The 141,720-nt window shown below is 45.2% G+C and overlaps 4 protein-coding genes across 6 annotated transcripts; all 4 read left to right on the forward strand.

Moving 5' to 3' along the window:
- Window positions 1-6,462: 6,462 nt before the first annotated feature.
- Window positions 6,463-67,314, forward strand: PPP1R16B (protein phosphatase 1 regulatory subunit 16B; the record flags this gene model as incomplete). Its single annotated transcript, XM_082325567.1, has 11 exons — window positions 6,463-6,530; window positions 26,279-26,681; window positions 56,083-56,153; window positions 58,205-58,350; window positions 60,600-60,703; window positions 61,019-61,143; window positions 63,206-63,331; window positions 63,676-63,751; window positions 64,790-64,919; window positions 65,438-65,606; window positions 66,793-67,314. The coding sequence occupies exons 2-11, from the start codon at window positions 26,435-26,437 to the stop codon at window positions 67,312-67,314; spliced, it is 1,716 nt and encodes a 571-aa protein (XP_082181693.1). The 5' UTR covers window positions 6,463-6,530; window positions 26,279-26,434.
- Window positions 67,315-73,822: 6,508 nt separating this feature from the next.
- Window positions 73,823-79,828, forward strand: LOC309596820 (protein FAM83D-like; the record flags this gene model as incomplete). The annotated part of the gene is made up of 4 exons (XM_082325536.1): window positions 73,823-74,275; window positions 77,166-77,333; window positions 78,230-78,354; window positions 78,714-79,828. The coding sequence occupies 4 exons, from the start codon at window positions 73,823-73,825 to the stop codon at window positions 79,666-79,668; spliced, it is 1,701 nt and encodes a 566-aa protein (XP_082181662.1). The 3' UTR covers window positions 79,669-79,828.
- Window positions 79,829-82,390: 2,562 nt separating this feature from the next.
- Window positions 82,391-86,595, forward strand: LOC309596847 (protein FAM83D-B-like; the record flags this gene model as incomplete). Its single annotated transcript, XM_082325586.1, has 4 exons — window positions 82,391-82,843; window positions 83,399-83,566; window positions 84,160-84,284; window positions 84,532-86,595. The coding sequence occupies 4 exons, from the start codon at window positions 82,391-82,393 to the stop codon at window positions 84,920-84,922; spliced, it is 1,137 nt and encodes a 378-aa protein (XP_082181712.1). The 3' UTR covers window positions 84,923-86,595.
- A 1,137-nt stretch (window positions 86,596-87,732) lies between these two features.
- On the forward strand, window positions 87,733-120,692 carry DHX35 (DEAH-box helicase 35). 3 transcript variants are annotated; one of them, XR_014229635.1, is made up of 23 exons: window positions 87,737-87,796; window positions 90,061-90,194; window positions 90,569-90,661; window positions 91,494-91,571; window positions 93,871-93,975; window positions 95,230-95,291; window positions 95,907-95,976; window positions 96,540-96,599; window positions 98,639-98,751; window positions 99,102-99,198; window positions 100,290-100,448; window positions 101,747-101,957; window positions 103,721-103,845; window positions 104,611-104,665; window positions 109,769-109,864; window positions 110,276-110,370; window positions 110,997-111,074; window positions 112,253-112,382; window positions 113,085-113,166; window positions 113,711-113,782; window positions 116,188-116,326; window positions 118,862-120,397; window positions 120,539-120,692. XR_014229635.1 is itself a non-coding variant. In XM_082325645.1 (22 exons), the coding sequence occupies exons 1-22, from the start codon at window positions 87,757-87,759 to the stop codon at window positions 118,904-118,906; spliced, it is 2,139 nt and encodes a 712-aa protein (XP_082181771.1). In that variant the 5' UTR covers window positions 87,733-87,756; the 3' UTR covers window positions 118,907-120,692. The 3 variants fall into 3 exon arrangements, 2 of the variants coding, with proteins under 2 accessions (XP_082181771.1, XP_082181770.1); XM_082325645.1 differs by having other exon boundaries at window positions 87,733-87,796; window positions 118,862-120,692; XM_082325644.1 differs by having other exon boundaries at window positions 116,188-116,299; window positions 118,862-120,692.
- Window positions 120,693-141,720: the final 21,028 nt, after the last annotated feature.

Here is a 141,720-nt window from a genome sequence, read left to right on the forward strand (position 1 = left end):
TGTATATCTAAACAGAAATGCCAGGCACACCCTTAAACACTTCAGCTTGTCAAATACCTGAATGCCACAGGGGATTTTATGGCTAAACATTCTGTGCACTTAGCGTAAATCAGATTATCATACAATATTTGCTTAAACTGGGGAGAAAGCTCACAAATGATGACAAAGCACTGATGAGTTTCAAGTGCAGTGCACAGGAGATATTTGAATTAATTGTCAGTCAGTGGGTGTCCAATAGAAGGTGGAAGGCCCTTTAATGGGACCAGTATGTGATAGTTGGGTAGAAAATGTCGCGTTTCTCCTCTGGTAGTGTTCTGACCTTTCCTCCAACCACCACAATCCTCTGCAAAATTGACATTTGCTTTCAAAATCAGTGTTGCTCTCTGTATTTATCACCAGACTTCACAATGTTCTTGTGATCTAGGGGTATATTTTGGATCTGGACTATCTCCATGCATTTATTGCTTTTAACAGATGAAAGAAGCCAGAGGTTAGGGAAATGTATAGTGCTGCAGGTGTTTCTTAGGAAGGTGTAGACCCCATTTCGCTGATGTACCAAACTTGCTAGCATGGCTCCACTCTGGCTTTCTGTGCAAGTCCCTGCTTTCTCTATGTGTAGCCCTCAGGCTGGAGTGCAGGCTGGAGAGTGGGAGCATGGCAATTATTTTCCAAATTTCTATCAGCTTTGTGAAATACAGGTGAAGGATCACCCCTGTTCCACAAATGAATTATAGGCTGGATGAGTTCTTCAAGGCCAGAAGCTGAGAAATTCAAGGACACTATCAGGAGTGATGGCTTATTTCAAGTCAAGGGAAGGGAGTGGACATGGCTGCAAATAAAATAGCATTGTTTTATCTAAAAGCTAAACCGTCCTTCAGTAAAGTCCAGCACTGAGATGTTTTAGGAGCATCTTGCTTTGCCTAATGTGATCTTTTCTTTCTAAAAGCCTTCAGCACTGACCCTAGGGCTATCCAGAAATGCCTGTTTTCAGGTAGCCAGAGGGTCTTGCTTCTGATTCAAAGTCCCTTTTGGAGGGTGTTTTTGAGGTTCCCCTCCTCATGAGTTGCTGTCACTTTTAAACTCCCTAAGACAGCATCTATTGCTAATATGTTAGTCCAAGGAGCTTGTGCAGTACCAGAAGTGTGCCATGGTTTTATGTCTTGACTGTAAGTTGTCTCTAGCCCTTAAAACCTCTTCTCCCTCAAAGCTTCTCACAGGCACAGCGATACCGGGTTAAACCAGCTTATTTCTGACCTTCAAAATTTCCAGTCAGATGCAAAGTTTGCACCTTGAGACAATCTTTCTAATTAATCTTCCCAACCTGCTGTGAAGAAGGTAAGTAACAGGCATTAACTGCAGCCTGAGGATTGGCGGAAAGAAACAAGATGCAGAGCTATGATAATGTAAAAGGTTTGCAGCCCCCAAACCATAGGCAGAAAGAAATGCTGTGCTGCCCAGGTGGTCTTCCCCCAGAAACTGCGGGAGAGGGCACCTACCCCACACGTTCCTCTGCCCTGCTGCAGCAGGAGGGAGGCTACAGCAGGGGACTTTAAGCATTAGAAAAGATGTAGGGATTAACTGTGAGATTAAAGCCACCGTTACTGAAGGTCTGCCGCTGCTCCGGTGGGCTCTGCTCCGCTGCAGCGTAATTCTGGCTTGCTGCCGCAGCGTCTATGCAGGGTTGGGAGGAGGAAACCACCACCAAAGCAAACCTCCCCTTCCCTCTACCCCTCCCAAAAGCAAGCCCCTGTAGGATTTCATGCCAAGCACTCAAGTGACCCTATGGGCATGCTCACCTGACGCAAGGGCACTGGAAGTGCCTCTAATGAAAGCTCAGTGCAGGCACCAGTGATGAGGTGGGGCAGGAGGTGCCCATTCCTTCAGCCGAAGGTGGAGGGCGAGGAGGAGCATGCCGTTAATAACGGGAACACAGTTTCACACTCGGCACTGGGCAGGCAGCCAGCTCCTAACCACAGGGATTTTAACTCGTAACCTTGCAAGCCGTGGATCTTTGCCCACCAGTCTGTAATATTTCTTTCCTGTCAAGGCATGAAATCTTCCATAGGTCAACCTGGTCCTGGCTCTTTATGCGTTTGGAGAGGTTTACTTTCCAAACCTGCTCCTGGCTTTTGTGTTTGCAAATGGCCCTTCTTCTGGGGAAGTCCTGGATGCTGACATTGCAGCATTGCTTTGGGTCAGTGCTGCTGCTGGAGCTGGTACTGAACGCTCTGCTTGTAGAGAGTTGGCCTTTGTGCCTACAGAAAAGAGGAGAAATGAGTGCCAGCCTTTGATAAGGATGAATTGTACAAATATTGGGGGTTGATCAATTGCTGTTTTTTCTTCTTTTGGTATAATTACAAGGTAGAAACTGCCATTGGTGCCATCCCAAGTCTTAATTTTTCTGTAGCAGTGAGGATGCACTTGGATAACTTGTTGGACTGTTTGGAAGTCATTGTGCCAGTTTACTGGCTGGTGCCCAGTTTGGCATAGGCTTTCCTAGTGCGGATGGAGTAATGGTCCCCAAGTTGGGGCCCCTCCTGCCAGCCTTCACAAAGCTGTTTTTTACTGCTTTGATGCTCAAATATGAAAGACGAGTTACTTTTGACTTCTCTTGCTACAGCGCTTGTTCTTGCTACTGTACCACCTTGGGGTCAGATCTGTGCACCCTCTCTTCTTGCCCCCTGGTTGCCCCCTTCATCTAATCTTTGATTTCCTCTCACGGCCTTTTACTGAAATCAGCATGAATATCTACCCCTCTATCTCTTTATTAGTCCACCATTTCTGCTGCCACTTTCAGCTTTCCCTCGGTGTCCTCCTGTGTCCTCTCTTTTACTGATTTCCTACTCTATTTTTGCTTTCTCAGCCAGCCCCTGGTTATTCCATGTGCCCTTCTGTAAGACATTTGAGAGCCTTCCCTTGACTTCAGCACTTTCCAAGCCGTTGAATCTGTTGTTTGTTTGCTTGTTGTTTGATTTTTACAGAGAATAACTAATGTCAGTGGTTTTGCTCATGTATCTTTCTCTAAGATAGTGTTTCACCACGGGCAACCCCCTGGTTTGAGCATCGTTTCCTTTTCTTGTCCCTCGTTGCTTCCTTCTAGACAACCCCCACCCCACAGCCGAATCGCTCCTCCCCTGCCACCACCCCATGATTCCCCTTGCGCTGCACCACTGATCTCCTCCCGCTATCTGTGTTTGAGACCTCTTGCCCTCACCACTAACACTGCGAGACTGCCCATTTCCTTCTGTTTCCCCACCTCCCGCACCCTCCCGGTGCTTTCCGTGCCTCCCCTGCCCAGCTGGCTTTACCTCCTGCACTGGGCAAGCCCCAGTGCTCGAAGTAGCCCATGTTCACTGACCATGACCAACTTCTGCCTTCACTTCTTGTCTCACAGCTTGTTTCTTCTCCCCAGCCTTTACTGTGCTGCCAGATGTTGCCTGTGAGCATTGCCCAGCTGTGCTTTGCCCTACAGACACCGGAGAGTAGGTTGCTCCTCCGCTTTGCAGAGGGTCATGCTCATTTGCAGTAGGTTTAAGTACGGACATGGTCTACTTGCCATCAGCCTTGCTTCTTAGTGACAACAACTCTTCGCTGGAATAAAGTACATCAGGAGACCTTGAAAGATCCTGAAAAGAAAACTTTGCCAGGGAATTAAAACTGCAGAGATGGAAGTGGAAATTGAAGAGGAGAGAGGAAAAACGGGGCAGCACCTTCAGCTCGTGCACGGGGCTGCTGGCACAGCTCCTCCTACGGCACTCGGCTCCCGCTGCAGCCTACCTACGCTCAGCCGGTTTCTGTTTTGACAAGCTGTCACCACGCGAGCGTACGATGAAGCAGCAATCACAAGCACACGCGCTCTGTACGCCTGCAGAACAAGGGCGTGATTTTTACTGTCCCCTCGCTTCTACATTTTTAAATTCCCAGCACAGCCCAAGACTGGCAGCTCCTTCTGTGCATCCGAGTTACGGGGTCTGCTCAGTGTCCTTCAATCACTGCAGCTTTCTACCTATTTTTTAATCCAGAAGACTCAGTTTGTTGCCAGCATCTAGTCTGACCGCTGAGTAACTTATGTATTATAAAAGCACAAGAGAAAAATCCTGGTCTTAGGCCTGGGTGAAATCTTTCCAGCAAGTAATGAACTTGCTTAGGAAAGGAATTTGAGGGCCCAAAACCTGTGAAATTGGATCAAACACTGGATGAAGGAGACGCTAGGAAATGGGTCTTTGAAAATGCTGACTGTTTTAGTAGTGCTTTTTATGAAACTTTACTTTTGAAATATCTTTTTTCTTAACCTAGGTCTTTGTAATATTTTTAATTTTTACCCCTCCCCCCCCAAAAAAAAAGAAACTTGATGCAGTGAATTTTGACTATATGAGAAAACAAATTGTATTTCTATTCTAGCTCCAACTCTTTGTATTGGCAACCAAAGCAAGAGCTTTGATTTGCCAACAAAAATGAGGATGATGCAGGTGCCTGCAGGCGCTCTCTGATGTGCTCACCCCTCCTTCTGCCCTGCAGATCTCCACCTTCTCCATTCCTGGGCTCTGGGCACCGCAAAAGCCTGCTGACGTGGTAGCTGTCCTTATCTTCCCAATCGCAATGCTCATACCCAAATTTGAACAGAAGATGAGGGGTTTTTTTTGATCCTTTAACTGTTAAGATGCATTTCAGCTCTTTATGCTGACTCACTGGTCTGGCGAGGAGCCAGTTTGTTTATGTGACTCCCCCCATCATTACCATATGTGTCTCAGAAAGCGCCTGTGCTTACAACACATTTTAAATAAACAGACAACTGAATTATGGACTTCAGAGACTGGTCTGAAGTTGCTCAGCTCTCCAGTGCCCTGGGCTAAGGCTCCAGCTGCCAGACTCGCGCAGTGGAAAGCCTCCTCCACCCTGCACAGCCCAGGGCTGCCAAAGCCTCTGGCTGGTGAGGGTCTGAGTCTAGTCCCAGATCCGTAACTAACCTTTAACTTGGCTGAAAATGTTCCCATTCCTCCCATCCCACACCTACACCTCTGTGGATCCAGTGAGGAGGAGGACATGGCTCTACTTTCTTCCCATCAGCTTTGTTTTCCAGATTTTTGCATGTACAAATGCAGCAATAAGACAAGTTTGTATAGTTAAGGCAAGTCTCCATGTGTCACTTGGTGACTCTTAAAACATGGTTCTGCCACATTGCAGCAGTAATATGTGAATTCTGGACAGAGCTCCCAGACAGTCGTCAGAGTAAACTCCCAGCTTAATCAGACTTTCACACTCTGGATGCTCTCTCACACTCATGTACAATTGCAAAGGTCCAGGTTTATTACCCGTAAACCCTTACCCACACATTGTCCTGTTCAAAGGAGCGAGTCACATTTCAAACCAAAAGGCATTTGTTGAGCTAGAACATTTTAATGAAACCCCACAGCTCGATGGTCAGACCTGTCTCCCTCTTGATCTGTTAGGTCTGGGCGGAGGCCCTTTCCCAAGGAGAAAGAGGGCCGATGATGATTAATCCTCCAAACCTTCCGAAACCTATTTCACCCTGGAAAAGGCAACCGATCCCAGACACAATATCTGACAGCAGCATGAGGAATCCTCTCTGCTCCACTCCCAGCCCAGGCAGGGGTGAGTGTGGGCTCCCGAGTGCCGCTCCCTGGCCCAGGAGGCTTCTTGGCTTCTCTCCCGGCTGTGGTGACTGGCTTTGACTCCTGGCAAAGACTCTTATCTGCCTCTCCTTGTCCGTCTATAAAATGGGCATGAGGCATACTTCAGGAATGACATTTGTTTTTGGCATCAGTCGCTGTGCTTTAAAAGCCTGAATGTTACATTGCGTTGAGGGTGGCTTTTAGTTTCTCCTAAAAAATGCTCTGGGACCCCATCCCTAGCATCAGCTCGCTCTGTGGCAAACAGGAACCTGCTGCCGGGCTTGGCTATTTATGCTGAAAAAAGGGCAAAACGGTTTCTAACCCGGATATCCTCCCCAGACTTCTAACTTCAGCGCAGGCAGCGGCAGCCCACATCTCGCGCCCAGCCAAAAGTCAGGGCAAATCTTGTCTACGGCCGCCGCGCTCGGCAGCCTCGGGAAGGCCGAGGCGCGACTGCAACCTTCCACCAAAACTTCAAGACCTTTTTTTTTTTTTTTTAATATTATTTATTTTTATTACCCCCCAGCCACACAAACAGCCCCACCCGCCCGCATGCGGACGAGCCCTCGTTTCCCGCAGGCCCTCCCCGCACCGCGGGAGGGAGGACGCTCCGCACCAGCCGCTCCCGCAGCATCCCCGGGGATGCTCCTCGGCTCCGCGCCTTCCACCTGCCGGGGCGGCGGGGCGGGCTGCGGCGCGCCGGCTCCGCGCCTCCTCCGCGGCCGCGGCTCCACCTCGGGGCGGAGCTGCGGCCGCAGCCGGAGCCGGAGGCGGGCGGGGGCCGGGGCCGGGGCTGCGCGGCGCCGCTGCCTGCCTGCCTGCCTGCCTGCCTGCCTGCCTGCCGGGGCGGCGGGAGCGCGGCGGCCGGGCCCGCTGCGCCGGGCGGAGCTGCCGCGGGTGAGTGCGGGGCCGGGGGCGCGGGGCCGGGTGGGCGGCGGAGCGGGGAGCGGGGCCGGCGGGGGCAGCGGCCGGCAGGGAGGGAGGCAGGGAGGCAGGCAGGGAGGGAGGGATGCTGCGGGCGCGGCGCCGGGGCTCGCCGCTCGCCTCCCCCCGGAGCGGTGCGTGTCCTCCCCCGCGGGGTCCCCGCCGCGGCCGGGGCAGCGGCTGCAATCACGCCGCGGAGTTTCGGTAACTCCAGCCCTGTGCAATCCTAGACCGGGCTGGCGAGAGTCACTTAAATAACGTAGCCCGCTTCCTTCCCCGGGTAGCACCGGGCACCCGGCTAATCCCTCGATAAATTGGGCTAACCTTGTCTTGGACGCACCTAATGATGAGGACGTAATTACCCCTTTAAGGCAGCTTTTACTCCACTGAACGACTGGCGTTAGTGTTTAAGTACACATTCGTACGTGGGTCATCATGCAAAACCCAAGACACTGAAGATGTGAATTTCTTGCATTGTTTGTGGCTGGGTTTTGCTTATTGCGTTTAGAAATCCCATCCCTTTTGGCAGGATTTGGGTGGGGAAGAAATATACTGGAGGTAGCGTAAATATAAGCAACCGTAATTCCTGAAATGGCATCAGGATTGCAAGTGCTGGTTTTCGTGCGAGATGAAGGTCTTTCTCAGAGGAGTCTCCTTCAGATACAGGCAGACCAGGCGAACTTCGGCCCCTTCTCCAGCATCTGAGGTGTCGGTGGTAGCGGTGCTTTCGGTTGACTCTGTTGACAGGCCAACAAGTTCATGTTTATATCTTTGCTTACTTACTGTGAAAAGATCTCTTCTGCAATGTGATAACTGCTCAGGGAGGAGAAGTGTGCTTCAAGCTACAATGGAGTAGCAGAGAAAGTGGCTTCTCACAAATTGTCAAGGAAAGCAGAGGGCTCACAAACCTGGGGGGAAAAAAAAACCCAACCCTCTCGGTTTGAGCCCTCCCGTGTTCCCTAACAAATGCTCAGGGAACCCCGGGAGAAGCGGCTGCCCCAGCTTTCACCTTGACCCACGTGTCCCGAGCCCTGCCGTTACTGTTAAGTGCTTTTTCACAGGTGGACGGGCCAAGCGCTGTTATGGTAGAAAGCAGAAGGGGTTTTTCTGGCTGGAACTGAATTTAATCTGGCGGGGGATCGTGTTCGTTGTGAAAGACGTAATGTATTAAATCCTGAATGTGAAGAATACTTTTTCATTTATGTTTTTCCCTTCCTTGTTTAATCTCTACACTATGGGTTGGACGAAAAACTGTGGGTGATATTGAAAATACTCTTATTGCATTATTTTTATGGGTTTTGCTTCAGGTCCTGAGATCTCTCATGTGGTTAAAAGAAAAAAAAAGTACTTATTTTCCTTCTGACTGGAAAACATAAGTGACTATTTCATAAGAAAAATAAGGTTTGAAGTATTGAACTTCAGATATCTGTGGTGGATGTGATGAAACGCTGAGATACCGCGTCTTCTTTTTGCCATCAAGACCACGTGTCCAGGCTGCCCGTTTCTAACAATGTCTTGTTGTTGAGTCCGTCGTTGCAGGAAAAATGACTCTGTGTGAGTGTGCTGGTACCAATTGTACCAGCTCCTTGGTGCTTCTGCAGCCACTTTGTTGGAACCTTACTTTCCCTTGGTTTAATAATTTATAAAATGCCTGTTGCCTCTAGGCACATTTCATCCAGTAAGAAGAAAAACATCAACCAGTGTTTACTGGTTACGGAGCCTGAGGTTGACAAATAATGAAGCTTTTGAGGGGATGTCTCATTTTTATCTTATATAAACTCACGAAAATGCAGGGTTTGTGCTAAAAGTCTTCTGAGGATGTTACTCCTTTCTTATCCCCATCCTTAAAAAGGTCTCTTGCCTGCTAGTGGCCAAGTGGGTTTTAACTGTGACCTTCCTTAACCTGTTTTTGGGTCTGCTTCTCTTTTTCGCTTTTACCTATGTCTGAGTCAAGTTTGGCAGCTCTCGGGTATTTAGTGGTTGCGAATTAAGATAGCAAAATCAGGTCCTACATCTTCACGGGCTTGGTTTCTTTGGCATGAAAGAGGTCAATCTCTTTTTGGGCAATAAATTGCCCTCTCAAATCCTCTGCCAGATACTTATGAACCACTATCATTAACTGCATTTTGAATCACTCATTGAGCTGGAGGGGGAAAATTGGCCTGCAGTTCATCTTGTCTCCTTTGAAACTGCTAAATGATGATTCAGTGACCTTAGTGGGCAAATTATATCACCAGCTAATTGGCCTAAGAAGAAAAACTTGCCTGATATCAGACGGACTGGCTGCTGCTGTTCTTCACTCTGAAACTCTCTGCTGCCTCAGGTGATACCTCCAGTTTCAAATACTTATGGGGTTTTTTTTGAGGCGCTGGGAAGGAGACAGAAACTCTTTCTGGTAGCCATACCCTTGCATGGCATCCACTCCACCTCCAGCACGTTTTGAAGGTATCGCCCCTTAAAGTATAAAAATCTTAACATTTCAAGCTTGCCTGTGGATATCCCTGTGGATCGCCATCTCCTCTTCCTCCTCAGAGGGTGAAACTGCTCACTGGGGTGTAATGTTTTTGGAGGACTTGGGATCCCCAGCAGAGCTGAATTTAGGAAGGAGGTGAAATCATGATGCGGGGACCCCGCTCATCACCTTGCCGTCCCCCTCCCTCCTTTGGCAAAGCCCTTTTCAGGAGCGATGTGCCTCTCCCCAGACGTGCCTGGCAGCTTTGTGGGCCGACGCTGGGCACGCGGGTCAGGATTAGACCCCGCGTGGGCAACGAAATGTGCTGTACGGCTGGTCGGGGCCGGGGAGAGCGGGACGGTGTGCTCTGCCGGCGTTAATGGTCAGCCCGACCTCGCTGCTTGTTTGCTTGTTGAAAATAATTCAGGGCTGGCGGCTTCTCTGCAAGGAGGGCTGTAATTGCAGGCGAGTGCTGGTGTAGAAGCATCCAGGCACGGCACGTTCAGCCCTCCTTGCTTAAAGAGCTGCGGGAGTGAGCCGGGATGTGTGAAAGGGGTCAGCTGTTGGCTTTTTACAAGGCTGTTAGTCGAGTTACACCACCTCCTAGGATGGCCTTGCCAGCTGGCTCATCCTTTAGGGAAGTTTAGAGGCTTATCGCAATCTTACTAGAAATCTGTCGTCTTCTATTAATCTACTCGTCTCTCCTCATCTCCGTTCCACGTGCTCCCTCGCTCATTCATTTCGACAGCACCATTCTGCCTGCGCTGCTGCCGGTTGACACCAGCTGTGCTGCTCGCCAAAGTCTTGTTTAGGTCATGTTCATTTGTAGACTGTTGCTTTTTGCTGTCCAGCATGATTTTTCTTCATATGTATAAAAATATATCCTACTTTTTAATTTTTTTTTTTGAAAGTGGCGCTCCTGAAAGGGCAGCAGAGCCTGGGTGCTTTGCTGGCTGGTGTGGAGGTGCAGGGGAGCTGTTGTATCCAGCAGAAATCAGGCTCCAGCTCTGAGTAACCGAAAGCCCAGTCCTGCTCGGCGGCGGGCTCAGCGTGGAGCACAGCGTGCCTTGCCGCTGGCAGCAGTGTAAGGGGCTGGTAATTGTGGATGCGAACCACCAGCTGCTTGCCCCTTCCCCTCCGAAATCAGGGTAGTTCCCACTTCAGGGGGGTAGCGCTGCACTTTGCTTGCACAAAGAGCACAGATGAAGGGCAGTGGAAAAAACTGTCGGACTTTGGGAGGGAAGGAGGTGAGAGGGGTGAACACTGTGCCCTGCATTTCATAGCAAAGCGGGAAAGCACTCATCAGTGAGACCTGATGATACTGGACTGAGTCTGAACTTGGCGGCACCCCTCAGCACCTCTGCTACCTGGGCCAAATGGTACTTTCAGAGTAATGCTTTTCTTCCTAATGGACCTTTTCCTTGCAAGTCTCACAGAAGCATGTCGATATTGGGGTTAACAGCCACGTAGGCACCAAGAAAAAAAAAAAAAAGAATAGCTTGAGGAAGGCTAAGCCTTAATACCCATACAAAGCAAACAAATGGTATATCGTTTGACGTGGATCAGGTGAGCTGCGAGATCTCTGGCTCTAGAGGCCCAGGTAGGGAACACAAAGCCTTTGACAAAGGTGGCTTGGCCACCCCTGCTTCCAGAGACAGCATCCACGTGCTGATGCAGGTATCCGTGCTGCCGGGAGCCACGTATCTGCCTCTCCCCTCGCCTTTTACAGGGATGCTCTTTCTCCTGCACAACACGTTTGCTATCCTTGAATGTTGCTAGCTGGCAGGGAGAGAGATCAGTGTGTTTTTCCAGAATAGTCAGCTGATTTCGTCCCATGGGAAGTGGTTGAAAAGCAGGAGACAGGTGGGTTGGCATTCCTGCATTATGCCTTCCATAATTCCAGCAAGAGAAGGATAAACTGAGGAGTGCAGTTGCTGGGTACTTTTCTATGTTTGCATTTGAAAAGGCTTGATAGGCTCTGATTAATGAGGCTAAATGGAAGCTTGGTAAACTCAAATGAACATCAAACGAAAATGGCTTTATAAGAAGGCTTTTGGTTGTGTGCAAAGTGCAGATTGTGGGTTTCGTCTAGCGCTGTTTAGTTTCCGCATGGGCTGTCCCCCTGCCGAGGTGTGTGCCTGTCGCCTGCTGCAGGAGTAGCTGCTGTGCAGCAGCTCCTGCCCCAGCGGTGTCTGTGCGGACCCTCCTGCAAGCCGTTGTTTCTTTCCTGGTTTAGGTGAATATAATGTTTCCAAATTTGGACTATCACGGCTGCATCCTGGAGCCCCCCATGTCCCCGTACCCAGGCTCTAATTAAGGATGCTCTAAAAGTGGCAGGCCAGCTACCATGGCCTTGCAGATCAGAACCATTGGCCTAATCTATTTTTAAAGTGAATTAAACTAGAAAAAGGTACTGCCACTCTAGAATAAGAAGTCACCTGGGGAGTTAACCCAGAACAGTTGTTCTGCTTTGAATTCGCACCCTATCTCACTTCAGAATAACTTTTCTTTCCATACATGCAAGCTCCGTAAGTGCAAAATACAGGGCATGACTTAAGCAAGATCACCCAACAGAGCTAGGAAAACATCGTCTTTTTCCCGAGGTCTTCTCTGCATCGTCTCCCAGCGATCCGCACACGCTCCTTAACTTAGGCATCCTTTTCTATAATGAATCTGCCCTGTTTCTTGCTTGATCCCTTGCAGAGATCTGCGCTCCTTTCCCACCCTCACCTCTTTGGTTTGCTGTAACACCCTGACTGCCAGCTCCCTGCAACCACCTCTGCTCTCCTCCCCTGTCCTCTGGGCGGCTGTTGTGCTGGTTGCACACAGTGAAACGAGCGTCCCGCGTCCTCATCCCTGCAGAGGTCCCTGGCAAGATTGCGCAAAGATCTTTTCTTAGGCTGGATGGGACCTTATCACCTTTCTGGGTGAGTCAGTGTGAGCACTGGGTAAGAGGCAGCATCAGGTGCCTTTTTCTACGCTGGAGCTGATAACCTGAGCTGGGCAGAGGTGGCGGGCGTAAATTATTTGCAACGGCTGACCTAGGCGCTGCTCTCGTGCTGCTCTCATCTTGCGTTGGCTGGGAGGAGGAGTGGGATATTTGCATGTTTTGAGTTGTGCTGAGACACTCTGCTGTTACACTGCTCCTTCGGATTTGTCAAGCTGAAGTTAAATGTACATAATTTTAACATCTCATGATTCTTTGGGGGCTGACTCATGTTTTTTTGGCCTGAATGAATCATAGCTCTTGAACTCCACTGCTAAATTCATTATGCAACAATTACAGGGTTGGAAATGCCACTCTAAGTGCACACAAACAAGCTGGCAGCAATTTTCCCCTCCTTTTCTCTCACCCTGTATTGCCCAGAGACCTCCCTTGTGAGTTTACTCATTAGCTCTTGCTTCTGCTCCATAGGTGAGGGGCTGCTTGGCACCCTGTCCTGATGCTGGAAGGGGCAGGAGTTGCAGGTTGGGTATTTCTGGAAGAGAAGAGAAGGGACAGCCTAGGAAGGAAGGCTGGAGATGCACAGCTTCGCTCATCGGAGCCAGTTGCCTTAATTTTGTCCCAACTGCTCCATGTGACGTTATGGTATAGTCATGGCACCTCTAATGATCCATATGGGAAAACCCCAACTATGAGGCATTGCTCTACAGTGGCTCCGTGTGGCAATAGTGGATGTTGGCAGCATTTCACAGGCACAAATTCTGCTTGATTACTTGCTCGGCAGCTCAAAGGTCAAATACCCATCAGAGGAGAAAGACCAAGGAAGACGTGAGCTCCATGCTGGCTGTGAAAGTATCTAGTAATACCCACCATAATTTTCTCTACTTTATGGTGCTAAACTGAGATTTGGGGATTTGTGTAGGGCTTGGCTTTTTATTACTGAGGTCTTGAGCAAGAGTTCATCTGGTATGTGAAATTCAGAGGGGCTTTGTACTGGGTGGGCTTTGCTTGCTGACTTGCTTAACCCCCCAAAGCAGCTGGTGGGAGCTGTGCTGTAGATCTGTCAGCGGGATGCAGAAGGGCCATCTCCACCATCTGCAGGATCAGGTTTCTGGCTTTAAGATGCCCCTGCTACCTGAATTTGACTTTCACTACAAGACCACTGATTTTTCTGCCATCCAAATAAAACTGCTTCTCAGAACAAATATTCAGCCGAGGTACATACAGAATGGCAGGGTGGGTACCTGTGCCCAGGAAGCCATCCAGAAAGTCTTCCTTAGGAGCAGCCGATCTTCCCAGCTGAAGTTCTGGCCCTTAAATCTCTGTATCTTTGGGAAGAGTCTCTCCCCTGGGCAGGTCTGGCTGTTTGCACACCCGGGCATGGCTGCACATCGAGACAGCAGAGGATGGCTAAAGCTTGTGCTCATGGGTGGACAAGGAGAGGGACCTTGGTTCTCCTTGGCCTGTGGCAGCCAAGCAGATGACAAGCCCTAGTGGTTGTAATCCCAGAAATGGCAGAAGCAAAGTAAGAATTAGACTGATGAGGAGGAGAGCAGTACCAGCAATACTGGTACCATGTTCATAGTCAAGTTAATGTAAAGTATCCAAAATCATATTTTCAAACTAGGGAGTGGTAAATATTTGATGAAACTGAATGTCAGAGCAACTGCATTGTCAGAGCAGCAAGTCAAGCCAATGTACCATCTCTGACTGTGGCCAAGAGTAGATGCAGAAAACATAGAAAGTAGGGCATGTATGGTGACGTGTAGGTTGATAACTGCGCCTAAAAATAAGGTACTTTAGAAACATAAAATCTGCCTTGCAAGCAAGGCAGTGGCAAGCTGCTCTGAGTGTCTGATTTAAGACTGAAACTGGTGATGTTGGCACTGCAGAAGGCTGTGCTAACATTTTGTTAGCATTTTGCTAGCAAAACATTTTGTTTCAATCTGGTGGTTTGCATCTAAGATAAGGCAAGCTACTCTGGAGCTGCGCTTGGGCAGAGGTGGAAGCGAGGCGGTGGCGGGGCTGTTGGCGGAGATGCTTTTCCTCAGCCAGGCCCCGCCGGCAGCAGCCTGCTTCCCGTGCAGGCTTTCTGCTGATGCACATTTAAAGGAGCCTTTGTCCTCTTGAAGTATTATGGTTCAACTTTCGAGAAGATGCACTTATAGTATTCCTGCTGGCTTCGAGGGAAAACAGTCTCGATTGCCCTGCGGTAACAGTATCTGGTGGTGCTGATCTTTGCTGCCTTTGTGGTGAATGGGCTGATACTGGTACCCTATAGCAACTATATGATGCTGCTTGTCGGCATGCTGCAGGGAAGCCTGACACTGTGCTGGAGGTCTGTTAGTGTGAGATCAGCAGCCTCAGGACCCCCTTCTTGCATGCTGGTGGCTGACCTTGACCTGCAAAGGCGAGGTGGACAGGAGGATGAATTTTTTTGAGTGGAGGGGGGTGGCATGTCTGTGGTTTAGCAGTGGAATAAGTAAGTCATTACGGAGTTCACCAAGGGGTAAGGGCCGTGCCTTAGATAACAAATCCAGATGTTCAAAGTGTATGGAGCAAAACATCCCACACTGTAGTGTGGATAATTCATTTTTCCCAAAGTCTCACCTCTTTACTCTCCCAGCAGAGCCTGCCGGCACCCCGCTGGTCCCTGCACAGCAGAGGCAGGTGGGCAGCACCATCCTGAGTAGATGTATGGGCTCCCTGACGGATGCAGGATGGGTCAGAGGGCACCTTTTTGTGTTATTTGGTTAAGATCTTTTGAGGATTATTGGTATGGTTATAGATATGCTCAACAGTGTCCATAAGCATTAGAGTTGAAAGCATTTTGTTAGCAATAATTAAATACAACTGCTATTTAAAAAGGATGAATCAGATTGTTGGGAAAAGCATCCTCTCTTAAATCTCCCACAAAATCAATATTCCTGTTGTCAGGTGTGTAGCAGACACTTTCAAATCCTGCCAGTTATATCCAAGCCCACCACAAAGCACCACATCATCCTGGCAGCAGCGCTTCTTACCAGTCTCCCAAAACCTCTCTTCATGCCACGGTGAGCTGTTTGGCATGTTTGGCTCTGGCACCTGCATGCTCAGAGTCAAGTGGTGGTTGTGCCCAGCTGGTGACCTCTGTCCCATGGCCAGGGACAAATGCCTGGTGCTAGTGGGCTCCGGTGGTGTTTGCTCCCGTGGTCTTGCAGTCTGGGGACCTCTCCTACCTTCTGCACAAGCTAGTGCTTCCCGCTGGACCTGAGCGTGGGTCACTCTGTGCTACAGTCTAGATGTCCAGCTTGGAAGTAGGTATCTCTTGACGTCAATGTTGTTACAGCAAACTCTAGCATGGATGTGCAGGGACAAGTCTTCTCTTGCATACCAGCATCATCTCCCAGCGTGAACCGAACATGCGTTGTCCCTTCCTCCCATCTGATTGTTGTTGTGGTGGCTTTGTTGGCTGCTGGCATTGTCACCGCGGTGCCATAAAGCTGGCAGAATCATGCCTTTGCCTTGGAAAGAGAAGAGCAAGGCAGGACTCTCTTCTGGTGGCAAAGAAACCAGAAAAAAATTAAAAATAGAGGAACGTAGTCCCATCGGATGGTAACTCGCTGGGGGGATGCTGTGTCCCCCAGCCTGCTGCAGAAAGGCACAGCCATGGTGGGCTGCGTAGCTGTACGGGGGCAAGTGGGATGCCCGCTCTCGCTGTCACCTCTGTGCGATGCACCGAGAGCGGGTATCCCCTGGGAAAAGCACATCCCTGTCAATAGCCCAGAGCCTGCAAAAGCCCTGCTGCTGAAACGTCCCATGTTGGCACGGCTTGAGGTGCCTAGGAGCTGTAAATGGAAAATCCAGGCACTTATCTAGCTTATTGCTGGGCCAGAATAGGGCTGTTCCCAGGATTTTTTTTTTTTTCATGGGCCAAATTGTGTGTAAGTGGCTTTAAACAATGGAAGGATTTCTGTTAAAAAGACTGGGGTGCGGGCAAATAGGGCTTTAACTTGTATGTTAAGGGAAGGGTGTGGGCTCTTGCAATGATGTTTTTGAGATTCTGTTGGAAATTAGCTTTGTTTTTTTCCCATGCCTTATTTTAAAGCCTGTTTTGGGGAAAAAATTGTTGTTGTTTTTCAAATTACAGATCTCTAAATGTGTAGTTTAAAATGTCAGGAAGGGGGATGCAGTTTTGGAAGACTCCACACATCTGTCTGTTGCCGGGCTGATAAAAAATGGAAGCTTTAACCAGAAAAACAAATAAAAGGAGGTAATATCACTGTCACAGATGGGTCAGGCTGCTTTCCCTGCAGGTGTCTGAACTGCAACCCACACTCACATATAATGTGCTGTGGAAAAAATAAATGAAGAGCTGAATCGGAGACTTATGCCCTCAATTAATTTTCGTTCCACATAATCGGAGCCGCTGCATGCTTTTCCTTCAGTATTTAACCGCCTGGCTCAGGAGATGGGGCTGCTCTCGTGCGAGGGAAGTTGGGATTCGGTTCATGTTTGCAGAGAAATCCTGTTCTGATCTTTCTTTCTTTGCCTAAGGGCAGGGATCCTGCTGCTCCTCTGATGCTAGAGATAAATTTTGTTAGCAGATACTTTTCTTTGGGAGAGCAAAGGGGAGAGGGGAGTGGTATGTAATGAATTCTTGAAGGAATAGAATTTCCTTGTCTTCAAGCATCGTCTTCTCTACAGGCCTCTGTGCTGCCTTGAGCCCGTGTCTGTGCTGTCCCGGGTACCGTCAGTGGGGAGCAGAGGGGAGAGCTTTGCTCACGGTTTGATGTGTACAGTCCTCATCTGTGGTGGGGTGACCCTGGCTGGACGCCAGGTGCCCACCAAAGCCGCTCTGTCACTGCCCTTCCTCAGCTGGGCAAGGGAGAGAAAAATACAACGAAAAGCTCATGGGTTGAGATCACTCACCAATTACTGTCACTGGCAAAACAGACTCGGCTTGGGGAAAAAAATTAATTTAATTTATTACCAATCAAATCAGAGTAGGATAATGAGAAACAGAACCAAATCTTAAAACACCTACCCCCCAGCCTTCCCTTCTTCACTCCTGATTTTCTCCACCTCCTCCCCGCCAGCGGCGCAGGGGGACGGGGAATGGGGGTTGTGGTCAGTTCATCACACGCTGTCTCTGCCGCTCCTTCCTCCCCAGGGGAGGACTCCTCACGCTCTGCCCCTGCTCTAGCGTGGGTCCCTCCCATGGCAGACAGTCCTCCACGAACTGCTCCAACGTGGGTCCTTCCCACGGGCTGCAGTTCTTCACCACCTGCTCCAGCGTGGGTCCCTTCCATGGGGTGCAGCCCTTCAGGAACGACTGCTCCAGCCTGGGTCCCCTGCGGGGTCACGAGCCCTGCCAGCAAACCTGCTCCAGCCTGGGCTCCTCTCTCCACGGGGCCACAGGTCCTGCCAGGAGCCTGCTCCAGCGCGGGCTTCCCACGGGGTCACAGCCTCCTTCGGGCATCCCCCTGCTCCGGCGTGGGGTCCTCCCTGGGCTGCAGGTGGATCTCTGCTCCACCATGGACCCCCACGGGCTGCAGGGCACAGCCTGCCTCACCATGGGCTTCCCCAGGGGCTGCGGGGGAATCTCTGCTCCGGCGCCTGGAGCAGCTCCTCCCCTCCTTCTGCAGTGACCTGGGTGGCTGCAGGGCTGTTCCCCTCACATATTCTCATTCTTCTCTTCTGACTGCTACTGGTGTTGCACAGGGGTTTTTTCCCTCTTTTAAATGTGTCATCACAGAGGCGCTACCACCATTGCTGATGGGCTCAGCCTTGGCCAGCGGTGGGTCCGTCTTGCAGCCGGCTGGCATCGGCTCTGTCGGACATGGGGGAAGCTTCTGGCAGCTTCTCACAGAAGCCGCCCCTGTAGCCCCCCCTGCTACCAAAACCTTGCCAGGCAAACCCAATACATTATCTAAGGAAAAAAATGAATTAGTACAATTAGTGTGTGCTCTCTGCAGATTTACAGGCTGTTGAATAGCTTTCTCTATTGCACTAGGTTAACAGGGGATGGCTTGTTTTGGTGTGTAGTTTGAACTTGAGCCCCGAACTTAGTTTCTGACTTTTAACTCAATTCAAAATTGCAGTAAGATTTTCAAGTTCAAAGTAACAGAAATGTCCCTCTCCCTTCTCTGCAGCAAGCTGATGGCCAAGAGCCCAGGGTGTCTGTTTTTACTGATTGACCGATCGACCTGAAAGCAGGAGGCAAACCTGAGGTTTCACCCTCAGAAAGCACAAGGGGGCTGAGCAGGTTCTGTAGCTCCAATGCACCCTCGAAGGTGCACCCAGCGCCGGGTCTGGAGCTACGCCTCGCCCTGGGGGCTGGAAGAGCCCACTCTGCCGGTGGATGTGGAGGGAGAGCCAGCAAGAGTAGAGCTTGGCTGCCTCATCTCGGGAGCCTGGGTGATAAGTAGGATGCTAGGGAATAAAAATGGAGAGGGGGAGGAAGAACCGCAAACTTGTAGTGAACGTAAAAACTATCCACATAAAAGTTCTGGATTTGAAAATCTACCCAGGCAAGGACAGTTTAATGCAGAAAAGTGGCAGCCTTAAGAGAGCTGTGTGGAGCAGACATAGAAAAGAGCATTTGCTTTATGGAGCTTCTAGATAAAGGTTTTCTAGAACACCTCCAAGTCCTGCTGCCTCGCACTGGGAATTGGGCTTAAGGAGTAGCTTTGCACAAGAACCACGTGGAGGGAAGCAAGCGTTGGGCTGGTCTACCTCTAATACTCTGGCTTGCTCCGAAATCACGCGTGTAAGCTCTGCTTGGGCTTGTGTCCTACTAAAGCAAAGCCCTGTGTGGCTGCAGCCGTGTCCACTGAACCCAAACACCCAGCTCTTCAGCTTAATGCTAACGATAGGAGCTTAATGACCGGCGTGTATGCGTCTGGGGACCATCACCAGATTTGTTTTGCTCATCACTGGGGTGGCACTGGAAAGAGCAGCCTGTTTCTGAGCACGCTGATGTGGGGGAGGTCTGCTTGGCACAGAAGGTCTTTTTTTAAGGAAGCCCACGTTGAAATATTGATAGGAAAAAGAATGTATATTGTGCTGTGTTGAGTGTTTACAGGAAATAATATAGTGAAAATACTGAGGGGCTTTCCTCAAACAACTGCCAATATTGTTAGGAGTGGAACAGTTGGGAGGAGAAAAGAATGAGGCACTTAAAATTTTCTATTACCAGCATTGGCTCCAAAGACATTTTTTTTGACTTGCTGTTTTGCTTTGTTCTTCTTGCTTGTATTTCATTCCCACTGCTAGGAAGGAGCTCATTGAAGAGGGAGAGATTATCTGGAACTAGAGATAAAGCAGCCAAACCAAAATGATTTTAATTCTCTGGGGAAGAATTTAGCTTTAAATTTTGAGCTTTCCGTTAAACTAGAAAAATAACTTGTGTTGATGCACCTTCACCACCAAACTTACCTTTGCATCAAGCAGCAATGAAACTTCCTTTGCTGCAGATGGGTAAAACAATATCTTCACTTTAAAAAGGTAATTGGGGCACAGATTAAGTTACTGACTTTGCATACAAGAAACCTGTGGGAAAGCCAAGAATCTCTCCCGAAACTCCCAATTTCTGATGAGATCTCTCACCCAGAAGACTTCTGTACCTGCTCTTCCTCACCAGCACTCCAGGGCAGGCTGTAGGAGTTGTGTTCCCTAAGGAATCTTGGCTGAAATTTTTTTTTTTTTTTAATCTTTTTTTTTAAAGTCGTGTTTCCTGCCACTTTCCCCCTTCATTCCTTCAGGAGGAACCATTCATTTGGTGGTGCTGAGCATCTGCTGCTTAAAATGCTGCAGAAGCCCTGAGTGAAGAAAGGAGCTATTTGCTTCTAAGACACCAGTGAAATTAAATCATGCAGCAACAATTTTCATAATTTTCACTCCTCCGTGTGGTTAACCTGCGGGTGCTGTGGGGCTCGCAGCATGGTGCAGGGAGAAGCACGTGGTGTGTGCAGGAAGAATTTGGTACCAGAAGCAATAGCCAGAGCTGTTAGAGTAGTACCGAGGGACGAGCAGGGTTTCACCAGTACCTCACGGCTGGAGCACAGGACTAGAAATAATAATCCTGAGGTGGTGGTGTAGCTCTTGCAGTGAGTTTGCTGCCTGAAGTCAGGCAAGTGACCTTGTTCTATATTCATCTGTTCATCAGTGGATACTCTTGACCTCTGGAGAAGGCTTTGTTGCATATTATTTTGAAAGTACTGGCTGAGGTGTATGTCAGGCTGTGGTTTAATGTGCTGCCTTGGGCTGCATTCAGGGTGCGTGTGTTACCACTGACAGGTTTCTGACTTCAGCTTTGCTGTCAGCCCTGACATCCCAGAGGAGATGGTGGTCAGTGCCCACCTGCGTCGCAGTTGTTGCACAGAGATCCAGAGAAGGGAGATGGTACACCAGACAAGGGTGTGATATTAGAGAAATAAAAATTTCAGTTTCAGACAAGAACGGAATCCCTTCAGGAAGCTGGAAATGCTGCGTTTTGAATTGCTGACCACTGCAGCCTTTCACTGCGGGTGTTCTCCCCTCCTCCTCCTCCCCTGGGCTTTGTAGGAAACGTGGCTGTCCTGTAGCATTGCAGGCGAAAACAAGTGTTTGGGGGCCCGTGATTCCTCAGAGGGGCAGGTGTGTCTCTTGTGAGACCTTTTGTCCCTTTTCCCAGTTTGCTGTATGGTTGCTATTGGTATCTGACCCTCTGTCTGCCTTCATTTGGAAGACTCAGTGGCCGAGTCCCCTATTTTAGGTGTGTAAGGCTATAGTGGTTTGGGTAGTTGGGTGGTAGGGCTTGATGCAGTGTCCTTGTTGACAATGCTCTAGTGAAATGGTTTTCCAAAAGGCAGGAGGTGAGAGAAGCAGTGAAAGAAACCCTGGTTCTAGGCTATGGTCTTTTTAGCATGAAAGACCCTCTTGTCTTGATGCAGCCTGTACTAATTTAAAAAAAACCCCAACCCTACAAACCCCAAGAGCTCTTGATCCAGAACAGGGCTCACTGTTCCCATCAGCAGGCCAGAAGAGGGGTTTGGTTTCCCATCTTCTGGAAGGTGTTGCAGATTGCCGCAGGGAGCAGCTTGCGTGACGGTGGTGGGGTAGGGAGCGTCTTGGCAGAGCCGGCGCGGTTACGTGCTCGGCAGGGACACGGTTTAGGAAATGACTTGGAGCCTGTTCCTCTGGAGAGGGAGGAGGGGGACGCTGCTGCCCTTCTCACTGCCTGGTCTGGGCTGTGGGGAAGGAGGGAATCGACCTCAGCTCTGTGTGTGGTCAGCCCCATGCCACATCCACGCTTTGGGCAGCCCCCCGTGTCCCCCGCCTTGTTCTCCCTCAGGGACAGTTGAACTCCTGTGCATTTCTTTCCCTGCTGCTCCTGCCTGTCCCTCAGTCTGTCACCTCCTTCTCTCGGTGGCTTTCTGGCTGTCTCTGGATGGTGTTACGGCTGCTGGGCTGCCACTGAACTCTTCTCCCTCATCAGGCAGCAAGCAATGAAGAGCTGCTCTGCTGCTTCCTCCAGACCTTGGGGAGATCCTGGCCAACAGCAGAAACAGCAATACAGAACATGCGTCTTCGGCCGTTTTGTATCACCAAGCAGTGACAGGTGATGCCTGAAAGAGAAGCCTGTGAATTCTTCATTGGTGCTCGTTGCCGGAGGATGGGTTCAGCAAAAGGGCTGCGATAGGCAGCATCTAGCATTTCATGGGGCAGGAATAGCACAGATTGGCCTTGGCCCTCGTAGGAAGCAGAAGGGGTAAATTTGGCAAATCCTCACCTTGCCATGGTGCAGGAGTTGACTCTTGATGAAATAAATAAATCAGGCAGCTACCTCCTCCGCAGGCTGCTTGTGCTCTCAGGTCCCTGCTATAGGCTCTCATGCTTGGTCTCCGATTCCAGCTGAGAGAAGATTAGCTTGGGGTGGGGAGGAGAGGGCTATTTCTGTCGCTCTTCATGCCACTGACTTGACTTTATGCCGCAAACACAGATCCTTCACCTAATCGGCTGGGCCCAATCCTGCAGGTGCCTCCCCACAAGCAATCCAGTGAATGAGAACAAGTTCAGCAGTAGCTGCTCACATACCTGGGTCTTGAATTTTACCTTTGCTTGAAAGATGCACAACTTAGAAGAATCTCTAGTTGCTGAACTGTTTCATTTCAAGGTGTCCCATTCAAGGGTTGCTCTTCCATGGTTTGTGTTGATTTTTGTTTTAAGTGGAATAAAACCGAAGTCAATTGATGACACTTAAGTGAAGGGCTCTTGTAAGTGTTTGTGTTCTGCTTCAGTGTCATGCTGTGCTTTAAGTAGTGCCTTGAGGAGATGTGATGGAGGATTTGCAGCTCTTAGCTCCAGCTTCATCATCTCGTGGGGAGACGCGGATGCTCTCCAGCATCACTCAGCTACGTGGCTGTTTTAATGGATCCAGCTCCAACCTCAGCAATATTTTGGCAAGGTGTCTGTAAGTTGAATGGTTGGTAGGAAGGTTGAGGCGGGCAGCTCTGAGTGTGCTGGAAGAGGAAAATAAGCGCACTTGGTTTTCTCCTCTGTGGGATGCAAGTGCCACCCTCTATATGTGAAATGGGAAGAAGTGTGAGGAGACGAAGGACCCCCCCAGGCAGGGTTGGTGGTACGGGGTAGGCAGCTTGTTGCAACCAGTGACTCAGTAAACTCTCACTTCATAAATCACCGTCTCTTCTTTTATTGCAAGTGAGTAACCAGTGCCCTGAAAGTCCTTTTAAGCTTAGTGAGATGAATCTTGTACTAAGGCGAGACAAAATGTACAGGAAATGCAAACTTTTTTTAAAAAAACTACCGTGTTTGCCAACACTTGCATGCCCTTTCTGGGGACTGATCTTTGACACGGTTGGAGCAGGTCTTTCTCTGCCGCAGCACCGAGAGGACTGTGATGGCATGAGCACAATACAATAGCGAGCATCTCGCCTTCCTTTCGGCCCCTGAAATAGTCGCCCGTTGTCCCCATGGGGCGGGGGGCCACGTGTGTCTGGCAGTATGCTCTTGTCACGGTGGCAGATCTGCCGAGGTCATGGAAACTCAGCTTGGTTGAACATGAGGAACGACACTTTTTTTTTTTTTTCCTCTTCTTCTTTAAATAAAACAGAAACCAAAATGTGATGCCTTGCAAACCACAGACACCCACACAGCCGGCTTCTGTGTCTCTTTGCAGGTAAACAAATGCTGGGGCCTGAAACTGTGCTATAGTTAGACTGACCAGTTTGTGCAATGAGAAGTCAATGTGCCATTTTTTTGGTACAGGGAAGAAACTAGGTCATCGGAAAACAGGCAGCCGGAGTGATGGAACCAAAGTCTTTCTGAGGCTCTGGGGTCCCTGGGGGGTGCTAGGGGACTTTTATCTAAGTCTGGGAGAAGTTGAGCTGTGTCCCCTTCAGGAATACCTCTCAGGGTGACCTCTCTGCTCCTTTAGAGGTTCATTTGCTGGTTGGTTTGAGGAGACGCTGGTGTCTGGTACTTCCAGAAGATGTCTCTTGGTGTTTGTGGATCTCCCCTCTCCATTTCATTGCCCTCTGTAGGCCACTCAAATCTCCCTTCTGTTCTGTTGTGAGAGCAGAGGAGCTGTTGAACGACGAGGTGTGTGCAGGAAAGCTGAAACACGGGCAAGCAGAGCAAGCCATGCTTCTCCTCTCCTTATAAATCAATGTCCTGTTGCTCTTTCCGAGGTGCGGTCCTAATACCACCAAGAAAGCTTCTAGCTTTTTTTGGGTAAACAGGGAAATGCTGAAATAAGGTTTCTTTGCTTTAATAAACGTGCAGAATTAGGTCCTTGTTTCTACTTCAGGTGTGTTTTGGAAAATATTTGTTCATCTTTCAGCAAACAATGGCAGAAATGGCCTGGAAAAGGAGCAGGGTGGGAGTGCCGTGTGTGGTATGCCGAGAGGCATTTCCTGCCCTTATCTCCCCTCCTTCGAGGTATTGTAAACGGGGCTTCAGATCTGCAGCCTGTGTTACTGGAGCGGAGATTGCCAAAAAAGATACCTTCCCAGGAATGCCTGCAAGAGGCAGGAGCCGCGCTGTGCGGAGCCGAGTTCACAAGAGGTGGTGAAGAGCTTTCCAGCCAAGTGCCTGTGCTTGGAAAATGCGTCTGCCCCCAAATAAAAGCTTTTTGGAAAGTGGGCTGCGTTTACACCACTCTTGTTGGCAGGGTTTCTGGGGGCTGTGGTGAGTCCTGGCTCGTGGGGGCTGCGGGCAGGGGTCAGGCAGAGCTGCGCGGGGCTCTCATGCCATGGAGGAGCCGTGGCACGCTTCCCTCGCTTTCCAGTGTCATGCTAAAGTCATGAGTTGGCATTTTCCGTCTCAGGCAAGTGTTTGAATTTCTAGGTAGTATCTCTCTTATGAAAAACTTTGCAAGGATTTGGGCTTGTCCCTATGTGGAACTAAATCATTTTTTTGCAATCTTAAGTTCTTATGGGATGGAACAGGGTTTTTAGGGTTTCAGGATAGACCTGAACAAAAAAATAAGGTTTGCAGGTGCTGCTGAAGCTGCCCTTGGCCTTCTGTTGGCCATTTACTGGATAAAGCGACTGCCCAGGACCTGCCTGTGTGCTCAGGCTGAGTTTGTTTGCTTTCAGTTCTCAAACCAATTATCTCATGGAGGAAACGGCATGCTTCGCTGTCAGTCTGCTGAGATATTTATAGGTAAGGTCAAACCCCTGTGGAAGGTCTGTAGCAATGTTTGAAAGGAGTGGATGTCTCAACCTTGTGAAATTCACTGGGACGTGGTGGATGTGCTGCATGGCGTGGCCTCTTCCCTGCAGCTCCTCAGAGGAATGCCTCCCCGATTGGGCTGCTTTGCCCTCTGAGGAGGGATGAACGGTGGCTTTTCCTAGCTTGGCTGGATAGGGTAAGGTTTGGTATCCTCCCCACATCTCTCACCTGGGTCTAGCTACCTCTCTTCTGCTGCTATTTTTCCCATAGATGCTTTGCATCCATTGCTTATGAGACTGTTGCTTCTCTTTTGGAGCAGGAGAGTTGAGCAAGGAATAGTTTTAGCTGCCCTGTTGGGGCTTTCTCAGGTGCTTGTGAATACTTAAGCTCCGCACAGTCTCCTTTCCCCATCAACTTTTTTTTTTTTTTTTTTCTTTCTTTCTTTCTCCAAGCTGGTTGAACCATAAGAGCTCTCATCTCATACGTGTTTATTTGCAGCTTACCTCGATTTGGCATGCTCACCTTGCCATGCGATGTGTTTTGCACGGGTCTATTTGGAAAGGACTCATTCAGTTAGCTTGTGACGTTGGCTTTATTTCAAATGCACCTTTCCCTGTTGGACTGCACCTTAAATCTGGGACGTTTGTGTGCAATGGATGATTGGGCGGCTGCCCGTGGGTCCCCCCGGTTGGTGGCTCTGCGGGTAGCGCTGCTCAGAGGTCTCTGACGTGGTCATACTGAGAGTCTGGGACTGTGATTTAACTGCTCTCGTTGCTGTGCTTGTGCAGCCTGTACAGCAAAACCAGAATGAGCTAGTGTGTGGTGAACAAAAAACCTGAAGGAAGAGAGAAATGAACACAAAACCCCATGTTTTTAAGTAGCTGAAGTGGTTTAAGTGGTAGTAATACCTCCCTAAGAGCCACATCCTATCTGTCTGCCCTCGGCTAGGGCTGGGCTGAGAAGGGGCTGATGGATGAAGTAGAAGAGCACAGATAATGCTCCTGGTGGGTAGCGCTCCTCTGGGAAAACCTGCCTGGCCTCGGGGCACTGGACAGGTAGCCCCATGTATCTCCAGCCTCTGCCTTCTGGGTTATTTGTGCTGGGGTGGCCTCATCTGGTGTCTGTGGCTGCCCTGGGCTCTGCCACTACAGTCTTGGTCCCCTCTGCCCGTATTTTGCTGCTCAGACTGAAATGCTTCAGGGATGTGGCTGCTGGTGTGCACCAGTGCAGCGCGGTCCTGGCTGCAGTGCTGGGGACACCTGTAAGGGGGGGTGATGGACTGGAAGGGGCCAGCTGGAGGGAAGGATGTGTCGTGTACTTGCATCTCTCCTGAGTTGTCTGAGGAATGATATCAAATAATACGGAAGATCTTTGCTCATTAAGACTTTCTTCTGCTCCTAAGAGAGGGCTGCCTTGAACTATAGATGTGAACGAATTGCACACTAAAACTACGGCTTAATCAAGAGGGTTTTGCTTGGGTGTTTGGAGCGGGTGAAAGGTGGAATCATAAAGGCCAGTGAGAGCAACGAAGCAATTGAAGCGCAATTAAGTGAGCTGCCTTTTGAGATGGTAGGTGTTGCCTGTTGCGTTTTCTAATGGTCTGGTCTTGGTTGCTTGTCTGCACAGGATGATGAGACTTGATCCCTCACACTTTCTTCCTCGTTTCAGGTTTCCACCATATTCTCATCGGACACTGCGATGGGTCCTTCCCAGCTCGGCCTCAAGATGCTGGTATAGCAGCAGGCGGCTGCAATCCAGAGGACCTGTGGTGGGACATCGTTTCCCGCTGGGACATCCTTCACCCCCTCTCTCTCGGCAGAAGCAATGGATGCCCACGTGGACCTCCTGACAGAGCTGCAGCTGCTGGATAAGGTGCCCACGCTGGAGAGGCTGCGGGCAGCCCAGAAGCGGAGGGCTCAGCAGCTGAAGAAATGGGCGCAGTATGAGAAGGAGATGCAGCACAAGAAGCGAAAGCATGAAAAGAAGAGAAATGCTGTTAACCGAAAGAAAGTGTCTTTTGAAGCCAGTGTTGCTCTGCTGGAGGCTTCTCTGAGGAACGACTTGGAGGAAGGTATGGCACATGTATCTGGCAATTTCTTTGCGAGGTCTGTGGTGTGCAGAGGCATCTGTGTTGACGTCCATGGACTGGACTACCCTTGACGTGGTGTTGGTCTCTAGAGTGTTACTATCTCTGATATAGCTATAGGGACCTCAAAGCACTGTGTGACACCAGCGTCGCCTAGATTGAAATCAGGAGTGGGCGCACGAATGCCAGGATTGGGCAGGAGTTATGACCGAGATTTGGGGAAAGGGAGGCGGTTTTCGTCCCTGTTCACACTTTCTGCTTACAGAAGGTGTGAAACACTTTGCCTTCTGGGTGTGCCTCTTTTAGTGGTTTTATAAGTCTGTCACAGGGATTTACATGTCAGTGTAAATCTCTTCAGCTTCCTTGCTTGGGGGGATGGATTGAGAGCTACATGGATGTATGAATTTTTTCCCTATTCAAAATACTGAAAAGCACGGCTTTGCTTAATGCTTCCTATAGAAGAGAACTGCAAAGTCTTCAGAAATTGGTTTAATTGCACCATTTCAAAGTGGAAATGCTTTGCTTTTGCTTCAAAATCTGAAGGGAGGAAAAAAAAAATGTCTAAAAGTCAATGCCCATTAGCCTCAGCACAGTACGGGGGAAAACCTGTAAGCTCTGGGGAGCCAGAGCTTACTTCTCTGCAGAGAAGTAAAAACATTTCTTGGAGGAGACCTGGAGCAGCCTTTGGGGTTGCTGCTCTGCCAGGTAGCAAAATCGATGTGATCTTCTTCATCCCTTGGCATGGCAGAGACAAGGGAGATGCTTGGGAAACCTGGCCAGTTGAGCTGCATCTCTGCTAGTGAATGTTGCTCTAGTTTCCGGCATCTTTTGCAAGAAGCAGTATATACTTGCCTGGTATGTGGGTGGAAGGCAAGGACCTCATCTTGTCGTGTGAGGAATCTCCCCAAAGTCATGTCCCTCTTCCTGAGAAGGCCTTTTGTGCACCGTAACTTGTCCTCGTGTGTGTGTTTTGCACCTGTGTGGAAACGGAGCCCTTTGGTGGTGGACAGTGATGCCTGTCTGGGCGGTGCGTTACAAGCGTTTGCCAAGCCCTGCTGTGTGTCTGTGATTTTGTGTGCATTTGTAGCCTCTCTGTGAGAGAGCAGACCTGTGATAGTGCCCTGGAAACTGCAGGCTTTTATTTGTTTCTTCCTTGCTTTAAAGGTTTAACAGTTACTTCCAGCGCTTTGCTCCAGTGAACCTGTGTTTCTCTGAGCTGTTGTAGTCTTCTAAGAAAGCCCCAGCAGCGAAGCCAACTAGAACCCTACTGTGAAATTGTGTCTGTTGGCATTGCCTGAGATGACAGACCTATGACTTGTATTGCCTCTGCCTGTGCTGGCAGATACTTGGCAGGGTATGGCTTTGGGTTTTGTACCTGGCTGCCCACCTGTGACAGGTCACAGCGCTGGGGTGGATAACCAGCGTTTCATCGTCCTCCTCAGTGCAGCGACAGTGCCTCTGCTCAGTGCTTGGGCTGGAGGGGGCGATGGGGCCAATGAGTCTGTGAGAGGCCCAGCCCTGTAGTTTGGCTTTCTGCACTTTCTGGCTTTGGATCTGGGCAGTTTGGAAGGAGGAAAGCTCCTTCACTGTCTCCCTTACAAATACTTTCTTATTTTGTGAGAGATGCACAAATGGCGGAGGTGTTTGCAAACACGGCACTGGTGGAGGGTAGTTGTGCACCCTGATGGCAGCGAGCAGGCAGGGCTGGCGCGCGTTCATGCAGCGGCATTAGCGCACTGGTGTCAGAGGTCCTGTGGATGATGGTCTTGCACCACACGTGGACAGGGATATTTTGCTGTTGGGGGTGCAGGAGTTGAGCTTTCAGCTCACAGCTTCACTCTTTTCCTCCTGTAAAGGAAAATCCATTGCTGCAGGTCTCTTTTGGTACTACAGTCGTGTTGACCTCTTTCCGTAGGCGAGCCCAGGTAGCAGGCTTTAACCATCGGTTGCTCTTTCCAATGTGATGCTGGTTACACCCAGTGTGATAAAGGCACTTCCCTGCTTGGTGGAAAACCAACCTCTCCACTCACCGGAGAGGGCAGGGGCAGTATCCCCGGTGCCACAGGTGCTTGCCCTGTGTGGCTGCATTTTTCAGATGCCTCAAGTTTTTAAATTTGATTTGTTTTGTGGTCAATAAATTTAAGTCCTAAAAATAGTGTGTGGGCAGATTCTGTCCCTGCTCTGCCCCCTCTGTAATGTGGGACCAGTATAAAAGGCAGGAGGGGACAGTCAAACCCAGATGCCAAACTGGGAAACTTTCTTATCAAGTGCCCTATGCCAAAGTGAGGGAATTTGTGGGCTTTTGGAGGTCCCGAGTGATTATTTTGCTGTATGAATCATCTTTTGTTTCCATGTGGGAAGTGGAGGGGGAGGTGAAATACAAATGATCAAGAAGTTGAGAAGTTAGCATGAGGAAGGTTGGAGAGCTGGGGGTGCAGCTGGCATGCGTCACCTCTGAGCCACCTCTGAGCAGGCGTGCCATTTCCATTCTTTGTTACTTTTCTGTACTTTTGTATTTATTTTTAACGTTCTCACTCCTGAAGTGGGAGACGGGATGGCAGTAGGCACTGTGCAATGAAACTGGGGAAGAGAAAGCGGAGTTGGCTAGCAATTTGGCTCTTTGTCCGGAAGGTGTCTTGTGCTGTGGCGTAACCTCCTGATGGAGGCGGTGGGTCGAGCCCTGTAGGATGGAGGCTGGGGGTGCAAAACCCTGCCCTGCTCTTCAGGGAGCAGCCCTGTGTCCCTGAGGACCTGGATGTGCTGACTTCACTGTCCTTTGCCTGCACCTTGCCCAGGTGTAATTGAAAGAGCAGCGCTAGTTTTTCTCGGTTCCCGTGTGCCTGTGGGCATCCGCAGCACTTTCCCTTGTCCCCGTTTCCTTCTGCCATCGATGGCGTGGCCACCAGGCTGAGCCACCCCGGCTTCCCACCTAGCCTGTGACCTCTCTGGCTTTGCAAATGTGACAGCCTTGGAGAAGAGGACTTTTTTCCCATATAAGAAATCCAGGTTTGTCTATGGCTGATGAGTCCATGGGTGACTGGGCGTGTTGCAGAATTGCTGTATCTCAGCATGGTGGTGAAGCAGGACTGACGGCAAGGGCTCCTAGGGAGCGTCAGCCCCAGCGTGGGCAGGAGCTGCGAAAGGGTGACGGCTCCTGCTTGCTTGTTCCTTGCATCTTCTGCAACAGATCTGTCAAAATATCCCAGGTTTAACAAACAAGCTGCTATTAAAAGCTCCTTTGGATCTCTGCTGACAGAACCAGGGTAGGGAGCACACCGCAAACACGCTGGTGGCAGATGTGAGCAGACAGTCACGCTGGGGAGAAGTAGGTGATGGGCAGCGACCCCAGACCGAGGGCAGCGGTCCCCCTGGGCTGCCGTGCGCTGGCCGGGACCTTCGGTTTGGAGAGCTGAAATATCTACAGACAGTTCATGGGTGAGCTCCGAGGTGAGAGCAGAGCACTCCCAGTTGCCACACCGGACCCGCTCCGCTCTCCCCTGTGGAGGAGCTGGGAAGGGCCTGCTGTGGAGGGGCATCGCGCACAATCACTGTTTTAAGTGGAAACATGTTCAAGCCCTCGCCCAGCTCTAGGCACAATCTGAGCTGGTTGCAGGGGGACGGTGCAAAGGGGAGGAGACTTGGTTCGTGCAGAGCTTACAGGGAGCGGCAGTGTTGTGTACAACCTCTGGGCTGTTCTAATGGCTGCGAAGGAGAGTTGCTTTATAATACAATAAAGCAATGCTTTATAAGCTACCATACTAATTGCAAAGAAATTGTGAGGGCTGCTGAAGGCTGTGGCCCTTTGAGGCCGCCCTGCAAGGTGATGGACTGAACCGTGGGGACAAGGCTGGTCCCGCTGTTCCCAGGGCAGCCCCGTGTCCCTGAAAGCAGCCCCTGCTGCTGCAGGGCTGTCGTGTCCACGTCTTTCTACATCACTGAGCTCCTATAAAAGCAGCCCCAGAGCACGGGGAGAGGAGCTGGTGTTCTGTAAATCGAAAAAAAAGAGATCCCAGAGGTGAGTAAAGTGGCTGCCTGTACAGACGTGGCATTTGCTGCCTGGAAGTCGCTTTGCACACCCGGCCGGTTTGCAGGGGGAGCTTCCACTTGAATGACAGAAGCTGGAGGTGTTTGTGTTAGCTGGGGGGTGAGCTGTGTTCCCTTCAGCGAACCAACGGAGACATAAAGCCCCCGAAGGACCGATTCACCTTCCAGCAGTGCTGGAGGTGCCCTGGTTTCTCCTGCTCTTGGGTGAGAGCTGCCTCCCCGGCCATGGCTCTGAGAACCATCGCTGCAAAGTCATTCAGCTCCCACCTTCTGGCACTTGATCCTGCAAGCAAAACTTTGTCAGAGCCAGAGTGTTGCATAAACCAGCGTTTCTGCAGAAGTTTAACCATGCAGATCCTTATGGCTCGTGAGCCAGCAAGTGAATGAAAACTCAGGTTTGATGACCTTGGACTTGGCATCCAGCAAAACAGTTCCCATTAGCAGAGCAGCGGGTGCAAGCTTGGGGCTCGCTGGGTCCTGCGCCAGCATGGAGGAGATTTCCCCGAGGAGGGTATAAGTATTGCACAGCTCATTCATATAAATACATCCCCCACGTTTCCCTTCATGCCAACCCTTAAATCTCCTGTAAGTGTGCGGTAATGCTGAGCGTGATAAACCCTTTTAGGAGCCATCCCCAGGCAGCTCCTACTGCGCTCCCTTTGCACCTTTCTGGAATAAAACCAACCTTGTCATTTGCAAAGGCACTTTAAAAAGAGGCCCTAATTAGTGTCTATAAATTGCTTTCTTTAACCTTTCCAAGTTGATGTGATCTGTTCCCTTGTTACTAAAAACCTTTTATGAGGTGCCTTAATTTTCCACCCACATTATTAGTCTCCTGAAGCTTTTTACATGGGGTTCCTGTGTCCATGTCTATGAGCAAGTGCATTTATCTGTCTGAGAAGATTTTTCTCCTGGGTTTCGTGCCCTTTGAAGGGCTCTGAAAAAAAATCTCTTTTATTGCCAGCAGTCTGAGTGTATATCTGGGTACTTGGGGAATGACTCGAGTCAGAAATTATAAGTTTCTATTCAATAATAAAGGTGTTTCTTGAGTTTTAAACTCCATAGGTATGCAAATGAAAGCTGTCCTCTTCGGGAAGCTGGGCATGGGAGCTCTTGGCAATGATGGATTTTGTTAATTTTGTTAATGGTGATTGGTATGTCTTCCAAAAGCAGATTCACATATTTGGCCACATTTAACTTGGCTTTTTCATGCAATCTGGATGCGATGCCAATGCGGGGTGGCTTGCATATGGCAGCTAACTAGATGGCATCTGGGAGCACGAGCAATATTGAATATGCAACTTTCTCTGTTGTCATAACAAGTAAATAATCTTTTTTTTTCCTCTGACTTCCTGGAATTTCAGTCAAGTGGGAAAATTATTTCCATTTCCATAAGAGCTTGAAATGCCAAATTTCTGTTTGGAAATTAATGCTGAAAGTCCATCTCAGGTTTTCCTGGGATGAGGCCCTCTCCCTCCCCAAATCTGGAATCAACTTAAACATTTTGTTTCAAACCCTTTCTTTAAACAAGAAAGTTTCATCAAGAATACTTTTAAAAAAATTTTTTTTAAATAACAAAATGAGATATTTCCTTAACTTCAGAGTGTATTTTATAAAATGTGACACCAACTGTTGTAGAAGTGCTTTGGTTTCAGTGGGTCAAGCCTCCTCTTAATCCCTTTCAGAAGGATCGGGGTGTCTGTTCTTGGGGCGCTGGCTGGTGCATGCACTGAGCATCGCTGCTTGCTGTTTCAAGACGTATGAGTTGGGAAACAGACTCTTTCCATGCCTGCAGACCAGAAATTCTGCATCTTTTGAGTTTCTCGATTACAGCAAGGCTCACAGCACAAGCAGTCTCCCTCCTGCAACCCGCAGAGTGAGCAATTGCTTTTCTTGACTAAAACAAGAACTGAAAATGTGCACGCAAATGCGCTCTGACTGTCCTTGCTAAGAAATGGTGATGCAGGGATCCTGGCTGGAAGTGTTTTGATCAAAATTTAGACACCCCCCCAACCTCTTGCAGACCCGGCTGCCCGCCCCTGCTTCTGTGGCCACATCTTTCTGCTTGCACCGTGTTTCGGCAGAGCGCATGTTTTTGGCTTGTGTGATGGAAATGGGTTGGTTTCACATCGTTTCGGTTTCTGGCTTTTACACGTGTGCCAGCTTCCACCATTTCTGATACCACTGAAAATATTTCTTATGTATCTTGTAATAGTATTACAAGATAATGAATAAACATTGGATTCAAACTACTTGTCCCTCCAGTAAGGATGGTCTGTTTGGATTCAAGGTGTTTTAAATCAAACAGGGATTGGCCAATGACTGTTGCCAGTCCCAGATTTTGTTTCTTACTAGAAGTGGCTTAAATCACTTAATTGGCTTCTAAAGTTTGGCTACAATGTGTTTGGGAGGGGAAGCTCGGAACCGGTGTCTCCTTGGTTGCCTGTACCCCTAAATGCAAACTGGGCATTTCTTTGGTTTATTAGTATTGTTGATGGATGCTTCTTAATGCAACCGTGAGTAAGGAGTATTCCCTTTCGAAAGGAGATCTGGGCAATGGGGAGTAAAGGCTGAAACTCTTAGGGCTGTGCATGCAAGGTGCAGTAGGTAGGATATGTAAGGTCACCATCTGCTCCGCAAACCCTGCCCGGCCAAATCACAGCAGGGAGAGCTCAGGACGCAACGGCCGCCTTTGCTGAGAACGTCAGGACTTTTGTCAGCTGAAGGCAGATTATCGATGGGACCTTGATTCAACCAGGTACCTGGGGATGTTTGTGCTTACAACCAAGCACTAAGTCACTGGCATTCAACCTTTCCCTTCCCTGTCCTGGGTGCTCTGCTTCTAATGACGTGGAGGCAGCCTTGGATGGCTCCTTGTGTTCTGATACCTACAGGCTGCCAAATGTTGAAGCCAGAACTTCCCAATCTGAGCCTGATAATACTTGCTGATATATTGGTGGCTTTTTCTAGCCAGTAACTTCCCAGCTTGGTTGTCCTTGTGATTTCCCCGGGAGGACCAGTGCCTGCTACCTGCACAAGGGGGACGAAGGCGTGGAAGTGCAGCGATGGCCATGGATATGGGGCAGATCAAGCACTGAAAGCAGCACGCCTGGCTGCCTGCTCGGTGGGATAATGGCGTGGAAGGGCTGACGCTACAGCCCAGCCAGCTCCTCGCTCCGGGGGGCTGTGACATGGGGCTTCTTGCAGGCAATGTGTTTCTTGCCTGCCTGGCTGCCTTCCAGGTGTGTGCTGTTTCCTCTGCTCCGATTAACTGTGTGTTTTGTCCCACTCCAATAACAAGAACCCAGAGAGCATAAATAGCAGCTCGGTGGGGGACTTCTGGTATCTTCTGGCAATAAGCAGTGGCAACCTGAGTGAAATACCGTCTGTCTTCCCACCTTGGCTGTGATCTCCAATAGCCAAGCCTCTGCCTCGCTGCGGTGCTGTGTTGTGATATCTAATCCAGTTCTGCCAAAAGGACGTAAGATGTTAGCCTGATGACTCCCGAGAGCTCGCTGGTACCTAGAGTTTTGCAGCGTCATTGTGTTTTCGAGTGTATTTTGAAGAAAAAAAAAAAAACAAAAAAACAAAAAAAACCCAAACAAACAAAAAAAAAAACAAAACCCAACCCAAAACCCCTCTCTTCTTTGCAAATGAATATTGGTGGGGAAATTAATATTGTTGGAAGTGAAGCCTTCTTGCAGGGCTAAACCTCACGTGGCTGCTTTACCCTGATGCAGTTGAAAATGCAGTGCTTGGGTATAGTTTCCAGACAGGAAGAACTTGGCTGTAAGCTGTGGCTGCAGGCTCTGCTTTCTGCACCTTCTCCTGGTCAAGGAGAACTTGAAAAGTGGATTAAATCTATTTTTTTTTTTCCAGATTTAAATTCCTGCCTTTCTGGATTCGGGTCAGCTCAGCTGGTGTAGGTTTCTTCCTCCTAGAATCATGGAAAATAGAGGTTGAGCGGGCCTCGGGAGGTCATGTAATCGACCTCCTGCCCCACGGCAGGATCAACTGTATCTAAAATGCTTGCTAATGAGGTTGGAGTTAGGTATCTTAGTGTATTTATAGGCATCTATGCAACACGAGAGCAGATACCTGTGCAAGCGGCCCTGCTTCTCGTTCACTTCTGTGTATTTTTCCCGCTTGCTTATATTTATCCCCCTTTATTTTGCTTTGCGTCCCATCCTTACACTTACTGGCTGCGAGTTTTCCTACTTCCGTGAAGAATGCTCTGATTCTTTCTTTAACAGCAGTTGCTATGGCAGCTGGTTCAGGCAGTGCCTTATAACCTAGTGCAGAGCTGCTTTTACATACACTTTCACTGCTTGTTTTTTCCCTGGAGCCTGGCCAGATCTTTGGGAAACCTTATCACCTGCTGCAAATGTCTTGACAAAAAATTAAAAAAAAAAAAAAAATTAATCAGATTCTGGCACAACTGTTAAAAATGTCTCCTAAGCCTTGCCTACCCTCTAACCTGTCACCTAAAGGATGCTAAATAGGCCAGGAAGCAAACTGTTTAATTCTGTCTGCTGATGCCTTTGTAATCAAAAGCCAAGATGCAATCAAGCACCCTGTACTCCTTGTAATTCGGGGAACAAGAGCCCACGTGCAGCTACTAGCAAGCGGATGCAGTTTCCACTGAGGTCCCTGCAATTTGCAACTGCTTATTGCTGAATTTGGGCCCCGGATTCCCTAGATAGCATGAGGTAGACTGGCTATAAACGTTACTCATGTAGGAAACTGGCTTTAGTTGCTCAGTTGTGTTTCTCGTGCTCCGTATACATTTTGTAACAGTTTGCAGCATCTGTCAGTTTGGCCAAGGATTTCAAGCTACATCTCAGTTCCCTTTTTCCTGGTGGTCTCATCTGCTCTGCCTGGTTTTGATTTCGAGGTGGCATAGAGGAGTGGTCCCTGTCTAGAGTATAAGAGCACCAGGCTTTGAATTGCAATGGGAAACTTCCAAGGTCTCATTTCAATTTGTGCACCTTTACCTGGGCTGACAAGAGAGATCTTATTAGTAAAAAAAAAAACAAACCCAAAACCAAAACTAACCATGAAACAAAAAAAACCCCACTTTTTTTTCTCCTAAGGACTACTGCTATAGTGTCCACTTCTAAAAGGGAGACTAGAGCAGGAATTAACTTGAAAGTCACTCTCACACAGTTCTCATTGGCTGCACCAGCCCTGTTTTAACCCGGTTGGCAGCTGATGGTTTCCGTAGTAGAGAAGTGTTATCTGCACACAACTTATATTTTGTCCTGTGTTACACCTACATCTGTCTGAAAACATCCACATTTTGAGTGGGTGGGGAAGATTCTGGCACCCTCAAAGTATTTTCACTCTGGTCTGATTCAGAGCAGCAAAGGTTGGAGATCAAGTGCTGATACTTGCACGGTTCCGGTTGAAATGATAAGGCTTGAAAGCAGTGAGACACGATGGCTTGGCATATCCAAACAAAGCCTTTCAAATTACCCAATCTGAAGAATCCTCTGTGTAAAAAACCATCTATTGCAATAAAAGCAAAATTTTACCAGCAGAATATTCTTGAACGAAGCATGCAGTCCTTGCACAGGAATGGAGCAGCTCTGCTGCACCGAGGCTTCATTGCTGCAGGACATCTACGGTCTGCCCAGCGGCTGGGGAAAAGGAAGTCACCTGGAAATCCGTACCAGCTCTCAGCCTCTTGGAGCAGGGAAGGAGCAGTGCAGTAAGGACAGCCATTTCACTCACGTTAAGGACATGGAGAGAAGAGCACTTTCTGCATCTGTCTACCAATGTTGGGTTCAATTCTCATGTGTTGTCAGTGGAGACAGGTGAGATCCAAACTGGGGTGGCTGTGATTAACCCTCTGGAGAGTCCATCAGCTCTACAGAGACCAGGACCTAACTTAGAAACCTGGGGCTGGATGACACGTGGCACTCCTGCAGAGAGCGAGTTTCAACCTACTTAGGAGCTCAGACTCTTTCTGTGACTCGAACTTTTCAGACCTGGTTTATTTTTTTCACTTCAGATCCTGTCAGTTTGTCTTTGATTAGCAAGGCCAGAGCAGGGCTCCTCAGGAACTTAAATGGGACTCGGCTTTTAATTAAAATTTTGGTTTGGTAGCCTGAAATAGCAGGCATTAGAAAGAGCCAGAGCTCCAGCGAAGGAGGGCAGTCACCGTGGATCTCCAGTGACATCCTCCTGGCTGTCAGGCAGTTGATCACAGGGTTTTCTTTCCTCCTAAAGCTGATGCTGTCAAAACAATGATGCAAGTCCTGAACGTGATATGAAGCTTCAGTCTAGACTGTAACCAGTCAAGTTCCAACCTGCTTCTGGATGCTGTGCCAAAACCACAACATATCTGGGCTGGTGGGTGACAGCAGGTCATGGAGAGATGCTGGAAGTCCATTTTGCTTTTATTAGAAGGGCCAGTGAGTTTAAAATTTCATCTTAAAGGGCATCTAAGCAGGATTCCCTGTGTGCTTTCGTAGTAAATTTATTCTTCCATAACTTTAATCATGCAGTTGTGAAATAGCTATGAACAAGCTGCTGCTCTGCCCCCGACCCAAATTATTCTCATCGGTGGCAATTTTCCATCACTCTTCAGAGCAGGGAAAACTGTCATTTGAGTACTGGTCAGCATTGAATCTGTAGCATGGATTCAAGATTTGGGTCATCATTGCATTGTATCACTCAGTGCTCTGAGCTTCCCATGTGTTTAGTAGCAGGAATATTTGCAGCGTTGATCTGTCCAGTCACCCTAAGGGGAACAAGAGAACGGGAAATATTTCTTGCTTCACTTACATTCAAAGACTTGTCTTCTAGCTGAAGGGCAATATTTGTTGACCAATTTCCTCCTGTGAAGTGGGATTGACAGCTTGAATTGCAGCTAGAGGTGGAAGGAGCCGTGCCCGGAGCAGTGCAAGGGTGACGAGACAGAGGTCTGGCCATCTGGCTTTGCTTGATCCTTGTATTAGTCTCTCGGGTTTGAAAGCTTCTAGAAACACGTTGCTCGTTCAGCCTTCCTGGACCAAGCTCTGATAGGAGCACATTCAGCTACCATTAACTGGGGGCTTCTTGTGAATCCCTGAGGATTTTGGCACAAATCTGTAAAGATATTTGGGTATTTTAGCTTCTACTGAAGTCAGTTTGGTTTGGTCACGTAACGCATTTGTGCTCCCTAAGAATAGAGTCCATCTGAAAAATGCTGACCTCCTTTCTGTTGCATGCCAGTACAAAGACCACCCAGTTAAGCACTCCTACCCCACACTATTAAAATATACTGACATGGCATTTTGTCCCACTTGGGGATTGCCCGGATCAGCACCAGGAGTTCCCAGCAGCAGTGGAAACATCTCATCTCTTTGCTGTGGGGAGGAGTGGTTTCCTGTGGCAGCCATTACCCAGCGCTGGAAACAAACCCTGGTGCCCTGGGCTCTCCACCCTCCTCCTTCCCCTCCCAGAGGAAGGGGCTGTGGGTTTTCCAGCTGTGGAACAGGAAAGAAGCAGGGGATCCTGTTTACCTACCCACTGAGCTGCTTGCGTCTATTTAAAGCTCCTCCTTGCAACGCGCTGCTTATCGCTGGGGCACCTTGTTGGCCAGCTGTCCTGTCTGCTGTGCCCTCTGGAAGGAGCTCTGTGGAGGTCCTGAGATGCCACAGCTGGGATGCTGGAGAGCATTTTGAAACCCAGCAGGCTGATTTGAGGGGTTAAGACACCAACACTGATTGCTGTGTAACTGGGAGATGAAAGTAACAGCCTTGTCACCCACAGACCATGGGGTCTTGGCACTGGAGGGCAAGAGAAGGATGTTTATTCACACTGCAGTGGGCAAAGTTGGTCTTGCAGTTTTGCCCTGTCCCAAAGCAGTTTCTGTCTTAGATCCTAATAACATCCAACTCAATATCAGCTCCTTGGGAGGTGTCAGATAGTGTCTGACCTGTGCATGAACATGCAGTTTTGGTGAGACTCATGCAAAACCTTGGCTACATTTATTCTCTCTCTCTAAAATATGAGAGGACATTGGGCACTGGCCGTTTTGTTGTGGACATCCCTTTGCTCTTTTTGGGAGGTCTGAATTCTCCGCAGCTGCGGTAGAAGCCTGCAGCGTGGCAGACCTGCTGGGTGGGAGGCCACCTTTCCACAGCAGACAGGAGATGGCTTTGAAGCAGGAGAACCAGGAGTGCCTCCCGTGCACGGGACCTGGGAGCGCTCTGCATTTCTGCGTGCTCCTGATCCTACAGGAGGGTCTCGCTTCTGCACCGGAGCAATTTGTCTCATCGTTACAGCTCCAAGGACTTTAGCAAAGGCAAGCAGGGTGACAGAGCTGCGATCGGAGAGGGTTTGTTGGTGGAAATGCTTGTGCGGTAGGCGAAGGGAAGGCTGGAGGTCTCCTTGCCAGAGCAGGATGCACACAAGGCAGGAGGAGGGGGAGCGGTGCAGCCTGCCCCTGGCTCTGGGGCAGGCTCCTGGAGCAACAAAAACCTCATTAGGTTCGGCAGTTTGTGGTGTACAGAGTGATCATATAAAATGCTGAGTTGTGGGCTTAGGCATTTAACGTGAGCAGAAGTGTCGTGGGCTGAGGCGGGTATTTGCTTTGGAAAGAAAATGCGTACCTGTGCTTGTGCATCCCCTGGGATGCGCACAGCTCCAGAAAGCAGTGGGACTGGCAGGAGTGTGCGGGGCATGCGGCCAGGGCAGCCTTTACCGAGACTGCTGGTAGGGGAGATTTTTGTGCTATCATCAGCCCTGGACTGATCAGTGAGTCGTTCCCATGGGGTTTGGGGAGAGTGGGTGCGCGAGGGGCTCCGTGGGGCTTTTTACCCTGCCAGCCTGCGTGCATCTCGCTGTGAAGGCCCTTGCACCGGTTGGCCCCAGTGTTAATGAGAAGCCCCATAGCTGTGCTGCGCATGGCAGAGGGTTTGCAGCTAGTGGTTAGGAAGCGACCAGTGGAGCAGGAGCCCAGGTGCCCAGCAAGTCACTGAGTGGCTGCATTTAACTAAAATTAGCCCCTTGTAAGCGGTGGTGGCAGCTGTGCATAATAGTGAGCTAATCTTGTGGGGGAGAGGATTTGCTGGAGGAGGTGATGGCTCCCAGGTGCCCTGGCAGCACCACAGCTGATGCAGGTACCGGGAGTTGTATTGGGCTTCCCTTGGGAAGGCGGGCACAGTGCCCCTGGGGTGTGCATGCGTCGTGTTCCCTCAAGATTCACCGCTGCGAGCATCCCTGAGGGGAGCACCGACATGCCCTGCCTTAGTCCGAATGCCGGCTTCTGTCAGGGACCACGTAACCACACTGGCGTGCATCCTTGGAGCGGGATGCTTGGGGACCCGCGCATGGGCACAGCCAGTGCTTGAACCAAATCCCTCTTGCGTGGCCCTTCCTGCTGTCTGAAATGGGTTGAGCCAGAAGCCTTGGTCTGGCAACGCAGCTTCGACCTGCCCATAATCAGGACAAGCTGCCTGGTGCAGGGACAATGGCACTGCCAACAGGCAACGAGCATCACTTACTCTATTTAATTAAATTTTGGGGGGCTTTTTTTAATGACCTATTTTTTTTTTTTTTGGACAGCTGCTTAACTGGGCAAGTAAGCTGGGGGGATGGAAGCTGTCCTTATTTAAAAGGGTCTACCCTTAGCCTGTAAATCTGGGCCAGATCCACTAGTACATGCTGGCTGCTTTGTACGACCCTGGTAAGGAAAACAACCATAAATGTCACTTTGTAGCTGTTCTGCTTTGCTCGATGAATCTGGATCAGTGTCTCTCTCCTTCCTAATCGGGTTAGTCTTCTTTTGATCTACGCCTGTTAGGGAAACCTAAACTGATTTAGCTATTCCCATCCATTTTCCATTTGCCTGATTTCCATTCCACAAGGCCATCTCGGCTCTACCCTAATTACTGTTGAGTTGTCTGATGCTGTAGCAGGTGACGCTCTGGTGTATAACTTTGTAAATCTTAGCTAATATTCACTGGCAATTTTTTGCCAGATGTTTTGTTTTATTTTTGGACAGATTAGTTTCAAATTGGCAAATGCACTAGATTTAAGGAGAAGACAATTGCTACTAGCTGTCAAAAAGAAAACACTAATTATCAATCATGTTTTATTGAGTCTCTGTTGAACTGATTTGCTGTAGAAAACATCATTTTCTTGTACTCTGTCTTCAGGAAATCTGATTTCTGTGAGTTCTGCTCTCTTGATAACGGTGATGTACGCTAGAGCATCGAAGAGAGGGAAAATTAGCTCAGGATTAAAATGTGTGACACCCTGGAATTTAAATCACCTGTTTTTAGGAGCATAAAACCGTTATCTGTGCCATGTGCCATAAAATCATTGCAGATGCGCGTTCCTTGTCGCTTCTGCATGTAAATCCTCTCTATGCACGTGATTTGCAGCGCTTTCCCGGACGCAGCAGGGTTTAGTGAATGCGGTGGCTTGTTTGTTTGCCCTGAATAGGCCCCGGTTTTGAAAACGAGCCTCGAGTTACTGTGAGACAAGATAAGAATAGCTGGGGGAAATTTCAGTGTTCCTGCCTCACTCCGGGGCTTGGCTGTGGCCCTGCGCTTCCCGTGACTCAGAGCGGCAGCAAGGCAGCGGCTTCCTCTGAAATCACCCGGGTTTTGCAAAGCTGCTGGTACAGTCGTTAAGTGAATCAGGTTTTTAGTGAGTTATTCTCCGCTGCAGTTGCGTGTGACGTCTGAAATATATCTCGCTGTGCTCCTGTTGTCTTTAACGCTCTCCAGTAGACTGCTTGGAAAGGCAGGTGGAGGCGAAGGGGCATCTTCCAAAGAGGCTCACGTAGCCCTTTCCTGACTCCACACTGATTTTGTTTATCTCTTGTGGTAAGTTGAGCAGGGGTCAGCAGTTTTTATCAAGCTATTTTTCTTGTGAAAGGGAACTGTTATCTGTGAGGGGAGATACGGTACCCTATGTGACGTGGACATGTGGGGGCTGATCCAGAAATGTGGCCAAATAGGACCTGTCAGTGGGTCAGCATAGCCTAGCCCCTGTCTCTCGCTGCTGGCTTAGTCCTGGGGGATGTGCTTCATCAACAGCAAATTTCTCCTGACTTCCAGCAAGAATATCGGAAAGGAAGGGATTGCCAGCCAAGAAACTGGGCAAACCTTGTCTTTCAAATCTAGTCCACTGTCTGAAGAAACTCCTTGATTTAAATACTCTGGGTGGAGGAAGGAGGGACCAGACTGTTGCAAAGCATCTCAAAACTGCTGACAATGTAAGGACCTCCTTATAAGAGCTCCTGCTCCTCCTGTAGTTCCTTGAAGAACCTCTTTCTAATGCTCTTGGAATTTTACTGCAGAATAGAAATCCAAGGGAGGGTTTGCACATCTTGCCCAGCTGCTCTGGGGCTCAGGTCTATCTGAATTCCCATCTGACCGGGGCTCTCATTACTGGTGCTGGTGGGCTGGTGCTGGGGTGGAGGAGATGGCTTTGCCTTACGTCTTGTCCCCTTCCCACGGTGGCTCTGCAGATCACAGCTGCCATGACTTGTTCCTCTCCACCTGCGGTGGGGATGGCCTTGCCTGAACCTCACCTGTGTGTGCTGAATGTTCATCTCCGCTTTTATGGGTGTTTTATTTACTAGAAATCCCTGGTACGTATGTTCTCCTTTTTTATCTCTTTAATGCTGTTGTGCATTACAGGCACAAAACACCTCAAACCAGTTTGGTTTCTTGGGTCTGTCTAGAGAAACAACCCTCTTGAGGAACAGCCCCACTGGGGAGCAAGGCTTCAGCAGTGAAGAGGTTAATGCAGTCTGTCCTGAAAACTATCTGTGCCTCATCCCAAGCCTGATTGTCATCTTGCTCCTTTTAGCCCCCACAGTTGTTCTGTCCCCAGAGCACTGTATGTGGCCATTTGATCTATGAGGGACACATGTTTGTTGGGAAACTGTCCCTTGCTTCGGCGCTCCTGGTGCCCTGTTAGGTGGAAGAGGTAGCGACAGAGCCTGCTGTTCCTTCTTGTGTCCTTCAACCAAAACTACGTGGTGGTGTGTGGAGATCTTGGCCAGCAAAATGTGCTCTGTCCCCTAGTAACACGTTGCACAGATTGTGCAATTTATGCAATCAGGGCCCATTTTAACTCGCTTTTTGCTGGTGATGCCCTTCTCCCCAGGTGTGCTGGCTTGAGGAAAGGTAATGGTCCTGTCGGGGTGTGGAGCCAAGCCAGATGTTACAGCTCTAGAGCTGGCAGCAGCCGGGGCAGAAGAAGCGTGCAGCCTTCATGCAGTCGCTTTTCAAAGGGGAACAGCTAGAATTTGGTTCAAGGTTTGTAGGTCAGGTTTCCATTACACAACTGTACTGGTTGCAGCTGCTTGTGTGAGATCCAGACCTCATTGGATGCTCCTGGTCTGGCGGGCTCCTTTCCCCGGGCATTATTCTTTATGATGAGATGTACAGAAAGAAACAGGATTTCTCTGTTGTAGCACTAACTGGGGTGGTAATGGAGGCTTGGAGTGGGATTTGCTTCAGTCTGTGAAATGTGGGAAACATCTCAGCAGCATTTGTTACAAACAGCTGCTTGGAAAGCAATTTTTTTAAGACTGTTTTTTCCAGACAAAGATAGGACCAAAAACAGTTGAGGAGGGATCTTATAATTGATCACAGCTCTGGTAATGAGGATCAGATCTCCTGCATCTCCCAAAACAGGTACAAGTGCTCTTGGCACAAGTCACACTGAGCATGTGGATCCCTGCCAGTGTTTGAAGGACAGGACTGCTTGTGTGAGGAAGGTTATACCCCTGGTTCAGTGAGTGAGAGTGCAACCCTCCCAATTCATTTCACAAGGGATAAAATGGTCCATGGTGTCTCCAGGAACCAGAGCACTTTGATTCCTGTCCTCTCGACGGTCTGTAAGGGCCCTGTCACCCTGGCTAAGCAGCCCCGCTCCTGTTCCTGAAGGACTTGCTCTCGAAAAGGGTATTGAGTAAGATGCTACGGACCTCTTCTGCTGGATGTTGGTCAGCAGAAAAATATGTGTTCTTTCACCAGAACCTGCCAAAGTTGCTCAGTTACACTCAACGCTGGAGATACTGAATTTTGGTTTTAGTAGCAGGAAAAAGTAGGGGAGTGCTGAATCCGGCCCAAGCGGTTGCATGGGACTCCACGTCTTCCCAGTACCGTGCATGAGCCTCAAACCGACTCCTGGTTCCCTGCGCTGTTACTGGGATCCACCTCTGCAACCTGTAATTAGTGCTGTCAGCAGAGCAGTGTAAGCAGCCACTTAGGCATGAATTACTTCAATGAACTTACTAAGGTGGGTTTAGCTACTAAAGCATTTTGTTGTTACTATAAATTTTTAAGTCAAAATATTAGACTGCGGAATCGATGGGAGATGACGCAAAGCTGGAGCCTGGCTTTCCTCTTAATGTTGAAAGTGTGGGGTTTTTTTAGGTAATTTAATCACGCAGTCTTTTCTCCTCCATGGCACGGAAGCAGCGATGGCCGGCAGCGTGGCAGGAGAGCGTGAGGAGGCTCTCTCCCTGTTTGCTCGTACGTAGGTGTAAGGGACGCGGTGAGTGCAGGGCAATCTGCCATTCAAGCCCAGAAGATGGATGTCACCTTTCTTGCATTGTGACAGCTAAAAGGTGGCCTATGATGCTTGGGCTCTTGTAGTGTTAAATATGTAATGAAAAACTCCCTGATGTGAGGGATCTGCTGGTGAGGGAGCTCTGTTAGAAGCAAACAGGATGGAATAAATTGGTTCATTAACAAAACTGGTTTTAATACAGAAGTAAGCAGAGTTTTCACCACTGTGGAGAGGAGAATGGTCCTGCCATTGCTAATGGCAAAACTTAATGGGGAATTTTAATGACTGTTAATTATTTTGAAAACTGCAGTTTTCTTGGGAAATGCAATATGCTTCGGCAAACTGAAGCTGTTCTCCAGTGTTGCAGAAAGGAAAACTGCAACTCCTCTGAGCTGACTCTTGCTGGAGAGGGTATGGGAAGCATTTGACTTGCAATACTACCATGGAGAGTTGGACAGGGTCTTTCATCCCAGGACAGGAGACCTCTTGAAGGGACGAAGGGAGAGAAGTGGGATATATTGTGCTCCCTCTGCTCCCGGCTGTTGCCTGTAACTCCTTGTTCCCAGCATCGAGGAGTTATATCTTCAATGTTCAGAGATACTGCTCTGATTAGTGGGATGCTTTAAACCTGCATAAGAGCTGTAGGAGTTACGTATTTTTTAATTTGGTGGTTTAAACTATGTATTTTGTTAGTATTAATAAGCTCAGTGCGTAAATACAAAGCAAAATAAATAGAAGTCACTGTATGCACTGAGACTAAAGTGCTCATCTCAGAAACAGGATGAAACATCCGTAACCTGGTCTGAGGCACTAAGACAAAGCACTTTCTGGAGGACAATTTCAGCTCTTTTCCTCTTTAAGTTAAGTAAAAGACTCCTAGACTGACCCCGAAGGCTGTTAGAGCAGTCTTGTAAGTGTTGGGAGTCCTGAGCTCGCAGCCCCGGTGTGAGCTGTGCCTGTGGGTTTGGACCCCACACCTCCCCTCTGATGAAGGAGCATCCTTGTTCCTCTGCCACGATGTACACAACTCCTTAGCAGTTTGTGAGAGGGAGCTGATTTTTTCTCTCCGCCCAGCTCTGATCTGAAGGGTTTTGCTGAATTCAAGCCATATTCTGCAGATGAAAGTTTTAAGCTGACTGAGGTGGCTTTTGAAAACGCAGGAGCCGCTCACTAAAAAGGAAAGTGCTCCCGACCCTGTGCGCAGTTTCTTTCTTTACTGCATCAAAGTGCAGGAAGCTCAGCAGAGGAGAGCTGGCAGCAAAAGCTGTCTTGCTTTGAGTTCGCATGAGGCTGGCACTTTGGTGTCTGTGGATATGGCAGGGGTGGGTGAAGGCAACAAGTTGGACTTTTTTTTTTCCTTTCTGAGAAGTCTAAATGACCTGTCGAGCTCTCAAGCTGCTTCCCCGTGGGCTAACCTCCCAGCAGCCACGGAGCTATATTGCATCAGCCAGCCTGGGAACACTCATCTTCTACTACTTGATGTGGTGGGAAGCAGAAATCACACACAACTTGTGACAGAACAAGTTGGAGAGAGTTTTCAACTTTGTGTGATGTGGCGGGTGAAGTAGCTATTAAAACAAGGTGGTCTGTATGCAAAGCACTTGACAGTCAGGTTATAGACCAACCCAGGTTGTATCATGGCGTGCCCACTTGTTTTGACCTAATTTAAAGGTCTTTTATGCAGTCTCTGAGGAGTCATAGAAGGGGATTTCAAACCTTTTTCAATGAAATTAGGAAATGTTAAGGAAATTAACTTTTTGTCTACTATTATTCTTTTTTTTTTTTTTTTTTTTTTTTAACTTGGATGCTCAAGTTAACAGGTCTTAAATTTGGATTGCACGACTAGCAAGCTGCAGAAAGTCTATGCCATGGTCTTTACTGAGCAGTCCGTCCTCAACTGGATCAGGCCCAGGGCCCACGAGGTGGATGGTCTCCAGCTTCAGCCCCTGGCTGGGACGACGAGCGTCCTCTGTGCACAGCAGCCGTCAAACAGATTTCTTTATATACCTTCTGTCAGGCCTGGCTCATTGATTATAAATATTACTGTAGTTGTGAAAAACCTGCATTTCTGCCAAGCTCAGGTGCTAACTTCTGATTCAACTCTTAAATGTATGAACCAATTTGCACGCAGTGCTGAATACCTTTGATGATGATGTTGATGGATAAACTCTCTTGACTTCTCTGACAAGGGTTCGTTGGTTGCCGAGGGCTGGGAGAGCAGTCCCTGTGGCTCTCTAATCTGTTTGGTTATGTTGAAAACAAATTTGCAGCATGGAGAGTTGGGGTGCACAAGTATTTCTCGGAAATGCCCCTGCTTGGTATGCGGTGGTACAAGGGTCACCCGCGCCCCCAGGCCAGGTCCCACCACGGGGCAGCGTGCCGTTAGCTGTGGACTTCGTGCAGTTGCTCGGTGGCCCGTGACAGCTGCCCGCTGCCTCTGCGCCTTGTGCCGGCGTCGCGCTGTCGCGGGCGCTGCGAGGCAGCAGCTGCGCGGGGGTGACGCTCAACGTCGCGGGTTGCTTTGGGATTGGAGGTGTTTGACCTGGAGAGCAAATTGAATGTGCTTTTTCGTTAATACAAAGAAGAAGTTCTAGACTGTGATTTGTCTGTGTGTGATAGGTGCTGAAATGAAAATTGAAAGAGAAGTGGTTTGAAACTCTGAGGGAATAGTGGGATTTGATCAGCCCCAAAAACTTGCACGCTTCTGGGACCTGGGCTTGGGAGTGGGGGGATAAAAAAGAGGTTGTCCTGGCTGGGTTGCTGGTGAAGATCAGGGATGGTTGTCAAATGTAGGCTTGGCGACCAAACGTGCTTCATTCTCCACCTTCGTGACAGCATCATTGCTGATTTGTAATTAAATGAAGCGTGCTGCCACACTGCAAGCCCTTCGGATGACCTTGCTCCCCCACCTCTTGCGACTCACTCTCCTCGTCCAACCCAGGTCCTCGACGTGGTCAGCAAACAGGTCTGAGCCGAGCAGTGGAGACCTTCCCGAGGGAGCGATACCAGCCAAGAGCTGCGGCCGAGCCACGGCTTTGGTTTCTCTTTTTAAAATATCCGTGGACACAATTACCGAACACTGTCAAATACAAGGTTCACCTTGGGGTCTGGTTGCCGTCAAAGCTGTTAGCATTGAGACTTCAGCTGCTTTGCCCAATTCCTCTCGGCAACAACCGAGAGGACGGGGGAGAGGAAAGGAGAGTTTTCTGGTGCTTAAGGGAGGGAGCTGGGACGTGGTGGTCAAGGGCGCTGTCACAGCTGTGCCGTGGACTGTCGCTGTGACCTTGGCAAAGAAACCTGAGCCTCCAGAGTCTTGGTCTAACTCGGGCTGCGATGTCACATCTGTGAAACGAGGCAAATACCGATTGTAAAATCCCGGGAGACAGCCTGGAGCTTGCTCTGCTAACGGCAGCAGTGCTTTCAGAGATCTCTGGATGAAAGGCTCTGTTGAAATTCAAATCTCTGAATCGTGTAGAATTTGCTGCTGAATAATTACAGGTTGCAAAAACAGAAGGGCTGCTAAGGATCAGCTGATCCTTTTCTGGTAAAGTTCAGGTTGCTGCTAAACTTGTGTGAAAGTTTTCTTTCTCTAGCGTTTGCTTTTTAAAAGGAAACCACAATCTCTCTTTATTTGACCAAAAAAAAAGCAAGAGGAGGACTTTCTGCTTTTATAGACATTCCCCTTCCAGCACTGTGTGGCAATGCAGCGTTTCCAGTAAGAAATGGTGCTGTTGAGCAGGGGGTGATGTTTTAGCAGATTACGCTTTAACTCCTGGCGTGCCCCCTGCGGTCTCCCGCGTGGGGTAATGGTGTGAGACACATCTGGGCTGGGTGTGACCTGGGGCTGGCACCGGCTCCTGCTGCTGCCGTGTCACACAGAGCTGGTTTTGAGAGGGCTGCATTGCAGAGCGTGTCCCGGCACACCGCGCTTCTGCCTTACGCAGGCTATGTGGCACCGTGTTTCATGAATGCAGTGATCCATGGGAGCAGACCTAAGGATGTGATTTGGTCCTGTATCTCTTAAAGATCTTCATCCTAAACTTATGGGAGACAAAGTTGGAGGAGAAAAAAAAAAAAACCCCAAACATGCTAATCGATGTTAGAGTGGATGCTGCTGAGAGCGGAGAAGGTACCGAAACAGCCAGAGCAGTTGGAGCTTCTCTAAAGACCAGGGCAAGGTTAGAGATGCACAACAGAGAAAAAGGGTCTCTGAAGTGGGGCAGGCTGAGGAGCAGAGTAGGGGGAGAGCCCGGTCTGCCGGCGAGCTCCCAGGCTGCAGTCAGCAGGCTGTCACTGCAGGGAATGGTTTGCTATTAATTCAGGGCAGCTTGAAAAGCAGATATGTATTTCCCCACCCCTCCACCAAAACCTCTTTTCCGTTACTCTAAATAGAAAGTTTCCTGTTTTATAATTGAGACTCTTAAAAAAACATTCATATGGTTCAGGTCAACATACAGCTGCTTAGCTGAGGCCATAGGATGCTTGAAATATGAGCTGGGGCAGAGGCTGTTGACTCTGGAACCTAATAACACTTTCAAATGGCAATATGAACTATTTCCTGCTACACAGAGTGTATTAGAGTATCCTCTTGCAAATACTGGCAGGCTGGCTCTGCGTGGAGCTTGGCGGGCTATTGCAGTTCTGCTCCTCAGATCACCTGTTATGTTATTGTGTTAATGGAACTGGGGAAGCTCTTCATGCACTCGGACAGCTGCAGAAGTTTACCTCCTGACACCATCGCTCCTTTTTATCTAAACACTTCTTAAGCTGTAGTTTCTATTAAAGCAAATTAATTTTTTTTTTCTGCATTTCCTTTTTGGTACCGTGAAAGATCTATTTTCTAATAATAAGCTTAGTATAGACATCACAGGTGATGACTGCTGCATGTCTCAGTAGATAGGTTTTGGTCCAATACATCAAAAGTAGTTTCTGAACAGGTATATAAGTGGGATTCTCTGTGCTGCTCAGATAAAAGGCTTTGATGTTGTGTTGTCTGAATGGATTTGCATGTGTTGTCGTGACTTCCAAGAAGAGCTTTTTGTAGGAAGAAAGCTGGAAGTAGCCACAGCAGTAAGAGAACAGGAGGTCTTGGTCGAGCGTTTGCTGACTCTGTAGGTGCCCTTCGTCTAAATGCCTGAAACACGAAGGGAAGCGAGATGTGTTGCTTGCCCACTTGCATGCGCCAAACCCGGTGTTTCAGCTGTGTACTCCAGAGATGGGGGATGCAGGTTCCTGTCGAGCTGCTGCTGGAGGACGTGGCTGTCCCCCATCCCTCACTTTCTGTTGGTGTTCCCTGCTCAGGCCGCTGGCTCGTGTGGCTCTGACCGCAGCGGGACGATTCCCTCTACACGTTGTCGGTGCCTTCTGCTGAGCACCATCGCACCCTAAAAACCACCATTGCTCTGCTCATTGCTACAGGTTCTGAGTCATCTTTGGGAAGCTTGGCCTTGGTCTCCTTGATCCATACCTCTCTAAATCTGACCTAAATTTTTTTCTATTACTCTTTAAATCGGCGCCATTCAAATACCTACTCAAAAATGCCTCCTAAAGAAGAAGAGGCTCTTTGGTAGCCCAAGTGTCACTGTCGCAATGATATTGGGGAATCTGCCCACAGAAATCCTGCTGAAGGCAGCTGAGCCCAAAGGTTTATAAAACACTCATCCCTTTTAAAGCCCATCATCTGTTTAAAAACCATACCAAAATGATTTATTTATTCTTGCAATAACAGATGAGGAATGGGAAACGAAGAAAATAATCTCTGGCTTTAGTTTTCCTTTATGTATTTGGTATCTCCTGTGTGGACCAATTTCACTGTTAGTCTGAGCAGGAGGAGAGGATGAGGATGATTTTGAACATGACACTACATCCTTAGAAAGGCTTGTCAGATGGCAGCATCCTCTAATTTTTATTTTACCTAATGAAATGAATTTGGCTTTGTTTCTGCTGCGTCCTTTGGGCATTGCTGGTTGCAGATGGGTAACTTGCACACGGTTACTTATCTGAGTAATCCCAGGTGGATGGCAGCCATTAAAGAAAGATGCTTTAGCATCACTAGCACTAAGTGGATTATCAGAGCCTGAAGTCCTCTAGATGCAGAACAAGAAAAATGTGGGATGCAGTAGGGTTTGGGTGCCTGGCTGTGGCCCATTCAGCCAAGCTGCAGCTGTAAGCAGCTGTCCCCTTACAGTATTCTTCTTGGTGCTCTGGTACTACAGTGGTGGATAGGTGTCAAAGCATAAAGCAAAAATTGATGCAAATAGACACAAAGAGGGGGAGAAAGAATTGGACCCTATGCATGAAATAAATGTATGAGTTGTTGACAACTTTCACTTGCTGTCAGAATAAGATTTGTGTCCGAACCGGGCCCCAAGCTCTGCAGGAAGAGCCTGCCACGCGAAGCTGGCTCCCTGGGGCTAAGGAAGGGTATGCCCTCTTAAGCAAGAAGCATCAAATCAGAAATAGATTTTCCTTGAGAGAAGCAGCACCTGGGCTGAGTGTAGCTGCATGAAATGTCCTTGCCCGTGTGAATATGGCACGAAGCAGATGAGGCTCTGCTGACCTCTTTCCAAACTTCCCAGATTTTGTGGGTATATTAGAAGGAACGTGTGTGCCCAGTTATAAACTTGGTGGGAAGGGTCTTAACAGGCTTTGAATCTTCCCAAGAAAGCCTGATGATCAATCATGATGGGATGTCTCAGTTGCTAGCTCAGCAGGCAAACTGGGCCATATTTATTTTTATGTGTACTGAAGCTGTGTGGTTTTTTTATTTTTTCTTTTTCCTGTGGGTTTTTTTGTCTGTCAGAAAGCTTTAGGGAGGTGCAGAGCTTATCAATGGACCAGGATGGGCTATCAGTTGTGTGTTGCAGGGAGTGGAGGATAAGGCTGAGTAAGTTCATCCTGTGATTGCTGAGGGTTTAGATATTCTCTTAAATATCAATATCATAGTATGCTGTGTTAGGAAGCTGGATGCTTTGCTGGCAGAGTGCTCATAGCTGCAATGCTGTTTTCCTGGCAACATTTCTCCTTTGTAATAAATATCCCTGCAAAACCATAGCAGTAAAAATGCAGCTTTGAGTAGCTGAGTCCATCCATCGGACCATGCCTGGCAGGCGGGGGATCAGTCTTTCTAGACCTTTGCTAACACACCTGTGTGGCACAGACACCACAAGTAATGCTGGGCAGAGTTTCTTCTGCTATGCTGGGTTTTTGACTAAAGCTGCATTTGGCTGCCAGTGACTTCTAGCAATGTGTAAAAGTGTGCATCTTAATCCAAGTGAAACTTCTCTTCATTTTATTCAGTGAAATCAGATATAAGCATACAAGAATTATTCTACTGCCATAGAGACCTCAGTGCAATAGTAGCTTTTAAAGGTGGCCTGAGAACTAGAAAGTGAACTAGAAGAGTTTAAATATTTTCAAAAACAAATCATTGAGTGCAAAGGATCAAGATAAACCTGGATTTTTAAAAACTAATGGCCTGTGTGTGTATGTAAACTTGGAGCACACAGATAAGCCTGCTTGTCAGCATGGACAGTTTGCCACTATATATTTTTGGGAGGAATCAGGACCTCCTATCAGAAAGGTGTCTGGGGTTTTTTTCCTCCCTGGTATCCATATCAGTTTCAGTTGGCTTTTTCTCTTATGAGTTATTGAGGTATGCAAACACTGGGTATAGATGGGAGTGTAATAGTATCCAGAATTTTATGGTGTAGCTTATTGACTTAGGGGTAACTGCACTGACAAAGGCATTTTTTTCTCCATGGAAAACTCTTCATCTGGTTTAGGAACTTTTCTGGAAAAGCTGTTTCTAGTGTAAACTCAGCGGGAAGGAACACTGATGAAAAATGATAGTGCTGTAATCTCTTCAGGTGAGAGAGCTCATTACCCCACATTGAATTTTCCTTAGGGCCTTTGTCGTGTTTTTTTTGTCTTCCCCCTGATTTATAGGTTTTAGGGAGAATAAGCGAGGTTTGGACATGCTTGGGAGGAGAGGGAGCTCCTGAGAAGTGGGTTTGTTGTGTTTGGGGAGGACAATCTGTCTGAGGCGGCCCCAGGACATGTGATGGAGGGTGACTTAAAACCTAGGATGTATTTTCACAGCTGTTGTGGGAGCTTTTTCCATTTAACACAGTACAGATGTGAATGATAAAATATAAATTGAAGATTAATGTACACCATCTTGGCGTGTGAGCGGTTCAATTATAGGCAGAGCAAGCAGAATAATGGAAAATACATTTGAGTGATTGTTCAGTTAATATAATTTGCAATGAATTATTCACAACCATTTGTTCACCCAGCTCTTATTGTAATAATTTTCATTCCTTCATTTGCTATGCGTTTGGAACCGCTTCCCACAACTTGCACTTGACGTGTAATGAAGTATATCCACGCATCCAGCCCCTTCTCCCCACCTGCCCCCCGCCTACATGCAAAGGACGACAGATTTCAAAGAGCTCAGCGTTTTAGGCACTGAGCTCTCCTTAAGAAGTTAATCGTAAGTGTTAAAGCGGAGGCTGCTGCCTGATGAACCTGCCAATGTGACCCATAAAACCCCATTCTGTTGGGCTCGAAGTGACCTGAGCTCGTAGAGGGGCTTGCAGAGGACCCATTTCCATGCTATTCCTTGTGCGTATGGGGGGGATCTTCCTTGCATGAGTGGTGTGCTGAGGCTTGAGCCCAAAGAAGGCGGTCAGCTGGCGTTGAGTGATTAATCTGCTTCCTTGCGAGCTGAAGCGTATGCTTCCTACCTGTATGGCATCATTTGTGCCTGGAGGTGGGAGGAGAAGGTGTTGGGCTTTGCAGTGAGGTGTGCAGCACCGGCAGGCTTGAAGAGAAGCACTTTGCTTGCTCAGGTCCCTGTCCCTTATGTTGTGCGTTAAGCAGCGGAGTGGGTCGGTGGCAGTGCCGCAGCCCTGGGAGCTGAGGGTCTGGCTTCCAGGACTGCAAAGCATCGCAGTTGTGCTCCCCGCCCCTTTCCTATTCTTAAGGCACTGGAAAACTCACAAATGCACATTTCTCCTGAAGTTTGTCAGAAAGGAGGACTTGTTCTTCCTGGCCATGTGGGAAGGGCTGTTCCTGGGCACTAGGCATGAGGAAGATGTCCATGTCCTCCCTCCACATCCCTCTGCAGGTCTGCCTGCAGGGAGCATGGGCTGCTGAAGCTGTTCTTTGCCACCCCATACCCTGCGGCTGGGAGTGATGAGTAGGAATTGGGGCTGCATTCTGCTACGAGCTTGGTGGGACGCTGGGTAAATCCCCTCACTTGTAAAAGGGGGCATATGTAATAGGAAATTGCAGTTCTTGGAGACTTCTGCCTAGCTGTTGGGATTTGTTGTCTGGAGCGTGAGGAATACTGAAGGCAACATCCCTCTGACTTTAGAGAAAAGAGCCAGGAGTCGTTGCTGCCCAGCCCTGTGCTCCCCTGCCAAACCCTGAGCTGCAAACTTCAGCTTAGGACTGGTTGGAAAGGAGTTTGATCTCTTCAAGCCATGTTTGCCTGGACTCACTGGTACCACATCCATACCTAGCTTCATTACCTGACTTCTCTGTGCTCTTTTCTGGTGTCTTGTGGTTGTCAGTCTTCGGCGTGTTGGGAAATACTGGGAAATGTTTTGAGGGCTGTGGTGAGCTGGTCCTGAGGGTGGATGGGAGTCAAGGCGAGGTGCATTGCGAACGTGAGGGCTGCTGCACGGGTTAATGGAGAATTCAGAGCTGCTTTAGGGTAAGATAAATCCTTCTCTGAATCTTAACCCTTCAAGGACTCTTACAAGCAATGTCAAGCCATGATTGCAGAGCCTTCAACACAAAACCCCATACTCCATAACAAGCTGGGATTTATCCTACTGCTTCCCGTGGAGGGACAGCACTTGTAAGGTTAATCTGACAGCATCTACTTGTCCAAGTCTGCATAATCAGGCAAAACATGATTACGGAGCTGCATGTCATTAGTACACAATGGCTTTTAAATGACTGAGATTGAATTAAAACCCTAATGGCAGAGCATCCAAAGTAAATAAGAGACAACCAGATCCACTGGTGAATGACTCGCCTATCACTCAGCTTGGATTAGGAGAGCAGGAGCTTGGGGCTGGCCAGAAACAGTAGAAGCACAGTCATTAAATTGGATATACTGGCTGGGGTTCAGCGCTCTTATTACTGTCAAGCATGCAAGTGTCGGGGGGTGTGAGCTGAGTGTAGGCGTGGGCTTCCTGCGCTGGCCTTTGAGCTGGAAAAACTCAGACTCTTTGGACTCACCGCGGTGGGGGAATGAGTTTTGTTCTTTGTTGTATTCTGCTTTTTTGTATCGGTTTCATCAAGCAGGTGTCAACGCCTTGAAATTATTTCCAGCAAACGTAAACTCCAGCATTCGTTTTGAGTTGGGTGAAACAATCCTGTGATATAAAGTGTTTTATTTCACTTCTATTTGGTTTTGCCTTCCTTTTTGATAACGTCAGACCAGTGGCTTCCAAACAAAATTTCACTTTGGTTTCGATTTGCCTTTCTTGCAAGTGCATTTTCCAGATCTTTTAAACAAAGCTTCATAAATCAACATTGATGTCATTGTGGACATGTTTTCCATGTTCTACGTCGGACGCCAGAAGTGCTCTGTCCCCAGGGACAGCCCTGATGTGCTGGGGAAAGAGCTCCCCTCTAGCAGTGGGACAGCAGTCGGTCAAAAGCAGCAGAAGCAGAGGCTGCAGGATGCTTTGGGAGTGACCAGCCTTGCAGTCTGTTTGACTGCCAGCTCTGAAGATGGTTATTGCCCTTTTAGCTTTGTTATCATTCCTTATTTTGCAGCTCTGGTTATGCTTAATCGTTGCATCTTTGCCAGCAAATAAGATAGGACTTGAATATCTGTTCCCACCCTGGCCCCAGGGGGATGATTATGAACCTCTGGTTTGTGCCTGTGCTGTCAATGACATTTCAGGTGGGAAAAGCATTAAGGAGTGAAATCTCTGGAGAAAAAGCAGGGAATGAGCAAGTAAACAACAGAAGATGGGCATAGATCATCAAGATCTGTCAGCAGTGTCGAATTTGAAGAGTTCCTGGTGTTGCTATTAATGTACTTCCTCTGCCAGCCTTATTGCTATTACCCCGTGCAAGATCTGTACCTCAGAGCAAACTTTATCTTTTACCTAGGGGCTAATGGCTTTTCATGTGTTTCAGAAATTTGCATTTTAATGGAATAAATCTTATCCTTTCCCCCCAAAGCAGCAATAAAAAAAAATAAAGCCTCTGGGAAGCTTTCTTCAAATACCCAAGAGCTCATGTGAAGCGTTCAAAGCAACCCTGGTGTATTTTCGATGTGGCAGGCCCCTGAACATATTGGGCTTCTCGTCCCAGATTGATAACTTCTTGAGGCAAGACCTCATCCCTCCCACAGTGAGATCTCTCTTACGGTTTTAACTCAGGACCCAAAAACCACTGATTGCCTTAGAGCTCTCCTGGGCTGCAGCGTGCAGATGTTGCACTCAGAGGTTGCAAAGCATGAGATAGAAATGTAGATTGTTCCAGCGCAACCGTATGTAAATGATAGCTGTAATAGCAAAGTCTCCTTTGGAAGGAAGTTGGGGGAAAATTGTATGCTGGTGCTCTCTGCTGGATAGAACCAAGAAGGCTTTTTCCTCGCCAGCGCTGCGGTGACTGTGGGTTCACATTGGGCTCTTGCTGCGAGGTCTCCTGCAGCTCTGCCTGCACTGGGACACCCTGACGGTGTGCGTTGCCTTTGTCTTGAACTGGCCAGGGCTAGCTGAGAGCAAGCGATGTGTTAGGATTACTGATCTGACTCCTTTCCTCCTGTCTCTTTCCCTTACAGTGTGTTACTTGCTGAAGAGCAACATCAGCCCGGACCTGTGCAATGAAGATGGATTAACTGCACTGCATCAGGTGAGGCATGGGAGCAGCTCGCAGCTCCCTGCTGCTCTGCACCGTTGCGTTTTCCCGCTGCCCTCTGAGCAGACCTGCCAGGGAGAATGGAGAAAGCTCTTGTATTTCATTTTGTTGCTCAGTTAAAGCAGTGAAACTTCACCATGTTGTGCTGGTGATCCTGTTTCTTGGGGAGCAAACTGAGATCAAATCCTTCTCTTGCTGTATCCCAGACTTCGTTCAGTGATAATAGAAGCTCAGGAATTGGGACTGGGTTTCAGATGCAAACAACATTTCTCCTACCCTTTAATCTTTGCAGGGATGGGCTCTAAACTCTTAAAGCAGGTTAACTCAAATTTAGAGACTTTGGCAACCCATGAGTTTTGAAACTGGTTTAAATAAATGATGCACAGGATGTTTGGAGAGCCTGCTGCTGCTCTTTGTAGGCTCAGGGACTTCCAAAATCCTGCATGAGACGGCAGCAGCTGATCGCCAGTAAAGTACAGACTTGCCATAGTGGTGTGTAACTCTGTGTCCTTCCTCAGAGCCTCTGCACTGATGCCAGGAGGGTTTTTCTATTCTTCTTCCCAAGGCTCCCATCCCCACCCCTCCTCGTGAGCCCTGATTTTCAGTGCGAAAGCGTCAGGAGAGTCAGCCTGCAGAAGGCCCGTGGGACTCGCCGTGCCTGGCAGCTGCCGCCTCCGCTGCCGCGAAACAGTGGCACGGTTGTCACACTCGCTCCGAGGGCGGAACGGGGACTCGTGGTTTTCTCTCCATGAGTCCTTGCTGTAAATGCTCCCATTGACTTGGGATTTTGGATTCTTCTGCAAGTCACTTGCTCTCTTCAAAGCTGGATGGATGTTTGCTTAAAAATGCAAACTGGCTTCTACAAGAATAAAAGGTCCCCACCACCACCTCTCCAAAGAGATGTTATTCTGCATACAGAGAAACACTGACGGCCTCAGTGCTTTCCCCACTAGGTACTGAAGCCACGGAGAATCCCACCTTGCCCGCTGAAGGATCAGTTATTGTAATGGTGCATTTGGGAGTTGAGGTTGGAACTTTGCATCCACTAGAATTAACTGAATCCCTGAACTCCGAAGTGAACACTATTGCCCATTAGCAGTGGCTTCCAGTGAAGGATGCAGTTACAGTTCTGTGATAACTTGGCTGTGTGACAGGCATGATTTTAACCCCACTTCCATATGCAAATGGTAAACAGAAATAGAAATACATAAAAGGTCCTTGTCACTCAGCTGCTAAAATGCTTGTTGTGGGGTGTAATTCAGCCCCATTACAGGCCCATACTGCAGTGCCGAGCTGTGAGTCTCCCATGTGGGTCTGCAGTAACTCATAGACCATGAACAGGCTTCTTGCACAAGAACGAATCTTATTTTAGTGTCTTTATCACACATGTGTTCGCGTCAAGAAGCGAGCACGAGGTAGATCAAAGAGCAAATTCCACCTTCCCCAAAGGAAAGCGGTTGCAGGCTGCCTCTGGGACTGTGGTGTAAGTGCATCGAGGATGCTGATTTTTTCTCAGATGAAAGGTGCCCTGTGAAGTACCCCATAATTCTGGGAATCCAACTTGCATTTCTGCAGATAACTGTGGTAGGTAGCGTGAGCTGCTGGGAAGACTTTTACTCATCACATGCCAGTGTGTGGGATTTTCCCTAAGAAAAGTGAATGTCAGCTTGTCAGCTCATCCCTTGGTATGTGGTTATACCGGTTACGTTGAATTTCTGCTGATTGCTCTTGAATATGGAAGACCCAGTGGAACAGAAGTTGTGTGCGTATTTGCTATTGTTCCCTACTGGTACTGCCCCCAAACCAGAAGGCCCTGTGAAACACCAGTGACCTTCAGTCTGTCCAGCGTAGGTGTTCCGCATGTTGCCTTTCTGACCTGGTTGTGCCCAATTTAGTGTTTAACTCTGTTGGAGATGCTTGTTGCCAAACACTGCAGGATAAAGTAGGTCTCCATGTCCGGGTACCCTGGTAAAACTGAGCAAGTATGAGCCCTCATCTTCCTAAAGTTTAAAAAAACCAATCTGTCTGCATCTCTTCCTCACCAGTGCTGCATAGACAACTATGAAGAGATAGTCAAGCTTCTCCTCAACCATGGGGCCAATGTCAACGCAAAGGACAACGAGCTGTGGACTCCGTTGCATGCAGCGGCTACATGCGGTCATATCAACCTGGTGAAGATCCTCATCCAGCAGTAGGTGGCTTTTTGTGTCTGTCCCTTCCTGCAGATCTGATTCTACCCACAGCTTCTGTGGATGGAAACCGAGACTGCTTAGTACCTTGCGAGATTGCAGCAGTGGTGATTATTCCCTGCTTTCAGGCTATTCATGGGACTCCTTCCTGCTTGGGGGAGAAGAGGGTGGAGGAGGAAGAGCAGTAAGGCTGAGGAGACACAGTAAAACCATAGGTGACTTGACTCAGTTTCATGAAGCTTCCAGAGACTGGGCCAAAATTTGCCACTTTTTGCCTGTATTCTGGTGTGTATGTGTCTGTGTTTGTGCTTGTTGAACCATGCTCACTGGATGGGTAGAAATCGGAGCAGCCAGCAGGATCCACCCTCAAGCTCTTAAAGGTCAACTTCAGGTCTTCCAGCCACAGTCAGACACTGATGTAGGATGTTTGTGTAGCTCAAATACTTGGGTGAACTTTGTGGCCTGTCTTACTGGCTCTTAATTAGTAACCAGTTAGCTTCCTGTAATGCATTTGTTCCCCAGCGGTGTGACACAGGGTACTTGCACTGGACCTTCCACTTGGCTTTGTCAAGGCCTTGGAGCTCAAGTCTTTTCTAGACTTGCCAGCAAGGAGGAGGAAGCCAGATGTGTTTTGATCTGTACCATGTGCAGGATTTAATGAGCACCTGCTGTGAATCCTGTCTGGAGCAGATAGTCCTGACTCTGGATGGAGCCCTCTCCTCCATTTCCCGGAGTGATGGTGTAGAGAGCAGAGTGTGCTTTGGGAGCGTTAACAGGCTGCCTTGCACAGCAGTGCCTGCTGCTTCTCCCTTGGGGAGGGAGACTTCTTCCTGTGATGCTGTCATCTGGGAGACTAGCACTGAAAATTTGGCCCTTTTTCTTTGGTCATATAATGAAGGCAGTGGAGCTGAGGATGCAAACAATCATCCCTTGGAGGACGTTCCCACTTGGGTTAGGAAATTTTTGGATGGGAGGCATAAAAATGGAGCAAACAAATGTGGAACAATATAGCGCATTCCTGATTCTTAATTGAAGATAAGGGAGTGTCATGGGGATGGGTGGCAAGGTGAGGAGCTGGAGTTTATGGCCCTAGTTGTCATAGACTTCCCCGTGTTGAGTAGTTGCCAGCAGATTTGGACTTCAGTAGCCTAATGTCATGATCCCATGCTCAGAAACAGTCTTCCCCTGGACTTTTGAGGAATGGGGTGATTTAATTTGTTTGCTACAATCACAGTTGTCCTTTACAGGTGGTGTCACATATCAAATGACTGGTTAAACACTGCCTTTGAAGGCAATGTTACTGGTGATGGGTCCTGGAACCCTTGGAGACCACCAGAGGAAGTAGCCCACAAAAGATGTCCAGTTCCTTGCTTTTTTTATTTGCTGATTAAACTAATGCTGGTACTTTGCAAATGTGAATTTCAGTGTAGTTTGCTCTGCTCAGGTAGAGGGGAAAAAATAAATAAAGCAACAGGAATCTAAATGCAAGTGGATACTGTCTGCTGTCCTTCCATGGCTGGTAACTGTCAAGGTAGATCAGAATTCAGCTGAGACTATTTAACAGCTAGCTAAAATGGCACAGTTCAGAAGGTGCTGGAAATTTTCTACTATGTAGGAATATGGGGACAGTGATCAGTTTAGCTGGCAATTTTACTTCCAAATAGTGACCTCCCGGAGGTCACTAAAGCACTTAAAGAAGTGCTTTTGGACAATCAGAAAGAAAAATTCACCAGTTGACAGGATATTTTTTTTATTACTATTTTTTGCCAATGTGCCCTTGGCTAGACAGAAGGCGCCCTCCACTATTCAGCCCCTATCTTTCCCAGCTTTTCTGGTCCTTGTGAATTTTTCATTGAAGGACTGCCAGATGCCCAGATACCAAGCACCTGGTAGTTGCTTGGCATTGTTACCCAGAAATTCAGCAAATAAATGACTTCCATCGTTGAGAAGCTGCCAGTGTGCCCAGTGCCAGGATCAGGAGAGGACAGGAACGGCTCAGTGGCTCGTGTGCACCGCAGCCCATGAAGGAGGCGTGGCGTGCTGCCTTTCATCCACTTCTGGAATTTATCTTCCCCATTCATAGCTCCATGGCTTTGCTTCAAATCTTTCTTCTCTGACACAAATCTTGGTGACATTTGGGCAACTATTAAATCCCAGTTAGTTTTTTCTAAGCATTTATCCTAGTGTTTGGCACTGTCTGCTCTAGGATGTCTGAGGTCCTTTCTTGTGTAACGCCGCTTTCTCCTTGCAGTGGAGCAGACTTGTTGGCAGTGAATGCAGATGGCAACATGCCGTACGACCTCTGTGAAGATGAGCCAACTCTGGATGTCATTGAGACTTGCATGGCCTATCAAGGTAAGGAGACCGAGTTCATGTGAAATATAAAAATGGGTCAGTGTAGTACTAAAAATTACCTTGTTTCTCAGCTCTTGATTTGCCTCTGGAGAAAAGCAGAGAGCTGCTGCCTGGCATAATTTCTTGGAACCTGACTGTCTAGTTTCTCCGATTCCTAAATAATGATGAGGGTGAAGGACAGCTGTCAGTCCCCTCAGCTACATAGCCTCTGAAAAGGATGTGAGGCCATATCAACCAGGAATTATTAAGTCTAATTTTACTCAACCAGTGGAGACAAAGACCCTTTCCAACTCTTCTCTAACTGAATTTTAACAGGAATTACACAGGAGAGGATCAATGAGATGCGGGCTGCTCCAGAGCAGGTCATGATCTGTGACATTCATGACATACTTGCGACTGGACAAGACCTGAACAGGACTGATGCCCAAGGTGCTACGCTGGTGAGTGAAACTGCTGCGCCTTCACTTTTACCTTCCTTCAGCCTGTAGGTTATGAAACCTGCCCTGTGGCAGGAGTTATACAAAATCAACACATACAAGTCACTGAGAGGAGTGAGGAAGCTATTTTGATCTTGTTCCCTGTTTTAGTTTATTGTCATGTAGGAACAGACTCTGTCCGTGAGTACAGCTGACATAACTTAGTGTCCAACGCTGTGCTTTTTGAAGCGAAGCCCTTGTTACGTGAGCTCTGTCAGTTGTCCAGTAGCTCAGGTCCTGCAGCAAGGCTGCTGAGCTCCTGGGTCCTGTCTGACAGTGGCTGGTATCAGCAGCTTCCAAAGAAAGGTGCAGGAAATCCCACAATGAGGAGCTGCAGAACATAGCACTTCTGCTGACCTCCGGGCAAATGGGGCTGAACGACCTCCCAGTAATCTCTTGCTTCTCACGAGTCTCATAGTCTGATCTAACTCCCACGGAGGAGACGTGAGAGTCCTCTGGTTTTCATGGGAGCAGGATCTGGTGTTGGGCTCTTTGGAGACTTTCTGCCTCTTCTTTCTGCTTTGCATAGCATCTGGCTCGTACAGAGTCAATGGAGTGCTGTGTTTATTCACGTAGGATGGCATCTGCCCCTGGGCAGAGGAGAGCACCCAGGACAAATGTACAGCACAAAGCAAGCTGGCACTTGATTTCACTGGACAGGGACCAAGAAGGCTGAACAATCCTAGTCCTGTTCCCTTCTTTTTCATCTGCAAACACGTGTCTTAAACCCTGGCTTACAGCAGTCGCAACTTAAGGAAAGTTCACTAATGCTGTCATATGTGTTGGGACTTTCATACAACCTTGGTCATTTGATGCTTGGGTCTAGACATAACTGATATCCAGGCCACTTGGTGTCATTTGTTTGATGGCCAGACCATGGCAGTGCATTCAGGTTTCTTAATCTAAATTGTCACCTATAGCATATACCAGAAGCGTAAGGGGAGGGCAGGATCGCTCCAAGATAAACTCAGATGGCTGAAGCTTTTATCGCAACCTGGTTTTTTTTTAACACGTTTTTCCCTTTAACAAGGATTATATACATAAATTTAAGCAGACCTCTTGCCTTCCCTTTTGTATCACCCCCAAGTGATTCCTTGTTAATTCATATGGCCTCTAGAGGGTATGACCCAGTGCCATAATATTTATGTAGAAATTAATTGAATTGCCAGAAAGCATCAGGATTTATTTCCAGCTGAGGGTTTAACTTTGTGTGGTGGAATCCACATGGAAATTTTTGAAAAGAAGCTTTAATTCTCCTCTTCAGCACAGTTGAAATAGGATGAGCTCTGAGTGGAGTTCATACCTTCAGAGTAGCGCATAAGTCAGTGTTTTGCTCAGAGGTGCAACAGCAGACCGCAATTATGAAAATCTTCAGAGACATGAAGTGTCGTGGGGGACTAAAGGAGACTATTATTGATGTCTCCAAGGTGATGGTTGTAGTTGGAAGCCAATAGCTGAAAAATCGTATTCCCTTAACTAAAAGTAGCCAAAGATTAAAATGTTTTTGATTTTCAAATGGTGAAAACAATTATAGCGTAAGTGGAAGTGCAATTGCATGAAAGGAGTCCTGACTAAAGCAGGCTGAAAATTTGATCAAAAAATCACATCCACAGCACTTAAGTGGGGAAGAGGAGACATTCTTCTGGCATGAGGAACGCAGAGTTTACAGTGGATGATGTGCTCCATTGCAGGCTCGCGTGTTGATGATGCTGTTTCCCTACAGATTGGGAAGCACTTCAGAGCCCTTGATTTAAAATGTGAAAACATTATTTTTCTAACCCGTATATGTAAGTTATTTTAAGAACTGTTAAGTAGTTTCCTCTCCAAACAGAATTATATGCAGGCAATGCTGAGTCTTAGTAACAGGAACAACCTGCTTTTGACCTGATGGCATCTGCCAAAAGTGAAATGTGCTGCCTGTCCAGATCTAGACTCAGATGTTATCCAAGAAATTCCACTGAAACTTGGTGTATAAAACCGTTCGTGGTCCTTGCAGGTGGTTCATGCTCTGTTCCTTGTCTCCTAGCTGCATATAGCTGCAGCCAATGGTTATCTGCATGCAGCTGAAGTCCTTCTTGACCAAGGAGCAAGCCTGGATGTTAAGGACTGGGATGGCTGGGAACCTCTTCATGCTGCTGCTTTCTGGGGACAGGTAATGATTTTGTTGCAGATGTCATGTGTGAGGGTGACATTTCTTTCTGCCTGGACAAATTGTGGAGTACTCTGCAAATGGAAGAAATCTGTAGTAGGGCTGGACTCACTGGACAGTGTCAGACGAGGTCCTTGGGGCTCCAAAAAGAAACTGTTGCTGAGAAAGTTCAGGGAGAGTATGTCTGTGCAGTTGAATGGTAGGAACAACGCTTAACATCACACACTTACTAGAATAATTTGAGGCAAGTTATGCCATTGCTTATCTTTTCCAGCTTTTCAGCTTTGAGGAGGAAAGCTCTTGCCTAGAATACCTCTATCAACTTGGCCTTCTTTCCCTTTCTTTAGATGCAGATGGCTGAGTTGCTTGTGTCCCATGGGGCTAGTTTGAGTGCCAGGACATCTTTGGATGAGATGCCAATAGGTGAGTTTACTAAGCTTAAAGATCGCTAAGAAAAGCTTTTCCCCCTAAGCATGCTAGAGACTTCACATGGTGCTTTCAGAAGCATTAATGTTATTTTTCAGGTGCCTTTAGAATCAAAGTTGCAGTTACTTTAACTGGAACTGAAGTTTTAAAGTGCCTACTTTGTTACTTCTGAAAACACTTCTTCCTGCTCATAAAAACAAGGGAGAAGGAATTTCTCAAGCACCACGTCTTTCTCCTGTGTGTTTCCACTCATGTTATCCCTCTGTACGTGTGCTTGGGAGTCTCCCTGCTCTTATATTGTAGTCTCGGACCTGAGCAGCTGTTGAGTGCAGCCCTAAGACTGGGGTGTCTAACTTGGCTTTGATGCACCAAAGCGTGGTAAGCTATAAGGGGCTGGAGAGGAAAGAGGAAGCACACGCAAGTCTTGGAACAGATTAGAAGTACAATGCCAAAGTGCTAGCATCTGACCAAGTGTATTATAACCTTGTGCCACATTTTCTTTTGGCAAAAGGTTTTCTGAGCCTTAATTGAAAAATCTGTGCGTCCTTGTTTTGAAGGTTGAAAGCTCTTGTCTTCTACCCTGATCTGCTTTGCTTTTGTCTGTATTCTTTTTCATTTTGGAGACTTAAGTAAAAATACTATATTCAGGGGAGCTGCAATCTGGTAATTATAGAAATTTCTTTTCCTCCCATCTTGAAGCGTTGATACGGTGGTCAATATCTTTCTCACCCTTTCCTGGCTAAAGGCACAGCATGCTGCAGAGATGGGGCAAAACCTAGCTGAACAGCTGGATCATCGCAAAGCTGAGCCCCTGTCACAATCAGCAGCTCTTGTTTTCTGCTTCTGTTTAGGTGTCCAAACCGTTCCGCCTCCCCTAATTTGTTTAATGTGCTTAAGCATGTTCTGCTTAAATTTCCCTTCTCTTCGTCCGAGCATTTGTAGTTGTATATACTAGGAAGGTGCAGTTAGTAACATGGTGTTAATGGTACCACATTTGAACCGTCTGATTAACGGCTTGGTTTGCGTGTGCCATAGATCTGTGTGAAGAAGAGGAATTCAAAGTATTACTTCTGGAGTTGAAACACAAACACGATGTGATCATGAAGTCTCAGATGAGGCATAAATCCTCCCTGAGTCGAAGGACCTCCAGCACTGGCAGCCGGGGGTAAGTGCATTGTGCGAACAGGGAACCAAGTGGTGAGAATTTACCCTGGTAAACCACTGATACTGGTGTCTGAGAATCAGTGCTTCAAATGGATTAACTTCAGCTTCTCAATAATATGTCTCATGGCCAAGATACTGTGTTCAGAGACAGTTTGCACAGGTCTTTATAAGATGTTTACTAGACACCAAAGCAGTCCTGCAGACCACAAAACTCCCTAAACAGCCCGTGGGCCCTTTCCCTCTGCATTTGCTCCACTGGTTGTAGAGTAGATCCATTAGGTGAGCTGTATGAGATCTAATGCAGGTTTGCAGTACTACTTTAAAACTCCTTAAAATTCCTCCCACCTTTAATATCCACACTAGTGTCTTTGATTTGTGTGGGTGCCAGGAAGGTAAATTCACGTTCCATTCCAGTGGGAGAGGCTGTGAAGCATGAGGAGGAGGTGAGAAGAGCTTCAGGGTAAGAGGAAAAGTCACGTCCTGCTCACAGCTTCGATGCCCCTTCTCCCTGTCCCGCAGGAAGGTGGTGAGGAGGGCCAGCCTTTCGGACCGAACAAACCTCTACAGGAAGGAGTGCGAGAAAGAGGCCATCGTCTGGCAGCAGCTGGGGGCGGCAGAAGAAGGAAGAAACTCGGGACTCATTGGAGAAATTGGGGAGACTCGGTCTGACCAGGAGAATACAGACCCCGTAAGGAATCTCTCCTGTATTGTGGGAGTCACGGAGGAGGGCTGGTAGCGCAGGTTCAATAGCAGCGGGTGCCCGGGATGGAAGGTGGCTGAAAAATTCATAAACCTCATCCATCAGATGTAAGCAAAAGACCAAATTCTCATTTGGTATAAACTGGGATATCCCACTCACATGGAAAGGCTGTTGTGGATTTACAGCTGCATAGTTTTGAGATGTGGCCCTAGTGAACCAGGAGGTTCAGAAAAAATAGCGCGTGCATTTCTCTTTACAGCTAACAAACTGGTAATCACAAAAGAATTGTAATCTTGTTTTGCAGTTAGTTGTTTTCAATTCAGTTATTGACATGTTATATTAATACGCTGTCGTGGATTAACCCCAGCCAGCAACTAAGCACCACCCAGCCGCTCGCTCACTCCCCCCCACCGGTGGGATGGGGGAGAGAATTGGAAGGGTAAAAGGGAGAAAACTCGTGGGTTGAGATAAGAACAGTTTAATAATTGAAGTAAAATGAAATAGAATAGTAGTAGTAGTAGTAGTAATAATAATAATAAAAACAAGTTATAATAATACAATAATAATATACAAAGCAAGCGATACATTGTACAATTGCTCACCACCCGCCGACCAGCCCGTCCCCGAGCAGTGATCGCTCCCCCCCGGCCAACTCCCCCAGTTTATATACTGGGCATGATGCCATACGGTATGGAATAGCCCTTTGGCCAGGCTGGGTCAGCTGTCCTGGCTGTGCCCCCTCCCAGCTTCTTGTGCACCTGGCAGAGCATGGGAAGCTGAAAAGTCCTTGACTGGAGTAAGCACTACTTAGCAACAACTAAAACATCAGTGTGTTATCAACATCATTCTCATGCTAAATCCAAAACACAGCACTATACCAGCTACTAGGAAGAAAATTAACTCTATCCCAGCTGAAACCAGGACATATGCTTATCTAGCTATCATTTTTTTTGTGAGTCCTTCTGAGTTAACGTTCCATATTCCTGGTTGGGAACCAGCTCCTGGTTGGGGCTCACAGCATTATAGGGTCCTGTGAGTGGGTGAATTCAATGTTTGTGCTGCAGGACCTGTCTGGTGGAAGGGCTTAGTGCAAGCAGGCTTAGGAAGTTGTCACAGGGATGAACTGTGTTATAAAGGACAGGGGAAGATGCTCTTTCATGTCTTCTTGTTACAGAATTCAGTGCTGGAGAACTCTTCCCTCCTTCCGGAGTTAGCAAACAAAAGCACCCAGTGTGACTCTGAAATGCCCCTCCAGAATGGACTCATGGCATCTGCCAGCACTTACCAGTACACCTTTTCCAACGGGGACATTTGGAGTATGCACGCTGACCCTGACAGTAATCCAGGCCACATGCTGCCCTACGGCAACCCCGGGCTCCCTGACACACAGCAGTTCTGGGGTGCCTACAAGGAGCATAACCATCAAACGCTCTCCGAACTTAAGCGGCAGCGGGCTGCAGCCAAACTCCTCAATCACCCTTTCCTCAGCACCCACTTCGGCAGTGGCGTGGGAGGAGTTGCCGAGAACGGGGGTGAGGCCAAGTCACACCTAATCGGATCCAGGACTTCTCCCTACAGCTCCAATGGGACCTCAGTGTATTACACAGTGTCCAGCGGTGATCCACCCCTCTTGAAATTCAAAGCTCCCATGGAGGAAATGGAAGAGAAGGTGCATGGGTGCTGCAGAATTTCCTAGTCTCATCTGTTTCTCACCCCAGAGCAAACAAGACGTGGGTGGGCTGGTTGGATCCATCGCAGCGGCCAGGTTGTTTGCATTCCAAAGGGAGAATTTGGTTATGGACATCCTGACTGCGGCAGCCTTGTTCATCTTGAATTGTACTTTACCCTGCCAATTACTTCCATTGTAGTTGAATGAGTAACACAGGTGGAGCAAGGCTCTTAGGAGAGGAAGGGATGCACATCAGTATGATGTAAAAAGAGTCGCCCTAGTCTTGCTCCCTGGGGAAGAAGGTATGGCGCGCTGCTTCCCCGTCCTTGGGAAGTCATGAGATGCCTTGGAACGAAGAAAGGATCTGAATTAAAATCTTTGCATCTGAGCCTCTTGCTGTAAGTCACCAAGCTTCTGGAAGGTGACAGTTCAGACCTGAAGTTTCACTCTTGGGTGATGCATATGTCCTGGAGGGGAGATCAACCCCCCCACAGGGTTTATAAGAGTGGACAGAGCTGTTTTCCGCCCAGCTGGATCCTGCACTTTCAGGGCCTGAGCAACAAGCAAGCGTAGGTGCTGCGCTTGCTTTAGGAAGTTTGCAAGGTGTTCTCTCCTTGCAGTGACAGCTCGCCATCAACAACTGTGCACTGGTTGGGTCCTGTTCTGCTCGTGTAAACTCGTCACTGCAGACTGCCATCAGGTTTTAAGCAGAACTTTTCCTGGAACAGGCTTCACTCAATAGGCTTTAAAACTGATGTTGCAATAAGGGGCCCTGGCAATAGAATTTTACTGCAATAAAATACTGACAAAGGTCTATATTGGGATAAGTAATTTAAACACTTTATTTGTACTATTTAGACTCTTAATTTGTTAAAACTGTAAAGACTTTTGCTGATCTCACTTTCCTATTGATTCTGTTTATTTACTCTGTATGCTCAACACAGATACTAGGGGCAGTATGCTTTGCATTCTGATTTTTCTGGATTTCCAGAACCACAGAGCTCGGGAGGGTGGAGAAGGAAAGGTTTGCCGACACTAATCTAGAAACGTCATGAAAGTGTTTCTGATCTCCCTAGATGTTACGGCACTTGCGTTAACCTGCAGTCTTTGGCTGATAAATACATGCTAAATCATTTAAATCATTGCTTTGGTAGTTGAACATTGCAGCAGCGCAGGGTATTTTTTTTTTTTTGTCTGTTTTTCCAGCTTCCATGCTGAGGTTGTCAGCAGCGGTTAGTAGCTGTCAGAAGACTTAAATGCCTCTACGCATAAGGGAGTCGCCTAGCGCCATGCAGTGCTTAGCAAAGCCTCTCTGCTGTGGGGCGGTTGGCACACCAACACCTGTGTTTTAGCGTAGTTCATGTTAGCTCTGACAGACTACCTGACAAACACCAGCACGGTATAACCTGGGAGTTTGGCACTGGCTCTGCAGTAAGTTAAGGCTTCGTGTACCTGGGGGAGGTGAAAGGAGAGTGCCCTGTGGGAGACAGCTCCGAGGAACGGGCCACAGTTGAGTTAACAAGTCGTATCTACAGAATTAACTGTAAATCTTCAACCCTTTTTCTGCACAGAGGGGCTATTGGACACATAACTATTTGCCTGCATGAATATGTGTTTTCTTGGGCAGTTTAAATTCCAGACTCCGAAAACATAAGCCTGTTTGGGTCTCTGTAAGCCATCAGTGGATTAAATCCAGCTCATGTAGTTGTGCTTCAGCCAGGCAACAGCAAATGCAGCTTCCACCAATCTTTCTTTTAGCTGGCGGCTGTTAGACATCAATGTTACACTTCACACGTACACTCCCCCTCTGGGAATCCTCACAGCCTTTCCTTTTTTCTAGGCTATAAAAAGTTGACTTAGGCTGCCAGTCACTGTTAAGTGCTACCCTCTGCTCCCCATCAAATCTAGCCCATCGCTGGAGCTGGATATTTTATGATACGGGGCTCTGGGCTCCTCATTCTCGGCTCCTCGAGGCAGCAGAGGTGGCTGTGTGTCACCACCACAACCACGCTGTGCAGGAAACACTCTTGGACCTGTGAGGTTATTACCAGGCTGACAGTTTACTCTGAAGATACAGTCCTCTTCCCTCACCAGTTTTGGGAACAAATTAGAAAATGATAGCAGTTGATCTGATTTTTTTAAAACCTCAGTTCAGGTAAAGGTAGGGGGTTTCTTTGTATGTTTTGCAACATTCAGAGAAGTTAGGCTTCCTCCACGATTGAAACACATATGCTAAATACTATTGTGCTTGACTTAACCTTAAGGGATTTTAAAAGTCATTCTGTAGTAGAAAGAAGATGATTTGGTAACTGGACAGACTTTACCGCATCTGTGTGTGGTTAACAGTGGGTCTTCTGACTACCTCGAGAAAATTCTTCTGGCATAACACCAAGTGTAGCCTGGGTATTACTGAACGGGGAGAGATGATCTTCCAGATGCCCCTCTTCTCCCATGGTGGTGGGGGTTGTCTCTCCACATCCATCCTAATGAGAATTCTGGACTCAGTGTAACAAATTTGGGTGCCGCTATCCACTAGGTTGTAAGTGGTGCAAAATTCGGGCCCAGCTGATGCCTTCCCTCCCAGGGAAGGAGGAGTCGGGCCCTTTTCCTTCTCAGATAATTTTGTGCTATCAAGTGTATTGAATCCTACCTAGCTCCAAGCAAATGAAAAGGAGACTGTTGAATGCAATAGTGTTACGCAGTTTGAGGCTTGCTTTCACTGAGAGTTGTTAATACATTAAAACTGTAGGAAGCCAGTCCATTATAGACAAACAGCTTTTAGTGCGTTGGTATTTCACTCTGTTTATATGTAAAACTCCAGGAACTCATCACTCTAGCTGTGATCTTGAGCAAACCAACAATTGTTTTACTATCAGGCAAAAGATATTACAGATTCTAGATTACAAAACATCCCCCTAATTAGACTTTGTATTGTAATTGTAAAATTGACTGTAATACAGCTCTTCTGGCTTTATTGCTGTAAGCTAACATGCTCGCTGAACTCTAGTGGCGTCTGATCAAATGTAATCAATCCTTATTCAGACGAGGGAGTCGGTAATCGATAAACGTTTCAGGATCTGTTTCACATCCGTGCCAAGTATTTATCTGTCACTGGCTTTGGGTTGAAGTTGCATCAGAGTGGGACTTGCGAAGGCTGTTGAATAGTGACCTAGAATGGATTCGTGCTTATGTATTGGTGACGTTCTGGACAGAACGGTCCCTGCCTGTGGGGCACTGGCAAATAGGCTCAGGGAAGGAGCTGGCAGTTCACGCGGCGCGTGGAGTTGTTGGCTGTAGGTCTGGGATGAGCAATTCTGTGAAGTGGGTATTTAACCTGCTTCTGGTAAGCTATTTTGTAGAGACAAACAGGCTTCTGGGGGAATAATAAACACATAGATACTCTTATATGTGTGTTATAGGAGCCTACCTCTAGGAATAGGGCTTTTTATTATAAAATTTAGCAGTGTTACAACAATAGTGGTTTTTTATATCGATGTGTTTAAAAGGCCATCCCAGTGGAAAGCTCTGAGGTACATAGCAGAAGGCACTTGGTTACTTCATTGGATCTTAATATTGCTAAAAAGCTGTTGAAACTAGAAATCATATTGTGATTGGCATATCTAGCACTTGGCTTATTAGAGGAAGATTTGGGGTTTTTTCTGCTATACTCAGTGTTCTTAGGCTCAATAAACATCTAAGTACAGATTCAAGGTCAGATTAGAATCCCACTTTTGTTAGCCGTAAGCAAAGGTTGTAGTTCACACAGACTAAGCAAAGATTTGAGAACGTGGATGTATTGACGGGTCCGCTGTAGGCAGAGCTGCACATGAGAATAACCCTTCTGCTTGCAAAATCTTCCTGCGTGCTGAAGTCATACTGTTTCTAGCAAACTAACTGGTTGATGAGAGCAGCTTTACTTTCCATGTTGAAACTTTTTTTAGATGGGGAAAAAAGGTGTCTCTCAAAAGAGTGGCTCTGCTTTACTGAGCTCAACCAAGAAAGTCGCAGCACTGAAATGTTGGATAAGGGCTTAAGTACCATTGCTGGGATCTGTTTGACATCAGACCCGGATCTGTATTTCAGGTACCAAGTGATGCAATTTTAGCCCACCTAGTCTCACTTCTGTGGTGCTCCAGATCTTAAAACCCTCCCAATGCTGGGAAGAACTGACTCTAGCTGATGTGATTCTGTACCATCTTGCAGGCGTGGTTGAAGAACCACATGGATGAGGAACTCCTGGTCGGGAAGGAGAAGAGCATGGCAGGGCAATAGCAATAATGAATCAGTGCGATACTCAGTGGAGGCAGTGAATTCTCTAGTTTATTGAGCAGGGTCTTATTTCATGGGGTTGAAAGCACTTACAAGCTCCCAAATGGCATTACAACTTCTGTTTAGTGTCCTTTTGCTTTAATCTTGGAGCTCTGTTTACCCAGATCTTCTCTGCTGAAACTAAATCAGCAATATAAGGAAATAGGAATATCTTAACCAAGAAAGCAATAGCACTGGTCTCCAGTGAGCCATAGATGAACTGTTGTCTATCTGCTGGAAGGTGTTCTCCTTACGGCTGGATATTTCTGTGCCTTATCATACTTGCTAGAGGTAACTCGGTAACTAGTCTCTGGAAGGTTTGTGGAGACTATACAGTGCTGTTCCTTAGCTTGGAGACTATTTTGCAAGGGGATAGCAGTTCAGAGCATACCAGATTTTGAAGTTTTTATTTGCTCTTTCAGTTTCTCTCATGATCACCATTTCTGTCTTCCTAAAGACACAGAAAGGAAATGCGCAGGGTCTTCATTCCAGTTTAACAAATCACGTTGACTTACTTTGTTATAGCAGTTCTCTACAGGCAGAGTCCAGAACACGCCTCTAGTAGCAAGGTCTAGTCTCTTACTACAGAACACAGCTACTATTTACATTTTTGTTTTGGTTTGCCTGTGGCTGTACAACAGAAATTGTCGTCCCTGGTTGTTGTTCAGCTTTATTCTGCTGTTTTCATGTTGCCCAAGCTGCTAATGGACTTCTCGGTTCCCCCACACAATTTGAGTACCGCTGGGTTCTTCAGGCAACATCTGCCATGGCACGATTATGACCTAGAATATTTTCCTATATTTCAACTGCGGACGCTGTAGTAGCGGAGACTCTGCTCAAGATACCTGTTCCCAAACCTACACCAATGCAATTATCTCCACCCGCAGCTGGAGGGGACATACGGGTTTTAAACCAGTGCAGATTCAGCCTTAAGTGTTGCCACCTCTACGTCTTCAGCCGATAGATTGCAGTGTGAGAACGGACTCCAGTGGTGTCGGTAACCCTGGTACAGCTCGGTGTGACTGCTGCATGTACAGGATATTAACAAATGATGGCAAGCCTTCTGCAATAATTCGTAATTGCATCGATCAGTAGTAAACGATGTACAAATAAAACTTGATGAAATGTATTTTATGTGAAAAAAATAATGTAAGAAGTGTATATTGTATTAGCAGCTTTGTGTATAAAATGGCATTTTGGCAATCAGAGTCTAATATATTTAAAACTTTTTTTTAAAAAAAGGATATTTGATATTGTATGGAATTGACTTTATTGCTACTGTAAGTATGAAAAGATGGTTTCTTAACATGAAGCAATGCATAAAATCTTAAATTGTATGTAAAACTCATGCCAAAAGGGTATGTCTGACAGTATTAGCATCTGACTCAGTGTCTTTAATAGAGAGATTGAATTTTTTTAATTTAAAAATTATATTAAATTTCTTTTAATAATACAAAAAATGCCACTGAGTTTTATTCAATCGGTTTACATTTTGGGACTCTGCCTAAATGTGTCTGCCTCTCCTACAACCGTTAGTACTGCCAGGAATTGCCGAGAAGAGTAAATCTAGGCAGTGGGTTGGTGGAACTTTTTATTTTTCTGCTGGTGGCAGTAATTCCTTTTGGGGACAAGCAGGAAGGCCAAAATCCTAACAGCCTTTCCCGGATTTTGCGGTGTTCGAGGTGTTGGGCCAGGTGCGTGTTAGCGTGCGTCGTGGAGGGCCCTTCCCAAGGAGGTTTGGTTCGGGCGAAGGTGGAAGCACCCTCACCCTGCCGGCCCTGCCTGATGGAGGGCGGGACGTGGCGGGTGAGAGGAACGGGGCCGGTTTTGCCGGGAGGCCTCCGGCGGGGCCGGCCATGGCGCAGGCCTGTGTCGGGCCCCGGGGCCGCACGGAAGGGGTTCGGTGTGGAGGCCCGAGAGCGCGAAATGGCCGCCGCGGCCTCAGGAGGGGAGCGCCGGGGCGTGCGGCCTCCAGGGCCGGGTACTAACGGGGCTGCGCGACCCCTTGGCGCCAAGGCGGCGGAGAACGGCTTTCGCGGCCCCGCTGCCTCCCCGCGGCCCGCCCCGGCCTGAAGGCGCCGGCGGGGCCGGGCCGCCTTCACCGCAGCCAACCGGGGCGCGGGGCGGGGCGCGGCTCCCCCACTGGCGGCGGCGGCGCGGCGCTGTTTGGATTCAAAGCCGCTATAAAGGCGCCGCCGGCCGCGGCCGGGCCGGATCCCACTGCGCCATGGCCAACCCGTCGCAGTGCCTGGAGGAGGGCGCCGGGCGCTGGCCGCCGCGGCCGCCCGGGCCCTACAGCGAGGCGCAGCGGCTGGCGCTGGAGGAGCTGGTGGCGGGCGGCCCCGAGGCGCTGCGGGCCTTCCTGCGGCGGGAGCAGCTGCCGCCGTTCCTCTCGGAGCCCGAGGTGCAGGCCATCGCGCGGGGCGCCCTGCCGCCCGCCGCGGCCCCGGAGCCGGCGGGCGAGGCCTCGCTCGGCGCCTCGCTCGACGCCTCCTCGCTCACCTACTTCCCCGAGCGCTCGGACCTGGAGCCGCCGGCGCTGGAGCTGGGCTGGCCGGGCTTCGCCAGCGGCGCCTTCCGCGGGCTGACGCGGGTGGAGGCCCACTTCCAGCCCGGCTGCGGGGAGAGCATCTACGGCTGCAAGGAGGCGGTGCGGCGGCAGATCCGCTCCGCCCGGCAGGTGAGTGGGGGTCCCGGGGGTGCGGGCTCTGCCCGCAGCGCTCAGCCCGGGGCCCGTCTCCAGCGGGCCAGCGAACCGGAGCGAAAATCAGCAACCGTGTCAGTGAGTATCTCCTTCCCACGACACTAAGCAAGGCCAAGTGGCTTTAAAACCCCTGTCGAGTTAAAGAAAGCCTCGTTAGGAGGACAAGGTCGTAAATACACAGTGACGTGTGCTCATCCGAACAGCGTCCATCTGTATGCTACACCGTGAAATCTCGCCTTCCTGTTAGCATTGCTCTGGAGGCAGTGGGTTCCTCGTCCCCCAGTACCACATGCAGAACTGCTGCTGCTGCTGTTCATGGCCAAACCACCTGCTGGTTTCAAGCTCATTTTGCTGTTATTCATCAAAGTGGAAGGTTTTCTCTTCCAGGTCCTTACTGATGTGCTCTGCAAGACAGATTTGCTTGCAGAAACCTCCTACTGGCCCTTAGAGGCCTTTCTTGTGTCATATCCTTTCTTACAAAAGAATGATATCTACAGAGGTAACCCTATGATTATATCTCCCTTCTTCACTTCTTTCTCCTCATTAATTGCCCGTAAGTAATGTGCAGACCTGCTCTTAGCAGGACTTCCCTCCTGTAGGAATGGATGGTTTTGATCTGATGCAGAGTATGGCTTAAAAAAAAGCATGCAGAGTAGTAATTTCTAACTGTTGTCTGTAACTCATTATGTTACCTGAGTTTATAGCCTCTAACTGTAATCCCCAGGAGGGAACCACCCTTCTCACTAGCAGCCACTCAATTGGCTTAGCTAAAATTTAAATGTATAGCTTCCTCTTTTGGTGGCCAGGTGAAGCAACCTCTGGCTGTCTGTAACTTGTGCTCGCACATGGCACACCCTGAATTAGCAACTGAGCTTGACCCTGCCCACTTCTGAGCGCAGAAGCTTGGGGTGTGCGTGAGGATGAGATGAACGATGGGCTTCTTGCCAGAAACGGTCACAGAGGAAGCTCTGTTCTCATCTACCTGAAAAGGACCAGTCTGATCATTCGAGTAAACTCCATGAAAACATCTGTTTCTCCAAGAAGCTGTACTTGTTTGTGATGTTCTTGCTTGTAGCATCCTGTCAAATGCCTTCGCTCGCACCGAGCCAAAAGCCAGGCAGGCTGTTCCTGCATTGCTGTGTACGTGCCTGATCCAGGGAGCGTTTTTATGGACATGGATAAATTTTGACCCCCTATAATTTACTGAATATCAGACGCTGTGCGATGTTGCTCAGTCATGGCTGAGTTCTTTGGGTTAATGTGAGGAACAGGAAAACTTCAGATGCTGTGTAGTATCTTCTCAGTTTGCTCAAAGGTGGTTAGCTTGAGTGGCTTAAGGGGACATCATTGCTGTCTTGCCTCCGCTATCCTGAATGGATCAGTGTAGAGAAAAGGGTTTTCTCTCTCTCCTCTAAACATAACTGTACTTTTGCTCATTTTGAGTAAAAGTGTATTTCTCTTTCAGCTAATTCTGGGATTAAAACTCAAATGAGCTGCTAATTGAGTAGTCATTTGAAGGCACCAGTGTTTCCAAGGCATTTAGTGTGAATCGTTCTGTCTTCAGGGGTTATTTTCTTATTCAGCTGTTCTTGTCAAAACATCTTATTTTTCTTTATCTTCCTTTGACACTTAGACAAGTGATAGAGTGGAGAAAAGCACAGGAGACGCATAAGAAGCACAAGCATAAACTAACTTTTATCTAGAAATATCAACGCACCTGTGTGTGTTATACATAAGAACTCATCCATATGGAGCCAGTCCCTTAGGGAGCAGGGCACAGGTGTGAATGCAAAGCTTAGCCTGTTCTTGTGGGAAACGTCTCCTCTGAGTACAGGCAATGCCACACACAGAGCAGCTCTGTTGCATGCATATACGCCTTGGGTGTGTTGCAGCAGTGTGTGGATGCCTTGTGTATCTGGGCAGGTGCCAGGAACCCACAGCAGCTGTATAACTGTTGTTGATTATATGATATACTTTGATGCTGGTCTAAGAGAAAGAGAATAGAAAAGTAAGTCGTGAAGCCAAATCCTTTATGCCTTTGTGTCCACACACAGATGTGTGTTTCTGGTTTTGAAGGGTGAGAACTCCAGCACTGAAAAGGTGTGCGATGCGGCTGCGAATTAGCTGGAGAGATTGTTCATAAATGTAGGACTGTTGTCTTGTCTTTGGCCTATTGAGAGAAAATCTTCCCATTTTAGGACTTGCCTTCTGTAAAGACCTGTTCAGTTGAGTGAGTGGAAGGATTTCTTGTGAATGTATGGGATGGAAAGTCAGAATACTTCCAGTAAGAGCCTGGAAATAGTGAAAAACATTGCCACAGAACTAGTTTATCTTTTGGTAACTTATATAGGGACAGTATTGCCTTCCTACCACACAAAAAGAAAGCAATCAGGGTTTGTGAGATGTTCAGCTGTGACAGTGAGGAGGCCATTCGAGCTAATTCTCCTGCAGGCAGTGGCTATCTGTAGCAGGTATGCCACGCTGGGAGCGCAGGAGTTGGGATGGCTTGTCTGGATTCCCGATTCTGCTGTGATCAGCTTCCCTGATGTTACCAGAAGGCCAAATTACGCGAGATTATGTAGGAAAGCAGGCTGTGAAAGTGTACAAAAGCAGCAGCAGCAGACGTGAGGGGAAAAACCTCTTCAGGCTTATGCTTTGCGCTCCAGGGCACAGTGAATTTACAGAAACGTGGGAATATAGAAATATTTTATAACTTGCCAGGGCCTGTGCAGCAGGACAAAGAAATGTGCGTCTGGCCTTGGTGATGGCAGCAGGAGAGAACGGCTGGGGGAGGCAGTAATCTGGCCTTGAGTAAAATAAAGCTCTTGAATGACTGTTGTTGCTTTTTTTTTTTTTTTTTTTGCAGGTGATTGCCCTTGTGATGGATTCCTTCACAGATATTGATATCTTTGGTGACCTTCAGGATGCCTATAAAAACCGCAAAGTCCCTGTCTATATCCTTCTTGACCAGGACTTTCTACCCCATTTTTTGGAAATGTGCAAGAATTTGGGAGTTTGTCCTGAGCAGGAAAGTGTAAGTACTAAAAATGGGTGGGTATGGTTTGGTTTTATTTTTTGTGGTACAGTTATGGTTATGGATGTCAAAGATACCTTCTATAAAACATCAGACTCCCTTGAAAGACTAAAGCATCCTGGCTGATAACTGATATAAAAGGGGATTTTCTGAAATGTTTCTCAGCTCCTGAAGATCAAGGCTCAATATTGCATGGTTTCAGTACAGTCTCTAATCCAACATGTGAAACTGCTCACAAACTCGGCAAAAACCATGCAGAAAAGGCGCATCTACTACCGTACGCTACCCGTATGTGGGAGCTACAGCCATGCTATGCAACAACCTGCTGTGCTGGGTGGAGCGCGCACTGTGATCCCTGTCCTGAGGAAGCAACAATTTTTAAGCATTTAATTTTGTAAGATCTAAGTAGCTTTATTCTTTGGCTCAAGGAACTGCTTGCTAAGGAAAACAAACACGGGAAGCTCAAGGGTGGTATAGCTCTGGCAACATCTCGTTTCTTTCCTAATACATAGTTGCTTTCATTTAAAAGGGTTCGGATGATGTGAACCAGGTGATTTAGTTGATTCCTCTGAATATAAGCTGACATGACTGTGTTATGGCTTGGCTTGGACAGGCTTATGTTCACCCCAGTGAGAGTTTCTCTGGACAGGGAAACACTCCTAGCTTCGTGGGCAGTAATTAATTAGAACTGGATGTTCTCTCCACAGACTCTCCTAATCTAACAGAAATTTAGCACTGTGTAACTAATAACACTCGCATGCAGACAATATAAGGAAGCTAATTTCATTCCTATCTTCCATAGTGTGCATAGCTGCTCTTAGGTAGAATTGCTAACCAAAACTTTCTGGAAGTTAACTTAAATCTGATGTTACTTTTTCCCTTCTTTTCTGAAACAGCTGATGCGAGTCCGAACTCTCACGGGGAACACATACTACCTGAGGTCAGGTGCCAAAATTGTTGGGAAAGTCCATGAGAAGTTTATGTTAATTGATGGCATTAGAGTGACAACAGGCTCCTACAGGCAAGTATTGGGGTCTGCTGGTGCCTGATGAACTTATAGAAAGGGGGAGTTTCTGGGAGAAGGAGGCATTAACTTTGCTGTTTGCCTGGTATTAATCAATGGCAAGTCGACTAGCTGAGTCTAAGTGGGACTAACACAAAACTGCAAACAGCTTTGGAAAACTGGTTTACACAACTTGTTGCTAGCAAAGCACTTGGCCATGGCTAAATAGAGCTCTTCCTGAAGAAGAGAGAGTGAATAGTCTATTGACTTTATACCTTCCTGATGCACAGCACTTCTAGGCTGAGTCTTGCTATCTGTAACTGTACGTGTTGAAACGCACTGGAGATTAACTGTGAATCTTGGTTTGTTTTCAATAGTTTCACGTGGTCCGATGGGAAGCTGAACAGCAGTAACCTGCTGCTATTGTCAGGGCAAGTGGTGGAACATTTTGACCTCCAGTTCAGGATTCTTTATGCCCAGTCGATGCCCATCAGCCCAAAGTGGCTGTCCAGCTGCAGGAACAGTGGGATATTTGATCACCTGGTGAACAGAACAGAGTCCCCTGAAGAATATACTGTGGAAGGCAACTTGAGAGCAGAATTTGCCAGATTGTCTAGTACTCCAAAGAAATTGTTGAAAGAACTAGAGCAGGCTGAAGATAGTCCTGGAGGCAAACCTTGTAACCTGGGGCATTCTTGCCTCTGTGAAGATGAGTCGTTCAGCGATCAAGAGGCCATAGTGGAACGGAAAAGCGCATCGACTCAAACTGGCCGATGGGAAGAGAAGCCTGTAGTGACCGCGTGTAATGCTGCCACGCAGACCAGTGCTGTAACAGCAGAAACTGGCACTCAGACTTCTGTTGCTGCTAGAATGACGGGCACTCAGACTTCACTTTTGCTGAAGACTGCAGTGACACAGACAAAGGAAGATGAGTACGCAGAAACACCCCTGCTTCACCGAAAGCTGTCAAAAGAAGGATCTGCTCTGTCTGGAAAGGCTGTATCAAGTTCTAGTCTGCGATCACTGTCTTCATCGTCGTCCCAGTGCTCGCTTGCAAGCTCTACCGGCTCACTATCTTCTCTCCGGTCCTTTGAATATTCTAGCAGTCACAGGGCAGAGTATTTCCAAAAACTGCATAAAGAGAGGCAATTCCACTACTCCACTATCAGGTCGAAGCTTAGCCACATGGTGGATATCCTGTCCCGGAGGGGACGTGTGCCTGGAAACTACATGACCCAATACACTGGAAGATGCAATCTAAAGCAGAGGCGTGACATCAGTGCCAGCCTGCGCAGCCTCCGGGACGTTTCACTCTTTTCTATGAATAAATGATTACTGTACTGAATGCAGAACACAAAAGCTCCAGTCTCAAATTGCAGTCACTTTGTATCTGCTGGTTCTTCCACTTCCTTACAGCACTTTTACTTTCTTAATATGTGTGTACATCACTCTCCAGCACTTTGTTTTATACTATGCAATTTAAGCAATAAAAAAGGGGGTTATTTATACTGTAACTGCTTACATGTTCCTTTTACATGCATTAGTGGTGATGGTTCATTTTAATTCTGGATGTTTAACCTGAAAAGTAAACTTACTACTGCCTTCTAGGGTTGCTAATGCTCTGGCTTTAATTTATGTAAATTTGGAAAAATCTGAGTCAGACTGATCTTGCTCAGAGTGGCTTTGGAGATTTAGCTTACATCAAGGTATACTCAATTTTTTTTTTATTCTTTTTCATATTGGCTTTTATTTCTACTTTATCTTTGGCATGAGGGGAAACAGCTAATTTTATTCTGACTTCAGAGATACATACATTACTCTTCCACTAAAGTTGTGAAGGGTCTGTTGGAGCAGTTGCAGGTTCTTATTTTCAGCTGTATTCTTTTTCCACTGTTTAAGCCTTCTGAAATGGGCTGAACTAACTAGCTCTTCAGTTTGATCACCCTCTCATGCCTTTGTGTAGATACATACATATATGTATATATATAAAAGTGTGTGTGTGTGTGTGTATATATATATATACACACATCCTCAGAAGAGCATCTTTTTAAAACCAAGACCAGGAAGTAGCAACTCTGAGATAGCTGTACCCATTTTAGGTACAGCCCTGATGTAAATGTTTCTAGTATTTGGAACTAAAAGCTAGATCTATTGGACTTGTAAGACTCTTAATGGGAATGGATTGCTGAAGTGTTGTGGTTTTGTGCTTGTGAGTGGGAGATGAGGTGATATCTGGAGTTCAGTGTCTTGCTGCAGCATACCTGTTGTACTTCTCTTTTGGGATGACTTCAGAGAACTTTGTCTCTTGTGCAACTTGTTACACAGAATTAAGACTTTTAGTCTTAGCACTGTGAAATGAGCTTCCAGTTCTGGCTTGGTCTAGGAATGTCTGAGCTGTCTTGCTTCTGTTAAGAGACCTGTAAACAGCTTCCTTCTTTGGAGTGAACTTAGAGGCGAGACAGTCACTGGGGGCACATGACAAAGCCCCTGTTCAACAAAATAAACTGACACATGCACTACAAAATGTTATGGGTTATGTTTGCTACTATTATACTACCAGTAAGTGTGAGAGTGAAAAAAATTTTTTTTTCTCTTTAGACTGTCCTGTCTGAAATATTCTGTTTCCTGCTCTGTTTATCCTTTATCCACTACTAACTTAGTTTGAAGAGCTGAAGTGCCACTCTAGTTTTTGAAAATACTCTACTTTCAATATTAAATGGATCTTAGGTTAAGTTGCTTTGCAGAGACATTATCTGAATATTTGTTAGCAGTAGTGTGTGTGTGTGTGTGTGTGTGTGTGTGTGTCTGTCTGTGCAGCGTGTGGATTCTCTCTCTGAGCTCTGACCTGTGCTGTTATTCCTTAGACCCACATCCCAGTACTTTAGTGACCAAGCAGACTGAATTCTGCCAAGTCAAATCAATCTGGGTTATGCCTTTTCTTATTTATGGGCATGTGTCTCCAGTAGATGGCACATTTCAGCTGTTATCATGAATATTCCCATAAACAGCAATGAATGGGTGAATAAACACAAAAATACCCAAAACTAAACAAGGCTGCAACTTAAGTGTAGAGAGGAACACTTTATTCTACTAACTTTGGCATTTCTGTCTCTGAAATCCATATAGACAAAGAGGCTTAGCTACTTTTTTTGCTTGGATTTCGAAGCAGCCACTCCTTCCCTGCAGCTGTAAGGCAGGTGTACGAGGCGGTGCAGGCGGGGGGAAAAGCAGCTCTGTCCGCACTTGTTTAAAAAGATGAGATACTCTCTTGCCTGGTCCCTGGAGCTGGAACACCCAGAGCGAAGCAAATTGCATGAGAGAGCTGAGATACACCTTCAAAGCCACTCTTGAGTTGTATTTTTTTAAGAGCTCATGTTCAGCAGTGCTTGAACGTATGTAAAATCAACTTGTTTGTTCTATGTGCTTTTTAACTTCATTACACTGTGCGGCTGTTATGGTACTCTCACCGGAACAAGAAACAGTTTACAAATAAACTCCTTTTGCCATGGGGGTTTTCACCTGATCACTGCCGAGCTTTGTTTTCTATTTGTTTGGCATTTTGAATCCGGGTGACTAATGCAGCTCTGCCCCTGTTGTTGGTGCTTTCCTGCTGCTCCGGGTGAGCGGAGCAGCCTGTAATGAAGCCGCCTGGCCGGGAGGGCCGTCTGCCCTCTCTAACCTTAGGAGCAGCCTTTTGATCAGGGGCTGGGGAGCAGGTCGAGGGCTGTACTTACTCTCCCTGCTTAATTCAAGGCTCGCTTTCCTGCGGATACTTGCCTGGGCGGGGGGGAAGCCAGCCGCTCTGCCGCCCGTGACTTTCCCGTGGGCGACGCTGCTCCAGCGCCCCTTTCCTTCCCCCGCTGCCGGCGGCTGCGAGAGGACGGGCGGAGCGGGCCCCTCGCCTGCGGAGCAGCCTCCCGGCGCGGCGGCGCCGCCGGCCCCGTCCCGCTCCCCGGGGCCGGGCGGGAGGCGGGGAAGGGCCTCCCGCGGCGCGGGGCCCGCCCGCGGAGCCGCTATAAAGGCGCGGGGCGGCGGGGCGCCGGCCGGCCGCGCCATGGCCAACCCGTCGCAGTGCCTGGAGGAGGGCGCCGGGCGCTGGCCGCCGCGGCCGCCCGGGCCCTACAGCGAGGCGCAGCGGCTGGCGCTGGAGGAGCTGGTGGCGGGCGGCCCCGAGGCGCTGCGGGCCTTCCTGCGGCGGGAGCAGCTGCCGCCGTTCCTCTCGGAGCCCGAGGTGCAGGCCATCGCGCGGGGCGCCCTGCCGCCCGCCGCGGCCCCGGAGCCGGCGGGCGAGGCCTCGCTCGGCGCCTCGCTCGACGCCTCCTCGCTCACCTACTTCCCCGAGCGCTCGGACCTGGAGCCGCCGGCGCTGGAGCTGGGCTGGCCGGGCTTCGCCAGCGGCGCCTTCCGCGGGCTGACGCGGGTGGAGGCCCACTTCCAGCCCGGCTGCGGGGAGAGCATCTACGGCTGCAAGGAGGCGGTGCGGCGGCAGATCCGCTCCGCCCGGCAGGTGAGTGGGCGCCGGCGGCGGGGAGACCCCGCTCCCCTCCCTCCCCGCCGCTCCCGCACGGCTTCCCGAGATCCACCTCGTCCTTCCCCCTTCCTTTACTTTTAAATAAACTCCCGATTTCAGTTACTCTGCTATTTTGTTATTGCTTTATTTTTTCCCCACCATCTCTCCTATTTATTTTTAATAGGTTCGTTATTTGCAGGCTTTTTTCTCCCATATTGATGAAATTGTATATTGTGTCTCCTGTACCTCAGCGTACTGCACTTGGTAATTGCCTTTACCAAAATACCGTTCTTTTCTCAGAACTTTAGTCTATCAGAGTTCTCCTCTCTCCTCTCCTCTCTTCTTTATATGTCTGTTAAATGTTTCAGCAGTCCTGTGAACAACAGAAGAATATACCGTATCACAGAAGACCGTACCATGTTCCATAACCACAAGGGGAAAAAAAAAAGGGGGGGGGGGGAATATTTAATTTAAAAATCAAACCCCTCATGTGCTGTCTCCCTTGGGATGCTGTGGACACAGCCTAATGATTTCTTCTGAAACTTATTGCAGATGATTGCCCTGGTTATGGATTCCTTCACAGATACTGATATCTTCAAAGACCTCTTGGAAGCTTGTAGCCAGCGGCAAGTTAAAGCATATATCCTTCTAGATCAGTCTTCATTTTCCCACTTCCTAAAGATGTGCAAGGATCTGGGAGTTGACCTGGAACAGGAAAAGGTGAGCCTTGTCCTATTTATAGGCACAGAGAGTTGGTCCTCTTATGACTGTCATCTTTGAGCTATCAAAAGAAGAAACTCTTTTGCCTGCTGCCACAACTTGAAATGGGTTTTATGTAGCTCTAGCTCTTTCTTGAAAGATTTAACCATTCTTCCGTAAGAAGGCAATTAATAGAAAAACTTAAATCTTTATGAGTGGCTGTTACAGTTGCTTTCTGAGCACAAATACTAATTGAATATTCAAGGAAATGTAGGAGGAATGTCCAGTTCCTAAAGCATGACTGGGGTTGCTCAGGCTCGCTTTGAAGGCTGATGGGGAAGCAGGTTCTCGGGCGCCTGTGGAGTTCGAGTCCCTCCAAGATTTGGCAACAGGAGTTTTTACAGTCGCGTTCTGCACAATCGGTTTATGGGTCTGCCCCTTAATGCCACCTCTTTGCCTACTAAAACAAGACAAAATGATCATTTGGGTGAATCTTGTGCCACTGCGCAGCAACCTTTGCTAGTTCATCAGTGATAATTATTGTTGTCTGTTATTCCTTTAAATACAATCGTTTAACTTTGAAACCTGCGTGACGCTTGCTGTATCTTTAACAGTCGATGAGAATTCGAAATATCACTGGGAAGACATACTACACGAGGTCAGGTGCCAAAATTGTTGGAAAAGTCCGTGAAAAGTTCATGTTAGTTGATGGCATTAGAGTGACAACGGGCTCCTACAGGCAAGTGCCAGTTTCTTTCTGTTGCTTTACATGATTTCTTTACATGGAAAGGAAAAACAGCCATGTTGCAAAACTGCTTTCCTTATCACAGTTTATTTGTAACATTTGTCCTAAAAAGAGCACACTGCTTATCACTGGGATTATAAGAACAATCTAACTAAATGTGATGAAAGAGAATTTTCAGTTAATACTTTGTTTACTATTTATTTTCAATCAACTCGGAATTTTCTCATTCTTCCTTTGCTAGTTTTACGTGGACAGACGGGAAGCTGAACAGCAGCAACATTTTGATCCTGTCAGGCCCCGCAGTTGCACACTTTGACCTGGAATTTCGGATTCTTTATGCACGGTCAAAGCCTATCAACCTCAGAGAGTTCTCCAGCTGCAAGAAGAATAAGGTGTTGGACCAGCTGGTCAGGATAACAGTGGCTTCCAGAGACTTGACCAGGGAAAACTTCCTGAGAATGGAGTTTTTGTATCTTAGAGCATTTGTAGGAAATCTAAAAAGGAAGCGAAGCTGGCTGCATGCCTCAAGGGAGGCCGTCTACGTGTCAAATAATGCAATGCTTGCCTCTCCTCCACTGACTAAGAGGAATGGCTCTCTAGTTATGAGGCCACACTGGATCATAGAGAGATGAATTGCGTGTTCACTCAGAGCGAGAAGCAGAACCTCAGGAACCACGTCCAGCCATCCATGTCCAGTACTGTCCTACAGTATGTTTGTGAGAGCGGCTGGGAAACAAACCTCGAACTGAGAAAGTGATACTGGAATTGTGGTTTTGTTTGAAGACCACTATAATGCAGGTCAACAGATACAATTATGGTATTGTCTTAGGCTCAGATGTGTTTTTAAAAAAACCAAACAACACCTGGAAAGCCATTAATGACTTCTAGTATTCTTTCAGATTCTGATTTCTCCACCTATTCTTGCATGTTTTAAGCTGATGGGTTAGCAGTGTCTTAGCTCAGTAGCTCAAACCTTTTTTTTTTTTTTTTTTTTTGGGAATCTAGTTATAGAAAATAATATTGCTTAAAACTCTTCCAGAGATGAACAGCAGGACTGCTGTACAGCTCTGAAATCGGTCTAAGCCTAGTCTTATGTTCCATGAACTCTCCACAAACTGTTTCATGACACAGAACTGGAGTAACCATAATCTAGAAACTAGTAGATCAGTACCGTGGTACTAGTCCTCAAATGTTACATTTTCTTTACATGAAGCTGTGCTGCTAGGCAAAATGAGCTAACAGGGCAGGCAAACAAGACTTCTGCAATGATTGAATTTCAAATAACCTTTTCTTTATAAGAGTACTTGGATTGTTGGACATCATGCAATAAATGTGTGCAAGGGATAGTATTCCTAAGAACCTACTATGTTTGTAGTAGAGCCAAATGAGACCATTTTCTTGGCATTACTATATATACTTTTTGGTTTCTTTATGGTTGCTACTGCTTTCTGATCTTATGGGAAAAGTTGAGTAGATCTGAAATCTATGAAGCTGCTGCTACTTCTCAAAAGCCTTCCTTCCAGCAGACATGCAATAACATGCAAATCAGAAACAGAACCATTTATTTTTAAGGTTTCGGGCAAGCTCAATTTAAAAAAAAAATAAAAAAAATCCACCCATTTCTGGAGAAAAACAAAAAAATCCAAATGAATAAACTATCCTCCCCAGCAGTTGTACATTGAGGCAGTGAAGTTCCAGCAGCCTGCCAGTGCAGAAACTCTTGTTAGTCCAACCATGGCAGCTGCGGCAAAAGCAAAGGTACAGCATTTCTCAGGTTGTTCTTGAGGCTCTTGCTACTGCAAAGAACTCGGGTATGTGCGTGCATAAGTGTCTTGGGGGTTCTGGGCTTCAAAGGGGAAGGTTGAAACTTATCTGGGGAGTTTCATGCGGGGCTCTGCTAACCATCAGCGGGATAACATTGAATTGGACACGTGGAGCTTACAGAAACGGTCTTTATGGGCAACGCAATAATGTACTGATTAGGATACAACTAATCTGTGCCCTTTTTCTTCTACGCTTACAATCATGTGAAATGTAATAGTGCTGACTCTCCTAATCTGTAAACGTTCAATAGTTTAACAGTCTTAACTTTCATCCAGATGTAAAGAAGTTTGAAATATATATTTTTATTCTTAACTATATTTTCCATAAACAAACCCCATACATTGTTGGACTCTATGCAAAATATTGTTTGTGCAATCTTATTTTCACAATAATTATCTGTATATGTTTTCTCAAATATAAGTTTTTAACTTTGTGATTCATCTCATTACTTTAATAGGCAACTCTTTCCATGTGCCACTAGTAGGACTTTTTCTCAACAGTTGCTAATATATTGATGATACAAAATACTGTGCTGAGTTGTGCTTATTTTTGATAGAGTGGACTTAATCTGAAAAGTACATTGAAATAAATAGCTAGAATTTTAAGAATGTCTTTAATTAGAACTGAATAACCTCTTTTTCGAGTGGTTACCTAGAGACTTTTAGTGTAACAAGTGACCACGGAGGTACAGCGTTCTGAAGTGCAGTCTGTGTTAATCACCACAACCGCACTGTTAGTGTGTCAAGGTATTAATGAAGAATGAGAATGATTAATAAGAATATAAAATGTGATTAATTTTTTTTTCCATAAGCATGGATTTTTGACAGCATTGCTAAACTTATTAGAAGCTGGTTTTTTTGTTTTTTGTTTTTTTTTTTTTACTCCAGCCTGTACTTAATTAAGTCAAAGTCTACATTAAATTTGATTCAGTAATAACTTTCATGGGCTGTAATGAGCCTGTGGTAGTGCACCGCTGGATCCAGTAACTATTACTATAATTGTTTTCTTTCTAGTCCTTCAGCTCTCTGGTGTAAAAGTGCAACAGCTGCGGTGCACGTAGCATGGAGGCACCCCTCATGTGGAGAAGGGAGGTGATTAGCTTTACTTAATTAATGAGACAAGGACTTTTTGGAGGCGATCTTTCAGTCCCGTTGAATCCTAGCTTCTCCCCCAGGTTACACACTTCATTTTAGTACAGGAGCGGTATCTGGAGGGCTGCGTTACACACATTGCGCTCTTTTTCCTTTTGGCTTGGAGATGAAGGGTGGGTTTCAGTCACACTTAAAGGCTACGTTATCCGCTGGGTTTCCTCAGCAGCGTTGCTTCTGTGTGTCTGAGTAACAGCACGGATCTTACACTCGGCATTAGGAACTGGGCGCCATTTTTGCCGTTAAAATCAGGAAACGACCAAAGCTTCAGCACTTAACGCTTTGCTCCAACAGCTACGGTGTCGGCGCCAGGCGGGGCCTTTTGCCCGCCTTCAGAGGAGGGGAGGCGGCTTCCCTCGGCGGAGGCACCGGCACGGCGGGGCCGCGGGTGGAGGCCCCGGGAGAGCCCCTCGGGGCACCATGGCAACGGGCGGCGCGTCACGTGGGCTCCGCCGCCGGGGCCCCGCCGCTTCCGTTTGCCCTCTCACCCCAAGATGGCGGCGACCGTGGGACCGGTGAAGTTTTGGAAGCCGGGTGAGGGGGCGCGGCCGGTGCGAGGAGCTGCGGTCCCGGGGCGGCGGGGGGTGCGTGTGAGAGCCCCTTCCCGGGCTGTCTGCGGCGGGCCTCGGGGTTCCCTCCTCCCCGGCGAAAGCCGCGGCGCTGCTGCCGGCAGGTGTCCGCTGTTGGGGGTCGCACGGATTTTAGAGGCCGAGGGCAGCGCAGAAGCGTGCTGTCCCTCCGCCGCCGCGGCTTGGGGGGCGGCGAGGTCTCTGTGGTTCCAGCCGGGCGCTGCCCGGTACCGGGGGTGGCAGGGGAGGGGACGGGGGCCTCGTCTGGCTGGAGGAACGCGCAGGGGACCCCCAAGAAGTTTGACAGAGGGAGGTGGGAAGTCCTGCCCCTGAGGGGGAGTCACCCCAGGTGCCACACACCGGGGAGAGCAGCTTAGCAGAGCTGGGGGGGCCTTGGGGTTCTGTGAGTAACAAGCTGAGCGTGAGCCATTGAGAAGCCTTGGCAGCAAGGAAGGTCACCCGTGTCCGGGCTGCGTGAGGAAGAGCACTGCTGTTCGGTTGAGGGAGGTGATCCTTCGCCTCAGCATGGGGAAGGCCATCTCTGGGGTGATTTGTGGGCTCCCCAGCACCAGGAAGACACGGTCTTGCTGAAGCAGGTCCACAAAGTGAAGGGCCACGAAGATGATTGAGAGATTGGAGCATGCGACGTGCAAGGAGGGGCTGAGAGAGCTGGGATGGTGCAGCCTGGGGAAGAGGAGCCTCAGGAGGATCTTTTTGGTGTATATAAATACCTGATAGGGGGGTGTAAAGAAGATGGAGCCAGACTTTTCTTGGTAGTGCCTACTGACAGTACAAGAGGCAACGGGCGTGAGCTGAAATATGAGAAAGCCAGCTTAAACATAAAACCTTTTCTACTGTGGGAGTGATCAGGTTCTGGAACAAGCAGTCAGGCAGGTTGTGGGGTCTCCAACCCGACTGAACGAGGACCTGAGCAGCCCGCTGTAAGTGACCCTGTGGTAAGCAGGGTGTTGACTAGAAGGTCTCCAGGGGTTCCTCCCAGCCTCCGCTGTGCTGTGACTCTATGGTTGTTCCCTCAGGCTTTGGGCAGTTGTATACCTTCCCATTTGCTTATCCCAAAGGGAAGCTTGGTGGGTCTGAGTTTGTTAATTTTTTTTTTTTTTTTTAATTGGTCACTGCATTGTGGTATGCTGTGGTTTGCAAAGCTATTCCAGAGTCAAGATTAGTTCAGCAAACAGCTTCTTAATCATCTGGGTATTATAGTAATATATGTGTATAAACAATATATATATATAGTAATATATTCACAGTTGTGTATTAAAAAAAAAAGCATAGAAAATGCTGTGAAAGAAAATCAGTGGGTGATGACAAGCAATATCTGCTAACTTCGTTGACTTGTCAAGATCCAGATATTCAAGTCCCTGGTTCTTAACTTCCCCATGTGTCCTGGGGAGTGAATAGTTATTGGAATAATTGCTAATCACTCTTAAAATTGGATCAATTTGCTATCATACTTGCTTGGCAGTTTTGAATAGGGACTCGCTGTTTTTAAACAGTGGAAAAACTGGGAAAAGCCCAGACAAGCAAATCCTACAAAACAGGGGAATCCTTCTCTTTGCTCTCGGACTTTCCCAGTTGAATCTGCAGCTGGAGATGATACATTCTGTTATCGAGATGAGTTTTTGTTTCTAGTTCATTTGCATGATTCAGCATTTTCAGTTGTCAGTAGTTTTATGGTAACCTGCAGCAGGAATAAATCAAGTTTCAGTTACTGAGTTAAATTCAGATCTGACGTGAGTGGCATATCTCATGAACAGGCAAGGTTGAATGTTTATACGGTTGATTTTAGTCAAGGGAAGTTCTGTCACATGTCTGACTGGCTGGCTTAAAACCCATGGACATACTTCTGAGAAAGATATTGAAGATATATCTGAACTGTTGCACAGAAAAAGAAGAAAATTCCCAAGAACTTGCTGTATGTTTTTCCTATGTGCTTTTTTCCTCCTTTATCTTCTTTTAAAAATTCAAATACTTATTTGTATTAGTTTTTTTTTTTTTTCTTAGCCAGCAGGAGACACACATTTCATTTGAAAGAATTTCTGCGTGTTTACTGTTAGTTAATATTTTGATTATTTTCATAAAAAAGTTAGGCTTTTTATATATGCTCCTACCCATGATTCTTCCTTGTAAGGAACATGTTTATTTTGGTGGTATTGTGATACACTAGGCAGAAGTGTATTCTCCCAGTTAAAATTAACAAATGTCATCTAGGCACGGAAGGTCCTGGTGTCAGTGTCTCAGAGGAGAGACAGAGTCCTGCTGAGAGTAGTGGCATAACCGTCATCTATAATCCTTATGCTTCCCTTTCTATTGAACAACAAAGACAAAAGCTGCCTGTTTTTAAGGTACAGAAGTTCTTTTTGGTATATTAAATCTGTTGCATGATGTCTGGCTCTTATGTCTTTTTTTGAAAGAGCAGTATAGAATCACTTTATGGCATAAAACAATAATTTTACGACCTTGCTCTCTATTTGTTAGAATTGATTGTCCCATTTGACAACTGTTACTGACAGTTTTACAGGCTTTGTAGTTTTTTGTTAATTGCTATATGTTGTGCATGTCATTTATAGATTTTAAAGAACTGTTTAGCTTTTGGCAGTAAACTCCATGTAAAATGAATTTACTGTGTCTGTTAGATATGTAAATATAGTCATTTTAATTATTTTCTTATTTTTGTACACATCTGGTTTTGGTGCTTAAATGTCATCTTCTCTTTCAGCTAAGAAATCACATACTTTATCTAGTGGAGAACTATCAAACTCTGGTGATTGTTGGGGAAACAGGTTGTGGGAAGTCAACGCAGATTCCACAAGTAAGTCTCTGTTTAACTTGGTAAAATCAGGTATTCCTTCAGGGGATTTTACATGAAACGTTAAACCAGCAACCCAGAATTGCTGTGTGAGAATGGAATCCCGCTGTGCTCGTGTGTGTGACCAAAAGGAGAGAAATATAATATTAGATAGCAGGAGTTGGTATATCTGTAATATATACAGATATATATATATTCTTCCACTACAGGAAAGGACCATACACAACAAATAAGTTTGTGCTGGTACAAATAGTAGTCTCTGTGCTATAGCAAGTGTTTATTACTCTATCAGAATCATGTTTAAAATTTTGTTGAGAATATGTTTTTAAGAAGGAGAAAAGGTACTTGGATATTTTTGGGATATTGTATATTTTTGTGGTTTTGTAAAATTTTCTCTTTTGTGACAGGAATAAAAAAAGCCTGAGCATGTTTCAAAGTTCGTTCGTGATTTTAACTTAAAAAATGGCAGACTAATGATGAAAGTCATCTGCTTCAGTGTAAGTGCAGGACTTACACTGCTTAGCTTCTTTTCTTAAAGGGGTGATAAAGTAAAGGAAAGAAGAGAAAAAAATGAAGTAGTTCAAAAGTACTTGAGACCCAAGGAACTGCTCTTAGATGCTTTCTGAAAGCTTATGTGCTTAGGAAGTAGGTATTGTACTATATTAGTTTTAATGGTGAGATTAATAATGCACAAAATCTCTGAGTAACTGATTTGCCTAAGGTCATGCATCAGTTAGTGTCAGAAATAGGAAAAAGCACATGGGGTGGAGAACTAACACCTTGCTGTAATCACAGCATGACCAATTCATTTCTTATCCTCAATATTTGTTTGCAGTACCTAGCAGAAGCTGGCTGGACAGCCGAAGGAAGAGTTGTTGGAGTGACACAGCCTCGTCGGGTTGCTGCTGTTTCAGTGAGTTTCTTCATGTCCAAGTTTTCCTGGCTTGTTGTCGTTATAACCTCCAGTTTATTAGCAGGTTTTGCTGAATAGCAGGAATCACAACTGCATGAGCTCCTGAATGAATAGACATTTCTGCTTATCTTCCTCACAGAATTGCTGGTACTATACGCTGAATTCAGCCTGATTAGTAGGTCTTGACAAGGATTCCAAGTCCAGAATTGCAGATGTAGAAGCTTTGAAATAAAATTGAGCAGCATCAGCAGAACTGTGTACGGAAGTTAAGGCTGCGCAAGGTTGAGCTGTGATTGACTCTGGACTAGAACTGTGCTTGTGTCACCCTTAGCTTCTTTCACAAAGTAAAGTAATGATGTAAATCTGTGCATAGTAACATAGCCAGTGGCAGAAAGAGGAGGTTGTGCACCTCTTTCTGGCAATTCATACCTAGTTTTCTCAAATCTTTTTTGTGTTGTTTTTTGTTGTTGTTGTTGCGGTTTTTTGTTTTGTTTGTTTCCCCTTGTGAGAGTGTCAGGGAAAAGAAGAAACAATTTTATTGTGAGAAATCTTTTCATATACATAGTATGGCTAGGAGAGCATAACATCAGCTAGATGTACTATGAGAGGAAGAAGAGGGGATGCTGAGGCAACAACTTGTACTCTCTGGTTATAGTCTGCACAGAAAGCATCCAGTGCTCCTTGTCTTCATAACTGCTGCCAAACACTGATTTGGTGGGCTGAAGTTTCTGCCGCAGCATTCTTTTTGTATAGAAAACTGAGGTGTCATTTTGTAACCCTCATTTGCCTGTTCTTTATAGTGTATTAATCTGTACCTGCAACAAATCAGCTTATGCCTCTGGTACAAATGTAGTAGAGTGAGCAGCTGTACAACTTACTGTTTCATCTCATCCAGTATTCTTTGACCAGATCCAACATGGTTAAGGAAACAGTCTCTAGCAGTGATCTGCATCTTGTGCTTCGGGCAGTCTGCCTGCAGTGTCCTCCCTTTTCTCCTTCACAGGACAGCTGACAGCGCACGGTTCTACAGGAGAAGTTGTGTATACTGCAATGATTTCTCACGACAAACTTACTTCTCTTTTCTTTTTGATGTCTTAACACGTTATTTTTAAGCCTAAAATAAAAAGATTACTCAATTAGGGCTTAGTATATAGATACAGTAGGATTTTTGTTCAAGAATGTTGTTGCAAACTGCCTGGACTGTATGGCTGTTGCAGGGAGATGAGAGATATAGTTGATGATTTATTGCTTTGTCTTGAACTGAAAGTGATCTTTTATTTTAATCGGTGTGCTTATCTGCTTTCCCATCTAGAGTATGGTGGTTGTCAGAAGTAAAGATAGGTAGTTGCAGAGGCATAGTTTAGACTTAGTTGCATAGTTCAGAAATTCCTGAACTTCTGCTTGCATTACCCAGGCTGACAATTATCCTGAATGCTTGGGCTGAAAGTGCTGGAGTGATAAGATCCCAAGTGAAATAATGAATTCACTGCCTGTCAGTATGGTTTAGAATGTCACTCAAATGACTGAAAGTAGCTTGATCTTGGAATTCTACTAGGACTAATGTATGTATTGTGGAGTTTTATTGTGTCTTTACCTATTAAATGTCTTTGTAGCTTGCTGAAACCATGGCCTGCTAATATGTAATATTCTGTAGAGTAAGTTTGAATAACTCAAGATTTTTAGCTAAAGGAGCTATTGACTTAAAACTGGCCCAAGGTAGTGCTGTTCCAAAAATTGTTGCTGATTTTAATTATTCTGCCAGTTGTCTGTCTGTTTTCTGGATAGAAGATGCTGTATTATGAAAAGTACGGTAGCGTCTTTATTTAAAAAAAAAGCCTCTGTAAGTTCAGGGACAGATTAGCTTAACTGATAACTTCTTTTCTGCATGCCATATACCTGTACTCTTTCCCTTTTTCCATGCCAACTGTGTTCTTAAATGGCACTCCTGCAATTGCTGGTAGGTGGTCCTTCCCCAGCGTTGTGACTGGTTGAGTGGCTGCCTTTGTAGGTCTGTCAGAGTACTTACTACAGAAAGGTACCTCTGTAGCTTTCCTGGGTAGAAGCAGTGTGAAACAGATTTATTAAGTTACACTAAAACATTTTAAAAGTATTTACAACTTGTATGTTAGGTATGCGCTGTTATGTCGAACAGGATTTTGTGTTTGAATGAGAACAAATAATTCTTTGGAAGCACTAGCTCTGTTCCTGTTTTGATGCCAGTCCTCTATGGACAAAATAATGATAAAATGAAGAAGTGTGCTGTGAGCTGTCTCTCGTTTATAAGAATCTCTTTTCTCAGGTTGCAGGCCGAGTTGCTGATGAAAGAGGTGCAGTGTTGGGGCATGAAGTTGGATATTGTATTCGGTTTGACGACTGCACGGATCCACAGGCTACAAGAATTAAGGTGAAACATGAACAGTATGTGGTTACTCTGAAAGGGTTAGCTGAAACTCTTCAAGTACTTTTGCAACATTAATGAGAATCTTGTGATGTCTAGTAAAGAGAATAGGTAGCATTTCAGTTTTCCAGGTGGGTACCTCAAAAGTGTGCTTGAAATGGCTGTGACTATCCAAACCTTAATAAAACGAGTACGTGTTCTATTCTGCTAGTCTGGCAGCCACTATTTTAAAACTAAAGGAGATTTGCAGGGTAGGTATGGCCAGATATTGGTACAGTGCTAGTGTGACCTGATGTGTCACTCAAAGTCATAGTGAAAGGCTGCAGTGAATCACAGCTAAAGTATCCTCACCACACTAAAAATAGATTTTGATTAAAAGCGCAGATAAAACATAAGATGAGTAGGCTAACTGAGAGTAATTTGATGTGGATTAAATAGCAAGCTTTGCAGCTGTTCTTTAGTGCTGTGAGCAATATTAATGTTGCTTGTGTTGGTGCAGATGAGAGCTTGCTTTAGTTATGCTGGAATAGCAATGATGATGAATGAGACAATTTACTTTTTTTTTCTGAGGCTAGTAGCCCTTTTAAAGAAGTGGAGAAGTTTGTTCATTAAATGCAGCTGAAATCTTTTTTTTGAGTGTGATGATTAATCATTTGGAGATGAAAATTTGGAGGTTTTTACCTTGCACACCAGTTCTTGCCTAGTTCAAGGCCACAGTTGGAGTCCCAGGTCAAACTACTGTCTAATGGCTCCATAAAGCTGGTGGGTTTCCACTGGCTAGTAGGAAGAAAGTATTAAATTAAAATGTTGCATTTTGTTGAAATGTTAAGGTTTGTGTTCTGGTCAGAAGTGTGTGATAGATATTAAGTAGCCTACTTTGAGAGGGGTCAAGACTGCATTGATACACAGGATGTTATTGGTAGGGCAGATTTAGCCATGTTACAGACAAGAGTGAAGAAACTTCTGTTGCTATGTTCCAGTGCTGCCAATCAGTTATTTTTTTTTTAAAACAAAAATAACTAATTTTGAAAAGTTCAATACTGATTAAAAAGCAATCACTCTGCTTATCTCTGGGCTGGCACTCAGAAATACATGTTTGGCTTCCATAGCCGAAAATAGATCAATTTAGTAGATCATTAGAAAATTAAAGGCGAAGAAAAATTTAGGCAAAATCCTAGAAAATAATCTTTAAAAATCACATCGGTAATCAAAACTACCTTTTAGAGGTTTTTTTACATTTTTCTTTGTGTTCACTTTTAGTTTCTAACTGATGGTATGCTGGTGAGGGAGATGATGGCTGATCCTTTATTAACAAGATACAGGTAAGGAAACATGGCATGAATGCTTGCTGAAGTGTAATTCGGTAAACAACTGCATTTTCTTAGACCAAGGTGTGGTTATTATAAATTAAATACCAAAAGTTATGAAAATTATTTTAGGAGTTTGACTTCTTTATGTTGTAAAGACCGTTAGAAAATCAACTGATCATTGCAACACCAAACCCGGCAGGATTTGGTGCTGTGGTTTTAGAACAAAAGGTAAATGGGCCTCATGGAGTCTGAATCGTTTCATTTACTAGTTTTAAATGAACTTTTTCTTCCTGTTGCTAATCAAATAAAAAAAAGATCAACAGCAAACACAGGCTATTCTGGTATCCAGAAAACCTATGCAGTACAGTAAAGACAGACCTTTTTTCTTCCACCCCTTTCCAAAAGCTAGCCTGAATAAAGAACAGTATGTATGTACCACGTGATATTATCTACATTTTTCTCCCCACTTCATCACTGTGCTTTTTTTAACTTCCACAGTTTTCTAAGTGAACGTAAACAGTAATAGTCCAGCAGCAGATTTCAAATAATGATATTTCTAGAAGAGAGGAAGACACTGGTTCTAGTGTCAATCAAACCATTTCTGAAATCTTTCTGCTTTATTGACAGTGTCCTCATGCTGGATGAAGCCCATGAAAGGACTCTTTATACAGATATTGCCATTGGCTTACTAAAAAAGGTTATTTTTTTTTAATGTTCTCTGTAACTGTTTTCATTTTCATCCTTTTCATTAAACTTCTGATCCTGATGGCTGATTAGTGAACGCATTTGAGAGAGGGTGATTTCTAGTTCCTTGTTTATCCTACAGCCTATTGTACGTACCCAAATATTTACTTTAGATATCTGATGCTCAGGATCCTCTATTTCCTCCCCCCGATACTGAAATTTCTCCTTAGATGATGTTAGCAAAAAAGTAGTCTTCCTTGTGCTGCTGCTGATCATGTGAAGTGATCTGATAGGGGACTGTTGTTGACTTTCAACCTACAAAAGATCTGACTCGCAGCAGAAATTGAGTAAGTTGTAATGATTCCAGACTGAATGCCCTGAAAATGAACATATAAAACAGTCAGCAGGTTGTTAGATCTGTGGGGTGATATGGGTGCTTCAGTTCATCAGCTGTCTTGTAGCATCAAAGTATTTTTAAAGAGAAGTTACTGGTAACCTGGATGCTTTAAAACTTGATTCTAGCCTTATATCTCAGAAAATAGTTTTTACTCTGGATGTTCTTGGTCTCTATCCTAGGTTCAAAAGAAGCGTGGGGATCTTCGACTGATTGTGGCTTCAGCCACCTTGGATGCAGAGGTACAGCTCACAGATTTGGTTTGAAATGAAGTGACCTTAAGTGGCAGCTCCACTTCTATTTATATACAGCTTATCCTCTGTGCTGCTTGCTTCTTGTGAAGCATTACTGCTGATTGAGTGGTGAAGAAGAGAGGAAGGAGTGCAGGAAAAAAAATCTGCTGTAGTTAGGTTGCTGTGTTTGGTTTTCATTTTCTATTAGCAAACTTTTTTGGAAGTGAATTTAAATATGAATCTGCTTTTCATATATTTATGCCTTTTTTTCCTCTTATTGGTATTGTATAAAAAGATGTTCTCTTGGTTAATCTATTCTAGTAAGAGACATTGGTTTAGCTCTGTTTTGCTGGTAGCAATAATTTGAGACACCCGTAGACCAGTAAAAATAAGTGATAAATGAGTAGATTTAATTTCATTGAGATCTTACTAGTTCCCTGATTGACTTGTGGCCTGTGGAAACTTATGTAACTTACTAAAAACATCAATAACTTAAAATTAAGTAGGAACAGAAGAAATGCTGTCCTAGATCAGAGCAGTGTTTCATCCAGCCCGGTGTTCTGTCTGTAGCAGCAGCAGCAGCAAAAGGAGATGCTGTTTAGGGAGAGCATATGAGCCTGTCCACCTGCGGTGGGTCTGCTCTCTTTGAGCTGCTTCAGCATCTGCAATGGTTGTAATAGAGATATTGGGCAGTACGTTCCTGCTGTTTCCTTCTAGTATGTGTTTATGGACCTGCTGTTTGTTAATTTGTCTTTGAATCTGCTTGATGAAGCTGTAAGTCTCCAGGGCATCATGTGAAAGCAATTTTCAGAAGTTTGCCACCTGCTATATAATGAAGTACTTTATTTAATTTCTTTTAAACCTGCTAGTTTCATCAAAGACCTCCTAGTTCTAGTTGTGTGGGATTTGTTTTTTTTTTTAGAAAAAAAACCCAAACAAAAAACCCCCCAAACCAGTTTTACATTTACTTTATCTGTCACCTTTGATTCTGTAAACCTCAGCTGTGTGTCTTGTCAACCTTCTGCTCCCCAAGCAGAGCCCCAGCCTTTTCAGTCTCTCCTCACAAGGCAGCTACTCCATCTCCTTTATCATATTCATTGCTTTTCTCTGTACTTTTCTGATCTCCACTGTGTCCTTCATGAGATACGGTGGTGAGAGCTTGCATGTAGCTCTGAAGATGTAGGTGTACAGAGATTTCCCTTAGTTGCAAATAACATATGCCAAGAATCTTGGTAGTATGCTGTGCTTCCACTACTTCCACTACTATGTATTCTGTACATTATATTAGGTAACCTTACAACACTTTGCCTTTGCAAAATTTTAACTGCCAGAAATCACATTTCAAATAGTTTACAGTTAGTGTGAAAATAAGTTAATAGGAGCAAAATGATTAGTATGACTATATAAGCATTTGTTTAAATACAGAAAGTTTATGGTATCTCTACAACGGTCATAAAAGTTGAGATGGATTATTTGGGTTCTTAATGTTCATTCTTTTACTATTACATATTTAAAATACTTCATGGCAATAAATCTAAATTTATGAAGGTGTCTCATAACGCATAAATCAAAAACTTACATAAATCAGCCTAACTCTGCTTTTACAAAGTGAGACCTTGGTGTTCAGTAAGAGCTGTAAAATTTACTTACTCATCCAAAAATGGATGAGAATGTGCAAGTCCTACCCAAAACTTTTAGGACCAATCATTTCTAAGTTCTTCTTAGCTTTGACTTTGCTACTCCAGTAAAAAGTTTATATATCTGCTTTTTCCAACTGTATCAGCTGATCTAATTAATTTTGCTACCTCTTTTTGATCTTTGCTTCTCAAAGTAATAAACATGTAAGACAGTGTATTTGTGCTAAGTGCCTGAACCCCAGACAGAATAGAAGGCAAGAAAATCAGACTTTAAAATTTTTAAATTGGCACTGTCAAATTTATGAAGAAAACATACAAGTAAGTAGTAACTTAACTTCTTCATGTCTTTAGGTTTCTCCTTCAATTCTTTGAAGTATCAAACTGAAAATGTTTGGTTTTATTTTAATGTAGAAATTCAGGGATTTCTTTAATCAAAATGATACCGGTGACCCCAGCAAAGATACCAGTGTGATCCTTACTGTCGAGGGGAGAACGTTTCCAGTGGACATCTTTTACATACAGAGGTATGTTCCTGTTTGATCTTGCCAGTGGTGATTAGGAGAGTGTGCAACTGTGGTATCATTTTGTCTAGGATAGAGCTCAGAAATTCCCAGACCAATGGTAAGGAGGTGTAATGTTCAATTTGGGAAACATTTGGATATTGCTTATAGCAGCAGACATGTTTTTAAGCTTACTGTAGTGTAAAGGAAACAAATTAATTGCTGAAGGCTGATTCCCAAGGGTGCATCATGAACTAAATGTGGTATGGCTGATGCGTAGTGTCCAAAATCTAGCTCTCTATTTGTTCCTCATGGAAGTGAGGAGTCTGTACCTATTTTTCTGCTAATGTCTCTGCTATTTTCTCTCCCCATAGTCCTGTTCCAGACTATATAAAATCAACTGTGGAAACTGCAATGAAAATTCACCAGATGGAGAATGATGGTGATATACTGGCATTTTTAACTGGCCAGGTATAGACATAAGCAATTTTTTTGCTTTACAGCGCTGTATTGTGGGCTTTGCAAAGCTGCCTCAGTCTCCTGCTTTCCTTAGCTGTGCTTACTTTAATCTTATTAACGATGACAAATATTTCTGCATTGATGGGAGCAGAATTAAGCCAGTCTGAAAGACTTTTAGAAAATGTAATTATGGTCTGATTTATCAAAGCTAGTGATGGATGATAGTTTTTCTCATTTAATGCTATATACTTTTGGCCTTGTTGATAGGTGGAACAGTATGTGTTTTTTTGGTGCTAGTCACACCTATAAAGTTGGCAGTGAGTCATCATTAATAGTTAAGGCAAATGAAATTTACATTTGTTAAGCTTAACATCTGAAGTCTTTGACAGAAAAACAAATTGCTGTGAGACAAAAATTTACTAGACTCTTCTGCTCTATTTATACCTGTCAGCTCACTTTGCAGCCAAGAAGAGTAAATGGAAGGTAGCTTATACTTTTTCCAGTGAGGAGCTACTTTGAAGAGCTTCAGTAACATCTTGCATATTTTCAAGATAAATTCTTCATCCCCATTATTGATTTGAGTTCGAAAGAGTGAATTGGATATCTGACAAGATGATGTCTGAATGCTTTGTGGTCTGTGTTTGTTAAGAGTGAGATGCCACAGTTGGTCTCTGACATTAAATGTGAAGTTGAGCAATAAGTGTTAATACTGTTACTGTGTCATTCCTGATCAAGACCCACAGCATTCTGCACAGTCAAAATAGATTGGCCTCCCATTTTGCTCTCTCAAGTTGAGATACACGGGAAAATATGCCTGCTTCCTCCTGAATTTTGTTCAGTCATTCCCTTGTGATTTTTCTCATGTATTTGTGACATTCTCTCAAGTAACAATGAACATAAATATTTACATGTATATTTATTATGAATAGCAATTTATGTAAGAATATTGCAAAATTGAGGGAGCTAGTCAAAAGATCCTGGAGTTTGAATAACTAAAATTATATTGGGATTATTTTGGTGCATTTTTTTATATATAGATGACAGCTATGTGATATTAAAGTGAAACCTCTCTCATTCTGTCCCCTGCCTTGCTCTGGCTGTAGGAGGAAGTGGAGACTGTTGTTTCTATGCTCATAGAACAGGCTCGGGCCCTTTCTCGCACTGGAATGAAAAAGCACCTCCGTGTTCTCCCCATGTACGCTGGGCTGCCTTCTCCTGAGCAAATGAAAGTGTTTGAGAGAGTTTCTCACAGTGTCAGGAAGGTAAGGCTGTTGTGTATGTCTCAATTCCTACCACCCAGAAGGGTGTCTGCGTTACACAGACTGTATATATCAGGTTCACATCATGAGACTATTGCAAAGGCTTACCAAGGGAGACTTTCTGCATTTCCTAACACTGCCTGTCAGTTTTCAGACTGTGAACCAAGAACATGTTCTCTGGTTTCCCTTTTCATCTTTGATCAGTCCTAGACATGTCAGTTCTAACTCTCCTGTCTACCTCATCAACTTCTCAATTTTTAAGAGTCTTTGTACAGCCTTGTATTTGTCTACATCCAGTCTCAGCTTCTGACACTCGGAAGTCCTCTACTTTTACTTGGTTTTATTTCTTTTTATGATTTAAGTATATATGGCTGTTTTCCACCAGTAATGGAAAAATCAGTGAAAGAGTGGCTGTGCTGTATTTTCACCTAAGAAACAAGTTAAAACTTGCTTGGTTTTAGTAGAAAAAAGCTGTGTTTTGACTTCTGCAAGTCTTGTTTGGATATTTAACGTCACAGAACTATGTAACTGGTCATGATGAGTGCTTTCTGTGTAGGCAGAGCTTGTGTTGGGGCTGAGATAAGCTGACAGAATTACACAGGGGTGACTTGTTATAATTCTTGTACCTGCTGGAGTCTAACAAGTGAAATTGTTCATCTGGCATTGGAGAACATTGAGTATAAATACTTCTTTTCTCTCCAGGATATGACATTAGTCAATTAACTTCCAAGATTTACTGTTTTAATTTCAGGTGAAATAAGGATTAAATTTCCCTCTGTCATCTGTGAGCAATTATTTTTTAATATTTTAGGACATATATATAAGTGTATCTCTGCCAGAATACTGAACATGGAAAGATTAATCAACTCTGTTCCCCTCCTATCCCCTGCCTCACTCCAGTGTTACAAGTAACAGTTCAATGTAACTGAGAAACAGAAAGAAAATATTTTTAGTTTGCCACACAAGAACACTTGATTTACAGTGAGTTAAACGTTTTTCTCTGCAAACACTGCCAATGATTTTCTCTGGAAACACTGCCAAGTTCTTCTTGTATGAAGAGAGAATAAATTTGAATAAGAAAGTGACTGTGAAGCTGTAAAAACTGGGCTTATTTCAAGCTGACAGCTCGTTCTGCTGCGTGTACTGTATCCTTTTGTACTCTGGAGTGTGTTTACTGGAACTGTCATATCTGAGATCTTTGACGTGGCTTGTATGGGAATCCTGGTGCACTGATGCTAGGGCTTGATAGTGTAATTGAGATTGGGGAGTTCACAGTATCCTCATTGTGTCTGTATCTGTAGGTGATAGTAGCCACCAACATTGCCGAGACCTCCATCACAGTTCACGGAATTGCATTCGTAATTGATTGTGGTTTTGTGAAGCTCCGGGCCTATAACCCCAAAACAGCCATCGAATGCCTTGTGGTGGTACCAGTATCTAAAGCTTCAGCTAATCAGAGAGCAGGACGTGCAGGACGGAACCGCTCTGGAAAATGTTACAGACTTTATACAGGTCAGTAATTTGATGTGTAGGGAAGGTGAACTTGCTGGTGTGACTTCCATTTTGTTTTACAGGTTTTTTTAGTGTTAGATTAAGGAGGACAAAACCGTGTTTTTTCTTTCAGCGAGAGACAGAAATTTCCCTTCGTTATTCCTCTGGCTTATTTAGAAATACATTCTTCATATATGCTAAGCGTTGGAAACTGAATCCTTTTATGAGTCAGAAATGCAAATTGAGCAGGGTAGGTACTATGAGATTGTCAGCAATTGCAAACCTGTAATGTTAATCCATCTCGTAGAGTGGGAAGTCTACTAAGAAGTTTATTTTTTAATGATTTTGTTTTCTGAGCAGTTGCTTCAATTTATAATAGCCACTTATGATGCTCTCTTCAGTGACTAAAGTCTCCTTTAGGCTGTGTGTCTAACAAAGGACTCTGGAAATCCTTCAGAAAACTGAGGGAAAACTTCTTTTTGTGGCCCCTTTTTCACAGGAATAGGTGCCAACCCCAAATGCATCTCAGGAATTAATGATTCTGGCACTGTACAAAAATTACTGTTACAAATAAACCTGTTGGCCTCCTAGCAGTGTTCAGAAAGCTGCAATCTAACTGTCTCGGTTATCAGCTGTTTAACGAGAAAAGGCTTTGCAGTTGGGCACTGCCATTGCTTATGTGTCTCAGGTTCCCCCTAGTTTTACTGGAGCTTTAAGACTTAGATCAAGCGTATCTTTTAAAATGTGTGTGTGCTTGCCAGCAGTTGCCACGTTAAACAAAGATGTGATTTATTCTCCAAACTTTTGTGTCCAGTGAAGAATCAAGAGTGAATGTCTGCTGCATAATATACCAAGCTTACATAGCTTTTTAAGTGTTTTACTGGAGAAACCATGACTACGCTGAAGTTACTTTTCTGTGCCCAAGAGCTGGCCTGATGGCTGCTTTAAGAAACATTTTGAAGTCCCTTTTAAAGTGCGCTGAATAGACAGAAGTAGAGGAAAGGTACACTATCTTTGTCTTAGTGAAGGTCTGAGATAGATAGAACAGGTAAAGAAGAGGGTTCTGTCTAGCAATTCAAATAATTCAGGTAAAAATAATATATTTCTTGTCTTGATTTGGAGTTTTAGGTAAATGTAAGGGTGTGTGTGTGTGTGTGTGTGTGTCTCTGCCTTTTCTTTACTGCAGAAGAGTTGGTTAATGAAAGGTACAGGAATTTTGACCTTACATGAAGTATTTTTCTAGATTTAGATTTACAGTGAATGCATTTTATAAAAGGCATTGCCAAATAAATTGTTTTTCAATCCCTAATCATTATTCTAAATATGCTTTTTAAAACCTCATTTAGTTTGAATAGTTACTAAAAATAGTATTTTTATACTGAAAGCATGCTGGTTTTGAACTTTTCCTTGTCCCTTCTTTAAAAAAAACGTTTTTTTGTAGCATTGCACACTGCCTTTCATTTTCTGATTAAAAATATTAAACAGAAGAGAAATAAAGCATTTCCAAATTGCTGTGAAGAACTTACATTTCAAATTTGAAATGTGGGTGGGTCAACTACAGAACCAGTAATGTAGCCAAAACCATTCAATTTTCTATTTAAATTGAAGTATCTTAAAATACAGTAATTGGGGAAAGATCATCTTTGTGTTAGAGTTCTTTTAACACGTGTTAAGTATTCATACTTGATAATTTTAACTTGAAATGGGTACGATTCCATCATGTTGACTACATACAGTAGGAGTTGAAACTCAGTCCCAAATCGCTTTGTTTTCTTCCGCAACAGAGGAGGACTTTGAGAAGCTGCCGAAGTCCACCGTTCCCGAGATGCAGCGCAGTAACCTCGCGCCTGTCATCTTGCAGCTGAAGGCTTTGGGAATTGACAATGTGCTCAGGTTCCCCTTTCTTTCGGTGAGTCCTAGGCTGTGAAGTCTGTCATCTTCATTTGGTGTGAAGAAAGATCACCAGATGATGTTGATAACCCACAAAACCATTAACCATTGCCCTGTTAACTTGGAAAGCGTAACTCATTGTCCACTATCGGGCAGCAAAGTATGTTTTTGGGAATCAAGTAGTGCAAGTAATGTGACAACTTTGACTGTTTGTGTTCTAGAGTTCGCTGTTAGAAGTGTTGAGAAGTCGAGAGAGGCCGAGAAAGACAAACTCTGAAATTCTGCAAAACTGTAACTGTAGTCACTTTGCACTGAATTTATGAAGAAAAAGGGAAAAAAAAAATATATTTATGGAACTAAACCTGTGCTTGTCTGTCTTGTTAAAAAGAGCAGTACCAATTTTTAGAATTGCTTTCTGTAAAGTTTCTAGCTACTCTTGTATCGATGTGAAAAACTAACATGGTAGCATTAGAAGAGCAAGTTAAGTAGTTGTTCTGATCACCGCTGGCATCACTGTTGGACAAAGCAAGTACGCCTTTTCTAGCTCGGATCTTGAGAGCATCATAGTGATGATGCTGAGCCTGTTGAGATGGTTTTGACTCACAGCACTGGTGGTCAGTGGGTGACAGGAGGAGTCCGAGAGCTCTTTCTTCATTTTGCATAAGTAGAAAGGTAGGTAGTTAGAACTTAAGAATTTTGCAAAAGAGGAAGGTCTAAGAATTTTTGTGAAAACTCATGTGTTCTATGACGATAACTTTAAATAATGCACATTTTTTCTTCACAGCCACCTCCTGCACAGTCAATGGTGCAAGCTTTAGAATTGCTGTATGCTTTAGGAGGTGAGAATATTATGCTTTGCTTTATTTATGGTTATGTTACAGGAGTTATGAAAAAATTTGTTAATTTGGATTTGGTGATTGGATGGACATTAATCAAACTTGTATTTGAGAACTGTGCTTTGAGAAAGAGAAAACGCAGCCTTGACCAGTGGAAGCTTTTTGTTGGTGTGTTTTTAAAGTGTACCTCAGTCTCCTCTGAATTTACTTTCTTTTCCTCTGGTTATTTCAGACAGGTAAGCAAGCAAAAGGCAGCAATAACTTTCTGGGAGGAACTAGAAATCTATTGCATAGAGTATAAACTAGAATTTAACTGTTAAGATTGGGGTAACATGTATTTTGTAGCTATCTTCTGTGCATTTCCTTGCACCTTCATGGGAGGAACCAGCTATTTGTCCTTTCTAGGAACAGGGCTCTGAGCTGATGAGGGTGTTGGCTTGATTCTCTCAGGCAGATGCTCTGTTTGTGTTTCTTCAGTCCTTACAGAGTGGTATGAAGATACAGAGTTTGGACGCTAATTAGACCGGTACACGAGTTAGACACTAAATTTACCTGCATCCAATTAGATAAGTTGTTAGATACTCAAGCTCTTAGCGTGGTGATCTTCCATTTTGTGTTACTGTGCCAGTGATGGAAACATGTAGCACTTGCAAGTATAAACAAAAAAAGTTGAAAGTAAAGGTTTGACATTCCTTTAGCGATCAAACTGATTGTAATAACCTAGAATTTAGCAAGTTTAATGTAATTGTTACTTTGTTTATTCCTTGGTCAGACTTCAAAAAGCATAGTGTATATATTTTGAATTTTTCTGTTAGCATGTTACATTCATTATCTGATCTTGATGTGTGTTCAGGAACTCTGCCTAAGCACTGTAAGTAAAATCTGATGCTTGAATATGGGAGAGGTCAGGCGCTGGACACTAGAATTAAACCTGATAGTGTGCTTCCTGATGGCTCAGGAAAGCAAGTGTCACATGTTAGTTTTCAGACCTTCTCACTGATACAATTTTGAAGGTATGACTGGCAAAAGTTATTAAGAGCTAATCTAGTTATAATTTTAAAAATGAGTTCTAGTCTGTGTCTCTGCTCTGAATGTAGTATGGCTTGTGGCTAAAAGACTATAGCTTATGTAGCGTAGTGCTATTGATGTTAGTGGTGGTGGTCCTGCAGCTGAGACAAAGTTCAAACCTGTAGCAAGTCAAACTGTTCTGATTCTATTAGCTGTGAATACATGAGGCAACCATGAAAAAAACCCCTGATCATTCCTAAAGTCAGCACGTTTCCTCCTGGGTGAATTGGAGCTACGTTTCTCACACTCAGTGTCTGTGTTTCAGTGCACAGCCTGCTTGCCTTTCACGCTTTAAAATGCATAGGAGCTCATTTGCATGCAGCTCGCAAAGAGAGTCTGCTCTAGTTTTAGTATTGAACTTTCTGGTTATGGACAAATGAACAGATACACACAAACTTCTAATGAAAAGAAGAAAAAGCTAGGCTGACAGACCCTGAGAGCATAATTCAAAGTACTATTTAGCTACTTAACAGAATATCTTTCTTTATTATGTTCTCTGAGTTACTAATCACAGCCTGTTCTCAAATTCAGTAGAGTCTGAACAATGCCCTTAGTCATATGGCTTAGTTTTAGGTAGTCCTGCACGGAGCAGGGAGTTGGACTTGATGATCCTTATGGGTGGGTTGGAAGGGCAACTTGAGATATTCTATGATTCTAAATGCGTTCATTTTGGTTTTATTCATTTTGCTGCTGTTGCATACCTATAACACTCAAATCACACTGTAGTAATATTTTTATACATAGTTTTCAATTCCTTTTTGTTGTGGTGAGTGGAATGTATGCTGTCTAATTTTGTTTATAGGAAGAACTGTTATATTGCTGGTTTTTCTGACAGCTGTTTAATCTTTTTGAATGCAACAAACTTAAACAAAACAAACTCAACACAAGAACAAGTAATCAAAATGAAACTCTGTTTGACTTTAACTCAGTGTTTGTAGTTAATTCAAAGTTAACAATATTTGCTCCATAATGTAAACATGAGGAAAAGGGTAGTGTAAAGGAGATGATTGTGTGAGTTTTGGAAGCTTCCAGAGGTTTGTGGCTGTTCTTACATCGTTTACAAATGCTGTGTTGTAACTTGTGGCAGTCTGCTCTCTTCTTATTCTCGTGGAGCTGCAACTCTCTGCTTGGCCGTGATTTTGCTCTGTGCTGATTCAGTTCCATCTCGCAAAGGAGGGTTTCACTTAAGGCACTTGGTTCGTGGCAACCTTTTCAAGCTTGGAACAAGGACCTTCACAGTGGCTCAGAAGCATGTTGCAAGGATGAATTCACAGCCAAAACCACCTTAGGGAAATGGAGAGGAAAGGTCAATAAACTCACTGACTAGCTGTTTGATGTTTTGGCAAAAGTGTTACGCTCGTGGTAGCTTCACAGACAAGTACGGAGCTGTTACTCTCTTGGCCGCCCAGCTTTTGTAGCAAAGCAGAGAAGTGCTGATGTTGGTGTTAAAGATGGAAAGAAATGCTTGTGCATGTGTGTGTGATATACGGCTTCGCTCTTCAATTTTTGCTGAAGTTTAAGGTTTTAGGTGGTTTATTGTAGAGATTTTATGTAAGTTGCAGAGGTAAAGCTGCCCAAGCGTTTGCAGGTGCAGTAAGGATTAAATTTCTCTTAGGCAAGTATGAACACGTATTTCATCATTTGCATTGTAATAGCATGCAAATGTGCAGTTTAGGGTCAGGACCCTATTGTGCCAATGCGGTGCCAACAGAGTAACTTGTGCGGAGCAGACACTCTTAAGGCTGAGATAGTTCTGTTGAATAAACACATCACTGTTTTTAGACTGATTATTTTTACAGTGATGCAAACTGATTACATCAGGAGTATCTCTTGTCAGTCTTCTCCTTTGATGCCCCTTTGAAAGTCTGAGTTGTCAGTTGGAGTTTGTTGTTTTTAAGCATAATTTAGGAGGTAAATATGCAGGTAAAAAGTGGCTTTATTTTTAGCTTTATTTCAGATCCAAGATTTTGTTGAAGATTTGTTTGTAAGTTGTCGCCTATCAGAAACAACCACTCTACCTAAGTTTAAAATAGCGTGTTTTAATCCTTCAGCCTGTCACATGCTGGTGGTTGTTACTTGAAACTTTTTAGTGCCACAGTACTTGAATAATCTCTCCTGAGCATGTTCAATAAAAATCGTTGCAGTATCTTTTTCTAAGATTTCCAGTTTCCTATATATATATGGATACAGTGGTTGCTTTCAAGATTATTTCAAGGAAACTTTTACCTATTCCAAACTAGTATCTTTTGTGTATATTCAGGCTTACTGCTACAAAGACATCTGTGCACAAGTATATCTATATATCTCTCCATGCAAAATTGCGTTGAGATTTGTAGGATTCAGGAGAAGCCAAAGGATTTTGGCTTGATGCACCTGTAGAAAGTTAAAAAGATGGTAATTTCTCCTTTTTCCTACTTGGGAATTCAGTTATCTTTCTGTAGATGAAAGGCAGCGTATTCTAAGCTATTAATTGTGGCACCACTTAAAATTCTCTTATTGCACTGGTCAAATGAAAGCTATCATACCTTAACTTTTGCAGTTTCTGTGACTTTGTGTTTAAATATGTTACTTCATCATTTCACATAAGCTGCTTTTTGTACCTGTTTCTGAGGAAAATACTGTGATGTTATGTCAAATGCCTATTAGGTTTTGTTGAAGAGCGTAGGGGTGTGGTGAGTGAATTACTACGTTGTCATAATAAGTGAGATGATAGCATATCAAATAATAGAGGAAAGTAAACACTGGTAGAGGTATCTGTGGTTTTATATATGCTGACATGAGTTGTAGGAGATCTTATTCCTTGACTTGATTTATGGTTTTGCTTTTCTCTGTGAAACATAGCTGAAGTACAACTGTGTTTTTTTGCTACCGCACAGTTTGACAAATAATATGTTTATATATTGTGTGGGCCACAGTTGTGTTTCCTCCATCCACTCTGCTGTGGTTATTTATGCAATCTACAGTGCCCCAAAGTCCTATTATTGGGCTCTTGTTAGTCCCTCCTTGTGTAGCTTTTCTTTTGAGCTCTGCCTCCTTGTCGTACCTCATACAACTGGGCTTACTTGCAGTTTCCTTTTCTCTTTCAATTCTCACTCTTTGCTGCCTTTCTTAGTGATTTCTTTTCTTTTTATAGTTTCCGGTGTCTGTATTCTTTTTTTTTTATTCTATTTCCTATGTCTTCTTGCAAAGGAAATACTTTTCCATTTAAATTGTTCCCTGAAATTCCAGCATAGTGCTCTGGATTAGAATATGACCCAGTGGTTTGTATGGGTAAACCTTACTGCAGGTGTTTGTAGGAAGCCATACAACTGAAATGGTAAACGTGCAGGGTTGCTCAGGGATAACTGGGAGTCAGAAAGCAAGCTGTCGTGCCTACCTGCTGTACCATCTCCAGTAAAAAGGTTACAGTTGGAACATGGCTGACAGTTTAGTTATTGATGTATGAGGCAGTCTAAACTGTAGAGAATCTTCATCAGCTGTACATCTCTAGCTTAGATTATATTAAAGTCAAATTATTTTTCTCCGTGATCTAAGCAGATGTGACTCAGAGAACTGACACCCTGCCCCACCGCCTCCAGCAGTGCTTCCTGTTTCTACAGTTACGCCTGTTCCATAATTATGCCCTTTTTTAATTCTCATCGGGACTCCTGCTTCCCGTCACCATGAACAAAGATGTTGCTAAATACTTAAAAAGGAGATGCATGAGTCTAACAGCTAATGGGCACTCTGGCCATTGCATTGACTTTGACTGCAGGTTTTCTAAGTCATTGGCAGTAGTAATCAAACTTGGCCAAAATGAAGAAACTTGTGTGTTCAAGTAGGTTTAAAACAAACAAACAAACAAACAGTGACCCATAGGAGAGTAAATGTATATTAAGGAGCACCTTTAAGCTTAGTTTAATATACGTTCAGCAATTCTTAGGTGTATTTGCTATATTTTAGCTCTTAATTCTGCTCTTCAGTACACATTACATTCCTAAACAAGACTTCTGTGCTATTTCTGCCTGTATCACAGCTACATTTATTAATATGCTGTAGGTTTGGATATGCACTGCCGTTTAACAGAGCCTCTTGGAATGAGAATAGCAGAGTTTCCTTTGAATCCTATGTTTGCAAAGATGCTCCTGGAATCAGGTAGGAGGAAAAAAAATCGGATTTTTTTTCATGGTCTTGTGTTGAGCAGAGGATATTGCCTCTAGTGATTATAGTGTAGTATTAGACTTTTGCTCAACTTGAAACAAACTATATGCTTCATCTTGGTATGGTGTTTAGTGAAAAGAATTGATTAAACTCATGGACCTCTCTAACAAATAATATGTCTAACACATTTAACACGCTAATTAATAAGTCTAACACATTTGTCTTTTAAGTTTTGCATTAAAAACATTCACCGTTATATTCAAGAAAAAAAAATCCATGAGTTTAGGTATTTTGGTTTTATATGCTATAAAAATATATTCCGCTTCTTTTCCTCTTTATTCTGTATGAGGGTAAGTTGAATAGAGGAAGTATTTCCTTTACTGAATTTCTCCACTTACTCCTCAGGAAATTTTGGCTGCTCCCAGGAGATTTTGACAATTGCTGCCATGATGCAGATTCAAAACATCTTTGTGATCCCTCCAAATCAAAAAGCTCAGGCTGTAAGTTTGGTCATGTCCCATATTCTTTTTGTTAGTTCCACACTTCTGGGTTTCTGCCAATTATTTTATCATTACAGACTGCAGGTTTGTATGAAAATGAAGCAAGGTCTTGAACTGTACCTATTGGTTATAGGTAAAAGAAGAAACTGAGTAACAGTGGGAACCTTGGAGTCCTTTACTGGTGTTAAAAGCCTCCTTTTGAGAACCAGAAACACGAAGGGTTATAAGCTAATATTGGTCAGCATAAGGGTTTGGGGGGAATAAAAAACGCCAAACAAAAAAAACCCCTCCAAACCTCCCCAAACACCACTTCCTATCAATAGGAACAAAAAAGAAAGTATTAGGACGTAGGAAATTCTTAATAGGTAGCAGAAGACTAATTTTAATGCATTAATCTCTTGGATTTTGGGCGTTCGTTTTTAGTTCCATTTTTCTAATTTCAATTTTAAAAGTGCTCCTGAATGTAGGTGGGCTAGTAAAATATTGCTGTTGCCTAGAGGAACTACCCTATATGGTAACAGTTTTGATAGTCACCAGGAAATACACAGATGAGAGGAACTGAGCATATTGGGCATGATTTTTGCAAAAATCAATCTGCCTATAAAAATATATTTCTTCTTCTCCAGGCCAGGCAACACAGAAAGTTTGCTGTGGAAGAAGGTGATCATCTCACTATGCTTAATGTTTATGAAGCCTTTGTCAAAGTAAGTCAGTTTAAGTGTACGTGGATTTGCAGGAATGGGAAGAACTTGAGGTCTTCAGTTCTGATTCTGGAACTTCTGGATATAGCATCCTCAAAGCTGAGGACAAGTCTGTTGAGTGATAATTCTGCTTTAGAAGATATTCTGGTCATATTTTGCCACAGACCTTCCTCAGTTCTTCTGAACAGAGAATAGAAAGAATTTGGTTTGGGTGCAGCATGGAAGTCTTATAGGTAGACATCTGTATTTTCAAGGAGACTGGGATTCTAAAAGGGCCTGGGAAAAACAGATATCCAAATTCCAAATGAAATTCATATTCTCTCATGTTTTCTATAGATGTATCTGCGTTTTACTGATGATAAACTGCATCTAAATCTAGCAGTCTTTTTTTTTTTTTTTTTTTAAATTACCTCATTAGGCATCATATCCTTTTTTTCACTGACCTTATGTATTTACCCTAAGGTTTAACACCAACCTTAATACTTCTCTGTAAGCTGAGGCTTTAGTTAACAGTTTTTAAGTGCTATACCTATTTGGGAGAAGTATGTTTTGCTGGTATAAAGCACTTCTGTAATAATATATTTGCAACAGTGTTGAGTTGAAGCAGTATAACCACTCAAGTGTTTAAAAGATGACTTCCTTCTCCCCAACCCCAAAGCAATTGGTCAGGCACCAACTGAAATTTTGCCATTTAAATTTTACATCTGCCTAATTCTCTTGGAAACAGCCAAATGCAGAGGCCCTTGGAGTAAGTGCTGGCTTCTGGAGAAGTAGCTCTTTGCATAGAGAAGACCAGTGAAAACAGTTTACAGAGAAGGTTGTTTACACTTTGAGATTGAAAACAGACTAGTTTATGATATGATGCAATTGTGTGTGAGAATGGAATGACTGATGCTATTCTCTTTCACCACATATGAAGAAATGAAGCACATCTGTTTGAAAATACCCCATGGCATTTGTTCTGCTACTATTTAGATGTTGTTTAAACATGTTTTGTAGTTACTGGTGTTATGTACCCTTGTTAGTTGCTATGTAAATAGGTAATTTTCAGGGAAAACTACAATAAATATGTTGTAGGAGACAGAAGAAAACAGAAGAAGACTATGTGATCCAAGAGAGATTGGTTTTTGTTTTGCTGATGGTATTTCATTGTAGTTTTTTCTATTCTTCTCACTGTACAGCACAGCAAGAGCTCTCAGTGGTGTCAAGAACACTTTCTGAACTACAAAGGGCTTGTTAGAGCTTCTGTTGTAAGAGAGCAGCTGAAAAAGCTTCTCGTCCGCTTTAAAGTGCCAAAGAAGTCCAGTGAAGGTGAATTTTTTTTTAAAACTGTTGTCCTATACATATTGAAGGTAGTCTCCAAATTGCCAGTCTGCTTCCTGCTTTTCTTGTAACTTTTGAAGTATTTTCTCCCTGGCCTAAAAATAGTGTTAATTCAAATTTTTTTCCTAAAAATGACTGTAGAGGAGCATTTTAGCCCATTTTTACTATTAATGTTTAGTTCAGTCTTCATTAGTTAAGTTTTCCAGCAAGAGATTTTCACCATTGAGTATATATTTAATGGACAGATTTACCAAGAGTCATAAATACGTCACCCCCTTCCCTCTTTTGACTTTTCAAAAAGCCATTTTCCTTGTATGTTCGAAATGATGTACAGTCATTGGGAACTGATTTCCAGCAGTGCTGTGTGTGCATGGATGCCATGAGTAGTTCTCAGCACTTATCTCTAACTGCTCTGCAAAATCAGACTTCAATGCTTAGCTGTCACACAAGGTTGCTCTAAGGACTGTGAAACTATCTTCACGGAGACACCAGTGGCAACAGTAGTTTTTTATGTAGTAATTTTGATTTGCTGTGAAATTGAAGTCAAAAGAGATTGCAGGGTTTGTCTGCCTTCAAGCCTTTGCTTTCAAAGCCTGATGCAGTGTGAAAAGTTGTTTGAAATGATTAAGTGATATTTTAGGTACTTTGCCATTCCATTGACTCATTTTACATAAAAATTCTTTTCTTCAGGTGATCCAGATCCCGTTTTGAGATGCATAGTTTCTGGATTCTTTGCTAATGCAGCTAAATTCCACTCTACCGGAGCTTACAGGTAAATATGTATAGCTTCATTACAACTGTTGCTTAGTTTAAAAGCTCCTTTGACTGGATACATCTAAGTATAACCAACAAACAGATGCTTCTCTAGACACCTGCAGTAAGAAACACATAGTGTTTGATTTACTAAATATTTGAAGTTTTGTATCTTCAGACTGCTTCAATGTTTATCTCTTCTCTTTGGCAAATATAAATATTGATAGTGGGAAGCTGTTACTGATAGTAATTAGCTTGTGTTAATACAAGCAAGTACGGTGTCTCTGTTGTCGCACTCCCAGTGCTCTGAAAAAAAGCCTGAAACACTACTTTTTCATTTCATGTAGATAGAACTCTTTTAGGACATTAAATTATCATTTCTTCCTTTGGCCAAGACTTAAGCCTGGTTTTATCTGAAAGCCTCTTCATTAAATGCAAATGTTTTTAATTTGCTCCAGCTTTTTCATTGTTGCCTTTTATTAAACATTCTTACTGGGGATGAAAGGAACCAAATGTTAAGCAATAAATAGACGCACGGTCTGAAGTAGTATCTTGCTTTCAAGGACTATCCGTGATGACCATGAACTTCATATCCACCCCACTTCAGTGTTGTATGCAGAGAAACCTCCACGCTGGTAAGTTAAAGCTGCTTTCACTTGCTTTGTGATCTTTACAAGACATTCTCAGCATCCATACATTTTCATGAATAACTTTTCTTCATCAGTGGAGGAATAGATGTAGAAGGTCATGGTTCCCACAGAGAGAATTCAATTGGTATTTCCTTTGCGTCTTTTTGTAGGCAGTATCCAAATAAATCAGGGAAACAGAGCGACGTTCAACTGTCAAAAAACCCTGCAAAAGTTGGAAAGCAGAGTCAGGTGATCCTTTTTTAATAGGCACCATATTTTGCACTGCAAATTACTCTCTGAGTGGTCTCTGTAGCTAGACAGAACTAGGATTAATTTACTTTTATTAAGCCTATTAAGTAAATGTCCTGTCAAATAGGTGCTGCAGTAATTGCAAATGGCTTGCTAGGAGAGGGCATACATGTCAAATGCATGATGCAAAAAGTTTGAGAGAAGTTATGGCTGTCTAGCAGATTGAGGAAAGAAGTGGTTGTACTTTCATATTAGCTGGGATATTACAATTCCATTGTGTGTCAGAGATGCTCAGATAACAATTAGAAATGTGTTTCTAACTACCAGGTCAGCATGATCAACCTGAAGTATTTGGACGCTTGTCCTTCGTTGCCTGTTGCTGAGACTTTGAAGGATAAACTTGGCCAGCGTCATCTGTTATCTTTTGAATTTGGGCTCCTACACCTGTTGTGTAGGGTTTGCAGAAGTGTAACTGATGGGAACTCAGCCATCAATTACATTGGTTCACAAAATAAAAATGAGTCCAGCTCACTTGTTCTTAACTGTACCAATTCTTCATGGCTGAGTTGAGCAGACTGTAGCTAAAGTAATTCTTGCCACTGAAACCAGCCTGATTCGTTGCTTTTTTGCCAGTTTTTTTAACCTCCTGTCACTGCTATTAAAAATAAAACACGATTTGTTTGAAATCGTAATCGAAGCAAAAAGAATACTTTGCAGATATGCTTCTGAAATTTTCTAGCTTATAGTAGAACCTCCTGAAAGAGGTTGGGTTATGGGAGAATGACAGACAGTAAGAAGAATAAGTTGAGAAGAAATTAATCTGGAAAGAAAGCGTAGTGGTAGGCGAGTACCGGAAGAATTCTTTGCTCCAGCACACACCTCCTTCAGGGCTCAGCTTTTAGATGATGAGCCCTCAGTGTGGAACTTCCATCCCAGCCTTGGGTACTTCCAGACATATAGAAAAGCAGAACTGTAGGCAGTTAGCTGGAAGTCTTAACTGACAAAACCTTAAGACTGCTCTTTGCTTCACAGTTTGCTGTTGGTGGCAGCAGTATTGCTGGAGTTTTTGGGAATACTGATTCTGGGCTTAAATCTCTTTTTGGGTCCCTGTGTTGCAGAACGGGCACAGAGCTGTCTTCCAAGGCCATTTGGTATTGCCACCGCCAGCCTAAACATGCTGCTGGCTCATGGCATCCTCTAAGACAGGAGTTTAACTTACTCAGCAAGCCTAGTTTCAGTGTTACTGCTGCCTGGGCACCCATCCTATATTGAGGGCTTCAATTCTCTGTCTGTTACAGGTGTATATAAAATGTGTTCTTTCTTGTTTGTTTTCCTCAGATTTCTCTTTAGTTGTATTAGTTGGTACGTCTCAGGCTGCATTTGACAGAGAAGAGAATTTTGGACTCTTTCCTCTTTGCTTTTGAGAGCAAAATACCAATTAATGAGAGACCACAAACCTTGTGGGTTTGCAGCTCTACTGTGTATAGAAGGCAGATAATGGCTTATGGTTTTGGTGACTAACCCCTCAGTGCCTGGGTTTGTGCTTCCTTGGTAAAAATGACTTTTCCTATTGAAGGGTGACTTCAGAAATAGATTGCCCATGCTGGCAACCTGTTCATGCTGGCAGCAGGGATTGAGTCCACGTGCCTGGCTGTTTTGAAATCTCTTACCAGGAGATGTTCTGGCAGCAGTTAAAGCTGATTTCTTCCTCTAATCCTTATCTTGCTTGTCTGCAGAAAGGCACCAGGGATAGTTATGCTGTGATTTGTGCCCTACTTGTTATGGGCCCAGGTCTTGGTGCTTTTGACATCTTTTCTCATGATATCACAGAGTAACTAATCTTCTCGCTTCCAGAACATCTGTTATGAATCCCCCTTGGCCTCATTATAAGAAATATTCTTTCTTTTATACCTTGCATCCATGTGTCCTGGTAGTATGTGAAGGTGTTTTTAATGGCAGTCTAAAGGTTGTCTTAACGTAGAGTAGTCTGAACAACCAGAGGGAAAGAGGTAAGAGCTGTATTATAACTTAAAGACACTCTTGTCACTCTGTAAATACTACCTCTGGCAGCATGTATGTGAAACTGTCTAAATATGCTGTTAATCAACTCTCTCGCTCATTGCTTTATAGCAAACACTTTTTTCTTTTTTCCTTTCTCCTAGGGTAGTCTACAATGAAGTCATACAGACTGCTAAATATTACATGAGAGATGTGACTGCCGTTGAATCTGCATGGCTCTTGGAACTGGCTCCTCATTTTTACCAGCAAGGAACGGTACGGAATCAGCATAAAGCCCAAACGGTACCATTGCTGTATTAGCAGCTCTTGTATCTGAACTTTTAAAGTGTTTATGTTTTGTTGTTATCTATTTAATGATACAAAAATGAATTTGGTTTTGTTCATTGTAGTGGTTTTAATATAAAGAAAGAGGATAATAAATTGATGCATGAAAGCTTTTTCCCTGTTATCCAGACAACAGACATGATCTCAAAGTTACAAAATAATGTATCATTCTGGTAAATGAAGCCTTCAACCATTTTACACTTGAATATAGACACTTGGTAGCACTTCTCTGAGCAGCACCGTGGTGAGGCAGTGGTCATAGTTTGCACAATAATTTCGCAGAGTCTTTGCATGCTTTGCAAGTTTTTGTGCGAATCCTGAGCCTTTTTTTGAGCATTAGTTATGTTTACTGCAAAAAAATCAGCTCTGATCTGTTCAAACTTGAAATGGCAAAGAACAGCTGCTATTTGTGCTAACCTTTATTGCAAATTCTGTTGTGTGTGATATACATACCTTTTCTTTACAAGTATCTTTTAATAGTTGTCACCATCCTTTATCAGCTCTGTCCCATGTGAATCTGGCAATCTAGACTTATTCACTCGTCATTCTGAGAACTGGATTGGTATTAAATATTATCTAAATGTTAATTATGCTGGAGCTGTTGGTACCACATTGCATATAAATATTGTACAGGCAAGACTGCCAAATTGATCTTGCATGTGCATTTCCTATGGGAGATTAATAACTACTGAGCTTTATATTCTAAATTAGTGAAGTATTTCCAAAATACTGAGTGAAAAAAATGCACTTGCATATCAGACCTACGCAAAACAAGAGATCTGTTTGTGCATGCGAGCAACCATGTTGCAAAAATGGCTGTTTCTGAGTTATATATCTGCTACGCTATTTGACTTTTCTGAGAATCTGGTGGTTTTTTCTTTCACTTCCTGGGGTTTTTGGAAAAAAGAAAAAGACTTGTGGTGCATGGAGCACCTTAGGACATGCCTCTGTGGTTACAGTGTACAGCAGCATGGGCATCTGTCCATGTAATTGTCTGGAGAGGGTTGGTTTTTTTTAATGTTGAGCTTGGATAATTCATTTCAGTTATCCAGACACTTACCATCTATAAATCCACTTACTAAGTAGCTGAATATTTCCTGCCTTTTTTTCTATAACGCATTTGACAAAGGCAGTAATGACCCCTGCAGGGTAGACCCCCGAGTCTTTAGCTGCTGTTAGACATTCTGCAAGCATGGTGTAAAAAGGAGATGAGCCAATGTTCCAGTTGGATCAAATCTGCTCCTGGAGTAATTAGTCCTTTTGACTCACATATTTACATGTTGTAACATCCCATACACAACACAACATCCCATTATGATATGACTTCTCCACGGGCTCAGTTTTGGGGTGAGGTTTTCCTTTAGGTAGGTGGTGTTGGGGAATGTGACTCAATGACTTGTTCAGGCAAAACTTGAGTTGCTTTGTGTAAGTGAAGAAGGCTTGTCTTGAATAGTACTACCTACCTGACTGAGAGAACATGTTTTTCAAGGTAGTACTACTACTGTTGTAGTTATTCTATGAAATTACATCAGAACCTAATTTCTACCATTGCCATCCTTTTGATTTGATAGAGGTGAACTCAATTTGCAGCATGACTTGAGCATTGCTTTCATCCTAAAATAAATGGAAGCTCTGGAGGATAGTGCTGGTTTTGAGGAAAATTATCTTTTCCAGTTTGGTCAGTTATCCTTATCAGCCAAAAGGCTTGGGTGTCTTTATAAAATGTTTAAAAATTAGAAATATTCTTGTGTTGTCAAGCTTTGAATTATACATGTAAATTTTGAATAAGCAAGCCATTGCAAGACACACAAATTTATGCTAATTTGTAGACATTCAGACACTTTTTCCGCTGAAGGATACATCTTCATGCTAATAAGAGATTTGTGAAATATGAGAATTTTTATTCCTGTATCAAGTTAAAAACAAATTACAACTGAATAGGATTCTGTGTGAAAAGATTTTCTTCTACAGCTTGATCATGGTCTCAGTCAATTACGTCTCATTCCAAATTTTGCAGGACTTTCTTCATGTTTTCATTTCACATTTTTGTAGGCCTTTTTCTTTAGCATTTTAAAAGTCCAATGCAACTACAGCTGCAGTGTTAATACATTAGTTAAAATCTCGTACATGTATGTACTTGTAGTGTTTATGTGCATGTGTTGTTGGGAGCACATGTCCTTTTCTGTGCATTTTTACATGCTGGCAACTTGCTTCCAGTGGGAAATTGTTCCTATACTTGCAGTTAGTACAGAAGTACTAGAAGATGATATTTTATACCAAGCCAGAGTATCACTTTGGGATACATGTGCATTTTCTATTTCATGAGTTTATTTTAGCTATATCAGTAACAAGCAGAGCTTGGGCAGGGTGGTCTTTGATATTTGTATAAGAATTTATTTAATTTGGGATTAAAAACTGAAAGCATTCTAGCTGAACATTTTTCTAATTGCGTATATGCTAAGTAATTTTTCTTTTCTTTTTCTTTTCTTGCAGCATCTTTCCTTGAAAGCAAAAAGGGTTAAAGTAGATGACCACTGATTTGATGTGACTTAAGTCTTGTGACATCAGATGCAGAACCTACCAGTGATTTCAAGCTGGCTACAGTCCATTCAGCAGTTAGTTCATTAGCAATTTGATCTTACATCAACTTAAATGTTTAAATGCCTGCCAGGATCTGTAGGGGTTTATGCATGACCAGTACATTGTAAACCTACGTAGAGCTTGCATTGTGGACATTTTATTCTTTGCCTACTTGACCACTGTTGTTAATCTGGGCATGTTGCTCCTTTTAAATAGGTAGAAAAACAATTTAAAAAGTAAGAGGACATACAGGACCACAAAAAAACTGAAGCCTTCAAGAAGGAAACTGATTTCCTGGTGTGGTACGGCTGCCTTATGAGAGTGGGGAATAGGGTACCCTGCCTCCTATTACCTAGAGCACTGTGACTACTACCGGCCAAACTGAGCCTGACTCCTGACAGCAGGAGCTCAGGGCAATGAACTAGCCCTTGAAATGCAAGGGGCTGCCATGGAAACATTGATTTCATGTTGGACCATCCCAAACTGGTGCAGCTTGTGCTCCCAAGCAATAAAAGTCTCCTGCCTGAGGTCGACCTGCCCCTGGCTCCCTATGCTGTGACAGTCCTTCTGTAGGCAGCATTGTATAAAAAAAGTCTTTTTTCCGTACATGAGAGTTGCTGTTTGGGGAGGGGGAGGAAGAGTAGCTCAGTATTTTTAAGAAGAATTAATTTTTTGCTCAGTCAGGGGACTATACACATATATTCACAAACAATCAAATTCACAGATGGGACTTTTTTTTTTTTTTCCTCCTAACAAGAGAAAAGATGTTAGCTTCTCACTGCTTGGAAATACCAGAAAAATTTCAGCAGGGGTATATCATGGAACGCTGTTTTTTAGCCTCTGTCATTCAGCAAAGATGAAAATGTTCTGTAATTTCCTATAAGGAACACAGTCTTATATATTTCTTTTATTAAGAATCTGTTGTTTGCTGCTTGGGACTCTTCTTCATGTGTTACTGTAAGAGAAGGATGCTCTGAACAGTTGCTTCTTTATTCGGGACTCCATGGCTACTTTTCAGTGAGGAACTGTACCTTTTTGTGTTTTAACAAGATAGCTTGGATACATGTATTTATTTTTTCCAACCCTATTGATATTTATTTTAGAAACACATTGTTTGAAAATTTTATTTTTTTAAGGCAACTGATTTGATGAATGTGTTTTTGGCATGTTAACTATAATTTTATTTTCTTTAAAAAAGAAGTATGTAAATAGGCAAAAATTTCTACATAGAACAAATGCCTTCCTCGTCACAGGACTGCCTTGAAAACTTTCTTGAGAGCTTCTTTACCTTCTCCCTTCCAAACACCTGCAGAGAGAACGTGTTCTGTCATATGCAGTGTGGTCTATTCAGTGTCTACGTACTGACTGCCAGCACAAAAAGATGTACCCGTCTCCATGTATGGCACCAGCAGCATGACAAACCGTGTCACCTTCCTTCTTGTTTTCCCTGTGAGTCTCACCTTTGTATTACTCTTTCTCCTAGAATGGAAGCTCTTTGGGGCAGGGACTGTCTCCTAGCCAGTGCTGAGAGCAGTGTTGGCACTTACTAAAAAAAAAGATTCAATTTGCGTTTTTTTTTTTCTCTTAAAGGATCAGAGAAAGAGCTGAATATGAAGACTTGTGAAATATCCGTGTCTCTCTGTCCTCTGGAAATATTCTTAAGAAAAATAAAACCATTGAATCAAGGCAGCTTGAGAATGCATCCCTTCAGCCTGAGTAGTGGGTGATTTCCCCACACACTGGGTGGTTGTACTGTGCTGGTCTGAATTGTGATGGGCTGTCAGGGGATGACCACTTCATTTGCCAGTTCTGAGCATTTCAGGTGGTTCTGGAGAACGCTCTCCTCCAGATGTACTTTTACCTGGCTGTACATCTGCAAAATTTTGTCTTGGAATGATTGTGACTCCTGCTAAGTTAAGAACCCAGCGATGTGAAAGCTTTGTAACATGCTGCAAGCAATTGTACTTTTCTAAGAATGAGTGCAGTAGGTCTTTGTAAACAAAAACAGAAATTGAGACTTGTTTTTCAGTCGTTTTACAAACTATTGAGGTATTGCCAGAGGTGCAGAACAGGCAGACTTTATACTAGAGATGCAGGCTAAGAATAAGTGGTTTTGGTATCCAGATTCAGGTTACCTTTGGAGAGAAAGCACTGCTTTCATCGGAAATGTGGACCCTTTGAAGGTGTTTGAAGACAGAGACTCAAAACTTGAAAGACCTGAAAATCTCTTTACTTTGTAACATTTTGGCCTACAGCTCTCTGGTAGATTTGTACATAGCATTATGCTTTAAATAACTTTGTTTAAGGAGATGGGCAACTGTGCCTTGTTGTTGGCTCTTTGCTGCATAAACAGTCTGTGTGCTATTTTGGGGAGGCTGGAGTCATTTGAAGATGTTTGTAAAGGAGTTTATAGAACAGTTTAAGAATTTTAAACCTGGCTTTTAGAGAATGAGGTTAAAATATTAGGCTCTTGAATTAAAATGTTGCTTGAAATAGAAGTCATGCCACCACTGGCAAGGAGATAGATATTTATAAAAAAAAGTAAATTTACAATCCATTAATGTCCAATTACTGTGGGTAAAAAAAGAAGCTATACTCCTGAAGTCCATCAGAAAGTGCTCTCAGTGTTTCTACTCATGACTTTAGTATTGTCAGTTATGGAATAAGATGAAGCTAAACTGGAATAAAAATTCAGCCAAGACAATATTGAAATATATTTCTCGTCTTGTAGATTAAAAGTAATTCAGATAAGCTGATGGGAAAACAGTCACAACTCTTCCTGGTTAATCTGAAGAATGAGACCAGTAATTAAAAGACTAAAATGAAAAAAGGGAAATAAATAAGGGAGATGTTACTGCCTTTTCTTCTCAGTGCTTTATGATAAAATACTGATATATATAAAAAATATATATATATAATATATATATAAAATTATATATATATAAAATATAAAGATAAAATATATATATAAAAATATATATAAATAAAGATAAAATACTGATATATATATAAAAATATATAACTGAGCCATGCACACAGCAATATTCTCTAAAGTTTAAGGTAATGATGTGATGTAACTTATTTTTAAGCTGAGTTACTTTTGTATGTTTTACAATAAGCACATAGAGACAGGCATTGAGGAAAAAAGTGGTAAGTCAGGTTGCAGGCGTTCTTAAAACAAAAAAAAGTAGTTTGCCGGAATCAGCTGTCTGCGTGACTCATTCTAGATCTGGTGGTTCAGATCTTTTCTGGCTCGTGGGCAAGTGCAAGCAGTGGATAATTTCCCATTCCAGCAAACGGAGAAACACAGGACAGAGTTGCTAACATGGGGAGAGCGTGGAGCAGGCGTTCTGCGCGAGGGAAGACGGGACTGTAAGACACTAGAAATGTTTCAGTAATTCCAGCCGTATTCTGCAAAGACTCTTCCAATTACGAGGGAGGGCTGGGCTTCTCTTAGTCTGTCGGGAGCCTCGGTTGTAGGGAAGGAGGGAGAGAAAAGAGCAGAGAAGCAGAGAGGTATCTGCAGGGAAGGTGCAAATGGGTGCAGGGTTTCTTCATCCTCCGTTCACATGGTGACTCATGGCAGTGCTTTGCTTGTTTACTCCTCCGATTGCTGCTGAGCAGGTGGTTACTGAGCTGCTGGCTTGGTTGGTGGGAAACTGAACTTCCAGAGGCTGATTGGGAATTAATTAGCTGAGCCAGTATACTGTGCTTGTCCCCTCTGTGTGACAAAGTTTGTGATAAAACCCCTGACCAGCAGTCCTGGGGTCGAGGACCGGACTGCTTGTTCGTGGGGCAGGCAGCAGCTGATGCCGGAGCACAGGCACTGACTTCAGTGCTGTGCAGGCTGTATGAGGCTGGGCTGAGCCATTCGCCTTGCCGTGCTGGAGGTGAAAACCGCCTAGACAATACACCATCTTTGGATTTGAAAGGTGGTTCTATTCTGAAATGCAGTGGTCAAAATCATTCCTTATGTTTCAGCTGCTGTCTTTACCAAGGGAAAGTAGCTGTGTCTGTTTTTTTTCCGCCAGCCCTTCAGAACCCCCTCATTTGGGAGCATCAGCGTGCATCGGTACCTGTTGTCATCCCGTCATTCTGGTAAGCGTCTCTTACCGGACTAGTCCATCACTTTTGAGCAATTCCATTGAAGGCAACTTGGAACCACTGTTTATTACTGTAATTTCATAACTTTATATTATTCTCTATCAAGTGGCCACACTATCAACAGTTGGCAAAGAAAGTCAACAATACAACTCAGCATTTAGGGTAAGTTCCTCTACTGGGGCCTCGAACAAAGAAGTTGCAAGATGAACATAAGTGGCATATGGAAAAACTGTCCTTATATCCAGTTTCTGGTCTGTTCTCAGACTTGCAGAGCTTTTGTCCTTGAGAGCTTCTATGGGGTTTTTCTTCTGTCAATTAATAACTTTATCTTTCCCTGTAAGCTTTCTCAAAGATGTGCATTTTTGGCTTAAAACTGACTGCATTTTGAGAAAGGTGCCAGTAGATGGCAGGCATCAGTTTCGAGCAGCAGTATCTTGGGGGACAAATAATTGGCCAATTCTTAAAAGTTTTTCTTATTCTTCAGTTTTAGCATTAAATTAGTTCAGTGATAAGTGGGATGAGGAAGGGTAAAGGAAAAAGCTGTCGGTGGCTGTAGGATAAAGTCAGTATTTGAAGTGCAGAAATTAGCGAAAAAGCCCGGAGTCCTGTGTGCCCCACTGGTTTAAAAACAAATAAAATGCCCCAAAAAATCCCAACCAACCAATAAATTCTATGGCAGTTCTTTCAATTACACACCGAGTCATAAAAATGGCACCTTTACAGTAAACCGTAGCTGGGGCTCTGGCCGAGTGTGCTGGGTGAGAGTGTGTTAATACTGCACGGAGACTGACAGCGTTTGTTACTGGCTTTTATACTTAGCTTATCCAGGTGACCAACCATAGCTGAAATTAAGAGGGGTTTTTTTTCCACTTTTTGGTAACTACTTCCAGCTACAACTCTCAGTTTTTCAGTAAACTAAATTTTGCAGCCGCCTTGGCTGATAGAAATACTTTTGTAATAAGAAGATGAAGAGTTAACAGAATCCTTCAAGTTCAAAATTCCTGCACATGGGCTTTGTACATCCACAGAGTCCCCCCCGTGGAATCAAAGCCTAAGGCTGGAGCAATGGGCCCCGTTAACAACAGGTATTCCCTGGAGGTTCACTGAAACATCAGTCTAAGGCTACAAGTCATCTTGGTTACTTAGACCTTTCTTCTTCCCCCACACTGGTGTTATTTTCATATCTCACTTTGTTAACTAAGTAAGGTGTGCTGAAATGCTCTTCTAGCGTTCAATTGGTGAAGCTGTCTTGGTTGAAAGCCAGCATTAACCATGTTGATTTTCCTCTGTGAAATACAAGTAAACTAGCAAAGTGCCTCCTTCCAGCAAATTTTTGTAAAATTGAAAACCTGGGAGGGAAGGCACCCAAGCAGCGGGGCCAGTTCTGCTTACAGATGGACACGAAGCACTCTGGAGATGTGAACAAGGCTCAGAGCAGCACAAGGCCCAGAAGTCCATGGTCTGTAGTTTGCAAATATCAGTCTGTGTCCCAAACGCGGCCAGCCCAGTGGAGCGTGTGGAGGGTTGCACGTATGGGGAAGGGACGCAGGTATGGGGTAGGGACACACTGCATTTCTTTCCATAAGCGTCTGCTGCTGGCTCTGCTCAGACAGGGTGCAGGTGAAGGCTGTGAGGTGCCCTGGTGTGGCAGTCCTTAGGTGTGTGTCTGCCTGGGGGTGGTGGATCCTGTCCACCCTCCTGCTTGGCTTCTGTCTTCTTCCCATTCATGCTTCAGAGCAGCAGCTGTCATATCCACTACAAAGAAATTTCTGATCTGTGTTGGATTCTAGCCACTATTGTAATAAACAAAATTAACAGTTTATAGCAAAAAAAAATCCATTCTGTTCATGGCAGCAGGGTAGATGTGATTCCTCTCAGAGGATGCAAAAGTGGCTGCCTGCTCCGTTCCAAAATTGTCTTTTGCAGAGCTGCACTTTTGCGCGGCTGTGAGATGCAGAGGTTGTATTTAGCTGTGTTGCCGATTATGAGAGATCAAAAATTGCCTAGAAAACCTCCCCTTTTCCACCTTTCTAGAATCATAATAAGAATCTAAAATAAGTATATATATTTAATTTGTCTTTCAATTTTATTTTAATTCTCCTCAGCAGTTCCCAGAATAGACAGCAGCACAAGGAGCACCATGTGAGGAAACCCCTGATGGCTGTTTACGGTGAAAGCGCAAGAGACGGTTTTAGCTGGTTGCAGCTGCAGATCTCACCCTCACTGTTTCCACAATGGCTCCCAGGTCTGAGCGAGAGGCAGGAGGGGAAAGGGACTTAGATGGAAGAGCTTTGCAGGTGGAAGAAGTCAGGGGAGGATGTTTCCTATCCTTGGAGTGAGTGTTGGATGGCACAGAGTTTCTGACCGTGTCTCACGGATGCCCTGGAAGCAGGCAGGTTTCCCTGCAGCGTAGACGTATGAGTCCTGCTTTGCTTGTGTGGCCTCTGCCTGCAAGCATCCCTTCGAGGTCAGCGGGTCTCAGACCTGACTGCGGGATCACCCGCCAGTTCCCTGTAGGCTTTCCATCCCGTACTACTTTGCTGGGCAAAGTCAAAACTTACAGGAGAAAGAGCAGGACGGAGAACAAAAAATCGCAATGGCTTCTTGGCTCCCTTCAGGCCAAGAAAGAGGTTGTTTATTGCAGATGCCTGTTGGCAGAAAGATAATCCCGTTGGGCAGGGTCTGTTTGGATGCCAGGAAACATCTTCCGTGAGCCAGGTTTTATGGAACTTCTGCTGTTTCTCTTTTCGGTGTCTGGTGAGATACCAGGGTTTTGTAAGCAACCCGTGAGCTGTGCGACCGCCCCGCTGAAGCGAGAGAGGAGAAGGAGCCCTTTCAGATGAGTTAGGACCTGAAAGAGCCGGGCTCATGTTCAGTCCTGCTACCAAGAGCAGGTTCTGTTTGTAAGGCAGAATTAATCCTTCCTCCTTCCTATTTTTCCCCTTGCCTATTAATGTTTTGGGAGGCTGAAGACCGTTTCCAAGTGTGTGGGTATGCACATGGGTGTTCGGTGTCTGGAGCAACAGGGCATAGACCTTAGCAGATGCCTTCAGGCACTGCAGGGATGGGAACGTGTCGGGGCTTAGAAGGAGAGTGGAGAAGCAAGAGATGCACTTTATCTAGAAAAATAAGAGATCAGCAAAACTGTGCCCCAAAAGATGCTTGTCACCGAAGGGAATGCCCTTCCCCTGCTGCAGCCCAGACGTCCGCTATAATTTCAGAGACGGCCGCTGGCAGGGGAGGGGGGTCCCACACACAGACATCCAGCCTGGCTCTGCTGCTACGCGGGCACAGGCTGGGGTGGTGCTTGTGTGAGGCATTGATCACAGCGGCCGCTCTGACGTGTAAATACAGACTGAGACAGTATGAAATACCGATGGCCATTAGGAGCTGTCAGACCAGTCAGGATACCAAAAAGGGCTCTTTGCAGCTCCCTGGGAGGGTGGGGTGCGGGCAGCCCGGCACATTGAGAGGGGGTTCAGAGCTGCATCAGAGCTGAGCAAGGCTCCTCGTCTTGCTCAAAAGCTCTCTGGTTTCTTGGAAATTGCAGCTGATGCTGATTTAACCCTTTGCACTGCTGGAAGAGGCACTGATGAGAAAGCGGTGTGTTACAGTGGCGAGGGATTGCCTGGAGAAGCCTTGGAGCCTCCTGTTTTAGATGGAGAAGCAGAAAGCAATTCCTCCTGCAGCTGTGTGTGTGGGACCTGCCGCACTGGAGCGCTGCTGGAGGTAGTCATTCCTGGCTCTGTTACAAAATCTGCCTTCACAACCGGCTTGTCAGTCTGAGCACCTACATGATAGGGAGTCAGCCTGGGATTTGGCCGCATGATCTAGCTGATGAGGCTCGCTGAAGTCCATATAGCAATGGAGCCAGTCATTACAGCTCGTATACGTGCTTCTTGTTTGCAGCAGTGCACATCTCACTGTGGTGAGAGCAAACAGGCTATTGTTCCCCCTTCATTTGGCTAAGGGTGCCAACAAAGTCATGGTGAAATTGTAGAGTTCACACCCCTGAGCCTGGAGAACACAGATGAGGTGGATGATTTTCCGTGCAGCTGCACAGACTCACATTATGTTCTTGTTCTCATCCTGTCAACAAAATATCTATGGAAAAAGCTACTTTTTCGAATTGCAGCACTCAAGCCTCTCGGGAACCCCTAGGATATCACTATTCAAAATATCCGCACTGGTGCTATTTTGTGAGCAGGATTTGTGGCACGTGAGCCCGTGTGTAACGCACACTGTGCAGGTTACCGTGTGGGTAGATACGTGTATCGTGAGTGTTATTCATCTTTGCACCTTTCAATTTAAGCGCCATTTGGAGGCCTCCTGAGGATGTGCTGTACCACAAGGAAGACTTATGAAGATGAGGGAGGAGGTCCAAGTGGAAAACGCTCATCATTAAATGAAGAATGAAGGGAGCAATGGTCAGAGCAGGGCTGCAGGTACACAGTTGGTAAGAATACCTGCTGCTCTGGATCTGCTCTATGTCCTCCTGCTGTTCTCCATCTGAAAGCCTTTTATAGACGCCTCTTAATTCCTGTCCCTTTGTCATCAAGTCCTTTTAAGTCTATTTAAGGGTGTCCTTGTCAGTGTGAGGAGTGGTATGCAGAGGGAAGATGTATTGTAGGAGGAGATCCTGGGGACTAGGAAAACCGAAATATATGGGAACCCACTACTCATTTCTTTGTCATTTGAGTGAAGTTTCCATTAGGGTTTGGAAGTTTTCCAGGAGCCCTTGTACCTAAGCAAGCAATAATTTCTGGCAAGACAGGTATTTTAGGCTTTACCAGAATTCCTGCATCAGGTGCAGTGAGAGGAGAGTTGAGCTGAGCCTAACAGAGCTTTGACCAGGGCAAAGCCATGCTGACAGCACCCAGTGGAGCCGTGGAGGCAGGCACAGTGTGAGCGCCTGTCACCATCACAGGTCTTCCCGAGGTGGGTTCTCCAGGGAGAAACACCTTCAAGGAGTCCAGGGGTAATATAGACTGCTTTAAAGTGGACTGGTTTGTGTATTTTTATGAAAGTTAGAGGATAAACATTGTGTATCAGCCTCCTCCCTCCAGAATTTTATTCTGGTATGAGTTTTTGGTTGGAGACAGAAAGAACTGCAACATCTGAATTTTGCTGTTGACTTTGTCTCTCACTGGGTAAATCCATTTGTAGTTCATTTTACTGAAGTGTAAATATGGGTGAAATTTTATCTCCTGTGGCAGTAGGAGACTGTAACGTCTGTCAGATATATTGACACCCACAAACATGATGCTTTCTGGAAGGCAAAAATGTTTTTGGCAAGTGGGTTTGCATGTTGGGAGTTTTCTCGCCAAAGCTAGCTGAAACATTCTGAGAGAAAACTCTTCTTTCTAAAACTGGAATTAGCAGATTGCTGACATCTGATATTTCTCAGTGCTGACTGATCTTTAAATGCTATGCTTGATTTGAGTTACACTTTTTTCCTTCAATTTCTCTTTTAGATTTTTGGGTTTATTTATGTCACTTGTCTCTCTCTCATTCCTCCTTTGTGGTCACTGGAGAAAAACTAGTAGAGAAAGTAAGTAAGTCTTCCATTTCTCCCTTCTCCTACTATAGTCGAGTGGCAGAAAGTAATTTGCCACGTATTTCTCCTCCTCGTGCTTTTCCACTGCAGAAAGATGCAGACTTGCAAGTGAGGGTTGCTCCCCCTCCTTTTCTAGTTGAAAAAAAGCAGTAGAAGCAGGGTAAAACTTCAAAGCATGGGTAAAGTTTTAGAATCTTCCTTGGAAAAAAGATCAAAATCTTTTTAATGAAAAGTTTTCTGCAAAAACAATTTCAGGTTATGGCCTCCTCTGCAACTGCCCAGCCATTTAGGCTTCATCTCTCCCAACTGTGCTCCATGCACACACACGTGCACACTCACAGCCCCCCAACTCACTGGGCCTTTATACCAAAATGAAAGTGCCGTTCTTGAGACTTCCAACTTTTCTCATTTGCTTCTGTGTGCCTGCGTTGTTTTGGCTGAAGTGTTGGTGTGACACAATCGAGGTGGGACGTATTGCGAAAGCTCCTGCTGTCAGCAGGTTGCTGTTAAAATCTTGGTGCTTACGTGATGCTGAATAGGCAATATGGAACTCCTAAGTGGAGAAATACGTGGCAAATACGTAATGAAAAATGGCAAGTGGATCAAAATTAATGATTATAAGGAGCAGCTTTTCTAGGCAGCTTCTTGTCTGAGTAGCCAGTATGGTTCAGTGGTTTGGAAGCTCTTTTAACATCTTTAAAGATTAAATCCCTCCATCACTGTAGTGTAAACTTGCATTAGTTATTTACAGCTACATGCATGAAAGGGCTCTGGGCGTGAGTCAGGGATCTGCGAGGTCTAACTCCTGGACGTCTGGCTCCTGCAGCGGACACCACAGCCTTGTGTAGGTGTCTAATGTTCCATGCAATGCAAAGGGACTGTTGATGCTAAAGGATAATGTTCATGGCATTCAGCTTGCTTAGTGGGAAACCCACCCGAGACAGCCAGGGAAAAGTGACTTTAAGGTGGTAGTCCTGATGGGAGCTGAGCTCTTTGGGGTACTGTGAAAACTCTCCTGGAACTGAGTTTCTAAAAGCCTCTCTGTAAGGTGATGTAGACACACATGAACCAGTTCCAAAACTGGAAACCCAGAACTCGGGCACCAGTGGGATGCTGATGGCCAACAGTGGAAGAGCTCTGCATGAGTTGCATGCCCTTCTGAGGGAGATGGACATAGTTACACCATTTCATTGACCTTTGTTAATCAGTATGCAAAGAGCTGCAAGGATGCTGAGTTCCTGGCTTTAGCTCTTGGGACCTCAGCACCCCACTCTGCTGCAAAACAGTCAAAATTATAACCGTAGGATTAGATAGATAAGCAGTAAATTCCTACTCTGTGACGGCTCAGTGTTTGATGTACTCACTTAGGAGACTGCAGTGGGGTTTCTAAGGCCTCTTCAGTTAAAGGTGGTAAAACTCACCACCTCCAGGAGAGAGTCGGAGGGTGAAAAAGGGGGCATGCTGCACCCTCTGAGTACAGATCAGCTACCCCTTGTAAAAGGTAACCAGCTTCGCATTGGCTTAGGGGAAGGAGTGTGGCTGCAGCTCTGCAAGCAGCTCCCTAGGGAGCAGAGACCCAAATCCTTGTACAAGTACTGTTTGCATATTCGCTGTGAGAGGGACATTGGGCAAAACACCTTGCTGGGGCTTTGGGACATGGCAGTAGCTGGGACCATATAGTTACTGCAAACAGAGAGCCCATCCCCATGAGCTGGGCAGAGCGGGCAATGCCGCTGCGCTGGGCTGGACCCGGGGTCTGGGCAGTCCGGCACAGGCAGTCGGTTTAATGGTGAAGACTGGGGAGTCTGCCATGCTGACAGCAGGGACAGCCAGGCTCAGAGGCACTCAAGTAACAAATTGAATGGTGAATATCTTAAGATGACTCTGGTTTATTGTCCAGATCAGGTCAGCGGAAAAAATATTGCGAGACTGAACAAAAAGACAGGCTGCTTTAGCAGATAAATGGACTGATCATTTCGTATTGAGGAACAATCTCTAAAACATAGTTTACTGCGCAGCTGAGGGCTGAAGCATTTGCTGATGCCGAGAGCTCCTTCTTTGACCCTAGGCACGCGTGGAATTAAATAGCGCGGTGTTTTTTGATGGTTAAACTCCCCGAAGAAGACACTCCATTTGTTACCAGGGCTCTGATGAAGTAAAGTGTGGTTTATATGTACAAGGCCGGCCTTCAACTCATCTCAGAATGAATGGAGAGGTAAAATTGAATTTTACACTCCTGCTGCTATGATTAATGTACAGGCTCTCTGATCCAGCGGCCGGCCGCAGGAGGGCAATGCAGGCTCGCTCTGCGGGCTGCCGCGCAGGAGCCTGCCTGCCTGCCTCCACTTATGCACAGGGATGCCAAATAGAGGGGAGTCTGCATAAATGAATAGCTGTTGTAAGAATAAACCTGTTACAGCAATAAATTCCCCATGTATTCGTCTCAGCACAGCCCTCTGATATGAGGCCGCACCTGACAAAGGAATAAACTTGTTAGATGAATAAAAGAGCACTCATACATTAAATCAGAGAGTCTAATGCCAGGAGACTTGAGAGGGTTATGCAGCTCTGGCCCTGCAACGTTTGTGTTGCACCTCACTGAGGAATGGGAAAATGGGTAAAGCTGCTTGAGGGAAATGCTCAGCGTTCGGCAGGGATGTGCAGGGCTGAAGAGCTTCTGGTGGCCCTTCAGCCCTGTTGCTCCATCCTCTGGGATGGCTTGGAGGAAGGCACAGTAAGACCTAGGGGTTTTGAAAGCTTTTCATAGGCAGGAGAGGGACAAGCTGCCCAGGGGCCCCAGAAACGTATATTGTCCTCATCCACTTCAGGAGCAAAGGAGCGGGTGAGACCTGTTCATAACTACATTTGGGACTGAGTGGCTTCAGCAGAAGCAAGTTGGGAGGCCAGGATCTATGAAGCATCCTTGCATTGAGGAGAGGTACTCTCTGCAGCACTTGCCATTACACTCTTCCACTCCCTGGGACTCTGGTTTTCCTGCTGGGCAGAGAGGGTTGTTTGCCCCTGATTCCTTTCCCACTAGTCCTGGTGGGGAAACAAGCTTCTGTGAAACCCTTCAATGCTAAAAATTGTTCCGTGGCCCTCCCGCGTGTTTGCTGTTCTGGGAGAAGTCCTGCTGCTTCATCTACAGAGTGGTGATCATCTCCTTCACCTCAATCCCCAGCTTCCTTAGCGAGAGTTCAACTGGATGGCCTACAAATAAATCCTCCCTTCTGGTTTATCCCCAGGTGTGGGGGATAAGCTGGCCCCACTCGTTAGGCAGTGCACCACCTTCCTTTTGCAGTATTTGAACGAGTTTTAAGTTCCTTCGACCTACACAGCAGTACAGCAGCATTTGCCCAAACACACACTCCTACAGCAACATTAATGCTCACAGCGCCAAAGGGCAAAATGCAGTGGGAAGTCAACCAGAGAGAATTGGTTCACTCTGACTCCCAAGGTAGAAGGAATTTCCTAGAACAAGCAGGACCTCAGGCCTGATAAAGGAAGGAGTTGGTGGTTTTTTTCTGCTGATAAGATTTTATATTCCCCCCCCCCATGTTATTTATTAGATATAAGAACCAGTCTTCTGAATGTTTACAAATGATCTGCAGCACTTGCTATGGTTAGATGGAGAAGAGGCCCCGTAATGAATAGTTGCAAGACTAAACTGTATCATCTTACTTTAGGTAGGAAGACACTCAACTGCTAAAGGGTGATGTGTTTATTGAAAATAAACATTTTAAAAGATATAAATAAGGAAAACGTTGGGCTAAGTACCCAAAATTAATGAAAATTAACATACTCTGTCAAGTATGTTAAGGAAATATGTTAAGTAGTGGAATGGTTTCCCTAAAATTCACTGTATTATTTGCCTATAAATGGAGCAATTCAAGCCAATGATGTACAGTAAAAGCAGAACAAGGTAAGCAATCGCCTTTCACTGTCTCTGCATCCCTGATCTCAGGACTTCTAAAAGCTAAAGATCAGAGTTGGTAGCAGGAAAACAATATGGAAACCTGTTAGATCTGGTCTGCTGAAATCGATGGACTCCCACCTATGTGGCTCTAACGGGACTGAAAATAGAACTGGGTAAATAATTCATTTTTTTTTAATGTGGTTTTTTTTTTTCTTGGTAAACTTAAATTTTAAATGTCAAGTATCAGGTGAAACATCTTTTTACTTTGTATTTTTCTGTTGGAATGCAAAATCAGAAATACTGTTTTGGATCCTATGAAATTTTTTATTCCAGATGAATTATTTTGTTTTGCTCTTAGTTAATTTAAAATTTAGGTACATCTGTAAGAATCTCTCACTAGAAAACACTTCTCGGCTAAAGTTGTGAACAGTACTCTGCCCTTACCAACTGCTGGGTGAAGCGCATAGGGTAGAGAACCTAAAGCTCTGGAAATGAGCCTGGTTGGAGGAGCAGCTGTTTCTGTACCTGGGGATTTCTCAGCTGTTGAGCATGGAATGAGCTGATTTTCCTTGGTCAGTGCCTTGTTAGTCTTAAAACCAGCTACCTACTGCCAGGGATGTGGCTGGAAAGGCTTCTTTATCCTCCAGCTGTTTCAGAGCAAGGTATGATGTGATTACACACCCTGTGCCTGGAGGAGGGCTGTGCTTTGCAGGGTTCCCCAGAAACACCCTTGGTCTTTTAAGTTGACATCATTTTAAAGAGAGACATTTGGAAGCCATTGACAGCGCTGTTCATTTTTCCATGCCACACAAAAATCATTTTGTTTTGCTTTCTGAGCTACTGAGGTGGGAGGAAAAGTTTTACTGTTAGTGAGGAAGACAGACTTTCTGCTTATGAGCCTTTTTGCTCAACTAGTGGGAAGGTGTGTGACTCTAGGGGACAGCGTTTGCATAGAGGGATCTTTTGATCTTTTGTTGGTGTCAGGAAAAATCCACAAAGAAACCGTTTCTTCTTTCTTACTGGTGTAAAACCTGCAGCACTCATTTCTCTGCTCTTCCACCCAGCCCAGCGTAAGCCCAGGGATGGGATGTCTACTCCATTTGTGGCCCTTTCCACTAGCAAAGGCATCTGTATCAGGTATGACTGAGTGAAGATCAGCAGTATTAAAGCCATCACTCCATTATAAATGGAGCTTTTGGTAGCCGTCGGTCACTTCTCGCCTCTCAAGAGGTACAAAATATGACAAGCTGCTTTCGGGAGCCTACAACAGACTGTTGCTTGCTCCAAATCCAGGCTGGGCTGAAATGCATGGCAGCAGTGGAGGGCTGAGGGTCCCTGTTACCTGGCCACATCGCTCCCGTAGTAAATCTGAGCCCGTCCAGCCTGGGTAGGGTGGCACGGCTGGGGGTCAGGTGGCTTTTGAACGTCTGCTTCAACCTAGCGCCTCTCCTCTGCTCATCCCAGCGTGGAGCTGCGGGTGCGGCGGGCGCCCGGCTGACAAACAATAAACGGCTGAAGGATAACAATGAGTCAGGTGAAAAAAGGAAATTGTTTTTTTGACAATCTGCTGTTGGGGAAAGGGGGGGGCGAAAGACCCTGTAAGAATGAGGAGCCTGGGAGAAAGGGGATAAGTTAACATTAAATGGGCATGTGGTGACAGGGGGGGAAATGGTGGGACAGCTGGAAATGCAGCAGGAGGCTGGAGAAAATCGATACGAGATAAGCGTTCCAGGGGTAGTGCTGTTCATCAGGTGACAAAGTTAAAGGCAGCGAGACACTAAAAGTGAGAAAATATCACTGACCCCCTGCAGTATTGATCAAACAGCTGAGACACTCAAGGCCAAAGTCACTAATAAAGTGAGACGTATCAGCAACAAGCCCATGAGAGCAGATGAGTTGGCTTCCGAAGGTCTTAAAAATAAAAATAAAATGTATCTGCAAAAGTTCTTGTTAACCATATTCTTTGTCTTGTTAAGTGCAAAGGGGACAAAGCAGCTTTGTGGAGAGGCACGGACAGGGAACTGAGATGCATGAAGGTTTGCTATGTTATTAAAAGGGGGTTTGAAAACTGAGTGGATTTTGTAGTGGAAAGAAAAGAGGAGCTAGTAATGCTGGGGAGGGACAGCAATTCTGCAAGCTGCTGCTGACAGCTCTGCCAGGACACCTGCAGGAGCTGACCTAGCTCTGTTCAGAAATCTCAGACTGGAGTCACGTCCCAAAATTCAGGCTGCAAAACTAAATGGGTGCTCCTGTTTTAGCATGCCTATCTGAACTCTTGTGGTGATCCCATTGCACATCTGCTAACGATGTCCCACAAAGCTGAAGCCTTAAATCTGGCCTTGAATCAGTTTACATAGGGAAGACAGGGCTATTTGTATTGCTTGGTTTCCTCTAATTGCACATGGCTGAGGGATGCAGGTAATGGCAGGTCTCTCACAAGACACAGACATTTCAAACAGGACAAATAATTCAATTAATGGATGTTTACTCCCTGCCTCCTTCCCTTTGAAATGCCTGAAATTGTGCCTGGAAGATTTGATGCCCTCATTTCTTTTGCTTTTTGAAATAGGTTCAGGTCAGCTTGGTGTGTTGGTGCGGCTACAACCCTCAGCTATCCTTGACCACCTCCTGTACCAAAACTTGCCCCAGAGCTGGACGAGAGCGTGCTCGTGGCACTGCTGTGCATCGGAACCGTTCCTGCTGCTGTGGAGCTTGGGCTCACAGAAGCAGAGGTCTGTGGGGCAGGGAGCAAGTCTTGCCTGGGGTGAAGACCCCTGTTCCATCTCCCAGTCACTTCAAAATGACACTTTATGGTGCATGGGCTGTGTGAAAAGAGAGAGGAAAGTAGTTGCAAAGAGAGTAAATGTGTTTGAAAGTGTTGTCTGGGAAAGGTAACAGTAGAGAGACGAATAAGGCTGTGTGGTAGGCTACAGTGGGAAGTGGAATAACTCCATTTTTGGTTCGTGATGATGCGTACAAGTGAAAAAGAAGAAAAAAACCCTCTTTTTCTTTTCTTAGAATTAAAGGGATCAGGAGAGTCTTTTCACCTCCTCTGTTTTTTAATGAGAGAAGTTCCTGGATGATTGTTTTGTGCTGGGGAATATCTAAGCTGAACTCAAATGGAAAATCCATCACACCTTGCTAGGAGCCATTTCCAGCCTGTAGGCAGCCTCCTAGGGTCTCTCCTCAGCCACTGCTGAATGGCCCACAAGGGTTGCTGAGAGAAGGCAGCTTGTTGTAGCAGGCTCGTTATAAAAGGCTCGTTGGTACATCTCAGGTCACACCTCTGCTGAAAAAATTTCAGGGGTCTTCAATCTGAGTACGTGCAGAAACTGCTGTCTGTCAAGAGATGTAGGTGCTAAGAAAAAATAAAAGAGCCTAAATAAGACCTTTACTCTGATCTGAAATCAATGCAGCTATTTTAGAAGAAAGTACTCTGCAACTGCTTTGTCCTAGTATAGGAGTGACTTTTATTCATTACACTTGTTCTTTTGTCCCAATTAAAAAAATAAGACTGCACGGTGAATGTTTTTTTCTAGAATCATGAGATTAAAGACATAATTATGTGGGAATTGCTGGGCTAGATAGTTTTCCTCCGCAGATTAGACCTACATACAGCGTCACCTGAAATCAAACCTCCCTAGTTTGATTTATATGTTCTTCTAGAGCAGGTTTTTTAGCTGAATTGCTAGTGTAACATCTCTCAGGAAACTTGAATTCTGATATTTCAGGCTTTTGGCTGCTATAAAGCACAACGCATTCCCTACACAACTGAAGAGTGGTTAAAATATTCAAATTGGTGGCTGTCTAAATTCTCCAGTGCTGTTAGCTGCACCTCAGAGTCACACTGTCTTGCACCTTAGCAGACAAAGAGTGTTGCGTTCGTTACCATCCATCCATGTCTATATTGCTATGGTCAGAGATTCACAGAGGGGTTGAGGTTGGAAGGCAGCTCTGGAGATCATCTTAGTCCAGCCCGCTGCAAAGCAGGGTGAAGTAGAGCATTAAGTTCATTCCCTGCTTGTATTCCAGTAATATAGAGTCATATAACTTGTATTCTTGTAATATCTTGTCTGGTAATACCTGAAGTGAGCTGTGTCCTGAACTAGTGCCACAAGTAAAGGGAAGGAGCAATAGATAGGAGGAAGGCTTTTGCTTCAACTTGCAATAGAAACAGTGCGGGGGAAAAATGTACGATGCAAGTGAAGTGCTTGAAATGAGGTTAGACACAGGCCCAGCTAGTTCCTTGCAGGTATGTGGATTTTAAGTGAATAGTTCATGGATATGTTCATCTGTACTGTGAAAAAGCAGCAAAGTAGAATAACTCCTTCTGTTTAATATTTGTATCTTCTAGCAAAATCTTTGCTGTTTCACATACTTTAGAAGTTAGTGTGAGGCAGGAACTAAATGATCTGCTTGACCTCTTTGTTGCTAAAATGCCCTTTTATTCCAGTTCTTAGTGTGTCTAGGAGCAGGAGTGTTCCAGAACTAGCCAGAAATAGCAGAGAGGGTCTGTTTAGGCTATGTTGTTGAGCTATTTTATAATTATCCTAGCACTTGCATCGTTAGCTGTTCACACGAACTGTTGTCTTCGTACACTTTCTTTTACCTGCCTTTATTGTGGTGGTTAAGCTCCTGAACACGGGGAAAGCAGAGTTGCATGGGACTTGTTGGTCTTTTGGCTCAGAAAGAAAAGGAAAAAAGGCACCCTTTTGTTAGTTTTTTCGAAAGATATCTTCCACTGGCTCCTGTCTTTCCTCTGGCTTTTGCCCACCTCCCTTGTGGCATAGAAGAGGAAAGATGAAACAAATACTAACTTACTAACTGAAGGTATACATGAGATCCCTGTTGTAATGATGATGTAGCATCCTAAAAGCATGTGTACCGTGAATAATTTTAGCACAGGAACTGACAGGTCCTTCCAAGGAGGTTTTTGGAGGGGGGAAGAGAAGAGTCCACAAAGGAAGCTGACAGAGGAGAAGGGAATTTATGTAGCTCAGCTATAGGGAAGAGAGGTTAAAGCAATTGCTGGCTTCATCGGGTTTCTATATGATAGTAAAAACAACTGCACCTTAAATTTGTATCTGAAGACCCTAAAACCAGAAGGCAGTGTTTGTTTTGATGGATAGGGTTACCATTGGAAATGTATTGCAAATTTTAACTGGGACATTGGCTGTTTTATATGCAGCAAGGATAGATCAGCGAACAAAGACAGATTAATTTAATTAAATCAATATGCGATTGCTAAGCCTCATAATAAAACCTTAAATAAAAACTTTGGGGAGAAAAATTGATTACCTTTGCAGAGTATGAGATGGAACAACTGCTTGTTCATGAAATACTTTTTCAAAAGTTTAAAAAATGATTGACTTATTCCTCTCCCCATTTCCCCATCCCATCACAGGACAGAAAAACTGGTAACCGGTACTTCAGAGTTTTGGGTTTTTTTTCTTTCGCTGTTAGCTCTTCCAGCGGTGAAGGTTTAAACAAGTAGCAGCAAAAGCAGGAAACCCCACTGCAACCTTTTGCACCTCTGTCTCTTCAGAAAGGTACAGTTGTGCCTCTCTTGGTGTTTGAAGACATTTTCTTTCAACCAGATTTCGTTACCTAAATTAGGAGCAATGATTAAGATTTTTAAAAGGTCAGTGATCTTGGGCATGCAGCTACTGGGTGCACAAGTATTTCTTGCACACCCTGTTGGGTTTTACACTCTGCTGAGCCTGCTAAGTTTTATGCTCTTACTTCCTAGGAAATCATCAGCTGAGATGCTTGGGCAGACAGGAAAAATTATGAAGGAGATCGAACGTCTGCCAGGATCACCCTGCAGCTGCACACGTGCGGGAAGGTGCGTGCTGCTGACCTTCAAAGAGCATCACTCCTCTGCCACAGGCTTTCCCCAAAAATAGCTGAACTTGACTTGATAACTTTGCTGGCAGGATCACAAGGGTGTTTGTTATGTCTACTCTTAAAGCAAAGAGGCTTTCCTTTCCTTTCAAGCATCCACATATTCATGCAGCTGGGTTGTTGCTGTAAGCATGTTGCGTCAGAAGACTGTTTACAGTTATAAGGACTCAGAGCCTCACCTGACTGGTGATCTCTCTTTAAGTGATCTCTCCTGTCTCTGTCCTGTGACATAAGCAAGCATTTTAGGCTTTCAGCAAGATCACCCTGCCGGACCTGTGTCACTGGACACATGAGTAATCCAGCAGATCTCCTGCTGTTGCAAGAACCAAGGCCATCAAACCCTCTCCAGCTTTCTCCCTTCCAGTTCATCAGTGTTCCTATAATTTCTATCTTTTTATACAAGACACCCCAATTAGACAGTTTGTCTACAGGTATTGAGAAGTGCAGGTGAGAGTGTGGATGTTGCATGCACCCTTCTGGACCTGAAGTCCATCCCCTCTCCATAACTGCTTACTCCATCCCTGTCCCCCCTCCCAAAGCAAAGCTGAGCCACTGCCTAGTTTGCTGCTAACGCAGAGGCTTTCCCAGCGCTCCCTCATGAGAAACACTGGTTCCTCCTGACTTAAACTGATGGGGCGTGAGGACCTGGGCAGCACCTTGTGCCTCAGCGAGGCCAGCCCAAGCAGTGGGATAACAGATGATGTGCCAGCGCTGGAGCGCATGTGAGTGCCGTTAGACCAGCGCTCGTCCCACCCGTTGGTATGGTAACGGCCCGTTATTTAGTGGAAGGCACCATCCATAGCACCGTCCGGCTATTTGTACTTGTCTAATTATTATTACTCTTTGCATTTTCTTCCAGTGGATGAGTAATGGAAGAGGGTTAGAGGGAAAGGAAGGTGCAGGGAGAAGAGAGCAGTGATTTGTGGGATAGGTATCTCATCTCGGAGAGGAGGACATTCATCTTGCTGAGCATCCACGGGCAGCCCTGGCTGCTGGCGTGCGGCGTTCACACGCGGATGCCTGCGTGGGTTGTCAGCTCGTGGTGACTGACAGGGCTTGGGTGGGGACTGCGGTGTTATTTAAGGTTGTTTTGATCTATGAGCTCCAGTTACTCATGTTTTGATTTCTAAATATTCACCAACAAGCCAGTTGTTTTGAAAGCAAGCCATCTGCCAATGAGACCTGAAGAGATGTAAAAAATACTTCTCAGATCTTGATCCAAGCTGTTGTGCTCATCCTTGATAACTAAAATCTCCACTTTGCATAAGAGTTAGTTTAATGAATTGAACTAGATTAAACAGTCACTTGCTCTTCCTAGGGCCACAGACAATTCTAGAGTTCTCAGGGCAGAAATCTTTATCCAAATTGGGACAGCAGATGTAGCTTTATCCCAAGACTTCCTTCGGTCAAGCATGTTGTTGACTGCAGCAAAGCACAGTTGCTCCTTGGGGTACAGTGGTTTTGTTAGGACATTTCATGGTCTTGTCTAGGCTGGGTGTAATGATGGGTCTTTGATGCATCTTTTTTTTTTTTGTGTGTGTGTGTATACATTTACCTGCCTCCTGATAGTCTCGCTTGTTCTTTTTCCTTTAACCTAAAAGTTCCCAGAATAGTGCTGCTGACCTCCCAGAGGGATCCTCTCTGTGTTTTTCTACAGTCTGATTTGGAGTAGTTATCCTGTCCCAGCGGAGTGCAAAGTATTTTGGCCTCCTGGAGATTTACAGGGGTGGGGAGAGAACAGAATGTTTTGTGAGGGTGGAGAATGGGGTATTAATTCCTACTACATAAAGAGATGCATAAATGAGAAACCTGGATGTGTCAAAATAGAAGATACAGTCCAGTATCAGCTTGACTAAGCTTTTGTTAGTTGAGCACTTTTATTTGTGTTTCACAGCTTGTCTGTGATGTCTTTAAACGCTGCACACTTGCAACAAATAGTCTAAATCACCATATCCATAAGTGGGTTGGATTTCTTTGGCCACAGCCATGTGGCAAAAAGCAGCTTGTACCTTCTGTAGTAGACCTTGTATTTGATGCAATAAATCTTCCCCTTGTTTTGAGGGGGGAACCCTCAAAGAACATCTAGAACCAAGAAAGCTCAGCAATATATTGTCTGGCTCTTGTTGTTTCACAGATGTGAGTTACACATGGAATATTTATAGATGCAATGAAGGAATTCTATGGAATATTTACGGATGCAATGCAGGAATTTTGTCAAGGGTCACTGCTATTCCACGGAGCATATGCTTTTATGCAGCTATACAGAGAGCTCTATGCTGATTTTTTTTTTTTTTTTTTTTTTTTCTATCTATTTTCTTGCCAACTGATTCCTGAGAGGAGGTTTCTTGAAGTCTGCACAAGCTCATATCATGCCCTAACCTGTGATTATAGAGAATTTCATGCTTATATTGCTCTCTGTGGATGGGGGGAATCTTCAGGCTGTTCTGGTAGCGGAAGCTTCCACTGTTGATTCAGAGCCATGTTCAGCAAGGTGAGGCCTTTGCAAGACAGTCTTACTCTACTCCAGAGAGAGCAGCAAGTAAAACCAGCAGCTGATGTGTTACCATTCAGCATGTTCTTGGTTTCTATGAAAGAGCAGTAAGTATTTCCTTTCAGTAAATAAGCAGTTGTACGAGAAGGAAGATGCTGGGCCTGGACCGAAAACAGAGGGGTTCCTACGTAGGGGTAACACCAGCTTTCTGTTTGTACTAATGGTATCTCAAGTAGGCACTTTGGAGGATGTTTGGAAACCAGTACAGCCAAAACCCAATGTGATCCAATACAGGTCTTCCACAGTGAAAACAAAACCCCTCAAAGACCTTTTCCTGACTCTCCTCTCTTCTGGAGGTGTGCACCATGTTCCCCATAACACCCTGATCTCTCAGGACCCTATATCCACCCTGGGGAAGGCCACCAAGGCACTGTGCTGGGAATTTGCTCGGGTGGGGATGGGAAGCAGTTTTGTTCTTTGTCCTTTGACAGAATGGTCCAAAATTATTGAAATTCATGCTGGGTAGACACCAAATCAGGATTTTTTTTTCCCTTGAGCAGTCCGTTCTGTTGACTGCCAACAGCGTTGTAAACCAAAGCCATCCTTTCTTTTGGGGACCTGAAGAGTTTTGGAGCCCCAGAAGAGTAAAGGCACAGTGTCTCTCTCAGTCAAAAATCAATGTGCTTGACCATAAGATCTGCTTGTGCTCGAACATTTCTTCGTAAATGAATTAGAAGATGCTTGTTGGCTGAATTTTCCAGTGGTTTCAGCTCATGACCAAGCATCCCTGTTCTCCCCTT

The sequence above is a fragment of the Platalea leucorodia genome (assembly GCF_965183815.1).
Source record: "Platalea leucorodia genome assembly, chromosome: 13".
NCBI classification, from domain to species: domain Eukaryota; kingdom Metazoa; phylum Chordata; class Aves; order Pelecaniformes; family Threskiornithidae; genus Platalea; species Platalea leucorodia.

Coding starts and splice junctions, on each gene's coding strand:
- DHX35 (XM_082325645.1), top strand. CDS start 87,757: ATGGCGGCGACCGTGGGACCGGTGAAGTTTTGGAAGCCGG. Junction 96,600..98,638: donor CAGCCACCTTGGATGCAGAG/GTACAGCTCACA, acceptor ATTTTAATGTAG/AAATTCAGGGATTTCTTTAA. Junction 109,865..110,275: donor AAAGATGCTCCTGGAATCAG/GTAGGAGGAAAA, acceptor CTTACTCCTCAG/GAAATTTTGGCTGCTCCCAG.